This window comes from Mustelus asterias, chromosome 11 (assembly GCF_964213995.1).
Source record: "Mustelus asterias chromosome 11, sMusAst1.hap1.1, whole genome shotgun sequence".
Lineage (NCBI taxonomy): Eukaryota > Metazoa > Chordata > Chondrichthyes > Carcharhiniformes > Triakidae > Mustelus > Mustelus asterias.
The window spans coordinates 16,325,781-16,469,959 of record NC_135811.1 but is presented as its reverse complement, the minus strand read 5'-3'; the positions used below and the strand labels follow the sequence as shown (position 1 = coordinate 16,469,959).

General features: G+C 43.3%; 2 protein-coding genes across 2 annotated transcripts; one reads left to right on the top strand and one right to left on the bottom strand.

The window, feature by feature from the left end:
* The first annotated feature begins 39,453 nt into the window (after nt 1-39,453).
* smndc1 (survival motor neuron domain containing 1) lies at nt 39,454-65,891 on the top strand. Its single transcript, XM_078223197.1, has 6 exons — nt 39,454-39,536; nt 41,847-41,966; nt 55,054-55,196; nt 57,061-57,222; nt 57,343-57,496; nt 65,695-65,891. The coding sequence occupies exons 2-6, from the start codon at nt 41,847-41,849 to the stop codon at nt 65,830-65,832; spliced, it is 717 nt and encodes a 238-aa protein (XP_078079323.1). The 5' UTR covers nt 39,454-39,536; the 3' UTR covers nt 65,833-65,891.
* Nucleotides 65,892-67,301: 1,410 nt separating this feature from the next.
* Nucleotides 67,302-131,733, bottom strand: mxi1 (max interactor 1, dimerization protein). The gene is made up of 6 exons (XM_078223200.1): nt 131,456-131,733; nt 131,044-131,131; nt 126,510-126,539; nt 75,285-75,399; nt 74,672-74,843; nt 67,302-73,988 (listed from the first exon to the last, which is right to left on the bottom strand). Exons 1-6 carry the CDS (start codon nt 131,526-131,528, stop codon nt 73,825-73,827), a joined length of 642 nt encoding a protein of 213 aa, XP_078079326.1. The 5' UTR covers nt 131,529-131,733; the 3' UTR covers nt 67,302-73,824.
* Nucleotides 131,734-144,179: the final 12,446 nt, after the last annotated feature.

Genomic DNA, 144,179 nt, shown 5'->3' with positions numbered 1-144,179 from the left:
TCTCAATCCGGTTCAGCCTGGCAGGAAAACTCAATGACATCAACGTTTAAAGTTACATTCAGGTCCCAATTTTGTCACTGGGACCCTACATACATATGCAAACGTGGCTGGGTTTCGAGTATTGACTTAGCAGACAACCTGGGCTATTTTACTCTGCTAAACGTGCTTTATAGACACAAGTTGTTGTAAAGAAGGACTTTGGAGGCTTTGTGCGAGCCTCCTTGCTGCTTGCTAAAGGGACAGTTAAAATCCCGCACCACAAAATCTGCGTCTTCCTGGTGCTGAGTAACCTGGGTGATTTTGACCATCATGCCCATTTGAACCGGCCGGGTTAAATAACCTGTTTCCACATGGATAATATTAGCCTATAATTTATGTAAATTCACCAGTGGTTTCGTGATTCCAATATTGTACAAGCTTTGACCGACAGATCCACGATCACACACATTTCTTAGCAACAAGCCACTTTGGAATGATTCACCAGCTGCAATGAAGCAAAAATGTCAACACTTTTCTCCCCAACATGCACCGGTTTCACCCAGGGTGGTAAAGAGCTCGCAACAGTTCAAAGGCAGACAGGCAAAAAGAAATCACAGGCCGGAATTCTCCAACCTTGCCGACAGCTGGGATTCTCCAATCCCGCTGCAGTTAATGGAGTTTTAGCTGAAAACCAAATTCTCCGTGGGAGGTGAGTGGCCGGAGAATTCCAGACCACATGTTTCTGATGATATCGTAAGCCAATTCTGGAAAGTGTGAAAATAGATACGTCCCCTGGGCCGGATGGGATTTATCCTAGGATTCTCTGGGAGGAGATTGCAGAGCCTTTGGCTTTGATCTTTATGTCATCATTGTCCACAGGAATAGTGCCAGAAGACTGGAGGATAGCAAATGTTGTCCCCTTGTTCAAGAAGGGGAGCAGAGACAACCCTGGTAATTATAGACCAGTGAGCCTTACTTCTGTTGTGGGCAAAGCTTTGGAAAGGATTATAAGAGATAGGATTTATAAGCGTCTAAATAGGAATAAGTTGATTAGGGATAGTCAACACGATTTTGTGAAGGGTAGGTCGTGCCTCACAAACTTTATTGAGTTCTTTGAGAAAGTGACCAAAGAGGTGGATGATGGTAAAGCAGTTGATGTGGTGTATATGGATTTCAGTAAAGCGTTTGATAAGGTTCCCCACGGTAAGCTATTGCAGAAAATACGGACGCATGGGATTGAGGGTGATTTAGCGGTTTGGATCAGAAATTGGCTAGCTGTAAGAAGACAGAGGGTGGTGGTTGATGGGAAATGTTCATCCTGGAGTTCAGTTACTAGTGGTGTACCTCAAGGATCTGTTTTGGGGCCACTGCTGTTTGTCATTTTTATAAATGACCTGGATGAGGGTGTAGAAGGATGGATTAGTAAATTTGCGGATGACATTAAAGTCGGTGGAGTTGTGGACATTGTGGAAGGATGTTGCAGGTTACAGAGGGACATAGATAAACTGCAGAGCTGGGCTGAGAAGTGGCAAATGGAGTTTAATGCAGAAAAGTGTGAGGTGATTCACTTTGGAAGGAGTAACAGGAATACAGAGTACTGGGCTAATGGTAAGATACTTGGTAGTGTGGATGAGCAGAGAGATCTCGGTGTCCATGTGCATAGATCCCTGAAAGTTGGCACCCAGGTTGACAGGGTTGTTAACAAGGCGTACGGTGTGTTAGCTTTTATTGGTAGAGGGATTGAGTTTCGGAGCCATGAGGTCAAGTTGCAGCTGTACAAAACTCTGGTGCGGCCGCACTTGGAGTATTGCGTACAGTTCTGGTCGCCGCATTATAGGAAGGATGTGGAAGCATTGGAAAGGGTGCAGAGGAGATTTATCAGGATGTTGCCTGGTATGGTGGGAAGGTCTTATGAGGAAAGGCTGAGGGACTTGAGACTGTTTTCGTTAGAGATAAGAAGGTTAAGAGGTGACTTAATAGAGGCATACAAGATGATTAGAGGATTAGATAGGGTGGACAGTGAGAGCCTTTTTCCTCGGATGGTGATGGCTAGCACGAGGGGACATAGCTTTAAATTGAGGGGTGATAGATATAGGACAGATGTCAGAGGTAGGTTCTTTACTCAGAGAGTAGTAAGGGTGTGGAATACCCTGCCTGCAACAGTAGTGGACTCGCCAACATTAAGGGAATTTAAATGGTAATTGGATAAACATATGGATGATATTGGAATAGTGTAGGTTAGATGGGCTTTAGATTGGTTTCACAGGTCGGCGCAACATCGAGGGCCGAAGGGCCTGTACTGCGCTGTAATGTTCTATGTTCTATGTTCTAATACAATTAAACTTATAATAGGCTGTGAATTACATTGAATTTACAGCACACCAACAGGCCAGTGCTAGTGTTTATGCACTATATGAGCCTCCTCCAATCCTATTTCACTTTATACTATCATCCTTTCATAGTATCATAGATTTCCTACAATGCAGAAGGAGGCCATTCGGCTCATTAAGTCTGCACCAACTCTCCGATACAGCATCCCACCCAGGCCCTATCCCCATAACCCCATGTATTTGCCCCACTCATCCCCTTAACCTTAACCTCTTGGGACATTAAGGGGCAATTTAGTATGGCCATTCCACCTAACCTGCACATCTTTGGACCGTGAGAGGAAACCCAAGCAGAGATGTGGAGAATGTGCAAACTCCACACAGACAGTCACCCAAGGCCAGAATTGAACCCGGCGCCCTGGCGCTGTGAGGCAGCAATGCTAACCACTGTGCCACGGTGCTGCCCAAATATCTCCCTCATATTTTAATTCAGCTTCCGCTTATAGGCATCTATTTCCCTCAACTATTCTTTGTGGCAGCAAATTCCACATTCTAACCATGATGCGAATAAAGAAATTTCTCCCGAATTGCTTTTTAGTCATGATCTTACACTTGCAACCTCTAGTTTTGAACTCTTTATATATAGAATTTTAGAATGTCAGTAATTATTAACAAGATGAATATAGGGAGATACAGCTCCAATGCTGAGTACCATAGCTCACACAGTTTTGCTTAAATGTCATTATTTGAATCACATTAATTTACAAGTCCGTTGTCATGGTGCTGCGAAAACCTCAATTCCTTCCAGTGGGTTGTAGAAAGGACAGACTGAGGGGGGAGATGGGGGGAGGGGGAGATCTTGGATTCACAGAATGATCATTTCTGTAACTTTGTGTTTGTAAATTCAAAGACTGGCTAAAAAGAGGCGCAATGAAAATAATAAAGAAAATGAAGACTTATGTTATTAATGGCTGGGTATTACTTGTAAAAATAGTATCTTTTAATTTTATGTTCTACATAAGTGGGGGAACATTCAGTCCAGAATATTCTATGAAATAGAAAAATGAACTGTGATGAACTGAGGTAATGAGGGGAAAACTTAAATGGAGAATTTTTAAAAAGCAGTTGAATTCATTATTCCATCTAAAGTCACCATTGTTGAAAACAGCCACTGAAGGATTTGGGAGCCACTGTGTGTTGGAGGGTTTAAAAAGCAGAACATTTATGACAAAGAAATGCTTGTGACATTGTTGTTTTCAATATTTCTCTGTACATTTTGCTTCGTTCCAATTCTCTCTATTTCATGGCTCCAGACAATGTTACAGGAAGCTGAATTCTAAAACCATTAAATAGTGGCCTTATTCTCTCTGGAAACATTCCACTGACGGAAGGTGATAACAAAGGTCCGCGGTTCAGTCAGAGAGCTGAGTGAAAAGGATTGCTCACTGGGGAAATGATGCGTTGTGAGCTTTTGTTCGTCATCGTACCTGCATATTACTGGCCACTCTCCCAGCCTTTGAAGGTTCTGACAGCAACAAAAGGAAATCCTGAAGGTCGAGAGGTACATTGATGAGTGCAATCAAACGCATTAATAATTAACATTGAATTGGGAGATAAATTGTACCGCAGAACTCCCTCGGAACACGTGCAGTGCAATCCTGCTGCCCACGTGAAGCGGATGTCGTTCTTGAGCCAGCGTCTTGGCTTGTGGTGACTGATCAGGAAACGGCAGACTTTGAGAGTTTAAAGGTGGGCAACCTGCAGGGAATCGAATCTGACATTTCCCTCTAAACATTCAGCTCGGCTAAAGAGCCAGAAACGAGTGGGGAGGAAACAGTAAATCCACAATTCTCCATTGCTGCCGTACTGCGAATCCATCCATTACCCAAGAGACTGACCTGATCGAATTTCTCACTGTCAGACAATTGCATGTTGCTTATCTGACATCTAGTCTGCGATCAGCCACAATTCTTCCAGTTAAGCATTGAGACGACTAAAGCCTTTGTCTTTTCCCCCGAGCTCCCTCTATATCTCTGAGACCTCCTCCCTATGCAAACTTCATACCTCTGAACCCCCCTCTCTGTACAAACTCCATACCCCTGAGCCCCCTCCTTAAACAAACTCCATAGCCCTGAGCCCCTTCCCTATACAAACTCCATACCTATAACTCCAGGAGTCGGCTGTAAAGGAACTGTGCTTTATTGCACAAAATAAAGTAAAGCAAAGCCAAAACCACAACCACAAACCTGTGGTGAACACAGCAGGTTTCAATCAGGACCAGGCAATAATGGGCCCACTCAGGGGCCTTCTTTACACATGGCAGTATGCGGGCTCCACCTATTTAGCTAATTACAAATCCCCAGGGAGCTCGATTTCAAAGAGTCCTACAGGGAGGTCAATCAGTGATTCTCCATGCAAGTCCTGGGGGTTATCACAACATCCCTGAGCGCCCTCTCTATACAAACTCCATACCTCTGAGCGCCCTCTCTATACAAACTCCATACCTCTGAGCGCCCTCTCTATACAAACTCCATACCTCTGAGCGCCCTCTCTATACAAACTCCATACCTCTGAGCGCCCTCTCTATACAAACTCCATACCTCTGAGCGCCCTCTCTATACAAACTCCATACCTCTGAGCGCCCTCTCTATACAAACTCCATACCTCTGAGCGCCCTCTCTATACAAACTCCATACCTCTGAGCGCCCTCTCTATACAAACTCCATACCTCTGAGCGCCCTCTCTATACAAACTCCATACCTCTGAGCGCCCTCTCTATACAAACTCCATACCTCTGAGCGCCTCCTTAAACAAACTCCATACCCTGAGCCCCCTCCTCAAGCAAACTCCATACCCCTGAGCCAGGAGACCATTTGGTTCATCAAGCCTGCACCGACAACAATCCCACTCAGGCCCTATCCCTGTAACCCCATATATTTATCCTCCCCTTGACAATGAGGGTCAATTTAGCACGGCCAATCCATCCAACCAACACGTCTTTCAGACTGTGGGAGGAAACCGGAGCACCCGGAGGAAATCCACGCAGACACAGGGAGAACTTGCAGACTCCGCACAGACAGTGACCCAAGCCGGGATCGAACCCGGGTCTCTGGCGCTGTGAGACAGCAGTGCTAACCACTGTGCGTAGGGAATTCAAGAGAAATCTCTTACCCAAAGGGTGGTTAGAAACTGGAACTCACTACCCCAAGAAGCGCTGAGTCAGATAGCATGGATGCCAGAAGCTCATGAGGGAGAAAGGAATGCTGATAAAGCGAAATGAAGCAGAGTGAGAGGAGTTCCATGTGTAGCATTAGCACCAGCATAGACAAGTTGGGCCAAATGGCCTATTTCTGTGCTGTGCTTTCAACACTGCTGATCACAGGGATCACATTTTCCAAAACTGTTGCCAATCATTGAGTGTTCCCATCCCAGTTACAGTTCATAAAATCCCGACAGTGCAGAAGGAGGCCATTCGGCCCATCAACTCTGCACCGACCACAATCCCACCCAGGCCCTATTCCAGTAACCCCACAAATTTACCCTACTAATCCCCCTGACACTAAGGGGCAATTTAGCATGGCCAGTCAACTTAACCGGCACATCTTTGGACTGTGGGAGGAAATCGGAGCATCCGGAGGAAACCCACGCAGACACGGGGAGAACATGCAGACTCCACACAGACAGTGACCCAAGGCCGGAATTGAACCCGGGTCCCTGGCACTGTGAGGCAGCAGTGCCAACCACTGTGCCACTGTGCCGCCCCAAAGTTACCTAGGCTTGTCCAAGGGCTATGCTTTAAGAAGGTGTTATTGTATATGAAGGCAGCACTGTATCTTCCAGAAGGCCCTCCAGACAGCATCTATTATCTCAATGGCATTGCCATCAAGGTCACCACAACCATGAAGCTTTTATTTCTGCTGCCTTCAAGGCTAACGCTGGGGATATTCTCAGTCTGACTCACATCATTAATCACTGAAACTTTATTCAAGAAGGTGAACATTTTTCTATAATCCGGCACTAAATAGCAGCAAAAACAGCAGTTTCATCATCATGCACAATTGCATCCCAATGCTGGCTTTCCTTAAGTGAAAGGGATGATTAATCAAACCCATATTGTCATTCACATCTCTGTCTATAATGTAACAGTCAACGTGAACAGAAAGATGTTACACACCCTCAGCTTCTGTGACTAACAATAAGTCATAAAGGCCAATCCCAGATCACTGCAAGCTCCCACCGTGCATTTATTTACTTTAGTCATCTGCGCTGGGCTGTTTTGAAGGGGAGGTGGATCAAAAGGATGATTTCTGAGGAATCAATGCTATGCTTTTCAGCCCTGACCACTGACAGCATTGTAGCAGGCTACAGACCCGAACCTGAACTTGGGGGGCCATTTCCAAATTTCCAAGAAGGAGGACAAAGATGGCAGCCGCGCGTGCGCACCGCTGCACATTGCATCCAATTAAGATGGCGGCCGTTAATGCGGAGCTGAATATTGGAGCTGTGGCCTGGTTCGGTGCAAACATGACATCGGGAAACTCTTTTTCGGGGTTTGGGCTTGTACAACATGCTTATAAAGCCTTCCTCATCACCCTCCAGATTCATCGCTCCCTGATCTCCGCCATTTTTCTCTTACCGTTTGTCAATACGAGAGATAAACCCTGATCTGCCTCCCTATGACTCGCACCGCGCATGTTTAAATCGACGCGCAGCTCCGCCTTCCCTCATTCGATCCGATTGGCAGTCCCACTCCTCTTCCTATTGGCCCGGTGCTGCTGTCAATCAGTACCCGGGCATTGTGACCCAAAAAAGGAGGACAAATTAACGTCCGGCTCGAGGTGGCGCCGGACGCAGGACAGAGTGCTCAAAAGCCGGACTGTCCGGCCTAAAGCCGGACTGTCCGGCCTAAAGCCGGACGTCTGGCCTCCCTAACCTGAACCCTAATATAGCCGAGGCCCATGCATTCACCGTGATTATTATTGAAGCAGTGTATCAGATGTACGGGCCAGTCAGAGGGTCTGTTAAAGTAATGACCCCTCTGGGATCATTGTTGTGTGCTGCAAGCTCCAAAACATTGTTCTGCAGAGACCTGGGCCTGGAGACAGGAAGAGGAGCAGGAATTAGAAGGCATGCTAATGCAGGAAGGGAGTATAGTGAAAATGAGGAAGTCGCTCCGGAAGACTGATACATTAGCTATGCATGTAAATACATCTGCAGGTGCATGAACTGCCCTAAGTGACCTTCCTGTCCACATTTACCAAATACTCCAGCCTCAACCACCTTTAGCTACACTGTCCTCAGAATTTCCTCTGTGAGTCTTGATGTATATCTTTCACTGCGGTAACAAATTATTCTGCACTGTCACACAAAAAAAGTATGCTACAATTTGCTGAATATACTTGTGTGACGTGCGCTTTTCCATGATGCTTCTTCTTTGCACTGGTATAACATAACATTTAGATGGGTGATAATGACCAGGTAACCTGATAAAACTACTTCAATGGCCTTTTCAATAATAATCATAGCGATTGCATGGGCCTCAGGGCTTAGGTTCTGACTACTGTCACTAGTCAGGACTGAAAAGCACAGCCTTAACTTCTCGGAAATCATCTGTTTGATCCACCTCCCCTTCGAAACAGGCCGGCGCAGATGATTGAGGTAAATAAATGCATTGCGGGAGCTTCCAGGGAACTTCCAGTGAGCTGCAGCCATTGGCCTTTAGGATTTAGTATTGTTTAGTATTGTTAGTCAGAGGAACTGGAAGGGTGCAACCTCTTGCTGTTCATGTTGATTGAGGGATACATATGGACCAGGATACCAGTGGTAAATTCCCCTGTTCTTCTTAAGTTTAGTTTAAGTTTAAAGTTTATTTATTAGTGCCACAAACAGGCTTACATTAACACTGCAATGAAGTTACTGTGAAAATCCCCTAGTCGCCACACTCCGGCACCTGTTCGGGTACATCGAGAGAGAATTTACCATGGTCAATGCATCTAACCAGCACGTCTTTCAGAGTGTGGGAGGAAACTGGGAGCACCCGGAGGAAACCCACACAGACGCAGGGAGAACGTGCAAACTCTGCACAGACAGTGACCCAACCTGGAATTGAACCCAGGTCCCTAATGCTGTGAGGCAACAGTGCTAACCACTCTGCCACTGTGCCGTCCTCCCTTCTTTGAAATAGTACCATGTGATTTTTTTATATCTTACCATATGGGCAGATGATGAGGTTTGCAGTTTAACATGTCAGGCCAAAGGCAGTGGGCTGAATCTTCGGTTCTGGAGTTTAAGTCCTGCTGGACGGCAGGATGGCTGAACACGTGCAATCTTCCACTGTTCAGCTCATTAATTATCACATCCCCATGCATTGGAGGGTATCTCCAGCATTGCCTTCTGCCTAGAATGCACTGCCAGAGCAAGTGGTAGAAGCAGATACAATAACACCACTTAAGAGGCATCTTGACAGATACATGAATAGGCAGGGAATAGAGGACTATGGACACGTAGAGGCAAAAGGTCTTTAGTTTAGGAAGGTGTCATGTGTCGGCGCAGGCTTGGTGGACTGAAGGGCCTGTCCATATGCTATACTGTTCTTTGTACTCTATAGGGAGACCATTGCCCCGGCAGCATGGAAAGATTAACCACATGATCTCTTGTCACCATGATCATATACCCAGCAGAATGGAGGTTTGGAGTCATGAGTTGGCAGCCATCCACACCCCTGGGACACACCCCTCCCTCCATCCCCCTGACTGCTACAGAATGAATGACAGCTCCGCACCTTGCTGGGATCTCGATGTTATCAGACCCATGAGTCAGGAACAAAGCCGCTGCTGTGTCAGCTTCACCACAGAGAGGAGAACGCTAGATAACGGATGTCTGACACCCAGTTGCTTCATAATTATTAGGGTGCCTCTTTATTCGGCCACTTGTGCTCGAACTCCACCACCCGAAAAGACCCTCCGCCCACCTTGAGGGATCTCACTGACTGATTTGCTGTGTGGTCAAGGCCAGATCTGAAAAATGGTGTTCATCACCTTTCAGACCAGATCCACCACCTTTGACCCTCCCCTTGTCACCCACCAACTCCCCGCTCCTTCACCCTTCTGTCACCCCTGAACTTCCATCCGTCACCCCAGGCTATATTATGGTTCACCTCCACATGCTTCTGTCACCTTAGGGTCGACGCCCGTTACTGTGTCCACCCTGCCCCTGCCCCCTCCCATTATCCGAGCCACGGGTCTTGTCCCCCTCGTGACCACACCCCAATGAGACCCTCACCTACCAGGCCATCATCCTGGACCTGTCCCTCCCCCCAACGCATCCCACTACCCCTACGATCATTCCATCCTATCACCAATCCTCTGAGTTCACACCCAGGACTCCACCGTTGACACAGTTTTTCCCACTCAGCCTGCTTTCCCTATCCAGCCTTCACTCCACCCTACCATCACCCCCCTCTCCCCTCCATCCTTCGCCTGCCTCTTTGATGCGCGTTATCACACACGAGGCTTGAGATGCTCAGGAAATAAAGGCTTTTATTTACTGTTACAACGAAGCTACTAAGTATAGTACATGATCCCAGACTGAGGGGTCCCAGACAGAGCAGTGACCTTTATACCTCTCCCAGGAGGCGGAGCCCGACTGGGATGTACCATAATAACTATAATACAAGGTGTAACAGCCCAACCCTAACCCCAACAGCAACAAGTAGAACAACCCATCCCTAACCCCAACAGCAACATATATACATACTTGTAGTACTGGCCAGACCCTGGCTCAGTACTACCTAGTGGGAACCAACGATGGTTCACCACACTCTTACACTCAGCCTCGGCTCCCAGTACGAGTGAAGTTATGTGAGGTGCCCAAGAAGGTGAAAGCAGCACCTTCACAAAGCCGTGGAAGAGGAGAAGCTCGCTCGCAGCAGTTGTAAAACTGAAGGTTCTGAATTCTCGCTGGTGGGGAGTTTAATTCGAAGGGTGAACATATTTCCAGTGAGGTGGCCTTTTAATGAACATGCATGAAATGTTAATACATGGAAGTGGGGTTCCCAACATTGTTCATGGGGAAGCTCGACTTGCCTTTAACCCACCCTGATAGTCGAGAGAACAAAATTCACCCACTTTATCCTGCTTTTGACAAATAGATTCTATACCCCCTGTCAAATTACTGCTAGCAGGACCGGAACCTTCCGTCCAGCACCTCCAACAGGGCAGTACTCCATCAGAACTGCACTGGATCATCAGCATTGATTTTCATGCTGAAGTCCTGGACTAAGACTTGAACCCAGAGACTTGAGGCAGGAGTATTAATGCAAGGTGGCACAGTGGTTAGCACTGCTGCCCACAGTGCCAGGGACCCAGGTTCGATTCCCGACTTGGGTCACTGTCTGTGCGGAGTCTGCACATTCTCCCCGTGTCTGGAAATTTGGGCAAAGAAATGGCAGATGGAGTTCAATCCTGATAAATGCGAAGTGATGCATTTTGGTGGGAATAATGTAGGGAGGAGCTACACGATAAATGGAAGAACCATAAAGGGTGTAGAGACGCAGAGGGACCTGGGTGTGCAAGTCCACAGATCTTTGAAGGTGACGTCACAGGTGGAGAAGGTGGTGAAGAAGGCATATGGCATGCTTGCCTTTATAGGACGGGGCATAGAGTATAAAAGTTGGGGTCTGATGTATAGAACGTATAGAACGTTGGTTCGGCCGCATTTGGAATACTGCGTCCAGTTCTGGTCGCCACACTACCAGAAGGACGTGGAGGCTTTGGAGAGAGTACAGAGGAGGTTTACCAGGATGTTGCCTGGTATGGAGGGGCTTGGTTATGAGGAGAGATTGGGGAAACTGGAGTTGTTCTCCTTGGAAAGACGGAGGATGAGGGGAGACTTAATAGAGGTGTATAAAATTATGAAAGGCATAGATAGGGTGAACGGTGGGAAGCTTTTCCCCGGGTCGGTGGTGACGTTCACGAGGGGTCATAGGTTCAAGGTGAAGGGGGGGAGGTTTAACACAGATATCAGAAGGACATATTTTACACAGAGGGTCGTGGGGGCCTGGAATGTGTTGCCGGGCAAGGTGGTGGAGGCGGACACACTGGGAACGTTTAAGACTTATCTAGACAGCTATATGAACGGAGTGGGAATGGAGGGATACAAAAGAGTGGTCTAGTTTGGACCAGGGAGCGGCGCGGGCTAATTGTTCTTTGTTTCTCGTTTCAAGGCTTCATTCTATGATCATCTTGCTGGTGCCAGTACAGAGCGAGACTGCGGATAGTTGGGAACCTGTCTCGGGGGCAGGGAATTCAGATGGTGTTCGTAAAGCAGAAGTGGAAATGAATAGGGTTGGGAAGCATTTTCTGATCAGGGCCAGTGTGATCTCCTGGACTCGTTTCGATCGCCTCAGGGGGTCGGAGAGGAATTTCCCAGATTTTTTTTCCCCCATATTGGCCCTGGGGTTTTCACTCTGGGTTTTCGCCTCTCCCTGGAGATCACATGGTCTGGAATGGGGGGGTGGGGGTGAGTTAATAGGTTGTGATGAACAAAGCATCGTAGCTGTGAGGGACAGCTCGGTGGATAGGATATTAGGATGTAGATAGGCTGGAAAATTGGGCAGGGATCCTGGATTCAGGATTCAATCCTGGACCGGGGAGCGGCGCGGGCTTGGAGGGCCGAAGGGCCTGTTCCTGTGCTGTATTGTTCTTTGTTCTTTGTGTCTGCGTGGGTTTCCTTCGGGTGCTCTGATTTCCTCCCATAGTCCAAAAGATTTGTTGGTTAAGTGCATTGGCCATGCTAAAGTCTCCCTCAGTGTACCCAAACAGGCGCCGGAGTGTGGCGACTAGTGGATTTTCACAGTAACTTCATTGCATGCTAGTTTAATTTTATTAATGTCACAAATAGGCTTACATTAACACTGCAATGAAGTTACTGTGAAAATCCCCTAGTGCCACCTCCGGCACCTGTTCAGGTACACTGAAGAAGAATTTAGCACGGCCAATACACCTAACCAGCACGTCTTTCAGACTATGGGAGGAATCCGGAGCACCCGGTGGAAACCCACGCAGACATGGGAAGAACGTGCAAATTCCGCAGAGACAGTGACCCAAACCGGGAATTGAACCCGGGTCCCTGGTGCTGTGACGTAGCAGTGCCAACCACTGTACCACTGTGCTGCCTGTAAATGTATGCCTACTTGTGACTAATAAATAAACTTTAATTTTAACTTTTTAACTTTAACCAAGCCACAGGCTGCTGATAAATGTGTTCACAGTTCATTAAAGAGTGTGACTGCTCGCCCTCTCTGACTCGTTACAGCAAGATTCTCACAGTATGGAACAAAACACTGTCATCCATCACTCCGCAATGCCCAATTCCTTACCAGCAAGCATCTGTGTTTGTCTACCTCATTTTACTTGTGGTTAAGCTGTTTTTGATACCTACTATATTGGCAATTCACAACTGATTGCCCTCTCGTTTATTAGTTTGTCCTGATGGGAGGTCCCATCTTTAAAGGCTGCAAAATCACATAAGAAACACCAACCTTTCTTCATAACCTCCAGTTGAGCCCCTGAATGTGTGCCAGTAGCATTTTCTAGGTTAATTTAGGCATTCTTATTCCAGTGGGATTACTATAATTCGATGAATCTGACTCAGATTAGTCCCACATTTTATCATTTTTTGCAGTGTTTCAATTCATAGAATCATAGAAACCCTACAGTGCTGAAGGAGGCCATTCGGCCCATCAGGTTTGCACCGACCACAATCCCACCTAGGCCCTATCCCCGTAACCCCATGTATTTACCTTTGCTAATCCCCCTGACACTATGGGGCAATTTAGAGTGGCCAATCAACCTAACCCGCACATTTTTGGGTTGGAGGAGGAAACCGGAGCACCCGGAGGAAACCCGCGCAGACACGAGGAGAATGTGCAAACTCCACACAGACAGTGACCCAAGGCCGGAATTGAACCCGGGTCCCTGGCACTGTGAGGCAGCAGTGCTAACCACTTTGCTCCTCCAATTCTTATACATTGCCTCAGATTTTAACTCCCAAAATCGGATGAGTGTGAGTTGGGTAAATTGGTAACGTTTCTAAAAGCTCAAATCCGGCCACAAGCCGCCCCCCCCCAAACCTGCCCACGTTTTGGTTTAACAGAGGTGGGACAAAAGGTGGGCAGTATTTTAAAGGGCTTGTATTCGCTGTTTTAGTCTGCGGGTATGTCAGGTGGTCTTTGCAGTCCTCGGGGAAACCCTGGCACTGAAGGGAGGCAAGGAGAGTTGTGGGGAAAAAGCTTCCATCCCAGGTCCGAACACCCCCATCAGACCCCCCTCTGCCCCCATCAATATCAATGCCCCAACAACCCCCTCACCCACCTTCCATGCCTTCCCCCCCCCCCCCACCCCTCCACCAACCCCAGGATCAGACACCCCTCCATCCTCTGCCCACACCCCCCTCAACCCCCCGCCAGAATGTTACAGCATGAATTGGGAATCTATTTCCCACCCCCCACCTCTACCCCCCAATATTCACCCCCTCCATCCCACTGCCTGGGATCACTAGCTGTGGCCACTCATCTGCAGCGAAGATAAAAGCAAAATACTGCTGGGATCTGAAACAAAAACAGAAAATGCTGGAAAACCCTCAGCAGGTCTGGCAGCATCGGCGGGGAGAGAATAGAGCCGACGTTTCGACTCTAGATGACCCTTCGTCAGAGTTAATCTGCAGCGGTCGCCACCTCCAGAGTGCTCCCCATCTCACTGGAAGCCAGACCTGGTCAAACAGTCAGGCCTCCGAGTGGGGAGTCTGTCAAGGCAAAGCTATGTACTCTGCGGAGTTAAAACCTCTCAGCGTGTGGGGGGAAATACAGGGGTTTCCCGACAGAAAGCCCCATCAACTGTCCCTCACACCTACTCGGCCTTCCCCCTGTCAGGATTCAATCCTGTGGGGTTTTAATTTTTAAAGTATTTCTTTCTCCTGCTTTTATTTTCAAGGGAGGATCTGGCCCTGCTAACTATTTGGGCAATCTCTCTTCGACAGCTGCTGTACTTTCACGGGAAAGTCAGCGTACGGAAAGGGGATGATTCTCTCTGAAGATTTATAACCCCCCCTCCGCCTCCCCTTTCATTGCACAGCTGGTAGAGGCAATGAGATAACTCAATCAGCGGGCAAGAGCAGGGTTGGGCTGGGCTGTGATCTCTCTCTCACACACACACACACACACTCACATAGGCTTCAGCTGTTTCTGCTCGACTCACACCTGACAGAAGGCCGCATGGCCAAAGGTTGGGCAGGTTATGCAAGTGGCACTTCACCACAGCACCAGCTCATGCCTCCCAGAGAGGAAATGAATTGGAAGAGCTGGAAAATGCTTTTCCTGTTACATTGAGGCGACAGCAATCTGTGCTTACTGTGGGCTGCATTCTTGTGGTGTTCCCAGTGGGCTATTGAGTCAGCTGTGTGATGCAATCCACTGGGGTCATGATAAATCACTCTCCACTCATCATCAATGATCTAGTGGAAGAATTAATAATGATGTCCTCGACTTAACAGTAAGCTTAGCTGATTAAAGCAGCCAGAACAGTAGCTGAGTAACATCCCAGCCTCAAACCACCCCCATCAGCTTCTGATAAACTATCCACAGGCGCCAGTGAGTGCAGGTGAATGTTGGATGAGGACAGGTTTGGGCTGGAAATTTCCACCTTCGCCTGCCTGTTAAAGCTAGGCCCGTGCAATTCCCACAGGAGCGCCAATCTCTATTCAGTCGAAGGAAAACAGCTTAGTTAACACATCTGAGTTATGCTGCAAAACACATGTGGTAAAGATGTTTCGCCAAGGTTAAGATAGCTGGCAAAGGAACTTTATCATAGAATCCCTATTGTGCAGAAGCAGGCCATTCGGCCCATCGAGTTTGCACCGACTCTCCGAAAGAGCATCTTACCCAGACGTTATCCCTGTAACCCCACGCATTTACCATCCTAATCATTGAATCCCTACAGTGCAGAAAGAGGCCATTCGGCCCATCGAGTCTGCACCAACACCAATCCCTATCCAGATCCTATTCCCACTTAGCTACCCTGCTAATCCCTCTAACCTGTCACTTCCCGGGACACTAAGGGTTAATTTAGCACGTCCAATCAACCTAACCCGCACATCTTTTGGACTGTGGGAGGAAACTGGAGCATCCAGAGGAAACCCACGCAGACACGGGGAGGACGTGCAAGCTCCACGCAATGACCCAAGCTGGGAATCAAACACAGATCCCTGGAGCTGTGAGGCAGCAGTGCTAACAACTGTGCCACTGTGCCACCCTATCTACTGTAGGGTAGATGAGGAGAATTTTCTCACATGGTGAGTTACTATAACCTGGACTGCACTCCACTAAAAGGTTGTGGAAGCAGCTTCAGTAGTAACTATTAAAGGGGAACTGGATTAATACTTGGAAGGAAAACAACAGCAGAGCAATGGGGGAAAAGCAGGGGAATGGGATTAACTAGATAGATTAAAGAGCCTACATCTGGTTGTATCACAGCTCGGTATGGCTACTGTTCTGTCAAAGACTGCAAGAAACTACAAAAGGTCATGAATGTAGCCCAATCCATCACGCAAACCAGCCTCCCATCCATTCACTCTGTCTACACTTCCCGCTGCCTCGGCAAAGCAGCCAGCATAATTAAAGACCCCATGCACCCCGGACATACTCTCTTCCACCTTCTTCCGTTGGGAAAAAGATACAAAAGTCTGAGGTCATGTACCAACCGACTCAAAAACAGCTTCTTCCCTGCTGCTGTCAGACTTTTGAATGGACCTACCTCGCATTAAGTTGATCTTTTTCTGCACCCTAGCTATGACTGTAGCACTACATTCTGCACTCTCTCCTTTCCTTCTCTATGAACAGTATGCTCTGTCTGTATAGCGCGCGAGAAACAATACTTTTCACTGTATACTAATACATGTGACAATAATAAATCAAATCAAATCCTTCTGAGGTGTATCATTTTCACAGTAACTTCATTGCAGTGTTAATGTAAGCCTGCTTATGACACTAATAAATAAACTCTATGGGAAGCTGTTGGGAAAAAAGTACTTGTGGAAAGGTTGAGTGTTCTTAAAATGTGTAGTTGATGCAGCGAATAGCATCAACGTCCTGCTGAGGTTATAACTGTCGGGAGGCGGGATGTTTTACGTCCATTGGGCAGGCCTCAAAGGCAATTCATTCCTTGCTTCTAGACTGCACGCTCCCAAGTTTCCGATTTGGATGAAATTGCTCCTCCCACCACATAATGCCTCCACACCAAATTGCCTAATACACAACACTGCAAAAACAGTGTCAACAGAAATCATCATAGAAATCATAGAAACCCTACAGTACAGAAAGAGGCCATTCGGCCCATCGCGTCTGCACCGACCACAATCCCACACAGGCCCTACCCCCATATCCCTACATATTTTACCCGCTAATCCCTCTAATCTACACATCCCAGGACACTAAGGGGCAATTTTAGCATGGCCAATCAACCTAACCCGCACATCTTTGGACATGTTACAATGTAGGTATGTAACATGAACTTCTGGTGGAATTAGGTCACACTGGACCTGCAGAAGTTTATTTTAACGGGACGAGCACATCAATTAAAAATAGCAGAGAGAATTTTGAATGAACGTGAAGCATTAATATCAATTTTGCCCCATTGATATATGCCTGGAACTCTAAGATCTAATTTAGCTGCAACTCAATAGTCATATGCAGTAACAGCAGTAAAACTTTTCACTCCACTTCTGCCATTACTAACACCCTTACTAAGGAGTGATGTTGTGATCTGTGACTTCATCCTTTTTATACCAGTTGCTGTTAACTGAAACTCTGCCCATTGTCTACAGCCCTTCATATTTGGAATTGGTCATCAATCTTATTAATAAGGATTGAAAATAGACTTGTATCTATGATATACCTTCCACAACCTCAGGATGTCACAATGGTTCACTAATGTCCTTTAGGGAAGGAAATCTGCCATGCTTACCCAGTCTGACCGACATGTGACTCCAGAGCCACAGCAATGTGGTCGACTTTGAATTGGTTGACTTTTTTCTCTGGAGCGTAGAAGGCTGAGAGGTGATCTTATAGAGGTCTATAAAATAATGAGGGGCATAGATCAGCTAGATAGTCAATATCTTTTCCCAAAGGTGGGGGAGTCTAAAACTAGAGGGCATAGGTTTAAGGTGAGAGGGGAGAGATACAGTAGGATCCAGAGGGGCAATTTTTTCACACAGAGGGTGGTGAGTGTCTGGAACAAGCTGCCAGAGGTAGTAGTAGAGGCAGGTACAATGTTGTCTTTTAAAAAGCGTTTAGACAGTTACATGGACAAGATGGGTATAGCGGGATATGGGCCAAACACGGGCAATTGGGACCAGCTTCGGGGTTAAAACAGGGTGGCATGGACAAGTTGGGCCAAAGGGCCTGTTTCCATGCTGTAAACTTCTATGACTCTATGACTCTACGCTCTCCAAGAGCAACTAGGGATGGGCAGTAACTGCTGGCCAGCCAGCGACGCCCATGTCCCACGAATGAATTTAAAAAAGCACTTTACTACCAATAAAACATTTTTGACGTTCTCAAAGTTGTTGTGGATGAAATGTGACAGGCAATTTGTGCACAGCAAGCTTCGACACACAGAAATGTGATAATAACCAGATAATCCATTTTAGTGGTGCTGATATGAAGATGTGTTGGCCAGGGCACAAATGTATTCAAACACGTGAAGGTTCTATTGCCATCTGCTATTCATTGGGAAGATTAAATCATTTAGATTTTTTTTTTGTTTGATCGCACTGAGGCCAACTTTGCGAGACATTTGGGACTTTACGGAGGAAAATAGCCAGGAAATTCCTCATGGCTGCCCCCATTCCATCAGCGTTACTTTGCTAAATCAATGCTTATGTGCAAAGTAAGGCTGACAGCAGCTCCGAGGATCATCAAACACAAGCTCTCCATTATCAAGAGGCAACAGCAAGACCTTCCTCAGATTGCATCTGCCATCCTTTCGTTTCGTAAGACGGAATGCAGGCATAACCATCTTGGATGTTATTGTAAAACATGGAGCAGAAAATCAATTGACTTCAATGGAAAAGACGATGAGATAGAGTGAAAAATGGGCTTCCTTGTGCTGTCACCCATTTTACGCTTCTGCCCTGGATGAATTTATACCCCACAATCTTTAAAGACAAATATTTTTTGAACTTAAAATGGCAGCAGAATAACAGATGGGTTGTTTTATTATTATGTCCCCAGGGATTCTATTTGAACCAGATATTATTTGAACCACGTTTTCAGTAAAATCAAAGGGTCTCATTGTTTTTGCCTGACAAAGTGTAGCACACAGTGCCGTGGGAGAGCTGTGGGTGCCCCTCCAGCATAAATAAGGACTGATTGGGGCCTAGATGCATTCATGCCCCAAGCTAGATGCCATTCCAAAGGCATGCATATCAAAGGGTCATCTGGACTCGAAACGCCAGCTCTTTTCTCTCCTTGCAGATGCTGCCAGACCTGCTGAGATTTTCCTGCGTTTTCTCTTTCTGTTTCAGGTTCCAGCATCCGCAGTAATTTGCTTTTATATAGCGTGCATATCAATGATGCACCAGGATGGAGAGGCCTGACCTAACTAAACTTGTTTCCAGGACTCATCCTCAGATTTCCACAGTCCGAAAGACGTGCTGGTTAGCTGCATTGGGCCATGCTAAATTCTCCCTCAGTGTTACCCAAACGGGCACCAGAGCGTGGCGTCCAGGGGATTTTCACAGTAACTTCATTGCAGCGTTAATGCAAGCCTACTTGTGACGCAATTATAAAAATAAATAAATGAGTGGCAGAACAGGCTCAAGGGACCGAATGGCCTTGTGATCCTGATCATAATAATGCCATGGGGCCTTTAGCATTCATCTAAAGATCCATGTCCCATCTGAAAGACAGCACCTCTGACAAAGCAGCATGCCATCAAAACTGCACGGAAGCACCAGCCCGGATCGTGTGCTTGGGATCCTTGAGTGGGGTTTCAACCCACGTTGGACTCAGAGATAAGAGGGCCAGAAAATTTTGCTGAGCTGCCTCCAACAATAATGAGGAAGACACACTAAAATAATCTTCCTTTAATTTACCAGCCCCTTGCAATTTGATTGCCGAATACCGCACTTGCTTTTTATAAATTGGGTCACAGGGGCCCTTCCCGTCGAAAATCATTTCTAGGTTTCAGCTGCAAAGGACTTTATTCTTTTGTTGACTTCTGTTAATATTAATTAGATGAGTCATATTCCCTTAAGAGTCTTACTCCACTGAGTCTCAGATGGAGTCAAAGGTTAGGATAAAACTCCAGAAACTTTAATTAATTTCTTTTTGAGAGGATAACAGGTGGGTGTGGGGTGGGGGGGGGGGGGGGGGGGGGGGAGAATTGGGGGGGGGGGTGCGGTGGGGGTGGGTGGGGGGGTGGCGCTCCAGCTGGGACTTTCCTCATCCAATTTAATGAGATGCGGCAGGAAAAAGTGCATTAGCAAGTGCGAGAAATCCGAGGTTCAGGGAAGGGGGGGGGGGGGTGTGGGGGTGGTGGGGGGTGGTTGGAGATGGTGGTATCTGTGATAACTGTCAGAAAACACTTACTCCATTTCAGTCTTCCAAAAATAGTACTTGCTGATCTTCAAGCACCTTGACATCAAAAGGGAACACGCACAAACTCCTTGTTTACTCTGCAGTTTTTTTATTTTAAAACACTGCGATCAGCTCCGCACGGATTCAAGACCGATAATATTGCAGAGTAAAATAATGCTTCCTACCCAGGTAGCAAATGGGATTATATCTCCCTCCACCACACCTGATCTTTCCCCAGACGTAGACCCTTCCCCCACCCCCTTCTCCCTCACCACTCCCCTGGCGACCCTGATCGCATTGGGCGCAGTTCTACTGGGACTAGCAGCCCTCAGGATTTTGAACGCAGGGTAAACTGAGACTCCAGTGTGCCACAGCAGTGGGAGTTGCACTATGAGAACTGCCACATTTTACATGAGACATTAAACCCAAGCCTGCCACATCCGTTGGATCAAGTGGACATTAGCGGGTCTGTGGTATCAAAGAACAGCTTGGGAGCTTTCAGCATGCTAAGATGGCTGCCCCCATTTGAAACAGAGAGCCCGATTTTACCATTTACATTCTAAGTGCTGAATCTGGGCACAATTCAGATCCGACTTGGAAATCTGCTTTCAGGCGCCCCCATACGCACTTAGCCTCAAAAAGAATTTTGAGTCTGAATCGTGCTGCGGGGCGGGGCTTATTGCGCCTAAAACGCTGCAGCTCCGAGTGGAGCTTTGAACTGCGCTTGCGCAGTGAAAACAAAATGTGAAAAACGCTCCCCTGTCACATTGCTCCCCGACCGCAAAAAGCAGATAAAGTGGCCTGGGAGCGAAAAGCAGGAGCGATGGCCCCCACAGACATTTCCCCACCCCCACAATATAACTGTCCCCCTTATCCCCCCACCTACCACCACCCCCCCCCTCTACCTAGACCGATCGCAACCTTCTGCCCCTCTTTCCCCCACCAATCGACCCGCAGAGTGGCAGCAGACCCTCCCCCCCCCCCCCCCCCCCCCCCCCGACCACCACCAGAGATCCATCTGGCCTCCCTCCCCCCCATTCAAAGATCAATCTGGCCTCCCTCCCCCCATTCAGAGATCTATTGGGCCTCCCTCCCCCCACCCACACCCCCCCCCCCCTTCACCAGAGAATGATCTGGCCTCCCCTCCCCCCCCACCGATCTGAGTTAGAGAGCCTGGAAGCTCTGAACTTACCTTTTCAGAAGCTGGAGCGCCCGAAACAGACCTTTGCCGAGCATGGCGGCACGGTAGCACAGTGGTTAGCACTGCTGCTTCACAGCTCCAGGGACCTGGGTTCGATTCCCGGCTTGGGTCACTGTCTGTGTGGAGTTTGCACATTCTCCTCGTGTCTGCGTGGGTTTCCTCCGGGTGCTCTGGTTTCCTCCCACAGTCCAAAGATGTGCGGGTTAGGTTGATTGGCCATGCTAAAATTGCCCTTATTGTTCTTGAGATGGGTAGGTTAGAGGGATTAGCAGGTAAATATGTAGGGATATGGGAGTAGGGCCTGGGTGGGTTGTGGTCGGTGCAGACTCGATGGGCCAAATGGCCTCTTTCTACACTGTAGGTTTTCTATGATTTCTATGATTTCTATGTCTGTTTCGTGCCGAATCTGGATGGGCAAATGCGACGGTAAAGGGGGAAATGCTGGTAAAGTTGGGTGGGCAGCCCATTAGTTCAATTTAAATGTATACACTGTTTCCGGCGCGGTTCGGAACGCGGCCATTTTCGGGCCTTGGTAAAGTGGGCAACTGCGCGGACGCGGATCGCGCTAATCGCCTCACGCCGGACTTTACCAAGATTTCACGCCCGAAAACGGGCGCAATGCAATGGTAAAATCAGGCCCAGTATCTTCCTCTCAAGGTAATGAACCGTGGGTGACCTGCCGTGGGATATGTTTATGAGGGAAGTTTAAGAGGCACTGGTTAATCCAAAGTGATATTGTTTCCCCAAAATGGCCACGGGACAATTTGCGTTTATGTAGCCCCATTAACGTAGCGGAACATCCCAAGGCGTTTCACAGGAGCATTTTCAAGCAACAATTGACGCCAAGGCAAAGAAGCAGACATGAAGAAACTCCCTCTGAATGTGAGACAAATCATACAAAGATCCCAATAGGTTAGCTCCCTTTAAACTGTCCGACAACAACACAACCTAGGATTATTGGGCCATATTTAATGCCCTGCCCAGGGATGTTTTGGTGGTGAGGGGGCATTTAATCTGGCAGGAAGGTGGTGGACGGGGACCCAGGGCCCACCCTGATTAAATCCATACTGGGATTAAGCCCCATGGACGGCCTTTCCGAAACATCACAACTAATACCCACGCAAGGGCCTCATCCTGCCACGCTCGGTATTAACCCTGATGTGGAAATGCCGGTGTTGGACTGGGGTGGGCACAGTAAGAAGTCTCAGGTTAAAGTCCAACAGGTTTATTTGGAATCACGAGCTTTTGGAGGGCTACTCATGTCAACGTGAAGGCTCCCCAACGTGAATCACAACCGGATTCCCACAGCGTGCACCGAGTGAGCAGAACCCACCAGAGGAGCCTGAGTGAGTGCATCGCTCAATGGGGAATGGGCCACGACTTGGCTCTGACTCCCTGGCACTTACCCCTGGCACTGACCCCTGGCTCTGACTCCCTGGCACTGACCCCTGGCAGACACAATGGAGAAAGCCACCATTGGGGTCGGTGGCTTTAACATCGTGTTTCCTGCCCACTGCACCATTCTGCCCAAAAAATGGGACAATTCCACCCTTCGGCCAGGATATTCCAGCCCACCCCGGGACAGGGTTTACAATGGCAGAGATGGATCACCGTTGCCCGGAAACGGGATCTTCTGGTCCTGCCGCAGTCAGTGGCCATTTGCATTGCTCACCGGCTGTGCTGCCATGGAACCCGATGGGCTGGAAAATCCTGGCTTCGTATTTTGAAAAAAATATTTAACATCTTCTAAAACATTTGTGTCTTTAGCCCTAAAAGCCGTTTCATTTTATAAGCCCATTTGAAGGCTCTTCAGCAAACAGCCATGATTAAAGTTTTAAAGTTTATTTATTAGTCACAAGTGGGCTTACATTAACACTGCAATGAAGTTAATGTGAAAACCCCCTAGTCGCCACACTCCAGCACCGATTCGGATACGCTAAGCGAGAATTTAGCATGGCCAATGCACCCTAACAAGCACATCTTTCAGACTGTGGGAGGAAACCGGAGCACCCAGAGCAATCCCACGCAGACACGGGGAGAACGTGCAAACTCCACACAGATAGTGACCTGCGGCCACAATCGAACCTGGATCCCTGGTGCTGTGGGGCAGCAGTGCTAACCACTGTGCCACCATGCTGAGCAGAAACTTGTATGTGATTAATTTAAGCTGAAAGTGCTGCCAGTTTTATCGGATGGGCTTGCATTCATGACGATATGTCAGAACACAGTAAGGAGTCTAACAACACCAGGTTAAAGTCGAACAGGTTTATTTGGTAGCAAACGCCACTAGCTTTCGGAGTGCTGCTCCTTCGTCAGGTGAGTGGGAGATCTGCTAACAAACAGCAAACAGGGCATATAAAGACACAAACTCATGTTACAGAATAATGAATAATGATTGGAATGCGAGTCTTTTCAGCTAATCAAGTCTGAAAGGTACAGACAACGTGAGTGGAAAGAGCATTGAGCACAGGTTAAAGAGATGTTAGTCTTACTTCGGTGGTCGGTAAGTTAATGGAAAAGGTTCTGAGGGATAGGATTTACGACCATTTAGAAAGATGCAGCTTAATCCGGGAGAGTCAACACGGATTCTTGCCCCACAAATTTGATTGAATTTTTTGAGGAGGTAACTAAGTGTGTTGATGAAGGTAGGGCAGTTGATGTCATATACATGGATTTTAGTAAGGTGTTTGATAAGGTTCCCCATGGTTGGCTTATGAAGAAAGTAAGGAGGTGTGGGATAGAGGGAAATTTGTCCGATTGGATAGAAGACAGAGGGTGGTGGTGGATGGAAAATTTTCAGACTGGAGACCAGTTACCAGCGGTGTACCACAAGGATCAGTGCTGGGTCCTCTGCTATTTGTGATTTTTATAAATGACTTGGAGGAGGGGGCTGAAGGGTGGATCAGTAAATTTGCGGATGACACCAAGATTGGTGGAGTAGTGGATGAGGTGGAGGGCTGTTGTAGGCTGCAAAAAGACATTGATAGGATGCAGAGCTGGGCCGAAAAATGGCAGATGGAGTTTAACCCTGATAAGTGCGAGGTGATTCATTTTGGTAGGACAAATTTGAATGCGGATTACAGGGTAGGGTTCTGAGGAACGTGGAGGAACAGAGAGATCTTGGGGTTCATATCCACAGATCTCTGAAGGTTGCCACTCAAGTGGATAGAGCCGTGAAGAAGGCTTATAGTGTGTTAGTGTTTATTAACAGGGGGTTTGGGTTTAAGAGCCGTGGGGTTATGCTGCAACTGTACAGGACCTTGGTGAGACCACATTTGGAATATTGCGTGCAGTTCTGGTCACCTCACAATAAGAAGGATGTGAAAGCACTGGAAAGAGTGCAAAGGAGATTTACCAGGATGCTGCCTGGTTTGGAGGGTAGGTCTTATGAGGAAAGGTTGAGGGAGCTAGGGCTTTTCTCTTTAGAGCGGAGGAGGGTGAGAGGCGACTTAATAGAGGTTTATAAAATGATGAGGGGGATAGATAGAGTGGACGTTCAGAGACTATTTCCTCGGGTGGATGTAGCTGTTACTAGGGGGCATAACTATAAGGTTCATGGTGGAAGATATAGGAGGGATGTACGAGGTAAGTTCTTTACTCAGTGAGTGGTTGGGGTGTGGAATGGACTGCCTGCTGTGATAGTGGAGTTGGACACTTTAGGAACTTTCAAGCGGTTATTGGGTAGGCACATGGAGCACACCAGGATGATAGGGAGTGGGATAGCTTGATCTTGGTTTTGGAAAAGGTTCGGCACAACATCGAGGGCCGAAGGGCCTGTACTGTGCTGTACTGTTCTATGTTCTATGTTCTAGATGTGTATTGTCTCCAGCCAGGACAGTTGGTGAGATTTTGCAAGTCCAGGCAAGTTGTGGGGGTTACAGATAGTGTGACATGAACCCAAGATCCCGGTTGAGGCCGTCCTCATGTGTGCGGAACCTGGTATCAGTCTCTTTATGTCATAAGCCAGGGCAATAGACTGAGGAAACTTGATCCAGCATTGACCGCACCATGCACTTGAAATCTGCACTGTTTTGCATTAGTGCAGCAACATTTGAGTTAGTGGCACTGGAAATAGCAGCAGTGGAAACTCTTCAATCCAAAACCTCCACCTTGTGACTCTATTGTTTCAAAAAAGGCGCTACTGACAATCTAACTTTAGACTTGACGATAACTCTCAATTGTTACTATATAGATCACTTTCCCAGCAGGTTATTAATAGCCATGTAGCCAAAGCACTATGCAACATGGGAGTGTTTCCCATGTGTGAATACATACTACAAAGGCAAAATGTCGAGAATTCAACTAAAAGAACGGACTTCAGTTGGAATTGGCTGGATATTGACATGTGAGACAAACCCATTGACCTGAGCTCAAAGAGAGGCGAAATGCCATTTCATTGCAACATGTGAAGCTGTGGAAACAACCTGTTCTGGTCCCTCCACACCGACGCTATAGTTAAGAAAGTCCACCAACACCTCTACTGCCTCAGGAAATTTGGCATGTCTGCTATGACTCTCATCAATTTTTACAGATGCACCATAGAAAGCATCCTTTCTAGTTGTATCACAGCTCGGTATGGCTCCTGCTCTGCCCAAGACCGCAAGAAACTACCAAGGGTGGTGAGTATAACCCAGTCCATCACTCAAACCTGCCTCCCATCCATTGACTCCGTCTACACTTCCTGCTGCCTCGGCAAAGCAGCCAGCATAATTAAAGACCCCACACACCCTGGGCATACCCTCTTCCATCTTCTTCCATCGGGAAAAAGATACAAAGGGGTGTGGTCACATACCCAACCGACTCAAGAACAGCTCCTTCCCTGCTGCTGTCAGACTTTTGAATGGACCTACCATATATTAAGCTGATCTTTCTCTACACCCTAGCTATGACTGTAACGCTACATTCTGCAACCTCTCCTTTCCTTCTCTATGTATGGTATGCTTTGTCTGTATAGCGTATAAGAAACAATACTTTTCACTGTATCAAGTCCACACCGACACATTAGAAACACCTGAACTCCCACCTAATCCCACTTGCCAGCACTTGGCCCATAGCCCTGAACGTTATGATGTGCCAAGTGCTCATCCAGATACTTTTTAAAGGATGTGAGGCAACCCGCCTCTACCACCCTCCCAGGCAGCGCATTCCAGACTGTCACCATCCTCTGGGTAAAAAATGTTTTCCTCACATCCCCCCTAACTCTCCTGCCCCTCACCTTGAACCTATGTCCCCTCATGTCTGTCCCTTCAACTAAGGGGAATAATTGCTCCTTATCCATCCTGTCCTTGTCTCTCATAATCTTGTACACCTCAATCAGGTCGCCCCCTCAGTCTTGCCTGCTCCAAAGAAAACGACCCAAGTCTACCCAACCTCTCTTCATAATTTAAGTGTTCCGGGCAGCATCCTGGTGAACCTCCTCTGCACCTTCTACATCACTAGGAGTCAACCACAACAACGATATATTTATATAATGCGTTTAATGTAATAAATGTCCCATGGGGCATTACAGGACAAAAGATGACTCTGAGCGACTTGAGAAGCTACTGAGGCAAAAAGCCAAAAGCCGGGTCGAAGAAGATTTCAAGAAGCATCTCAAAGGAGAAAAGCACGATTATAAGCAACGAGATTCAGGAAGGCAATTGCAGAATTTAGCGTTGAGGCAACCAACACCGTGGAGAGGTTCAAGAGGCTAGAATTAGACTGATGTAGATATCTCAGAGAGTTGTGAAGATGGAGGAGGTTAGAAAGATGTGGAGGGGGGGTGGGGATTGGCAAGGTTTGAAAACAAGGATGAGAGTTTTTAAAATCCTTGTTCATAGAATAGAATCATAGAATCCCCACAGTGCAGAAGGAGGCCATTCAGCCCATCGAGTCTGCACCGACCACAATCCCACCCAGGCCCTATTCCCGTAACCCCACACATTTACCCTGATAATCCCTCTGACATTAAGGGGCAACTTAGCACGGCCAATCAACCTAATCCACACATCTTTGGACTGTGGGAGGAAACTGGAGCACCCGGAGGAAACCCATGCAGAGACGGGGGAGAAAGTGCAAACTCCGCATAGACAGTGACCCGAGGCTGGAATTGAACCCGGGTCCCTGGTGCTGTGAGGCAGCAGTGCTAACCACTGTGCTACCGTGCCGTCCTCTTCCCAATTAACTGGGAAGCAGTGCAAAGCAGTGAGAATAGGAGTGAATATGTCAACAGAAGTTGGTGCAACTTAGGCAGCAGAGTTTTTGGATGACATTAGGTTTACAGATGGCGGAATGTGGGAGACCAGTCAGACTGCTTTGGGATAGTTAAGCCTCGAGTGAACAAAGGTAGGAATGAGGGTGTCAGCAGCAGGTGAGTTGAGAAGGGGCGAAGTCGGACAATATTGATGGAATCAGGACATCATAGTGACGACATAGCTATGTGATTGAATAATCACCTCGGAGACACCTCACCTCACACCTAGCGTGGTGGACAGTCTGGTTCAGTCTCAGTCTCAGAAAATGCTGGATAAACCCAGCAGGTTTGGCAGCGTGGGTAGAGAGAGAAACTGAGTTAACGTTTCGAGGCTGCAAGATTCTTCTTCAGAGCTGGTGATGGTGACTAGGAAGCAGAGTTGGTGATGGAGCCCCAAGGACAGTGCTTCAACCATCCCAATATTTAACTGGGGGAGATTTCTGCCACCCAGTACTGCATATCGAATAAGTCATGGAGTTTAATCCAATAAAAATGGAATTTGACTTAGTGTAAACCACAAGCTGTAATGACATCTGTCTCTGACATCTCCATATGATAGGTTTAAGTTTAAGTTTATTTATTAGTAGGCTTACATTAACACTGCAATGAAGTTACTGTGAAAATCCCCCAGTCGCCACACCCCGCCGCCGGTTCGGGTACACTGAGGGAGAATTTAGCACGGCCAATTCACCGAACCAGCACGTCTTTCGGACTGTAGGAGGGAACCGGAGCACCCGGAGGAAACCCACGCAGACACGGGGAAAACATGCACATTCCGTACAGACAGTGACCCAATCCGGGAATCGAACTCGGGTCCCTGGCGATGTGAGGCAGCAGTGCTAACCGCTGTGTGGGTCTTATCATACTTGCTCCTAATGAACAGCCGTTGTGGACAGATCTCTCATCATTCGGCGGTATATTTCCATGTTCAAAAGTGGGCCTTGCCTTATCCGAGCACACAATCCCATCTTGAGATGATGTTGAATTTGCCAAACACTTTTCGGGCAGGATGACTTATTGGTGAAAATTTCTGCCCCAATCACATTGCAACTATTTGATATTTCTGCCATTAGTAACTAGAATGCCCCTCCAATAGTGATATGAATTGATATGATCCTGTTTGTAACTAAGCCATGTGGTACAGTTTCCTTCGCAATATGCCAGGAGGGCATGCACATACAAGTACACAATTAAAGTAGGCTGCTAACAGCCTTACATTTCATACTGTACAATTGGATGATTAGTCTTAAGCTGCCAAGTTTCTTTTTAAATTGGAAGTGGAAAATTGATTTCATAGATGGGCCAGCTCTACCACCCACCTTAGTGTCATCTGCGAACTTTGACACACTACACTTGGTCCCCAACTCCAAATCAACTATGCAATCATCAATGTAAACCCATGCAGACATGGGGAGAACATGCAAACTCCACACTGACAGTGACCCAAGGCCAGAATTGAACCTGGGTCCCTGGAGCTGAGAGGCAGCAGTGCTAACCACTGTGCTATCTGAAAAGAAAGAATGTGCAAGGTTACGGGGATAAGTCAGGGTAATGGGATGAAGTGAAATGTCCTTTCAGAGAGCCAGAACAGACGCAATGGGCCAAATGGCCTCCTTCTGCACTGTAAAGATTCTGTGATATACCAATATTCAAAAAGGAATTTTGCAGGGCAATGAAGAAGAATAGAGAGAGTGAGACTGTTAGGTGGCTTTTTCAAAGGGCTAGCACAGGCATAATGGGCCAAATGGCCTCCGCTGTGTTGTAAAACTCTATTCTATAATGGTTCAGTCCTCCTTGGATGCTGAACTTTGTGAAACAGCATGTATGTTGCTTCCTGGGAAGCTGGGGGATGGTGAGGGTGGCATTTAGCCCCTCTTCAGATATTCCTGGGGTGAGTCAATGGAATCAGTGCTGCCAATGAAAGCAGTTTTTATGGTACAGCCTCTTTACAGGTAAAGCTGCCCTCTGGATATAACAGCAGCAGGCAAATAATGATCCTCACCTTCCTCTCCACTGACCTCACACCCCTCCCTCCCCACAACCAACAAATGGTGACCACTGAGAGTCCATCTGGAATATTAAAATAAGACCAACCCCAGAAATGGTGCATTTTTGCCCCGCTTCTGAATCAGTGGCTGGTAACCCACTTGGATTTTCAGCCAAGCCCAGTGTCAACTCTGACAGCGCAGGTTGTTCCTTATTTTATGATCAATATCTCCCTCTAGTGGTGCATCAAGGAAATGTAAGCCTGGTGGGCATTCATTTTAAGACAATTATTAGATTTGTAATAAGGGTACAAATGTGTTACATATATATGATACAAATTGACCAACCAATATGTTGATCATGGCTTATAACTGGATTAACTTTAATTGGATCATTCTTAAAAAATACTTTCGTGAAAGTGTGTTTATTGCATTATTTCTATTTATGCCTTTTTTCCTTTAAGCTCCTGGTGCCAGGCTATGTGAGTAGCCAGCTCCCCCCAAACTTTACATGGATGTGGATTTGTACACTGAACACACCTTCCATCACTTCACTACCAATTAAGAGGAGACTGATGCAGCAATAGTTGATTGAATTTGTCCTGTTCTTTGCGGACAGGCCATAACTTTTTTTTACTGGTGTCACAAGTAGGCTTACATTAACACTGCAATGAAGTTACTGTGAAAATCCCCTAGTCGCCACACACTCTGGCACCTATCCAGGTACACTGAGGGAGAATTTAGCATGGCCAATGCACCTAACCAGCACGTCTTTCGGACTGTCGGAGGAAACCGGAGCACCCGGAGGAAACCCACGCAGACACGGGGAGAACATGCAGACTCCGCACAGACAGTGACACAAGCCGGGAATCGAACCCGGGTCCCTGTGAGGCAGCAGATATCACATTACCAGAAGGATGCGGAGGCTTTGGAGAGGGTACAGAAAAGATTTACCAGGATGTTGCCTGGTATGGAAAGCATTAGCTATGAGGTGAGATTGGAGAAACTTGGTTTGTTCTCACTGGAACGATAGAGGTTGAGAGGCGACCTGATAGAAGTCTATAAGATTATGAGGGGCATGGGCAGAGTGGATAGTCAGAAGCTTTTTCCCACGGTGGAAGAGTCAGGACAGGATTTACTCAGTTAATAGTAGGGCTTTGGGGAGAGTTATAGAACAAAGAGATCTGGAGGTACAGGTTCATAGCTCCTTGAAAGCCACAGCTGGACAGAGTGGTGAAGAAGGCATTCAGCATGCTTAGTTTCATTAGTCGGAACATTGAATACAGGAGTTGGGACGTCTTGTTGAAGTTGTACAAGACATTGGTAAGGCCACACTTGGAATACTGTGTACAGTTCTGGTCACCCTATTATAGAAAGGATATCATTAAACTAGAAAGAGTGCAGAAAAGATTGACTAGGATGCTACTGGGTCTTGATAGTTTAAGTTATAAGGAGAGGCTGGATAGACTGGGACCTTTTTCTCTGGAGCATAGAAAACTGAGGGATGATCTTATAGAACATAGAACAGTACAGCACAGAACAGGCCCTTCGGCCCACGATGTTGTGCCGAGCTTTATCTGAAACCAAGATCAAGCTATCCCACTCCCTATCATCCTGGTGTGCTCCATGTGCCTATCCAATAACCGCTTAAATGTTCCTAAAGTGTCTGACTCCACTATCACTGCAGGCAGTCCATTCCACACCCCAACCACTCTCTGCGTAAAGAACCTACCTCTGATATCCTTCCTGTATCTCCCACCACGAACCCTATAGTTATGCCCCCTTGTAATAGCTCCATCCACCCGAGGAAATAGTCTTTGAACATTCACTCTATCTATTCCCTTCATCATTTTATAAGCCTCTATTAAGTCTCCCCTCAGCCTCCTCCGCTCCAGAGAGAACAGCCCTAGCTCCCTCAACCTTTCCTCATAAGACCTACCCTCCAAACCAGGCAGCATCCTGGTAAATCTCCTCTGCACTCTTTCCAGCGCTTCCACATCCTTCTTATAGTGAGGTGACCAGAACTGCACACAATATTCCAAATGTGGTCTCACCAAGGTCCTGTACAGTTGCAGCATAACCCCACGGCTCTTAAACTCCAACCCCCTGTTAATAAAAGCTAACACACTATAGGCCTTCTTCACAGCTCTATCCACTTGAGTGGCAACCTTTAGAGATCTGTGGATATGGACCCCAAGATCTCTCTGTTCCTCCACAGTCTTCAGAACCCTACCTTTGACCCTGTAATCCACATTTAAATTAGTCCTACCAAAATGAATCACCTCACATTTATCAGGGTTAAACTCCATTTGCCATTTTTCAGCCCAGCTTTGCATCCTATCTATGTCTCTTTGCAGCCTACAACAGCCCTCCACCTCATCCACTACTCCACCAATCTTGGTGTCATCAGCAAATTTACTGATCCACCCTTCAGCCCCCTCCTCTAAGTCATTAATAAAAATCACAAAGAGCAGAGGACCAAGCACTGATCCCTGCGGCACTCCGCTAGCAACCTGCCTCCAATCCGAAAATTTTCCATCCACCACCACCCTCTATCTTCGATCAGACAGCCAGTTACCTATCCAATCGGCCAACTTTCCCTCTATCCCACACCTCCTCACTTTCATCATAAGCCGACCATGGGGGACCTTATCAAACGCCTTACTAAAATCCATGTATATGACATCAACTGCCCTACCTTCATCAACACACTTAGTTACCTCCTCAAAAACATTCTATCAAATTTGTGAGGCACGACTTGCCCTTCACGAATCCGTGCTGACTATCCCGGATTAATCCGCATCTTTCTAAATGGTCGTAAATCCCAAGTCTAAGGACCTTTTCCATCAATTTACCAACCACCAAAGTAAAACTAACCGGTCTATAATTACCAGGGTCATTTCTATTCCCTTTCTTAAACAGAGGAACAACATTCGCCATTCTCCAGTCCTCTGGCACCATCCCCGTGGACAGCGAGGACCCAAAGATCAAAGCCAAAGGCTCTGCAATCTCATCCCTTGCCTCCCAAAGAGTCCTAGGATACATTTATAGAGGTCTATAAAATAATGAGGGGCATAGATCAGTTAGATAGTCAACATATTTTCCCAAAGGTAGGGGAGTCTAAAACTAGAGGGCATAGGTTTAAGGTGAGAGGGAAGAGATACAAAAGGTAAAAAAAAAAGGTGGTGTGGACAAGTTGAGCTGAAGGGCCTGTTTCCATGTTGTAAACCTTTATGACTCTATGAATATGACTCTATGACTAGGGGGCATAGATTTAGGGTGCGAGGGGCAAAGTTTAAAGGAGATGTACGAGGCAAGTTTTTTACACAGGGGTGGTGGGTGCCTGGAACTCGCTGTCGGGAGAGGTAGTGGAGGCAGATACGATAGTGACTTTTAAGGGACGTCATGACAACTACAAGAATAGGATGGGAATAGAGGGATATGGTTCCCAGAAGAGTAGGGGGGGGTTTTAGTTCAGACGGTCGGTGCAGGCTTGGAGGGCCTGTTCCTGTGCTGTAATTTTTTTTGTTCTTTGCATGGGGATATGGCCTGTGTGGGATTGTTGTTGGTGCAGGCTCGATAGGCCAAATAGCCTCTTTATGCACTGTAGAGATTGTATGACTCTAACTAGATGTGGCAGAACTGCATAGTCACTGGAAATCTGTCAGTTTTGGAATTGCTTAGCTTTGTTGGGAGCCTTCTGCTGTTTAGCATTAGTAAAGTAAAGTTTATTTATTAGTCACAAGTAAGGCTTACATTAACATTGCAATGAAGTTACTGTGAAATTCCTCTAGTCGCCACAGTCCGGTGCCTGTTCAGGTCAATGCACCTAACCAACACATCTTTCAGACTGAGGGAGGAAACCGGAGCACCCGGAGGAAACCCGAGCAGACACGGGGAGAACGTGCAAACTCCACACAGACAGTGACCCAAGCCAGGAATCGAACCCGGGTTCCCTGGAGCTGTGAAGCAGCAGTGCTAACCACTGTGCCATCGTGCCGCCCTGTGCTGCATCTTCACCAGGTGGGACCTCATTCCTGGCTGCTTTCCTTGCATTTTACAGGATTGTATAGTATCCAAATGTAATCCTAATTCCTTTGCCAGAAGACAGGCCACATTAGTCGGACCCCTATCCTCTCATCCTCTCTGACAAAATACAGTACAGAGGGAGTTGGGGATGAATGAGGAGGAGGGGGAACCACCAAGAGAGCAAGCATTCACTTGCATGGGGCGAATGCTACGGATTCCAGGCTCTCACCAATGTTAACAGAACCATGGCTCAAATTGCTCTGCTGTTTCCTCTTGTTCTGTGGTGACATGCCTGTTCTCTGTTAACACGCTAGGTATCGGAAAGTCATCATGCTGGGAAAGGTGGGGTACTGTACACTTGCTCTGTTGCATGTGATTCAAGGTTGAGTCACTCTTGCTGGTTACCACAGAGGAAGTGAAAATGTGAGAACCACAATAATGTGCCTTTGTTCTGGTAATCAGAAAGCACAACTTGTTCCACATAGGGTTATCCCGATTTTAAATTTTAAAAAAAGGAAACATAAAGGAGATAGAGATGAATATGAACGATATCTTACGGTTGCTTGTGGAAATTGCAGCATCCTATTCTAAACACTCAATCTCTCTTTGTAAGCGACATTACCAGACTACTGGGCTAAAATAAAACCACAAGCATCCTTTGTAGCTTGGCTTTGTCACTGCGACAGTTCATTGATGTTGTGAATCATATTTTTAATAATGCTTAATATTTTTACCCATTTTCAAACACGTCTGGGCGGCACAGCGGCACGGTGGTTAGCACTGCTGCCTCACAGCTCCAGGCACGCGGGCTCAATTCCTGGGCTTGGGTCACTATGGAGTCTGCACATTCTCCCCGTGTCTGCATGGGTTTCCTCTGGGTGATCTGGTTTCCTCCCACAGTCCGAAAGATGTGCTGGTTAGGTGCTTTGGCCATGTTAAATTCTCCCTCAGTGTACCCGAACAGACGCCAGAGCGTGGCGACTCGGGAATTATCACAGTAACTTCATTGCAGTGTGAATATAAGAACATAAGATCATAAGAAATAGGAGCAGGAGTAGGCCATCTAGCCCCTCGAGCCTGCCCCGCCATTCAATAAGATCATGGCTGATCTGAAGTGGATCAGTTCCACTTACCCGCCTGATCCCTATAACCCCTCATTCCCTTACCGATCAGGAATCCATCTATCCGTGATTTAAACATTTTCAACGAGGTAGCCTCCACCACTTCAGTGGGCAGAGAATTCCAGAGATTCACCACCCTTTGAGAGAAGAAGTTCCTCCTCAACTCTGTCCTAAACTGACCCCCCTTTATTTTGAGGCTGTGCCCTCTAGTTCTAGTTTCCTTTCTAAGTGGAAAGAATCTCTCCATCTCTACCCTATCCAGCCCCTTCATTATCTTATAGGTCTCTATAAGATCCCCCCTCAGCCTTCTAAATTCCTACGAATACAAACCCAATCTGCTCAGTCTCTCCTCATAATCAACACCCCCTCATCTCTGGTATCAACCTGGTGAACCTACTTGTATAAACCTACTTGTGACACTAATAAACAAAACTTTAAACTTTAAACTCATGGGTGAAATGTAGACACATTCTTACCACCTCCTCACTGCCCTGGTGGACAAGTGCAAATTAATAGTTAAGTGGAAAGTTTAGTTGCCCTGAAGATACACTCATAGGGCAGGACTTCTAAACCCACAGGCACGAGTTGAACACATGCTTGGTGTGTCACACAAGTAATCCTCTGGGTTGGCGGAGTAGGTGGTGGGTGAGTAAGGATAGAAACTTAATGTGCAACCTTTAAAAACAGGGATGATTTGAACATTTCAGCAGCAGTAAGCAGCGAATGTAATTTCAGTCAAGAGTAGTCTATGATTCACCTGCAATTTTGCCATCTTTCAAAGAATATTTTCAAAAGCAGGACCCAAAGAAATGAAAAGGCAATTCAAATGTGACTGAGGAGGACTGACCAGAGCAAGACATTAATGAGTCTGAACTTCAGACCCTCCTGGAGGGAATGTAGCAAAGAAGACCGCTGGGTGACGCCTCGTTCAACTCCCAGAACTGCAGCCTAATACTGGAGAGAATCAGTTACCATTCCTACACTAAATATAGGGAAAGTTGTCAACTCTGACTTTGGTCTTTGAGTCAATTCTTTGAAGTAATTTGGTGCCTTAAAAATAATCAGCAGCCTAAATGAATTTCCAAATTTGCAGAATATGGGAAAATCACTCCCACCCTTCCCTGGAATTTTGTGGAAATGTTGAGTGTCACAGATGAATCAGTGACTGCCATGGCTTAGCCATCTCTCCTGACTCAGAAGGTTATAGGTTCATGGCCCCTACACTTTAGTTCAAAAACCGAGGCTGACACTGCAGTGCTGAGGCAATGCACTACTGTTTAACGTTAAAGTTTATTTATTAGTCACAAGTAAGGCTTACATTAACACCGCAATGAAGTTACTGTAAAAATCCCCTAGTCGCCACACTCCGGCACCTGTTCAGGTCAATGCACCTAACCAGCACGTCTTTGAGACTGTGGGAGGAAATCGGAGCACCCGGAGGAAACCCACGCAGACACGGGGAGAACGTGCAGACTCCACACAGACAGTGACCCAAGCCAGGAATTGAACCGTGGTCCCTGGAGCTGTGAAGCAGCAATGCTAACCACTGTGCCACCGTGCCGCCCCTGTTGAAGACGTGGTCTGAAATGTTTACCAAAGGTTTGCCCGCCCTCTCAGATAAAAGATTGAATGACACGATTTTGAGGAAGAGCAGGGGAGCTATTCCGGGTGTCCTGGATTTATCCCTCCATAAGCTGTCCTCGTCCCCAGTTCCATTTTATTTTTCATCACATCCGACACCTGAACAAGAAGCCTTTTATCTTCCTTTCAGGTGTTCGGGAACGGAATCTCCAACAACTTACTAACGCCATTGTCCATCCGAGACCTTCCTCACCTTCGCGTCCCTCTGACCCCATTCCTTCTACTAATCCCTTACCGTGGATTCACCATACCCTCCAACTTGCCCCTCTCTGATGCTGAATGTTCTGCACTCTGGAAAGGACTCGGTTTCATTCTCTGACGTCCTCACCTCAATGGATTTCAGGCTCGGCACGATGCTGAACTCTACTTCCATCGCCTCCGTCTCTGTGCTCACTTCTTTGGGCAGGAGTCTTTCCCCCGTTAAGGGGATCCTTTCTCTTGCCTCCGGTATTCTCCCTCCACCTGGGCCCCATCCTCTGGCCTCCTACCTGCAACATCCACCAACTCAATTTCTCTGCCTCTCTAAGCTGTCTCCCCTTGAACCTGCTACATTCCGTTCTCTTAGGTCCAACCCTGACCTTGTGCTCAAACCTGTTTATAAGGATGATGCCATTGCTATCTGGCGTACGGACCTCTACCTCACAGAGGCTGAGCAACAACTCTCAGACACCTCTGCCTGGACTATGACCTGACCTCCGAACAACAAGCCATTGTTTCCAAGATGCTCACTGACCTCATCACCTTTGAAAATTTTCCCTCTAGAGCCTCCAAGCTCACAGTCTCCCAGCCCTGCACAGCCCTGTTCTATCCCCCTTCCCAAAAAGATACAAAAGTCTGAGGTCACGTACCAACCGACTCAAGAACAGCTTCTTCCCTGCTGCCATTAAACTTTTGAATGGACTTATATATTAAGCTGATCTTTCTTTTCACGCTCTCACTATACCCTGCACCCTATCCTTTCCTTCTAGCCTATGTAATCTATGAACGGTATGTTTTGTCTGTATAGTGCACAAGAAACAATACTTTTCACTGTGCCCCACTACATGTGCCAGTAATAAACCAAATCGAATCAATTCAAATATGAGACTGCTCCTGCCCCATGGAACTCATTTCTTCCTATTTTGACTCCATCCTCTCTCCCCTTGTCCAGTCTTTTCTCACCTTCATTTGTGATTCCTCCAACGCCCTATCTCCTCAACAATTTTCAGTTCCCAGCCCAAACCACCCCCTCTTCACTGTGGATGTCCAATCCCATCACACCTCCAGCCCCCACTAGGAGGGTACGAGGACTCTACACTTCTTCCTTGAGCAGAGCCCGGAACAAACCCACTCCGCCTCCATTTTCCTGTGCCTGGCCAAATCTGTTCTGTCGCTAAGTAATTTCTCATTTAGCTTGTCTCACTTCCTGCAAATAAATTGTGTGGCTGTGGGTCCCCAGAGGTCCCCAGTTATGCCGTCTTTTTGTGGGTTATGTGGAACACTCCTTGTTCCAGTCCCTCTCAGGCCCACTCTCGCAACTCTTCCCCCATTACATTGATGACTACATCAGTGCCGCTTCATGCTCTCATCTGGACCTGGAAACATTTATCAATTTTGCTTCTAATTCCCACCCGTCTCTCACTCTTCACATGGTCCATCTCTGCCACTTCCCTTCCTTGACCTCTCTGCCTCTATTTCTGGTGTTAGACTGACCACCAATATTCATTACAAACTCATCAACTCCCAAGGTTACCTTGATTGCAGCTCCTCATACCCTGCATCTTACAAGAGTCCATTATTTTCTCCCAGTTTCTCCAACTTGGTTGCATCTGTTCTAATGATGCCATCTTCGAAAATGGTTCTTCTGACATGTCTACCTTTTTCCTTAATCGAGGTTCCATCCCACCAGCCCACCTCCCCCCCACCCCCCGTGGTTAACCTGTTTCCCATGCCTTTGCCCTCACCCCTTCCACTCCCTCCCAGAACCGTGCAAGAGAATGAGCCATGGGAAGGGGATGGGGAGTTGGGGTGAAGGAGGATGGACCAGGGTGTCACAGAGGGAGCGGTCCCTATGCAATGCTCATGGGGGAATTGACAGGCGCAGACTGTCACTCAGGGGAATTGACAGGCGCAGACTGTCACTCAGGGTGATTGACAGGTGCAGACTCTCACTCAGGGTGATTGACAGACGCAGACTGTCAGTCAGGGTGATTGGCAGGTGCAGACTGTCACGCAGATAAATGCGAAGTGATGCATTTCGGTAGATCTAATGTAAGGGGGAGCTATACAATGGCAGAACCATCAGGAGTATAGACACACAGAGGGACCTGGGTGTACAGATCCTTAAAGGTGGCAGCACAAGTGGAGAGGGTGGTGAAGAAGGTATATGGCATAGAACATAGAACATAGAACAGTACAGCACAGAACAGGCCCTTCGGCCCACGATGTTGTGCCGAGCTTTATCTGAAACCAAGATCAAGCTATCCCACTCCCTATCATCCTGGTGTGCTCCATGTGCCTATCCAATAACCGCTTAAATGTTCCTAAAGTGTCTGACTCCACTATCACTGCAGGAAGTCCATTCCACACCCCAACCACTCTCTGCGTAAAGAACCTACCTCTGATATCCGTCCTGTATCTCCCACCACGAACCCTATAGTTATGCCAAAGGCATGATTGCCTTTATTGGACAGGGCATAGAATATAAAAGTTGGCATATGATGTTGCAGCTGCATAGAACGATGGTTAGACCACATTTGGAATACTGCATCCAGTTCTGGTCGCCACACTACCAGAAGGACGTGGAGGCTTTGGAGAGAGTACAGAGGAGGTTTACCAGGATGTTGCCTGGTATGGAGGGGCTTCTCCCTGGAAAGACGGAGGATGAGGGGTGACCTAATAGGGGTGTATAAAATTATGAAGGGCATAGATAGGGTGAACAGCGGGAAGCTTTTTCCCAGGTCGGAGGTGACGAACACAAGGGGTCACGGGTTCAAGGTGAGGGGGGCAAGGTTCAACACAGATGTCAGGGGGACGTATTTTACACAGAGGGTGGTGGGGGCCTGGAATGCATTGCCAAGCAAGGTGATTGAGGCGGACACACTGGGATCATTTAAGACTTATCTAGATAACCACATGAACAGACTGGGAATAGAGGGATACAAACGGATGGTCTAGTTGGGCACATGAGCGGCGCAAGCTTGGAGGGCCGAAGGGCCTGTTCCTGTGCTGTATTGTTCTTTGTTCAGGGTGATTGACAGGTTCAGACTGTCACTCAGGGTGATTGACAGGTGGCTGTGGCCCCGCCCCCGGCGCTGTGACGTATCGATGTTCTCGCGAGACTCGGGCGGCGGGATTTTGGGGATTGTGTCTCGGCCGAAAAACCCGAGAGAGAGAAACACACCGCGACTGTGAGTAACCCCGAGCCCCCAGACCCGACCCCGAGCCCCCACCCCGAGACAGAGAGAGACACCGCGACTATGAGTAACCCGGAGACCCGGCCCCGAGCCAGAGCCCTCACCCCGCCTCGGCCCAGTGCGTAACTAGGCCCGAGGCCTGGGAGGCAGGGCCTAGGCCCGAGCCGTTGGCCTGAGCGTCTCCGGGCCTGAGTCGGGGCCTAGTCCCGGGAGGCGGGCAATCTGAGCGACAGTAACCCAGTGGGGGCTGTGCCGAGCCCGGGTTTAGCTCAGAGTCGGCGGCGGCGACAACAACCGGATCGCGGGGGGGGGGGGGGGGGCGGTACAGGAACAACTTACACTCATGTAGCGCCCTGAATGCAGTGAAGCCGCTCCCGGACGCTGTGCGGCCCAGTCCAGTCCAGTCAGGGCCCTGTGACCAAAACCTCAGTCAAAGGGTCGCTCTGATCTTAAAGGAGAGAAAGGGAGGGGATAAGAATTCCAGAGCTTGGGACCTGGACAAGTGGAGCTTGGCCACCAGAGCTGGAGAGAAAATATAATCACAGATGGTCAAGAGGGCAGAGTTAGAGGAGCACAGATATCTCAGAAGATTTTGTGAATGGATCTTTGATTTGGTTTATTATTGTCACGTGTATTGGGACACAGTGAAATTATTGTTTCTTGCGTGCTATACAGACAAAGCATACTGTTCATAGAGTACATGGGGAGAAGGAAAGGAGAGGGGGAAGAATATAGTGTTGCAGTTATAGATAAGATGTAGAAAAAGATCAACTTAAGGCGAGGTAGGTCCATTCAAAAGTCTGATGGCAGCAGGGAAGAAGCTGTTCTTGAGTCGGTTGGTACGTGACCTCAGACTTTTGTATCTTTTTCCGGATAGAAGAAGGTGGAAGAGAGAATGTCCAGGGTGTGTGGGGGCATTACAATGGAGGACATTTCAGAGGAAGGGAGGGGAGGGACCATAGAGGAATTTGATAACAAGCATGAGACTTTTAAAGCCAAGATGTTGCTTGATCAGAAGCCGAGGTGAATGGGATTTGGTCCTAGTTTGGATAAATGCAGCAGAGTTTTGGTTGGCCTCAGACTTAAGGTGGATTGGATGTTGGAGGTTAGACGTGGAGAAGTGTGTTAAAATAATCAAGTGTGGGACTAACAAAGGTATGGGTGAGGGTTTCCACAACCGGCAAGGCAAAGACAGTGATGAATGATGTTAGAGATAAATTGGGCACAAATGGCACAAATGGATATTTGAAGTTCATATCGAGGTGAAATGTGAGATTTGGGTTGTGCGCAGATTGGTTTATCCTCACAACTATCAAGGAAAGGGGTAGAATTGGTGATGGAGTGAAGTTTGAATTGGGGATTTAAAATTCAGCCTTCAGTCTTCGCAATATTTAGTTAGAGAGAATTTTTGCTTCTTACCCAATACTAGATATCAGGCAAGCAGTCTGATAATTGAGAGAGTGCAAAAGTTTAAGGTGTTGGTGAGATAGATGTGAGTGTCATCAGTATGCATGTGGAAAGCGACTGTTTTTGGATAACGAAGCTATGTAAATAATCGGACCCAAGGATAGCTCCTTCAGGGGTAACAGGTAATGGTGCTGGAGGAGGGAATGAAACTACCATAAGTGGTTCTCTGGCAATTTGTGAAGTATGGAACATTTACTCTATGAATGGTATGCTTTGTCTGGACACTTTGAAATGATGTAAGAGTTTTAACAACACCTTTAACAACACTTTGAAATGAGGCAGAGGAAACAATTTGTTTAAACCTTTTCCAATATTCACAGATTGGAATTTTTTGAAAAAATAAATATAGATTGTATAATAAATAAATATAACACATTGTACGTTAGTACCCTGTGATATGCTCACCAGTTAGTGTAATTCTCTTGTTTTAGTTAGTCTATATAAGTCCAAAATGTGACTTGTGGAGTGCATTGAGAGCTGTTGGTTTTAACTAAATTTTCAAGCTCATTCTACTTATTACAATTTTGGTGAGAATGTGGAATTTGCTACCATGTGGAGTATTTGAGGTTGAATAACATAGACGCATTTAAGGGGAGGCTGGATAAGTAGAAAGGAATAGAAGGATATGCTGATGGAATTAGATAAAGTAGAATGGGAGGATGCTCTGTAGGGCATAAACGCTGATGTGGTTGGTCTATCTGGTAAATTCTACGTAGTTCTTTCTCCTTTTCATTGGGAGTAAATGTCACAGGAGCGTTAGCAGTGGCATTTACTTAATCTTTTATTCACCTTGGGGGGGTTAGTATTTCTGCTTAACTGAATTGTTGTTTCTTGTAGATGTCAGATGAGCTGGCAAAGCAGCTGGCCAGTTATAAGGCACAACTTCAACAAGTAGAGGCTGCACTGTCTTCTGACGCAGACAATGAAGACCTACTTAAATTACAGAAAGATTTGCAGGTTGGTGTTCTTTTTTTTATGAATACACATTTTGAACTCGGATAAGATTCCCACTTCCCCCAATTTTTGTTATTGAACACGTTTTATTTTTAGTGGAATGATAAGATACAACAAAATGGTGATTAAAGCTGTCTTTATTAATGAAAACAAGCTGCTGAATAACATCTGTTGAACAGGATGACTGTGTGCACATTTGGAACAAAGTGTTTCCAATGTATCACTGTGGAAGCCAGAACCAAACAAAACAAAAATCAAGTCACACAATACAGGAAGTATTCTGTTTTGCAACAACTTCATGCTGCAAGTAAGGGGTGGTTCAGCCTGTGGAAAATACAGTGACTGACTGTCTTGCTGTTCCAGTGTTGGACACAATATACACTGTGGGTAGCTGTTCCTGACATTGCCTTGAGTCAATGTTTCACTATTGTTTTACAGCAAAAATATGAAATTTATATACTACACTCCATAGAGTTTCTGAATTGGAAACACAGTTAATGTAGACCATCTGAAATTTAGGAGAATAATATATTTAGAAATCTATTCAAGAACATGCATATCATATATATCATATATATATATCATATATATCATATCATATATCCATATCACATATAATCACTTTCCCAACGTTATTCACACTTGCTTTCAACAGTAGAATAAGCAGCTGAGTGGTTGCCTCTGCAACTGATCGTAGAATCCCTACAGTGCAAAAGGAGGCCGTTTGGCTCATCGAGCCTGCACCGATAACATTCCCACCCAGCCCCTATCTCTGTAACCCTACGTATTTACCCTGCTAATCCCCCTAAGCTACACAGCTTGGGACACTAAGGGTCAATTTAGCATGGCCAATCAACCTAACCTGCACATCTTTGGACTGTGGGAGGAAACCGAAGGAAACCCACGCAGACACGGGGAGAATGTGCAGACTCCGCATAGACAGTCACCCAAGGCCGGAATTGAACCCGCATCTCTGGTGCTGTGAGGCAGCAGTGCTAACCACTGTGCCACCATACCATTTCCGATAAGTAAAATTGAACAAAACTCTTAATTCACAAAGCATTTAATGACATATCCAAAACAATTATCAGGTACTATTAGCACTTTGGCTGGAATGAAAAAATATTAGCTGAGGTGATTGCCTTATAATCATTTGAGACCTTGATTCAGTTTTCCTTGTGTTGAATACTGCGCTTCACTGATGTTGAGCAAATAGTTTCGATTGTGTAACTTGGGAGTGTGTGCTGTGAGAGACTGAATTAATCCATTTGCCTTGATGAAAATTGTCTTAACTCCAGGTCATCCATTTAATCAGACTTCTTGATAATTTAAAACCGCTTTTGGACTGCACATGTGTTAGTTTGGATTCCAAGAGATAGTTCCCTTATCAGAATGGCTGACTCATTGACTGATGAAAAACTGTGATATCAAGTCTGCCACTGGAATAAGGGGGGGCACATTTAGTGTAAACATTGGGGTCTGGCTCACAAATGCCAGGGTCCTGGAATAAGAACTCTAAACAGTTCAAGCACAGAAGTATCTCAAATCCACTAGGATTCTTCGCTTAGTTCTAAGCGCAAACAGTGCACTGTACTGTCCTGCAAATGCATCGTGATTATTTAGCAGAAATAAACTATTGAAGATAAGCATGGCGAGTGTTTTGAAACCTGAGGCGCCAGAGAGTAGTTTGGAATCTGCTCGACTCTCTTTCTATGCTTGTGATTGATATTGTCAACCTATGTATTTTTAATGCACAAATCAGTCCACGTTTCTAAGGCCCATTGTCATATTGTTAAATTTGACTGTGTGTGAATGAGACTTACTGCCTTCTTTTCCACCTTCCTATCCTGTCCACTGTCATATAAATTGTAGTTAGCCCTCTTTTCAATATAAAATTCTTCCTTGTGCACAGTGCTTTAAAGATGGCAATATGAAGCAGAGCTCTGAACTTCACTTGCACGGCCGAACCATAAAGTCTATTTAGGATTTATTTTTGCTTGTGCGAACTTAGTACTCTGCTACTGTAATGGTAACACCATTACTTCATTCTTAAAATTACCTTTCTAGAGTCCTGTATTGATTTGTTCCATTATTTTAAAATCGATTATTTGTAAGGCTCACATTTTTGCCCATCTCTATTTGCTTTGAAAGGATGGGGTTGGGCTGCCTTATTGAACTTTGATTCGAATGCACTTCAGGGGGCAGTTAAAAGTTAATTATGCCAGCGTAGGGGCTGCACATAGGTTTGGAAAAGAGACCAGGTTACCTTTTCTAACGGACATTAGTGTGAACCAATTGGGCAGCTTCATTTCTACTGATCCCATTTTTTTTAATTTCGAGATTTTAAATTGAATTAAAAGCCTCACAGTGGGATTTGAACTCTTGTTTTTTTGGACTATTAGTCCAAGCTCTGGAATACTTATCCATTAACATAAGCATTACACAACTATATCCGATATTGTAGGAAGTAGATGAAATCTGTAAATTCACTACAGAGAATGGTGAGAGAACAGATGGTTTATTGTCCATCTCAAGACACTAATATGCAGTCAGTGTGCTGGAAGTGAATCAACTTATTCTGTATCATGCCATCTTTCTGACTATGCATGCAGCAAATGGATACAAACTGCACAATGTAGAACAAAGGGAGGAATACACAAAAGTTAAATTGCTGTATTAAAAGGAGCAATTCAATTATTAGTTTCCTGGGTTGCCATAATCTGAGCACCATTTTATCAAGCTGTCGATGTGCATGAGATGGGCATTGCTGTGCTTGCCTATTTTTTTTTTTTTGCCCTGTGAGTGAGTGTTTAAATAAAAACAAAATAAAAAACAGAAAATGCTGGAAAATCTCAGCAGGTCTGGCAGCACCTGCGGCAAGAGAAACAGAGTTAACATTTCGAGTAGAATATGACTCTTCAGAGCTGGAGTGTTTAAAGTCCGTTTGACACTTCTTGCTGCTGTTTGCAAGATTAGGACCTTGCTTTGTGGGAAACCTTAAATGTCCCACATCCTACAGTGCTGTGACCCGGTAAATTAGATCATCAAACTGCTTGACCACCCGTTAGGTGGATAAACCCTTCAGTTTTATATCTATTTGCTGTTGAGGGGTGTCTCCAAAATTGCTGCAAGGCTGTGTTAATTCTCCTCCCTCTGTTATCCCTTTATTTTAAAGTAACATCCTCTAGATATTACTGTGTAATCAATACATCAGGGCCTGTTGCAATCCTTCGTAAGCCAAACTACCATGATATCGCATTCAGGGCAACTCAGACTGGAGTACTTCTATATTTTACATCTTTTTTTCGCAGTTGATACACGCCATGTTTGATTTCAGGTGGATATGGACTCTGCATCTTGTTCTGAGTAAGTATTAATCCTTGTCACCAGTTGCACATGGATTTAAATAGATCTGATTGGCTAAAATAGTTGTTCACTCTCAAACGTTTTTTTGCCCTCCTGATTTCAAACTCCAGTCTAAATGAATTAAGGCTCATTTCTTGGGAATACCACGGAAGTTTGCATGTAGTTGGACATGTCTGTTCATTATCAAATGTACTTGTGTGTTATTAGCATCTGCTCCCAGTAAAATTTGGTTTGATTTTCCTGGGTATTTTCTTGAGTTTACGTGGATAGGTGGCCATTAGCAAAGTGATTGCTTTGAAATTAGAAATATTGGCATACAGAGATAGCCTGGATTGAAGCCAGAGAAACCTGACTGGCCTTAGCTGAGTGAGGAATCCTTGCTAAACTTCAGTTGATTAGAACCCACTTCCCAACTGCACATATGCCACGCACTTTCTGGTACTAAGTGCTGACGGTGCCGCTTCTATTACCAGGCGTTCGTTGTGTCTCGTTGTTGCCTTTTTATTTCCTGCAATTCTTAATATCAGATTTGTAAGGCTACAAATGAAAAGAATTGTCACACACAAGTGCAGTTAAGGATTTGTAGGTATTTAATATAAGTAGTCATGCATGGCAAGTGCAGCGTTTAAACCAGTGTCCAGTTATAAAAACATTTCTGGAGGTAACAGACATGCTAACTTTTGGTGCGAAGATCCATGTATTAACTTGTCTGTTCTCCCCATGGATGCTGTTTGTTGACCTGATGACCTGTTTGTTTCTAGCATTTTCCGGGGGGGCGGAACGTTTGTTTCAGTTTCATAGAATCTGCAGTTTTTTTCTTTGTTCATTTTGTGCAATTTCTGAAGTCCTGATTTCATGTTTATATGAAGTCTCTTTCCTGCCACAAGATGGTGCTGTATAAAGGTTGAGCTCCACCAGGCAGCTTTTTGTGAGCTGGGGTTGTACACCCCGTAGGCATTGCATGGGAGCTTCCAGTTAGCAGCATTGTACATTCCTGCTGGACTTGTACCTATTTAACAGAGGCTTCTGAGGGAAGTGCCCAACAAGATTTACATAATCATATATTGATTGTATATCTTTATTAATTGAAACCCAGTCCTTCAATGTTATCATCATCTAGGCATTGCTGCACGGATACACCAGGGATAAGGAGCCACCTTTTAACCCTTACATTTACGATTAATCAGACAGACTAATTCTTACTCTCTGTCTCTTAGCCATCCTTTGTCTCTGAGTCAGCCTCTGGTTTCCATTCATACTTACCGCAATTGTGCTAATATACCCATTTGAGAAACACAGCTGCCTAGGGTAATCTGACTCCCAGTAGAACACGGTTGGTAGACTGGAGTGGGACAGCTGGGGTCGGGAGGGGAAAAGACCTATTTGACTTTGTCCTCAACAATCTGCCTGTCACAGTTTTGGTAGGAATGACCACCTCATAGTTCCTGTAAAGCCAAAGTTCTGGCTTTACAGTGAGGACACCATTCATTGTGTAGTGTGGCACTTCCACCAGACTAGATAGGAAGATCTAGCTGCTCAAAGCTAGGCAATGATAAGGCACTTGGGTTATCAGCAGAATTGTATTTACCCCAGTGTGTACATCATGACCTGGCATACCCTCCTCTTTGCCATCAGCATCCAGTCAGAAAAAGATCCTTTTTGTTGAGGACAGCATCCTGCAGTCCCACAACCAATGGATCAAATCGAAGTTCTGCAGTCCTGTCGCAGCTAGTGAGGGAGGGTGGTGGACAACTAAAGAACAGTGGGAAGGGGAGTCTCCATGAACATCTCCATCCTAAAGGATGATTGAGTTCAGCACATGTGTGCAAAAGACCAGGCGCAATTGTTTGTAACCACCTTCAGCCAGAAGTGCTGAGAGGACCATCTATCTTATCTTCCTCCTGAGTCCCTATCATCACAGAAGCCAGTCTTCCCCAATGTAGTTCACTCCATGTGATAACAAATGGCAGAGCCACTGGTGACAACAGCTCTGGTCCCCAACAATATCCCAGCTGCAGTAATGAAGACTTGCTCCATTAGAACATCATCAGCTGCTTCATTAATAACCTTCACTTGATCATAAGTTCAGAAGTGGGGATACATTTTGATAATTGTAGAGTGTTCAGTTTCATCAATAACTCGGTCACTGAAGCAATCCGTTCCCGAATGCAGTGTGACCTGGGCAATATCTAGGCTTGGGCTGATAAGTGGTAAATAAAATTTGTGCCATGCAAGTGCCAGGCAATGACCATCACCAACAAGGGAATGTTTAACCATCACCCACTACCAACATTCAGTTCCGAGTCACATATTATCCTGACTTGAAACTATATCACCATTCTTTCACTGTCCTTGGATCAAAACCCCTTCCTAATAGGGTAGCTCCACCACCTGGACTGCAACAGTTCAAAGCTGACCAACATTTTCTGAAGGGCAATTAGGGATGGATAGTAAATGCTGACCTTGTCAGAAACACCCACATGCCATGAATGAGTGAAGATTCTCTTGCTGTTTACTTGCGGACAGTGGATCAAGTGGGAAATTTTGAGTGAGTTGGGAGGGAGTGAAGTGGCTTGCGGAACAGCATGCCCCTGGCCTGTAAATATGTTGTTACTGTCCAAACTCTGTAAACCTTTGCTGTCAAGTCCAGGTCTTAAAAGGAGAAAGTGAATTTTTAAGAGCAAATATTACTTCACTTTCCTGTCACGTTTGGAGAATTTATTTTGAAAGTATCCTGTATTCCTCCACAACTCCACTTCCATTTCCCTTTGGAAACTTGCTATTCCAGGTCTCCAGCTCACCAGAGAGCTAATATTCGCCATGAGGTTAGCCAGCAAGTGACTCCAGCAGAGATTGGGATGCAGGACTGAAGAGATTGACAATTGGATGTCAGCAGTATTCAAACTCAGTACCACCTGGTTCCTTGGTAAGCTTGAATCCTGAAATGGCTGGCTGCTAGGAGCTTGTGGAAGGGGAGCAAGGTTTCTCTTTTTATTTAAATAAATAAATATTTGTAAATATTGTTGGGATGTGCACTCATTTTGCCCTCTTAAGGTGACACTTCCTTTAAATTGTTTTCTTTCTTTTCATTAACCTGAGGTGCGTTTTGCATTAGTGTTACTTTGCAAACTGTTGCTAGCAAAGTAAAAGGGTGAAGTAGGACCAGGAGGTGCCCCACAGTCTCAGCATAATGGATAATCCACTATCTCCCCCCCCGCCCCCGCAAACTTTTTAGTTTCCAAATAAATAAACTTGAAATGTCTAAAATTATGGAACCGTGCACTTAGTTCATAGTCCACAGATTTGTAACTGGTAGAGTGGTTATGGCAGAAGTAGATAGTTTAGGTAATGAGTGATTTCCAATGCTAGGTAACGCACATAGTGTGTCTTGGTGAGAATTTTGGATATTACAAAGGGAAGTGAGAGAGAAAATATAACCAGCTTAAAGGAATGAAGAGCTTTGCAACTGGAGCCCGCATCCAAATGGCAGCAGATCATTGAGATACGGGCCCCTATTGAGATTAGATAAAGGAGAAAAAAAGCAAAACAGGGTAACTAAGGAAAGAGACTGTCAGAGACCAATAATATGAACCATGTGTCGAAGTGGGGAAATGGTTCTTAATTTACATGTTGCACCTGTTTTGTTGTAGTTGAGGAGGATTGTGAGATATTGGATGAGATGAGCATAGTGAGAGTGGGAATATTAAGGGGTTCAGCTTGTTTGAAAATAGACAAATCATAAGAACTGGATAAAATATGGCCTGGCTGTTAAGAAAGCAAGAGAGAAAATAGCAGAGGCTCTGGCCATTAATTTACAGCCCTCTCTGGGTTCAGGCATGATCCTGGAGGACTGCTAATGTGTCCATTGTTAATAAAGGGTGAAAGGATTAATCCTGAGTAATTACAGGCCAATCAGCCTAATCTTGGTGGTTGGTAAGTTCTCTTAGCAACAGTATTAATCGTCATTTAGAAATGCGTGGATTGTTCGAGAGCAGTCAGCATGGATTTGTTACGGGAAGTTTGTGTCTGACTAGCATGACTGAAATTTTTGAGGAGGAAACCAGGAGGATTGATGAAGGTATCACTTCTGCTGTAACTAAGCTCTTAACAAGGACCCACATGTCAGACTAATCAGAAAACAAGGTTCCACATCTCGTGGGTTAGCACTGCTGCCTCACAGCGCCAGAGACCCAGGTTCGATTCCTGGCTTGGGTCACTGCCTGTGTCGGAGTCTGCACTTTCTCCCTGTGTCTGCATGGGTTTCCTCCGGGGGCTCCGGTTTCCTCCCACAGCCCGAAGATGTGCAGGTTAGGTGGATTGGCCATGCTAAATTGTCCATTAGTGTTGGGGGATTAGCAGAGTAAATATATGGGGTTACAGGGATAGGTGAGATTGTTGTCGGTGCAGGCTCGATGGGCTGAATGGCCGCCTTCTGCACTGTGGTCTGACATAGAATCCCTAATCAGAAAAATCAAACCCTGTGGAAATTTGGATCTGAAATTGGTTCAATGCCCGGAAGCAAATGGTGGCAGTCATTGGGTGTTTTCTTTAGTGATTGGGAGGTTGTTTCCACAAGGGGTTGGCAGGACTCAGTACTTGGTCTCTTGCTGCTTGTGGTACACATATCAGTGATTTAAATTTAAACGTAGGGAGCGGGATTAAGAAATTTGCAGATGATAATTGGTCATATGGTTGTTGGTGAGGAAGAAAGCTATGGACTGCAGGAAGATATCAATGGGCTGATCGGATGAGCAAGGATAGCTTCGTGGTATAGTGGATAGCATCTGTGCTGCTGAGCCAGGAGCTCCGGGTTCAAGTTCCACTGCAGGACTCAATGGCCAAGGAAGGCGAGTTCATGACATGGCCAAACAAGTTGAGCATCAACTTGTAAATCTTCCCAAAGTGCAATGATGGCAGGCATTAAGAGTTGGCGTTCTGGTCAGCCATCTGGTGAAGACAAACCACTGCAGTTCATTGCCAAGATTAACCATGGACTAACACACAAGTCTGTGAGCAGTAAAGCCCCTTCAGGACATGGTACCTGAAGGGAGGGAGAGATCAGGTGAGCAGAAAGTGGTAACTGAAATTCAGTCTGGAGATGTGTGAGGTAATGCATTTGGGGAGGTTAAACAAAGCAAGGGAGTATATAATCGATGGTAGGATGCTAAAAAGTGTAGAGGAACAGAATGCATGTCCACAGATTCTTGAAGGTCTCAGCACATGTAGTTGAAGCAAAGGGGATATTTTCCTTTATTTGCTGAGGCATAGAGTACGTGAGCAGGAATGTTATGATAGAAGTGTATAGAACACTGGTTAAATCACAGAGTACTATGTACAGTCCTTGTCACATTTCAGGAAAGATATTTGACAGGCAGAGAGATCTGGATGTACATGTCCACCGATCACTGAAAGTGGCAACGCGGGTGGATAAGGTAGTCAAGAACGGCATGCTTGCCTTCATCGGTCGGGGCATCGAGTATAAAAATTGGCAGGTTATGCTGCAGCTGTGCAGCATAACCTTAGTTAGGCCTCACTTAGAATATTGTGTACAATTCTGGTTGCCACACTACCAGAAGGATGTGGATGCTTTGGAGAGGGTACAGAAGAGGTTTACCAGGATGTTGCTTGGTCTGGAGGGTATTAGCTGTGAGGAGAGGTTGGATAAACTCGGTTTGTTCTCCTTGGAACGACGAAGGTTGAGGAGTGACCTGATAGAGGTCTACAAGATTGAGTGGCACGGACAGAGTGGATAGTCAGATGCTCACTCTTAGGGTAGAAAAGTCAAGTACGAGCGTACATAAGTTTAAGGTGTGTGGGAAAAAGTTTAGAGGAGATGTGCGAGGCATGTTTTTTACACAAAGGGTGACGAATGTCTGGGATGGGCTGCTTGGGGAGGTGGTAGGAGCAGATATGATAGCGGCATTTATGGGGCAACTAGATGAATACATGGTTAGGATGGGAATGGAAGGATACGGTCTTCGTAAGTGCATACAGTTTAGGCAGGCATCATGATCGGTGCAGACTTGGAGGGCCGAAGGGCCTGTTCCTGTCTGTACTTTTCTTTGTTCTTTGTAGTTTGTATGACTGCACTAGACAAGGTGCAGAGGGAATTTGAGGATGTTGCAAGGATTGGAGAATTTTAGCTACAAGGATAGATGAGTTGTTTTCTTTGGGACGTAGGCGGTTTGGGGCCATTTAAGGTTTATAAAATTATGAGGGGCCTAGATAGAATGGGAATGACCTAGATCCCTTAGCAAAGAGGTCAACACCAGGGGGCAATAGACTTAAAATAATGAGTACAAGAGTCATAGGGAAGTTGAAGAGAAATATCTTCACCCAGAGCGAGGGGGGTCTGGAATGCTGCCTGACAGAAGGGTAGAGGCAAAAATCCTCATTACAATCCTTATAACATGCCATAAACTACAGGGCTGCAGACTAAGAACTAGAAAGTAGGATTAGTCTGGATGCCTCCTTTGCCTGGCATAGAGACATGAGCTGAATGGCTTTTGCACCATAAATTCCATGATTATATGTTTCAGGCATTGCAGACTACATAACAGGATGGATGAGGATATGTGTAGCTCGAGGACGTATTGTGTCCCAGTTTTTTTTTCATGTGACCCTCTTAGCTCTCTGTATTTGAAAGTAACTGAATTGAAGTTCTCTCTTCCCACCCCACACACACACACACACACAATGTTGCTTGTTTCGGCATTTCTGCTCATGGACTTGCCACTCCCAATCTCTATGGCATCCTTTTGTTCTGTGTCGCAGTGGTCCATTATTCCTCTCCTGACCATCATTATATCTGCCATCCCTCTCCTCCGCTTCAGCTGCAGAATCTTGCACCCCACGTTGGGATACTCTCCTCAAACCTTCCCACCTTGTCATGCCACTCTACTCTTTGCAAACCCTCTGGAAAGTCCACATCTTTGATCTTGCCTATTGGTCGCCAACTCTAACCATACCCCTTACCACTAGTTGGTTGGTATTTCACTTTTTAAACCCCTCAAGTGATTTTATTTCAGTTTATTATGAAAGTACAAATTATTGGTCATGGAGAGGTCCTGGATCTGTGAGCCAGCCCTCGATTTTATGGACAACATGAATGAGGCTAAAGGCTGTGATAGACATTGCTTCATTCTGCTACTCAGCTGCAGCGTAAAATCTAGAGCCAGGTCCCGACATTACTTTGAAGTAGAGTAAGATTTTCTCTTCCAGTGCCAAGTTATCGCTGACTCTGGAGCTGCACTGAGGCCTTGGCATCTGCCCAACTGCCAGTGGGGCAAAGCAGCTTTACTTTATGGTGTAAATGCAATCTAGAGGCACCCTGGGAGCTATAGTTACTGATAATTGACTGAATGTATGCTGTTAAATGTTATCTAAAATGATGGTAGCAGACTGTATCTTGGCGTCGATCATGGATTTGGAGTCTTTACTACGACCAACAATTTGTATTTGTGTGGCACTCTTAGATAGTGCTTCACAAGAGCGTTATCAGACAGAATTTGGCATTCAGTCACATAAGTGAATATTGGGACCAGTAACCAAAGGTTTGGCCAAAGAGTTGGGTTTTAAAGGATGTCTTTAAAAGAGGAGTGGGGAATCCAGCTGAAGATAATGGTAATTGGAGAATTGCAGGAGTGCAGAGATCATGGAGGGTTGCAAGGCCAAAGGAGTTGAAGGATAGCATGGTTGGAGTGGCCGAAGTGATGGAGGGCTTTGAGCACCAGGACGGGAAATTTAAAATCAAATTATCGCCAGTCTGGGAGTCACTGCAGGTCAGCGAGCACAGTGATGATGGTTGAATGGACTCGAGAAGCAGAATTTTGAGAGAGCTTGAGTTTAAGGAGGGTGGAAAGCCAGGCGCCAGCCTGGAGAGCATTGGAATAGTTAATTCAAGAGGTAGGCAAGGGATATATGAGGACTTGAGAACATGAAACATTGGCAGAAACTAGTCAGAAGTGTGATTTTTTTTTTTTCTGATTTGTGTACCTGAGTTGAACTGGCCAATTTGAGTTGGAAAAGCTGTAAAGTTGCTAGGCGCTGACTGGATTCCAGTTACAATGATTTTCTACGTAGTTCTAGGCAGTGTACCCACTAAACTTCATGGCCATGGCAAGCCAAAAATTCCCATGTAGGCTATGCACAAAGCTGCCTCTACGTTTCTGAGTGGGGGGTGGGGAGCGTCTGTGTGAGGGGGGTGGTGGGGGGGGCCCCAGGCTGTCTGTGTGAGTAGGGAGGGCGTCTGTCTGTGTGTGAGGGAGGGGGGGCGTCTGTCTGTGTGTGAGGGGGGGGTGTCCGTGTGAGTGGCGAGGGGGCGTCTGCGAGAGTAGTGGGGGGGCGTCTGTGTGAGTGGTGGGGGAGGCATCTGTGTGAGTGGTGGGGGGGGCGTCTGTGTGAGTGGTGGGGGGGGGGGCGTCTGTGTGAGTGGTGGGGGAGGCGTCTGTGTGAGTGGTGGGGGGGCGTCTGTGTGAGTGGTGGAGGGGGCGTCTGTGTGAGTGGTGGGGGGGGTGTCTGTGAGTGGTGGGGGGGGCGTCTGTGTGAGTGGTGGGGGGGGCGTCTGTGTGAGTGGTGGGGGGTGGCGTCTGTGTGAGTGGTGGGGGGGGCGTCTGTGTGAGTGGTGGGGGGGGCGTCTGTGTGAGTGGTGGGGGGGGCGTCTGTGTGAGTGGTGGGGGGGGCGTCTGTGAGTGGTGGGGGGGGCGTCTGTGTGAGTGGTGGGGGGGGCGTCTGTGTGAGTGGGGGGGGGCGTCTGTGAGTGGTGGGGGAGGCGTCTGTGTGAGTGGTGGGGGGGGATGTCTGTGTGAGTTGGGGGGGGACGTCTGTGAGTTGGGGGGGACGTCTGTGCGAGTTGGGGGGGACGTCTGTGCGATTTGGGGGGGGACGTCTGTGTGAGTTGAGGAGGACACGTCTGTGTGATTTGGGGGGGCGTCTGTGTGAGTTGGGGGGTGGCGTCTGTGTGAGTGGGGGCACGTGCAAAAGGGTCTGCGCGTTTGATTTGGCCATTATTGTGACTCAGAACAACCTGAGCTGGGTGAAGCAGTCCTTGGTTGTAACAAGTTACTATTGAAATGTGTTTTGAGGGGAAAATCCTAGCCACAGCAATTTATGGTTTTAACTTGGAAAGCAATTTGGAGACCTCCATAGCCTAATACAAACGTAGCAATCAAATCAATTTTTAAAACCTAAGCAGGTCCCAGCCAGTGCCATCTACGTTTACTGTAAAATACAATGGATTTTATAAGAGATCGATGTTTTGATCTCTGCTGTCTAATTGCAGCAATGGTGTCTTCCTTTAGTAAAAGTCTTAAATAAGCAATCCTGTTTTCTGAGAGAGTTCTATATCAGAATATTTTAACATTCAGTGGAGTGGTGATTTGGAAACTGAATTTGATGCTGAAACACTGCTTTTCTTTGCTTGTTCATCTTTTAATTTGCTCTCTCGTCCATTCGAGAGGCCACAGATAGAGGCACAAGTCAGTGTTGCTGGCACATAGGTCTAACTTCCTCGCATCAAGTGATCAGATAATGTCAACTATGGAGGAAGAGATAAGGTTTCAAAAGTTGGCAGCGCAATGGTTTCTTTTATCTTTTCCCAATTTGAATGAAATACTGACTAAGCTAACTTGGCGTTGAAACTAGACCCAAAAGTGTAAGTCTGGATTAATGTTGTTTTTTTTTAAAAAGTGACGCTAAGTACTATATTTACTTGCATGTCTTACAGGAAGTAATAGAGCTAACCAGAGACCTGTTATCAAATCAGCCTTCAGTTGCTGCGGCCAATGCTGACAGCTCGACGAATTCCATTCCCAGTCACAAATGGAAGACTGGTGACAAGTGCATGGCCGTTTGGAATGAGGATGGACAGTAAGTGTAGAACTCTCTAACAGTACATCAATAGAACAATAGCAAATGGTAAGAGATTCTTTGAGACTTATTCTGGAATTTGTCGTTTGCAATAATGCAACAAAAACTAATATATTATTTATGGTAGAAGGATTAATCAAGTTTGCTAAAGATGCGCACCAAACCTGTTTGTTCCCACATCATAACCTTACTGTCAGTTTAGTTTGAGAGAATCCATGACCGGTAAATTTAGCAGCAAGTAGTAGCTGGTTGCCTGACTGCCGAAGTTGGCTTTTCCAATTACTGTGGCTTTACTGCTTGCTCCTGATTTCTGTGGCTGCGCTGATGACTGAAAAGGCGTACAGCGTTGCTGCGCCAGCCCACAGATTTTGCCACCAAGAGCAGCCACCCAGTTAGAATCCTCCCAAGTTGTTGCTTGCTGTTTCTTATGGTCACCAAATGTCGTCCTCCTTGGAGATGCCTGATGGCCCAAATACAGCAGAAAAGGTAGCTGCTTGTGGAAGCGTTTCAAACTACCTGTGGTGAAAATTTAGGAAATAGACAACTGAGCATAGCAAAAGAGAAAATGCTGGAAAATCTCAGCGGCTCTGGCAGCGTCAGTAAGGCGAGAAAAGAGCTGACGTTTCGAGTCCAGATGACCCTTTGTCAAAGCTAAAAGGCAGAGAAAACGGGAGATATTTAAACTGCAGGGTGAGGGAGTGAAAGATGACTCATAGCCACAAAAGCATCTGCATATTCTCATTCCAACCTGTTGTGTCAGGCGAGCAGCATTAACATTTCACTTTTTTTGCACACTTCCTGGTGCCTTATAACGTGCTCTTCTAAAATGGTCACTGTGGCTTCATTGGCCCAGATTTCATGGTCAGTGGCGAAGCGACAGTGTTCGTTTCTGGCCTCGAAGAAAGCAGCCCCGTGGAAATCTAGAAAACCGAGTGGCATGGATTGCCCCTTTCCCCAACATTGAATCTAGTGTCAAGTCAAGAGGATCTCCTAACATCTAGCAAGTGATGTCATCAAGCAGCGTAAGCAGCCAATCACATTGAAGTATCCTTGAAAACAGCAAACCAGGAAGTAAAATGCACTGTTTTTTTTTTCATTTTTGTCACGCTTTCTAGAATTTTACTTAAATAATTGGGACGTAGATTTGGGATAATGGTAGGAGCTGAAGTATTATACCCTTTTTTTAAGAAGATATTAATGGCAAAATGTGACATTTTACAAATATAAAGGTAGTTTTTCAGGGCCAGTGAGGCTATTCAATAATGATGACTTAGTGCACCTTTAAAGGTACAACTTTTTCAAGAGCTTTTACAGTGAAGCTATTAGTTTAAATGGCAAATTCTCATCAATTCATTTCTATTCGATTGCAGCCTGGGAGGGGGTGGTGGGGGATACTTCAGTTCATCCTATGCGAAGACATTGAATCAGTAACCACAATTTCTGCATTTCCATGTTTCACTGAGCATGTGCAGACTCCAGAAGCTGCTGTCAGTTCTGGAGGAGACACGGCGATGACTATTGTCAGTTTCACTGTCATTATTTCCAGAAAATCCGAGCCTTTGTTTTATTCATCTTGATTTGAAAAACCTTAGTGGCAGAGTTATATATTAATATTTAATAAATGGTTGAAACCAAACAGATGTTACATTTAAATAGATGGTTAAACTGCCAGATATATTGTTAAAGCCATTTTAAAAAATGTTCGCAAACATCTGTGGATGAATTGATGTTGCAGCTTTAGTTTTCAATAAATTATTACAATTATTATTTTGAGAAATATAACATTTTTACTTAATGTTAGAGGCTTGTAGGGCCAGATTGTCAAACCTCTACTCACATGCTTACAGCCCTAACTTCCTTGCAGATTGTATGAAGCGGAGATTGAAGAGATTGACCAGGAAAACGGTACAGCTGCCATCACCTTTTCTGGATACGGTAATGCGGACGTGCTCCCCCTGATCAACCTGAAAGCTGTCGAAGAGGGAAATGATTCTGAAGAGCAGGGTGGCGACAAACCCAAATCCAAGTGAGTGTCGGCAGTCAGTTTGGTGCTTGTTGTAACCAAGATGCTTGTCTCCAGTGCGTGGGAAGCAGCATCTCAAGTTGTACCATTTTCTTAGTGGTTTCTACTTTGGGCTACTTGCAGGAAGGAAATGGTCGCCCAGCAGCGGGAGTATAAGAAGAAGAAAGCATTGAAAAAGGCCCAGCGAATGAAGGAGCTTGAGCAGGAGCGAGAGGAACAAAAAGTAAAATGGCAGCAGTTTAATAACAGAGCCTATTCCAAGAACAAAAAAGGACAGGTGTGTATTGTCCAGTTAAGAAGACACGCTGCAGCTTTGTTATATTTCGGAATGATCTGACTCCTTGTGCCGATTTCTCTCCTGTTCCCCTGACTCCATGCAGGGGTGCTGATAGCCCCTCTGGTATGCCACGCGGGTCATTTATTTTTAAATTTAGATCATTAGCACATATTTAACAAGCATGATGTCGTCTAAGCCTTTTACACCTCCAAAAGGCTTCGTGGCACAACAATCGATCTGTTGGAACATCAACATTTATTTTTCCTTTAACACAGCAGCAGAGCCCAACAATAGCACCTCACCTGATGCCTGGATTGAAGTATAGAACAAAGGAAAGTACAGCACAGGAACAGGCCCTTTGATCCTCCAAGCCTGTGCCGATCATCATGCCTTAACTAAACTAAAAAAACCATCTGCTCTTTTTCGGTCTATTCCTCTATTCCCTCCCTATTCATGCACCCATCCAGATGCCTCTTAAATGTTGCTAATATGCCTGCTTCCACCACCACTTTTGGCAGCACATTCCAGGCATCCACCACTCTGCGTGAAAAATTTCCCCTGCACACCTCCCTTAAACTTTCCCCCTCTCACCTTGAACCTGGGCCCCTTTGTAATTGACACTTCCACCTTGGCAAAAAGCCTCTGACTATCTACCCTGTCTATGCCTCTCATAATTTTGTAGACTTGTCTTTCCAGTGAAAACAATCCTAGTTTATTCAAGCTCTCCTCATAGGCAACATCCTGGTGAACCTTCTTTGCACTCTCTCCGAAGCTTCCACGTCCTTCTGGTAGTGTGGTGAGCAGAACTGCACGCAATACTCCAAACGTGCTCTAACCAAGGCTTTATATAGCTGCAACATCATTTCTCAACTCTTGTACTCAGTGCCCCGGCTGATGAAGGGAAGCATGCCTATGCTTTCTTAATCACCTCGGCCACCTGTGTTGTCATTTTTAGGGAACTGTGGACCTACACGCCCAGATCCCTCTATGTTAATGTTTCTAAGGGTTCTGCCATTTGCAGTATAATACACACCTAAATTTGATCTTCCAAAATGCATCACTTCGCATTTGTCCGGATTAAACTCCATCTGCCATTTCTGTGCTCAAGTCTCCAATCTATCTATATCCTGTTGTATCCTCTGACCATCCCCAGCACTATCAGCAACTCCAACAATCTTCGTGTCATCCGCAAACTTACTAATCGGACCCCCCCACATTTTCCTCCAGATCATTTATATATACTACAAACAACAGTGGTCCCAGCATTGATCCCTGCGAAACACCACTAGCTACAGATCTCCATTCTGAAAAACACCCTTCCACAGCTACTCTGTCTTCTATAACCAAGCCAGTTCTGTATACATCTAGCCAGCCCACCACAAATACCATGTGATTTTAGCTTTTGTACCAGTCTACCATGTGGGACCTTGTCAAACACCTTGCTAAAGTCCATATAAACTACATCCCCAGCCCTTCCCTCATCAATTATCTTTGTCACCTCTTCAAAAAACTCAATCAAGTTGGTGAGACATGACCTTCCCCGTACAAAACCATGCTGCCTGTCACTAACTAGTCCATTTTTTCCCAAAATGTGCATATATCTTGTCCCTCAGTATCTTCTCCAAAAGCTTTCCCACTACTGATGTCAGGCTCACCGGCCTATAATTTCCTGAATAATCCCTGCTTCTTTTCTTAAACAAGGGAACAACATTGGCTATTCTCCAGTCCTCTGGAACCTCGCCTGTGGTCAAAGAGAATGTGAAGATTTCTGTTAAGGCCCCAGCTATTTCTTCCCTTGCCTCCCATAGTAACCTGGGATAGATCCCATCCAGCCCTGGGGACTTGTCTACCTTTAATGTAATTTAGGATACTCAACACCTCATCCTACGATATAGTGACATTCTCTGGAATATGAACATACAAATTAGGAGCAGGAGTAGGCCAGGTTTCCGATTAGAATCATTCATATAATCTCTACAGTGCAGAAGGAGGCCATTAAACGGAAGGAGGCTAAAACAGAAAAGAACGGCTAAAGTAAATGTTGGTCCGTTAGAAGATGAGAAGGGGGATTTAATAATAGGAAACGAGGAAATGGCCGAGGCCTTAAACAAGTTTTTTATGTCGGTCTTCACAGTGGAGGACACAAATCATAGAATCATAGAGTCCCTACAGTGCAGAAAGAGGCCATTTGGCCCATCGAGTCTGCACCGACCACAATCCCACCCAGGCCCTACCCCCATATCCCTACATATTTACCCGCTAGTCCTCTAACCTACGCATCTCAGGACACTAAGGGGAAATTTTAGCATGGCCAATCAATCTAACCCGCACATCTTTGGGCTGTGGGAGGAAACCGGAGCACCTGGAGGAAACCCACGCAGACACGAGGAGAATGTGCAAACTCCACACAGACAGTGACCCAAGCTGGGAATTGAAGCCCTGGAGCTGAAGCAGCAGTGCTAACCACTGTGCTACCGTGCCACCCAAATAGCATACCAATAATTGACAGTCATGGGACTGTAGTGGGTGAGGACCTTAAAACGATCACTATTACTAAAGAGGTAGTGCTGGGTAGGCTAATGGGACTAAAGGTAGACAAGTCCCCTGGTCCAGATGGAATGCATCCCAGGGTACTAAAAGAAACTGCAGAAGTAATAGCAAATGCGTTAGTTGTAATTTATCAAAATTCACTGGGCTCTGGGGAGGTGCCAGCTGATTGGAAAACAGCTAATGTAACGCTACTGTTTAAAAAAGGAGGTAGACAAAAGGCAGGAAACTACAGGCCGGTTAGCTTAACATCCGTAGTTGGGAAAATGCTGGAATCTATCATTAAGGAAGAAATAGCAGGACACCTGGAAAAGAATGGTTCAATCAAGCAGACGCAACATGGATTCATGAAGGGAAAGTCACGTTTGACTAATTTACTGGAATTTTTTGAGGATATAACGAGTGCGGTTGACAGAGGGGAACCGGTGGATGTGGTGTATTTAGGTTTCCAGAAGGCATTCGATAAGGTGCCTCACAAAAGGTTGCTGCATAAGATAAAGGTACACGGAGTTGGGGGTAAAGTGTTAGCGTGGATTGAGGATTGGCTATCTAATAGAAAGCAGAGAGTCGGAATAAATGGGTGCTTTTCCGGTTGGCAATCAGTGACTAGTGGCGTGCCGCAGGGATCGGTGCTGGGGCCTCAACTATTTACCATTTACATAGACGATCTGGAGGAGGGGACCGAGTGTAGGGTAACAAAGTTTGCGGATGACACAAAGATGAGTGGGAAAGCAAATTGCGTGGAGGACACAGAGAGTCTGCAGAGAGATTTGGATAGGCTAAGTGAGTGGGCAAGGATCTGGCAGATGGAGTATAACGTTGGTAAGTGTGAGGTTATCCACTTTGGAAGGAATAATAGTAAAATGGACTATTATTTAAACGGTGAAAAATTACAACATGCTACTGTGCAGAGGGACCTGGGGGTCCTTGTGCATGAATCACAAAAACTCAGTTTGCAGGTGCAGCAGGTAATCAAGAAGGCAAATGGAATGTTGGCCTTTATCACGAGAGGGATGGAGTATAAAAGCAGGGAGGTCATGCTGCAACTGTACAGGGTACTGGTGAGGCCGCACCTAGAGTACTGTGTACAATTTTGGTCCCCTTATTTAAGAAAAGATATATTAGCTTTGGAGGGGGTACAGAGAAGGTTCACCAGGTTGATTCCGGAGATGAGGGGGTTAGTTTATGAGGAGAGATTGAGTAGACTGGGCCTATACTCATTGGAGTTTAGAAGGTTATGGGGAGATCTTATAGAGACATATAAGATAATGAAGGGGCTAGACAGGGTAGAAGCAGCGAGGTTATTTCCACTTACAATGGAAACAAGAACGAGGGGGCATAGCCTCAAAATACGGGGGAGTCAATTTAGAACAGAGTTGAGGAGGAACTTCTTCTCCCAGAGGATAGTGAATCTTTGGAATTCTCTGCCCAATGAAGCAGTAGAGGCTACCTCGTTAAATGTGTTTAAGTCACAGATAGATTTTTAACCATTAAGGGAATTAAGGGTTATGGGGAGCGGGCGGGTAAGTGGAACTGAACCCACTATCAGATCAGCCATGATCTTATTGAATGGTGGAGCAGGCTTGAGGGGCTAGATGGCCTACTCCTGCTCCTATTTCTTATTAGGCCCATCGAGTCTGCACCAACCACAATCCCACCCAGGTCCTATTCCCGTAACCCCACACATTTTCCCTGCTAATCCCCCTGACACTAGGGTCAATTTAGCACAGCCAATCCACCTAACCCGCACATCTTTGGACTGTGGGAGGAAACCGGAGCACCCGGAGAAAACCCACGCAGACATGGGACGAACGTGCAAACTCCACACAGACAGTGACCCAAGCCGGGAATCAAACCCGGGTCCCCAACGCTGTGAGGCAGCAGTGCTAACCACTGTGCCACCATGCCGCTCTAAAGACTGTGGATTAAACCTGGGATCTTCTGATCCACATAATGTGGTGGATTTATCTATTTTTCATTTAAAGTACTTGGGGTTATTTAATTTATATGCTTTTGGTATTCCGACCTGCTCTATTGTGCTATTTTTCATTTTTTCCAACTGTATATCCTGTAGTGTTTCTTTCCCATTGTCTCCTAGTGTCTGATTTAGTAAGCTTGGTAGCAGCACTTCCGACTGAGCTGGCTGTGTCCTGAAGGACATAACTGCTAAACTAGGCCTGCGACATGGTGAGCAAACCAACAAGAGAAGAAAATCTACTTTACCTCATCCTCACCAATCTACCTGTTGCATCTGTCAGTAGAATATTGGGAGGAGTGACCATCACACAGTCCTGATGGAGACAAAGTCCTGTCTTCACATTGAGGAGACCCTCCATAGTTTTTGTGGCACTACCACTTTGCTAAATGGGATGGATGAGCATCCTGAGGTTCTGTGGGCCATCAGTAGCAGCAGAATTGTGCTCAACCACAATCTGTAGCCTCATGGCCTGGCATATCCCCACTCTACCATTACCATGAAGCCAAGGGATCAACCCCGATTCAATGAAGCATGACAGGAGCATCACAAGGTATACCTACAAATGAGATGTCAACCTGGTGAAACTGCAACACAGGACAACTTGCATGTCCAGATATGTCCTGTCCACAAAAAGCTGTTAAATCCAATCCGATCACTTACTGCCCCATCAGTCCACTCTCGAATCATCAGCAAAGTATTGGAAGTGCATTCGGCAGTGCTATCGAACAGCAGTAACCTGCTCACTGCTCAGTTTCGGTTTTGCCACGGCCACTCATCCTGACCTCATTACAAATATGGACAAAAGAGCTGAACTTGTGAGGTGCGTGTGGCATCAAGGTGTCACAGCAAAACTGGAGTCAAGGTAATTGGGGGAGAACTTGCTGCTGGTTGGAGGCATACCTAGCACAAAGGAAGATGATTGAGATTGTTGGAGGTTAATTATCAGTCCGAGGACATTGCTGCAGGTGCTCTTTAATATAGTGTCGTGGAGTCCCAGTGCAGAAGGTGGTGATTTGGCCCATCAAGTCTGCACCAACTCTTCGACAGAGCCTCTTACCCAAACCCACCCCCCTCCCAATCCCTGTATCCCCGTGGATTTACCATGGCTAATCCCTGTAACCTGCATATCTTTGGCACTCAGAGGCAATTACCATGGCTAATCCACCTAACCTACACATCTTTGGCCTGTGGGAGGAACCATGAGAAAACCCTTGCAGACACTGGGAGAACATACACACTCCACACAGTCAGCCAAGGCTGGAATCGAACCTGGATCCCTGGCACTGAGGCAGCAGTTCTAACCACTGTGCCGGCCCTAACCTAGGCTCAGCCATCTTCAGCTGCTATACCATTGACCTTCCCTCTATCATAAATGCGGATATTTGCTGATGATTGCACAATGTTCAGTACCATTCTTGACTTCTCCACTACTGAAGCAGTCTGTCCATACGTAGCAAGACCAGGACAACATTCAGGCTTGGGCTTACATGGTGAATAATATTTGCCCCAAACAAGTGCCAAGCAATGACCTTCAGAGAATCTAACCATCGCCCCATGACATTCCATGGCATTATCAGACAAACGTATGAATTAGGAGCAGGAACAGGCCATTCGGCCCCTCAGGCCTGCTCCACTATTCAGTAAGATCACGGTTGATCATGGCCTCAACTCCACATTCCACCTTCCTCTGATAACTTTTGACTTGCTTGTTAATCAGCAATATTATATAAATATGGCTGCAAGAAAGAGTCATGATGTGGAGATGCCGGCGTTGGACTGGGGTAAACACAGTAAGAAGTTTAACAACACCAGGTTAAAGTCCAACAGGTTTATTTGGTAGCAAAAGCCACTAGCTTTCGGAGCCTTAAGCCCCTTCTTCAGGTGAGTGGGAACAGAATTGTTTGTGAACAGAATTCCCACTCACCTGAAGAAGGGGCTTAAAGCTCCGAATGCTTGTGGCTTTTGCTACCAATTTAACCTGGTGTTGTTAAACTTCTTACTGTGCAAGAAAGAGGTCAGAGGCTGTGAATTCTGCAGTGAGTAACTTGTCCTGACTTCCCAAGGCACAAGTCAGGCGTGTAATGGAATACCCCTGTGTCTGGCTGAGTGCAGCACCAACAACACTCAAACTGGACACCATCCAGAAGAAAACACCCTGTTTGAATGGCACCCCATCCACCAACACATTCACTCCCTCCACCACTGCATAGTAGCAGCAGTGTGTACCATCTATAAGATGCACTGCAGCAACTTGCCATGGTTCCTTTGACAGCAGCTTCCAAACCCGTGACCTCTACCTAGAAAGGGAACTACCATCATCTGCAAGTTCCGCTCCAAGCCATACATCAACTATATTGATGTCCCTTCACTGTTGCTGGATCAAAATCCTGGAACTCCCTCCCCAACAGCACTTTGGGTGTACCTGTACCTACACCACATAGACTGCAGTGGTGCAAGAAGGTAACTCACCACCACCTCAAAGGCAAGCACAAGGGTTGGGCAACAAATGCTGGCTAAGCCAGTGATGCCCATATCCTGTGAAAGAATAAACAAAAGTTATTTGTAATACTGTAATATGTCCGTGTGAACTTCAAAAGGACTGGCAGTGAAATAAATGGTCTCATCATTCTGTGGAATATAATTTTTTATATTCCTTAAGTAGCTGCAGAGAAACATTGGGACTACACCTACGTGTGTCTGTCCTCATCTTGACAGCATTTTGGCTGCCATTTTGGTTTAGATAAAAGGAAGTTCACATTGAGAGATGCGGATTGGTAAGAAAAAGAACTTCTCCATCAGTCCCAGTCTTGACGAGTGTTTGAAATGTTTTTCATTCCTCTTCCTTGGTAGCTTCCTTTGTTATTTTTGGTTGCAGTCGCTGCACAAGAATGCAGGTCACGGTGACACACGATCCTTTTTTCCAGCTGCTGATCAGGATTTCGGCCTGTCCAGAATTTGTATTTAAATTTCTCTTTTAACCACAGCAAGCACCATTCCTGCTAAAAAGGGGGATCTGTCCTGACTATCAAATATTCTTGTGTTTGGCTGCAATGCCAGCACTAATCTATTGGGAATTAATATCTCCTTCTCTGACATGTAGGATTGACTTGAAATTTACCTCATTCTTTGTGGAGAAGCGCTATGCCTCTAAATGGTGGGTCTCCTTGACATCCACCACATCGAAATTGCGCATAGGATATTTTTCATCACTTTGTGATGTACTTAAGTTGCTGCCCAGTTAAGCTATCATAATAAAAAACAGCAAGTAAAAATTTGTTGCATGTCATTTTTTGGTATGAAGCATTTTTTCAGCTGAGTTGCTCTTTTAAGTGTTTGCTTTGTTCCCTCAAATGTACCTGCACACCGACTCTCTTTCTCTCTCTTCCCCCCCCCCCCCCCCCCCCCAAGGAGTTGCAAGTTGGCTTTATTCTGTGTTGGGACTTTTTTTTGCCATGTGATTTTAAACATATATAATTTTATTTCATCGCTTTTGTACAACTGAGTTTATATAATTTATGTACAAGTTGCACTTAGTCTGATATATGCTGATTGGGTGAGAATTGTGTTAACCAGCAGTCAAATGTAAAATGTTTCTGATGGATACGTTTATCATTTTATTTGTCAAGAATTTCTTTGTAGGTGTTGGAGCTAATATTGTTGACTTTTTTTTAAGGTAAAGAAAAGCATTTTTGCTTCACCAGAGAGCGTGACTGGAAAAGTTGGAGTTGGCACATGTGGGATAGCAGACAGACCAATGACTCAGTACCAAGACACGTCCAAATACAATGTGCGGCATCTTATGCCACAATAATTGGCACCTGTGTAAAGTATTTCCAAGACAATGTATTTCTTCCTTTCTTTTTGTGGATGTCGTATTACGTTAGTGCACTTTTAATAGTTTTTTTTTGCCAAGTTCATTTGGTGTATCAGCACAAAATGTAGCTGTGTGATACCAGATATGTGAGAGAGTTAATTGTGTATAGTTACCATCCATTACTGAGGCAGGTGGAGGATTTGATAAATCGATCTTTCTATTTGAGGAAGTGTAATTTTTACAAATTCAAGTTTTTTTTTGTTTTGTATGTATAATTGGGCAATTTTAACAAATAAAAAAGTAAAATCACTCCTGTGTATTTGCTGGCTTAAAATAAATGTCAAAGTAACGAATTAAGTGAGATGTTGAGTAACATACTGTGCTATGAAAGATTTAGTTTTTTTTCTTGCAGTGTCCAATACCAAGTTTTCTCTAAATTGAAAAGTAGATTTGGACAAGGAACAATTGGTATCTAGTAGTAGTACTTCAATGCTGATGACTGCAGCAGCAGCTGCCTGGAAGAAATTGTCTTTCTCTTGAATATTAATGACACTAAAATGGGAGGATTTTGTTACATTTGTTTTAAAAGAATAATTATAACTAAAGAATGGAAGTCAATTTTTAAAAAATATTTTATTAATTGGGAAACCGAAGGGCCGTGATTCATAATTGAAGTCATGTTGGATGATGCCAGCCTTTGTAGATAAGGAAAAAGTCGAGGAAGATAAGAGACTAATTTTAACTTGATGTCTATCTTATGTCCCGGAAAATAATTTAACCATCACATTTTATTTGGACTTGAGGATTAAAAAGGGAAGCATGATTAGTCACTTTCTAATTAACCCATTTACTGGTTCAAGTAATACTTAAAACTATTACATAATTTAATGATTGATGGTCACTTTTCCATTGCCAAAAATAACAATGCATTTCAAACCTCGAACGATACAGGATAAGATCCTGTTGATTTGATTTAATTTGCCAATCAAATCAATAATGATTACATTTACAAATTCTGCAACTTTGAAGTGAAAGCACCTGAATTGAATTGCTATACTAGCATAATTGTAAACGTTATATTTAGGATGTCATTTTGTTCAACTTGTTGGTTGCTTTTGCTATTGCAGAAATGATGGTGTATGGTTAGCACTGGGAGAGGAACTAGTGTGCTGTACAATTTTCTATTCCACTCAGAAGTCGACTCTAAATTGGGAGAAATACTTGACAGGAACTCCATGTAAGAAAATCTGTTCTGTCAGCTCCAAAACTGGGGCTCCGTATCAATATCGTAGAATTCTGAAGATTGGAAATACAAGATAGTGATTTGAGCTGGAATCTGGAGAGGAAGTGTTAACTTTTTTTAGTACTTGCAAAGGTACATAATTTTCCTTTCAGATTGACTTACTTGTATGTTGTCACTGTACCAGTTAATAAACCTTAGCAATGTAGGCAGCACAAAAACAGTATTTCACAAAATGGAAGTTTTATTTTATGCTTTATACAAGAGGTAAATAATAGAAGTTTATCTACAAACACAGTTAAAGCAACTTTTAAAATCAGGGTAGCTTGGGGAACACGCTATTTTTTTTTGAACCAGCATTAATTCAGTCTTTACACTGAGACATTGGATATTCACATTGGGAATAGACAGTCTACCTCAGACAATTTGTCCTGTTTTCTCTTGTACTGCATTCAACTTGAGACTTGCTACAAGCCTCATTTTGTACACTTTGCAGCATGTGATTCGGGCTATATTCAGGTTGTCAATAATTAACTATTAAACTAATGATGAAATTATAAATAGCACCCACACTGACAACAGTGCCATTTTGACTTCAATCAATGAATATTATAGTTATGCCACTGCTTGTTTCAAGTGATTTTTTTTTACAATCTATAGAATAGAGCTGCTCTCATATGTTAAAATCTAGACTTGAGCACAATTTCCTCCATTCTACAACAGCCTTGGGTGGAACTTGATCAGTACTTCTACTTTTGGCCAAATAATGCTGGCTTTTAGAATCAAATGTGCCCAGTTGCTAGCTGGGAGTGAGATGGTTAGGGAGAGAGAAAGAAGAGAATGATGGAGGTCTACCCAGATGCTTTTAGTAGACTAGAATACACGTGCTGCTGCTGTTTTAAGCTGTGCTGTGTATAAACTACAATACTTGCCTTATAATTACCCTACTGTTGAGACAAAAGCCAAAAGTATATTTTGTTAAGCTAATATAATTTGAAAAAGCTAAGTGAAATTTGGTAAGTGAAATTGCTTAATAGTAAGTTGGCAGGTTAGCGTGGATAGGCACAGTAATGTAGGTTAGGGTAGGGGAAAGACCATTGACCTTAGGTACACACCTAGTCTTATGAAGATTTTTTAAAACATTTTTTAATTTCACTGACTTTCTGAAATAGGACCAGTAATACAGTTAAGTGAGTTTACAAACAGTCTTAAAATCTCTTATGCATAGATGTATGTTAAGCCACTTATGAACAACTACCAATCTCTAGAGTGTGGTAGCCCTGAAGCTTTATGAATGACAACTGTGCATGCTCCAACAAGCCAAAAGATGGAGCTGGCAGTAGAACCCAGTGGCAATATTGCAAGTTTGCAGCAAATTCTGTAGGTGCTACATGGCGATATTGCTTGATTTGGAATGGAGGAAGGAAAATGCTTTGAAAAACATGTTCAAGGTACCTGGACCAACAGTGTTATGTAGTGTAAATTCTGGTGACAGCACCATTTGCAAATGTGATTTATATACACTGGGTATAGATAGGTTAGATATAAATAGTAATGAATGGCAGGAAACTTAATAGGCGGAGGAAATACAGCTTACAGTGGTGGTGACTATCAACATTTTAAATGTCAGGTTATTCATTATTGGAACTGTCAATTTCAACTTGGAAAAAGGTATTATGGATAGGGGAATAGGTGCACTACAACTTCTATCCTAAATTTTCAATGATCTGTGCAGAGAAAATTACTGTAAATACTAAATTTATGCATTATTCCTCAAATTCCAACCAGAGAGGAGGGAACAGAATCTCTTGGACATCTTTGAGAATTTAGGACAGCATCAGGCAATGATTTTTCCAACAAGCATCGAACTAAGTGGTGGTCTCTAGTTATTTTGATTTAAGATACAAGTGATCTGCAAGAAAACTCATTTAATACTATTTTGGGAGAACTTGTCAAAAGTAACGGCATGAATCATGTATAACCAAGGACCATAGAATTCTATGGCAATTTGAGACCAATTTCTATGGCAAGGCCAACCAAACTGAGGCGAAACAATATTAAAATTGTAGAATGGGGCATCTCACTTATGGGTATTTAAACTGTTTACTGTGCAATAACTGGGAATTCAAATTCTATGTACTGTATTGTTGGATTTTAGCTAGATAGTTATTGATTCTCAAACAAAACTTTGAGCTGCTAACTGCAAAGTCAGTTTTAAGGTTAAATAATTGCACAGTATTTCATATCCTGCAAACTTAATTTGCAAATCAAGGTGTAAAATGTATAAGTATTAAACTGCTTTGATCAGTTTGTATTCTGGAGACCAACGGCGATAGATTTGAGGACCAGTCCTGTTTTACATTCTATGAATTCTGACGTTTTTATAGGAATTTATCTATGCTGTATTCTATCAATTTTTAATTGGCTTTGATGTCATTTTGGAGAGTTTTTCTATCTTTAGTGCTCTTAGGGAAAGGGAAAAATGCACAATTCTTTTTATTCTCAATAATAGAACTTGCATTTAAAAAGTATGTTTCATAACTTCTGGACTTTACAAAAGGTAGATGACAAGCTAAGCAGGTGATCATAGGCGAGCAATTGCCTATACTTACAGCTTACTGAATTTGAAAGTGGAAGGGATAGTTAATTAAGTTGCAGGAAATCACTGAGCACTAGTGACCCTGTCTACAACATTAGATTATTAAATGCAACCCCATCCAGCCAAACATGTCAAGGTCTGTACCTCACTGTGGGCTTGCACGAAAAGGGGAGAACGCATGGCTATTTTGTTAACATGAAGCATAGGTATCTACTGCATTGACTCAGCCTCCTGGATAAGAATGGTACAGTTCTCAGGAATTTTGTCAGTTCAGGTTACTTCCCAAGTTTAATTTAAGAGCAATCCTGAATACAGGCTTACTTCCAGTTGTGTAGGAAGGGAGCCAATCAAGTTACTGGAACTTTTTCATCTTTGTTTCAACCCTGCTGCAAAAATGAAAACTTCATTTATTTTCACTTTCAAATCTGGAAGATATTTTGTAGGAGACAAAAGTTACTGTCATGGAAAATCATCGATGTGAATTCTAAATTAAAATGCAAGTTTCCAGCTAGCATAAATTTATAAAAGTTTACAGATACAGTGTGCAACATTGGGAGTGGAAAGCACATCCTCTACCACAGGATGTCATTACAAACAAAGGAATGATAAGATCATGTTGACCTGTCCTAAAAGTACACTGTACACATAAATGACTTGGTTGAACATTTAACTTATCTGGCATGAAGGGTATGACAAATGAAAAATATTGTACCCACACTCGGATTAGACTGTCCAATCTCTACAAGCAAGAATGCATATGTTGGATGAATGTAACCAGATATAGTAATCAATTCGGTGTATAATTGCACAGGCCAAGAACAGTTGGACAGGGCTGCTGTAAAACCAGCAGCACAGTTCTTGTATTTTAAAATACACACACTATGCAGTAAGACTGGTGTGTTTGGGGGGGGGGGGGGGGGAGGGGAGGAAGAGGTTATGATCAATAGTAATACAAAGCTCTGCTTACTTATTAAACTTTGGTTAGTACCATTAACCAATTAGAAGTTTCTCTTTCACTTTTGTTTCTTCAATTAACTAATTAATTTAATCCATCATAAACATATAATTGAACCCACAAAAAAGCACTTGGAAATATTAATTGTTGCCAAGTAACTACTGCTGGCTGTTACTGCTGTAAGGGGAAAGACATCACATGTTCCTGCACATTATATCAAACTAACCATCAAAATACTGTGCTGAAATAGTTTTTTGCTATATCACAGTAATGATGTAATTTAAGGCCTTTTTGGTACTATTGTGCCATTCATTGGGTGTGTTCTCACCTATAACTATGATAGTTTTTTTTACCATTCTGTTAGTTTCTGACTAAATCCTAAACTGCCTGTAATCCTGCCATTCTTCTGTAGACAAAATTCCTGTTACCCATGATTTTGTTGCAACAGCTATTTATGAATATACACAGTAACTGGATCTGTTTAAGTGGTCTACTGAGAGATTAGAATATACATATTAAAACATGTAACTGCTGCACTGAAAGTGGCTTTTGACAAAATTCAAAGAACTGCTCCAGCATTACTGAATGCTCAACATTCAAAGTTGTTAAGTCATATTACTAAAGTCAAACCTCCAACAAAAACTCTAGTAATATGAACTGAATCTGCCAGTCCTGGCTAATTTACTTTACACTTTAAGAAGATTATGGTACTATACAACTTCAACTGCTAACAGCTCGGATGATAACCAGGTTTACTTCTAAGTGACCTTGACAAGTGAGAGCAAGAAGCCTACAACTGACAGGATTTTGGTCAATGAAATCAGATTCAATCTACAGGATATGTCTCATGTTGTAGACCTGTGGAAGTTGCTGTACATTATTAAGTGTAACCTTGGACATATACAAGGAATCTGTTGGTCTATCAGCACAAACACAGTCAGTCACAGGATTCTGTAGCTGAGTGTTCTAATAAAAAGCTGCCTTTCGTTTTACATTCAGGTTCTGCTCACTTCTCAGAAAAGTGGCAGAGAAGGAAACAAAAAATAACTGCATGCTATAAAATATATCACAAAGCTGCCAGATGTGCATATTGGCCATATGAGCTTGATAACTAACTAAACCAAATAGGGTTGGTAAGAATAGTAAATATACACTACCAAGTAGCAATTTCAAATTTTGCTATCATTGTGTCCCAAATAACTGTCATTGAATAGCACCAGAATTAAATTCTTGCCTGTTTTAAATGTTTTTAGTTACGTGAAAATATTGTAAAATGTTCAGTTTTTCCAAATGTGTAATTATTTTGGCTTCCTTTCATGGCTTTAGTTTGGAACTCTACAGAAACCACATTCAGTACATAATATGCCGTGCCTTAGTGCAATTTGTAGTATTTCGGCAACATTGTTTTTGTAAATACTTATACAAGCCTGAAATTAGATCTATTTCAGATATTCCAAATCCAAATTTCAAAACTTTAAAATTCATCAGAGCACAAGAAAAATTAATGGCTTTAAGTTAAATTTGGATTTGGAAACCATATAAAACAAATGTTTAAACATCACTTCCAATTATCGAAGCTACACCCAACAGGAAGACCCTATGCTTGGTTCCTGACCTGCAAAGCTTTGTAATGATAGCATAAAATTGAAGGGTTGTTTGATTACATGGAAGTGCTTTTTTTGTTCAACTGAAAAGTACTTATTTTGAGAAATAATTGTTTTCCTGATTGATTCCAAAAGCACAGACTTCTAGCACAGAACCCACACCCGTCAAGTGCAGACATTGGCAAATCGTGGCTGTACTTCCCACGATTTTATGCAAAACGTTTTAATGGATGAAACACTGTGTAATATGCACTTCAACTCTAGGAGCCTTAAAGTAGTGATCACAAAAAGATCAAGTCACAACTTGTAGAAAATATAACAGGCAAGATTTTTAAATGAAAAAGTGCCTAATTTTTTTAAAAACAACAAAAATTTGAATATTTTTGATTTAAAATGATTAATTCTAGAGCTTCAGCTATGGGCAAAAGTTAAATTGAAACACAAAAGACAAAACTTAGTGGTTTTAAAATTTCAGTCTAACAAGATATATCCCTAAATATGCAGGCTGTGGACTGGAATCTATTTCTAGTGCTTTTATAGCTGACACCAACATATGATTTTACCATAGTAACAATAGAACCTTTCACTTTTCTCTATATGTATACCATTAACAGTGTGCTGCAATGTGCACATATGCCAACAGCTAAAACAGATACAAAGCTTATGGGTTTCTATTCCTGCAAAGCTAATTTAATAACTTTATTGGTTTGAGGGTTTCAAGTTGCTGCTTCTGAAGGGGACAGAGAGGTCAGGGTTATGCTTACAGTAATCAGGCCAATCTATTGTAGAACCAAGGTTGGAGTGAGGCAAAGAAAAAAGATTAAGATTGAACTATTTTTAAGCTGCTCTGAATACATGCAGGGACAAATAGATAAGAGACGCTAACTTTATGACAACACAATACACCACTTAGAAGGCACAACATTAGCACAAATAAAAATAAAAAACAAAAGAAGAAAACAGTCCCTAAGATTTTACTTCATAAAACTTGGAGCATCAAAAGGGACTGAGATGCACTTTCGTTTCTTTCACACCAAATAAAATCAGCCAGAAATTACCAATTTGGTAAAATGTTCTTCATTGATCTCTATTTGGGGTAGTTTTTTTTTATACAGTAAACAGATTTTTAAACAATCTGATTGGTGAGGTCTCCACAAAGAGAAAATCTCTGCAGGTTTTATAAAGGAAATGAAGACCTTCAAGTGCAGGTTAGAAACAATTTGTCAGGAAGTCAAACTTTCTGACATTGTTCAAATCACATCAGAACTCGGGGCTACACAACAAGATGCTCTTCAGCTTAAAAGTGCAATATTTTAAAAAGGCTTGTATTTTCCAACTAAATTGACACTAATGGATTATCTGCAAGTACACAAAGAAACAATCTGAATAGTGGTCATGCTTTGTAGCCACAATGCTATGCACCATGTCTTATTTCTTTCCTCAAAATAATGCAATTGCCTTGTGCATAAGTATTGTAGTACAGGCACATGTCCTTAACCTATTATGTTTTCCACAAAAGTCCAAAGCTGAAGTAGCTTGTCATATTGTGATCCCTCAGACATATCTGCAGGTAGCTTTAGAGTTGTCCTGACTATATTGATGAGGACAGCTTTATGCTGCAGCTGGAGTAGCCTTCATCGCTACCAACACTTTGGAGGCTGCTGTGGTCATCAAGGTCACTGATGCTGGAAGTGCTAATATCGTCCATGTCTCTATGGGAGAACTCTGTGCTCTCAACATCCACTTCAATCTCTTCTGGAAACAAGCAAAGGCAAAATCATTAGCACCAAATCAGGTTATAGTGTCATATAGATTGGTTGTTTTTGAGATTTAAGTTATAGCAAAATAATTTTATAGATTTGTTGTTTACAAGCTTATATGTTGCATTAGAATAATTTTAGAGGCTATTCTCATGGCATGGAGTCTGGCTAGACAGAAACATGCCAAAGGCAAACCTATAACACTGTAGTGCCAACTCTGCGGCTTCATACTCAGTTATAATTCAGTTATACTCAACAACAGATTGCTTCACAAAACTACCCCTTATAAATGGACCCCAATTCCTGCTGTGTATATACATAGTAGAAAAAAAATAGTTTCTCAAAGCCAGTATTCTTCCTGACATGCCATATTGCAGGTGACATAGTTAAATTATATTAAAAAATGCATGTTCATCCATAAACAAGCCAATAGGCAAAATAATACAAATACATGACAGAAAATACAGCAGTTTGTTAACGTTGCTGGAAATATATCCTTCTGAGCCCTTCTAAAAAGCCTCATTGAGCTTCAGCTTACATTGATCTTGTCACGCAATGGATTATGATCATGAGCAAACAAGGTTATTGTGGGTTCTGGATGTGCTGCTATACATCAGTGTATAGCATCACGAGAAAATAGAAGGTGATTGTGGGCAACAAAAACTATGAAAATACTACCTCGTTCTGAATCTGAACGATCAGAGAAGACAGTGGACCCTATGCTGTCCGTTCGTATTCGTTCATTCTCTGGCAGACCCTGTAGCTGTTCCAGTCTCCTTTTTAAAAAACGATGCTCCCTTTCCAGATGCTCAATCTGGTACAATGACTTCCTATCCAGCTCTTCAAGTTTCTGCAATGGAGTAAAACACAAATGATGAATTGTTTCTATAAAGTAAGTTAATCTAAGAATTGAATTGCCTAGCTAAACACAAGAGGAATTGACAACAGTGACTTTAGGCAAGTCATGAACTTAGCATATTGTATGTGGGCATTAAATATAGCAGAATACCATACCGTGATTATGAAATAGCTGCTTGCAAACAACTTGCTTCAATAGAACTTTAATCAAACACTTTAGAAATTGGGACTTGATCATAATTAACAATTTTCTCATTAATTTCTTAATAGGCCCACTGGAGAAACATTCCATAATTGAGGTGTAGCATTGTTAAAATTACTAACGTCATTATAAAATATTTTTTTAAACTTCCAAAGTAAAATTATTGTAGGTAAATGGACAAGAATTTATTGGCATCTGACATGGAGAATGCAGCTGAGCATTTTGCTTTACCTTAATATGTGCTTTGGCTTTGTTGAGTAAACCAAGTGTAGTGTGCCTGGTACACTCTGATCCCAGTGGTATAAGTTCCTTCAATCGCTCTAAACAGAGACGAAGGTGTGCTCGCCTATAAACAAAAATACAGTGCATCATCTTGCTTCATACTCAATCCAACAATCAGCCAATATTAAACAGCAATTCATGGATCTAATGTCAACTGTCCACTCAATAAAGATCAGCACAAAAATAAATGTCAGTGCTTCTTTGTTGATAGATCATTAGCTTTGAGTTTCTGTAGGAATTTCCCTGTAGAGTATAAATTGCACATCAGATACCTCATTTAATTTAATGATTCAACAATAAATGACTTGAAGAATTAATTTTTGTTATACATTTCAAATACAGAAATTCCCAGAAATTAATTCAGATTATTTCTTGATAAAAGTGCAGGAATGATGTTACAAAGTATTACTATCATCAATGTCAGACTTTATAGCCTTCAGACTCAACATAATAATCTCTGCTCCCTTTTTTTGTACTGAGGCTGCTGATGATTCCGCTTTTAGCATTTTTAGCTCGAGACTGATCTGGTTTCTTTTATTGTCACATTCCTACGCCTCTTTTACCTTAACTCTGTTATCCCTCGTCATTTAATCACTTCTGCTTTCCAACCTATCACAGACTCTTCTGTTATTTTCTCTCCAGCCTTTTCCTCTCTGTTCTTCCTTAAAATCTATTACATCTTTATCCAGTTCTGAAACTCTTCCTCCAGAGATGCTGTCTGATCTGCTGAATATTTCCAGCAATTTCTGTTTTTCTTGAAAACTATTAATTGGTTGTAGAAACATCCTGGAAATAGAGCCAGTTATGGGCATAATGTCAGCCACTGCAATCAAAAAAAATCTGACTAAAACTGAACAAACACAGATTCTACACAAAGTTACTGTTGGAAATGGGTGGCTTCAAAGCTAGAATGTAAGATCAGGGTTCAGATTACTGAGTTTAGAACATTGGCTACATCACTCCAATAAATCACAGCTTTTTAAATCATACCCAGCACAAATTTGTGGTTAGTTAATAACCTTAGTGTAGAAAAAAACATCCCTCAGTGCTTTAGAGGTGAAAAAAATAATGGATGTAATCCATTATTCTGTAGTTTAGGAAATACTGGTTAACCTCGTATCAAAACGTTAAACCTACATTCCTAGATAGGGCGCAGTATGATTTGTTCAAATCAGTCAATGATTTTTGAGAAGGATGGAGTTCACTCCATTGCATCAATTGAGATAAAAAAATAAAAATTTTGCCACATTTTTTCCCTCCTCTCATCTCTTCAGCAACAGGTCAACAGCCTCAGTACATTTCCAAGGGTGCCAGGTGCCCTCTGCTATCTCACTCACAAAGGCCATTATTATCTTTGAGTCTTAACAATAAGTGCTGGCAAACTACTTAAATGTAGTGGCAACAAAAAGAAATGCAACATTATTTTTGCTTGAAGTTCAATAGGAAAACTTGTTTCCAGGTGTTGTGGGATAGTAAATCCAGCCAATTGTTTCCCCTGCCCATAACCAAGGAGAGCTCCTACCAATATCACAACTACCCCTCAGTCGCCTCTGCTCCAACAAAAACATGATGTGGAGATGCCGGCGTTGGACTGGGGTAAACACAGTAAGAGTTTTAACACCACCAGGTTAAAGTCCAACAGGTTTATTTGGTAGCAAATACCATTAGCTTTCGGAGCGCTGCTCCTTCGTCAGATGGAGTGGAAATCAAACAACCAAGCCTATCCAACCTCTCTTAACTTAAATGTTCCATCCCAGGCAGCATTCTGGTGAATTTCCTCTGCACTCCTTCCAGTGCAGTCACATCCTTCCTACAATGTGCGGCATGGTGGCACAGTGGTTAGCACTGTTGCCTCACAGTAAGAAGTCTCACAACACCAGGTTAAAGTCCAACAGGTTTATTTGGTAGCAAATACCATAAGCTTTCGGAGCAATGCTCCTTCGTCAGATGGAGTGGTCTCTGTTCTCAAACAGGGCACAGACATAGAAATCAAATTACAGAATACTGATTAGAATGCAAATCTCTACAGCCAGCCAGGTCTTAAATGCACAGACAATGTGGGTGGAGGGAGCATTCAACACAGGTTAAAGAGATGTGTATTGTCTCCAGACAGTACAGCTTGTGAAATTGTGCAAGTCCAGAAATTAAAAATTTCACAAGCTGTACTGTCTGGAGACAATACACATCTCTTTAACCTGTGTTGAATGCTCCCTCCACCCACATTGTCTGTGCATTTAAGACCTGGCTGGCTGTAGAGATTTGCATTCTAATCAGTATTCTGTAATTTGATTTCTGTGTCTGTGCCCTGTTTGAGAACAGAGACCACTCCATCTGACGAAGGAGCATTGCTCCGAAAGCTTATGGTATTTGCTACCAAATAAACCTGTTGGACTTTAACCTGGTGTTGAGAGACTTCTTACTGTGCTTACCCCAGTCCAACGCCGGCATCTCCACATCATGACTACCATCGACGCCTCACAGTGCCAGGGACCTGGGTTCAATTCTGGCCTCGAGTCACTGTCTGTGTGGAGTTTGCATGTTCTCCCTGTTTCTGCGTGGGTTTTTTTCTGGGTGCTCCAGTTTTTTTCCCTCACTCCAAAGATATGCGGGTTAAGTTGATTGGCCATGCTAAATTGCACTTTAGTGTCAGGGGAACTAGGAGGGGTAAATATGTGGGGTTATGGGGATAGGACCTGGGTGGGATTGTTGTCGATGCAAGCTCGATGGGCCAAATGGCGTCCTTCTGCACTGTAGATTCTATAATGTGCACACACTACTCTAGCTGTGGTCTCACCAAAGTTCTGTATAACTCCACATGACTTCCTTGCTTTTTTACTCTTATCTCGATTGATATGGGGAAGTGTCACATATGCCTTTTTCACCATCCCACTAACATGCCCTTACGCCTCAGAGATCTATGGACAAACACACCAAGGTCCCTTTGTTCCTCAGAACTTCCTAGTGTCATTCCATTCATTGAATACTTCCTTGTCAAATTACTCCTTCCAAAGTGTACCACCTTGCACTTTTCAAGGTTAAATTCTATCTGCCACTTAACTGCCTACTTGACCATCCTATCCATATCTCCTGTAGCCCAAGAACCTCAACCTCACTGTTAACCGCCGGGCCAATCTTTGTGTCATCTGCAAACTTACTAATCCTAAAAGTAAAGTTTATTTATTAGACACAAGTAGGCTTACCTTAACACTGCAGTGAAGTTACTGTGAAAATCTCCTAGTCGCCACAGTCCAGTGCCTGTTCGGGTCCACTGAGGGGGAATTTAGCATGGCCAATCCACCTAACCTGCACATCTTTGGACTGTGGGAGGAAACCGGAGCACCCGGAGGAAATCACGCAAACACGGGGAGAACGTGCAGACTCTACCTCCACATATGTCATTTATATAATTGATGAATAATAGTGCTGATGCTGGCATAGATTGAGAATTGATTAACGGACAGAATATAGAGTAGGAATAAAGATCTCTGAGTTTGACACACAGTGAATAATGGGATACTGCATGGATGAGTGTTTGGGCCCCAGCTATTCACGATCTATCAATGATTTAGATGTGGCGACCAAATGTAATATTTCCAAGTTTACTGATAATCTAAATCTAGGTGGGAATGTGAGTTGTGCGGATGATGCAAAGAGGCTTCAGGGGGATTTGGACAGGCTGAGTGAATGGGCAAGAACATGGCAGATGGAATATAATGTGGAACAATGTGAAGTTACCACCTGAAGAAGGAGCTTAAAGCTCCGAAAGCTTGTGGCTTTTGCTACCAAATAAACCTGTTGGACTTTAACCTGGTGTTGTTAAACGTCTTACTGTGTTTACCCCAGTCCAACGCCGGCATCTCCACATCATGCTTTTGTTGGAGCAGAGGCGACTGAGGGGAGACCTGATCAAGGTGTATAAGGTTATGAGGGGGCATGGACAGGATAGGAAATGGCTGTTCCCCTTAGTTGAATGGTCAGGCACAAGGGCACACAAGTTCAAGGTGAGGGGCAGGAGATTTGGGAGGTATGCGAGGAAAATCGTTTTTGCCCAGGATGGTGATGATCTGGAATGCACTGCCTGGGAGGATGATAAAGGCGGGTTGTCTCACATTCTTTAAAAAGTACCTGGATGAGCATTTGGCATGTGATAATATTCAAGGCTATGGGCCAAGTGCTTGTAAATGAGATTAGGTAGGTCAGGTGTCGGTGCAGACTCGATGGGCTGAAGGACCTCTTCTGCACTGTGAGATTCTATGATCTTACAAGGAAAAACATGCGCACACATCACATCCGTTTCAGCTAAACAAAAGAAGTGACAGCCAGTTATTGAATCATTCCTCAGAGCAATAACTTGACCAATCAGGGTCAAGCTGCCCGGTTTAAATTTCACACTATGCTTGGCAGTTAACTGTTAGTCATCATGAACTGGTGCACCCTCCATTGCAACACTGACTAATTAGACTCCACATGCCAACCAATCAGCACTCTCTTCTCATACTGTATAAATTGTTATTTTCCCCCTATATTGATATTTTTGTGATGTCCTGATCAGTGCTTTGTCTCCTTTTCATATTTCTCAGTTGTTTGAATGCAAATCCTAAGAGTCAGATTTATTTACAACAATTTTTCACTATTGTCTTGAGATGGCAGAAGCCACTCAAATATATTTATAACAGTTGTAACATCAGGAGCATATATGTGCCTTTATGACCACTCAGATGGTTCAGTGGATGAACACAAATTGTGTTATCACCAGAGACTAGAAAATTCCAGATTTAAGCCTTGGTCTTTGTCAAGTTAACTGATTCCCATCTGGATAGTGTAAGGTACATCACTCTTTCTTTAACCCTTTTATATTAATGAATGGAAACAAGTTGCATGGTGTCCTTGTGTGTAGGTTTTGTCTCATGGTGGTAGCATGCAACATCAAAGAGAAGCAGTACTCTGACTGAAGACACATGATGAACTACATTGTGGGTGAGGGCAGGATGGGTAATTCAGTCAAGACACAGCATGCCAGAATTAGCAAGGTCTGCAAAATGAATTAAATTGTGCAGGAGAACTGGCCTCAATCTGTGTGCTCGTTAGAGGTAATAAAGAGGTCTGTCTGTACTAGCTTGGGGATTGATAACAGTGTAAGAGATAACAAAGTGTAGTCTAGCTGGCTCTATTCCTTCAAGCATGGCCTATGAGAGGCCCAGTACACTAAACATTTGGAAAATACGCTGACGTAATTGAAAACAAATTAAATGGGCTAAACACAGTTATTACCTTATATGGCACAAGGTCGGAGCCAAAAACAGTATAAAGAAAGAGGACACAAAGAAATCATGTAGCTGTGGACAGAGTGATTTGGTCAACCACTCTGAAAACGCACATGGAGACTTGATTGGTAGACTGACCACTGAGGAAAACTCTTGCTTGCAAGCCTACTAAGTAACCAGTATTGTGAGTATATATGATTGCTTAATGATAATAATGTGTACCGCATTTAGTGGAATAGTATCCAAATTGTTGTGTGCCATTGATACAGAGTAGAGACAAGAGCTTTTAGGCTAGGTAGAGGGTCTTCCAACAGCAGTGAGAGAAATCATTAGAGAGTACAAATACGAGAGTCCTTGCTTTTGATTACCATCCAGTAACCCCGTAATGAAAAGCATCTAAATGTACAACATGAGACTTAATTATCCCATTCCCACAGTTAAACATTTAACAGTAAGTGTGTTTTAATTGTAGACATGGGTATACTGTACCTTGTATGGGATATTAATTTATTTAAACAGATTACTTAATAGAAGAGTATCTAAGCTTTCATCTGTTAATCATTAATTTTTAGACTAAACCTAGATTAATGATGATAAATAGTATAAAAATAGTCTATCACAGAGTGTTTCCTTGATTTAATGTTGTTTCCTGAATTGAGCTTTTGAAGTCAGAAGCTGTTAAATGTGTTTGATTTTGCACATCTAGTTAGACACAGGTATGGGGGTACAGTGAACCATGTCCCTGGCAAGTTTCCATATACACACGCTCAAAACAACCATAAAATCAGTAGGAGACACATCTAGGCCAGGGGGGTCTGAATTTGAATTATATACTGATGCAGCTTAACAAACTATATGTAGGTGTACAGTAGCCTAGTGGTTAATTATTGGAGTAGTAATCCAGAAGTCTCAACTATTGATCTGGAAACACAAGTTAAAATCCGACCACAGCAGTTGAGGAATATAAACTCTATTAATAAATCCGGAACAAATTGCAAGTCTCAGTATTGGTGATTATGAGATTGTCATAAAACACTATATGATTCACCAGTGTCTTTTAGGGAAGGAAATTTGCTGTTCTTACCAGGTCTATACGTGACAATGACAATGATAACTTTTGAATTCGTTTCTGAAATCACCTAGTAAAGCCACTCAGTTGTATCAAATTGCTACAGGAAACAAAAATAAAACTGAATGGACCACCCAGCATCATGCTAGACACCAGAGAGGACAAGAACATACCCAGTCAGTTGACCCTGCAAAATTCTTCTCAGACTAGTCAAGCAACAGCCTGTCATAGCAGCCATACTCATTTGAAACTGTCAGTTTTTCTTTTTCAGTTAGGGTCTACCTCAAAACCATAAGAACTTTAAAAGCACAAATTCCCTCAAAACACTGATGGTATTCCACCAGGGCTTTAATTTGTTTGCTATAGATTGTCCAAGTCCCCAAAGTATACAAGGATGTTGGAATCATATTGCCCAGTAAGACAAGTTTGTGTCATTGCCGAACCTCGTCATCATTTTTTTTGTTGCATTCATTACTTCATCTCACCTCTAGCAAATTACCCACAGGAGTGGAGATAATCCACAGAACAGATGGGGAAACTGTTCAACATATGCCACCTTCATTCCAAAGCCAAAATCGCTCCCACCTCAGTCATTGAACTTCAGCATGCAGATGATACTCTTGTGTGTGCTCACCATCCCTGGGGATGTCCTATCCTGCCACCAGAATACACCTACCAGATGCGGCAACACAGTGATATAGTCAACAGAGTGTGTCTCTGGGAATCCACAACATTGTTTCCATACCCAATGAAGTCTCACAGTATCAAGTCAAACATAAGTAAACCTTCCGCTGATTATCGTCTACTGCTTTCCCTCAGCTGATGAATCAGCACTCCTCTACGTTGAATACCAATTGCACAAAATGGGGAGGGCAGCAAGGTAAAAATAAAAGTGTATTCTGGATGGCATCTTCAATTTCCATTACCAAGATAACCTGTCGCGATTCTCCCAAAAGTGCTGAATTGGCAGGAAAACTGTTCTAGATTCCGACTGTTTTGTCAGTTGAACCTCTCACCCAAATTTCCCCACTCTGTGCACTGCAGAGGTCCCAATCGTGAATCTAATTAAAAACCCAGGGAGGCGGGGCCTATTCGCACCAGAGTCTGACAGTTCTGGAACTCTGCATGCGCAGTGGCCCTGATCTGTCAGTCTCCCCATTTGCTGGTCAGCTTGATCGCTGGCCAGCCCAGGACCCCCGCAGTGCTGCCCCTCCAGCCCCTCCCACGGCCCCCACAACAATTCCAGGGCCAGCCCTGACACCCCCCCACCACCCCGCCCAGCAGTGCCGATCCCCCCACCCCGTCAGACCCCGCCCCTCCATCCCAGCAGACCACCAGCCCGCCTCAATCGCTGCCCTCCCTCCATCCCAGTCCGATCCCAATGCAGAGTGGCAGTGGGACCTCCCCATCCCCACCAATCACCCCTAGGCCCCACCCACAATAGACCTCACCCCCTTGGCACTGCCGGATGGGCAATGCCAAGGTGCCCCCTGGACATGGGCACTTTGCCCCTTGGGCATTGCCAAGGTGCCCATGCCCAGGGGACACCACCACCCCTGCCACCCGACCCCCTGGACAGCCCCCGATTGCCTCCTCTTCATTCCGGTGGGGTCTCCCGCTAGTTCCCCGAACGTGGGGAGCTACTCTAAACCCCACTGGAATGAAGTACTCCTGGCGGGGTGGGAGATTCAATCGAGACCAGTAAGTTCCCGATAATTACATTCAAACTACATTTAAAACATATTAACAACAGATTCAAATTACTTACCTGCCTTCCCGCCGGTTTCCAGCGTGGTCTGGCCTGCGACTGTGCGCCGGTTCTGGGAGATGCGCATGCGTTCCCGGCGCATGTGCAAATCCCAGAACAAGGCCAGCGATGTGCATCTCCCACCCCAACCCACCAGAAAAGTTGCAGGTCAGGATGGGAGAATCGTGGCTACCATTACTGAGTTATTCAAGTCCTAAAGGACTAGTATGCAGACTGGCCCTGCAGCAGATTGGGAGAGAATTATTGAGGGGAAAACATACATTACCTCATTTTCACCAATCTACTTGCTGCACATACATCTATCCATGATGTTGATAAGAATGACCACTGTGTGCGGCATGATCACCATGGTAAATGGATAGATTCAGAATAGATCTAGCAGCTCAAAACTGGGCCACAATGAGAAGATTTGGACCATCAGCAGCAACAATATTATATTCCCCACAATCTGTAATCTCACACTACTATTACTATCCAGCCAGGGGAGGCCAAACCCGATTTCTGGAGGAATGTAGAAGGGTATGCAAGAAACAGCATCATATAACGGAATGGTTAGTACCATAGTGGCCCACGGGTAAATGATTGGTAACCAGGGGTGTGATCACAGACCTAGGATCGAAGAGAAGCAATTGTGGAGTTGGGATGGTTAGGTATATTGCGGTTCAGAAATAATCAGAATTAAATATATCTGCGATTTTCTACTTGCCTTAATTGGGGTACATTTCCAGTAGGATAAGACTTCTGCATGCCACAGAGATGTACCTGACCTCAGCTCCATTTTCTATCCCATGATTATCTACATACTGAATACGGTCTCCCTCTACCAGAGGGTTGTAGTTAAAACAGGTGAAAGAATTGTAGCAAAATCTTGTAGGCCTGTTGCAACATGGAAATGTCACTGGCCTCCAAGTTGCTGATAAAATTATAATTAATAAAACTTTTTGTTGCCTGTGCAAGCCTATCAGGTGGTTCTTGTATGAGGTGCTTTGATGACACGAATGATGACATATCCTGTTCATCTGCATATTGTCAGTATGTTGGCCTTCATAGCGAGAGGATTTGAGTATAGGAATAGAGATGTTTTACTGCAATTGTATAGGGCATTGGCAAGGCCACACATGGAGGATTATGTGCAGTTGTGGTGTCCTATCTGAGGAAAGATGTTCTTGCTATAGAAGGGGTGCAGCAAAAGTTTACCAGGCTGATTCTTGGGAAAGCAAGACTGTCATATGAGGAAGGACTAAGTTGGTTAGGATTATGTTCATTAGAGTTTAGAAGAGTGAGAGGGGATCTAATAGAAACGTATAAAATTCCTACCAGATTAGACAGGATAGATTCAGAAAGAATGTTCCTGATCGTGGGGGAATCCTGAATCTAACTGATGGTGGGGGGAGTCCAGAACTAAGGGTCATAGTTTGAAGATAAGGGGCAAACCTTTTAGAACCGAGGTTAGGAGAAATTTCTTCACCCAGAGAGTGGTGAATCTGTGGAATTCACAGAAAATAGTCGAGGCCAAAATTTTTTGTGATTTCAAGAAGGAATTAGATATAGCTCTCGGAGCTAAAGGGATCAAGGGATATGGGTGGGAAGTCGGAATAAGGGTGTTGAATTTGATGATCAGTTGTGGTCATAACAAATGGCAGAGCAGACTTGAGGGGTCGAATCGCCTATTGCCTCTTCCTGCTTCTATTTTCGATGCATGTTGAAAAAGAACTACCCACATATGGACAGGCTCCTAGAAAAAGAGCTGGCACACAGATGTAGAAGGCATAGTGAAGCACATCCCTGGGCAATTTTCCACACCCACTTTTTCTGATCCACTGTAAAATAAGGAGTGGCAGTCAGAAAATCTAGGTGGGGGTTTATGTATTTGGAAGATATATGTTGTTGATACCAACTTGCAAACAAACTAGATTTAGTCTTTATTCATATATTTTAGTCTCTGCAAAGATAAAATGAGTATACTCAAATCAGCCAGAATCATTTTGCACTTTACAGCAAACTGGACTCAACACTGAAAGTCAGATCATGAACTCTGCCCTCATGGTGAATTCCTTTTCCTCCACCCACCATCACCAGGTGCCATTTTGTATCATGTTCTCATGTTTTTGTTTTCAGACCACGTTGACCCTTTCTCTACTGTTAATGTATTCTGCTATTTTGCTTTCAGACAGTGCTAACCTTTATTCTGCTATTAACACCTACTCTGGATTAAAGCTCGAGATTTTAATGCTACCATTACCACTCCCTTTGTCTTGTGTTCCGTGACATCTTTGTCATTTAATCTCCCCTGTCCACTAGCCTATCCCTGACTTACTATGTTGTTCCACCTACCGCTCCCCCCTTTTCAACAGCATAAAATCCATCACATGTCTACCTCTCTTCTACCTCAAGTGTCATATTGGACTCGAAACATTAACTCTGTTGTTGTCTCCACATATGCTGCCAGACCTGGTGAGTTTTTTTCACCATTTTCGGTTTTTACTTGATATTAGAGATCTTTTTGGCATCCCTCTTCATGCAGGATGACTAATCTGTGCAGAGATAATGAGGTCCAAGGAGACTAGATATTTACTCTCAAAACTATATTATAATACTGAAGAAATGCTGCAGGAAGAAATTACACAGTTAAATAATGGAACTGCTAGTGCCATAGTAACCCATGGGTAAATTATCTGCAGTAAGAAGTTTAACAACACCAGGTTAAAGTCCAACAGGTTTATTTGGTAGCAAAAGCCACACAAGCTTTCGAGGCTCTGAGCCCCTTCTTCAGGTGAGTGGGAATTCTGTTCACAAACAGAACTTATAAGACACAGACTCAATTTACATGAATAATGGTTGGAATGCGAATACTTACAACTAATCCAGTCTTTAAGAAACAAAACAATGGGAGTGGAGAGAGCATCAAGACAGGCTAAAAAGATGTGTATTGTCTCCAGACAAGACAGCCTCGAAAGCTTGTGTGGCTTTTGCTACCAAATAAACCTGTTGGACTTTAACCTGGTGTTGTTAAACTTCTTACTGTGTTTACCCCAGTCCAACGCCGGCATCTCCACATCAAAATTATCTGCAGCCAGGGTGGAATTGAAGACATCACCAAGGAGGGAGGTGGATTCTGGGACTTGGAAATATGAGCCATCTTGGAAGCGATTGAGGAGTCAGGGAAGAAAACTGAAGGTCAGAGCCTGAATTAAGGATCTCAGGGCCAGGGATCAGGAGTGGCAGCAAGTGGGAATTGTGCTTCACAACTAAATAATTTATTTTATTCCAGGTAATGTTAAACACAATCTGCCTCAGAGCATGCCAACATTTGGATGTGGACCTGTATCAGGCCCAAGGCCCCTTATATGAACACACAAATGGTCTAATTTCTGGTTCGGGTGTGGGTAAAGGATACCTATAGGGTGTGGGGGGGGTGTGTGTGGGGTGCGTGTGCGTTAGCATTAAAATATTCAATTTCTAGGTCCGTATATCTTCCAATGCATACTGCCAAAAAGTGGGCATACACTGGCATGTTCAGTTTACTCTTGTACATCCTCCATTGTATCCTCGCTGTGAACAATAGCAACTGGAATGAGATCAGTTAAGTGCCTGCTGAGTATGTAACGCTGTTTTGAGAGGGGGGATACGGGTTTACAGAACCATGAGTAACCACATCGCATAAATAGGGCATTGACCAATATTAAAAGTAAACAAATTATAATGCGGAGGATTGTTGAAATATTTGCAGTTTACCTACTAAAGAGTTAGATGCGCGAGTCCTCGTCTTATGTTCTTGCATCAATAAATCTTACATCATTACACATCATCAGCTGATGGAGTAAATTAGGACTTGAGTTAAAGGTCATCCAGATTATAAACCTAATTGATGAAGTGTTTGTATTGATTTATAGATGCAGCCAGACTTTGTGACAAACCAATCTTCTAATCAGCTTATACAATCAGGTCTATTTAAAATAAGTATCAACGTTCCTATAAGGGAAATCAGTTCTGTACAAGGTCCAAATAAGCAAAAGTTCATGTCTATTGTCACAGCTTACAGATAAAAACAGAGGATATGAACAGGAGTAACCATTTGGCCCTTCAAGCCTTCTGTCACTTCAATATGATCATGGCTGATCCTCTTTCTCAGCTCCACATTCCCACGCTCGCTCCCCATACTGCTTGACATCTTCAGAGTCTAGGATTCTATCTACTTCCTTCTTAAATATATTCAGTGACTTGGCCTCCTGTGATAGAGAATTCCAGAGATTCACCACCGGGTGAAGAAGTCTCATCTTAGAACTAAGTGGCCTATCGTAACCCGAGACTGTGACCCCTTGTTCTAGGCTCTTCTTACCAAAAATATCAGCTCTGCATCCAGTCTATCCAGGCCTGTCAGAATCTTATACTTTTCAACCCCCTCTTATTCTTCTAAACTCCAGTCAATGCAAGCCTAGTTGACCCAATCTCTCCTCGTACAACAATCCTGCCATGCCAGGAATCAGCCTGTTACACTTCCTATATGGCAAGTATAATCTTTCTTTGGTAAGGAGAACAAAACTGAACACAATACTCCAGGAATATAAGCAAAAGCAAAATACTACAGATGCTGGAAATCTGAAATAAAACAGAAAATGTTAGATAAACTCAACAGAACAGTAGATGGGTAATTTAGACCCAAAACGTTAACTCTGTTTTTCTCCACAGTACTCCAGGTGGCAATACTTCAGATGTGGTCTCACCAAGGCCATGTACAACTGTAGTAAGAAGTCTTACAACATCAGGTTAAAACAAGTTTATTTGTGATTCCAAATAAACCTGTTGGATTTTAATCTGGTGTTGTGAGACTTCTTACTGTGCCCACCCCAGTCCAACGCTGGCATCGTCACATTATGTACAGCTGCAGTATGACATCCTGGCTCCTGTACTCAAATCCTCTTGCAATAAAGGCCAACATACCATTTTCCTTCCTAACTACTTGCACATGCATGCTTGTTTTCAGTGACCGGTGTACAAGGACGCCTTTGTACATCAACATTTGCCAATTTATCACCATTTAAATAATACTCTGCCATTCTGCTTTTCCGACCGAAATGGATAACTTCACACTTGTCCATGTTATACTGCATCTGCCATATATTTGCCCAATCACTGAACTTTTGAATTCCTCCGCACCACTCCACCTAGTTTTATGTCATCGTCAAACTTGGAAATATTACATTTGAATTCCTCATCCAAATTATTGATATATACTATGAATAGCTGGAGTCCAAGCACTGATCTTTGTCGTGCCCCACTGCCTTCCACACTGAAAAAGACCCATTTATTCTGACCCTTTCTGTCCGCTAACCAGCTCTCAATCTATGCAAGTATATTACCCCTAATCCCATGTGCTTTAATTTTGCACACAAACCTCTTACGCGGGACTTTATCAAAAGCTGAGAATCCAAATACATTACATCCACTGGTTTTCCCTTATCCATTCTGCTTGTTGCGCCCTTAAAATAATTCCAGTAGATTTATCAAACATTTCCCTATCATGAATCCACGTTGACTTTGTCTAATCCTGTTGATATTTTTCTAAGCATCCTGTCATAAAAGTCTAGCATTTTCCAAGCTACTGATGTTAGGCTAATCGGTCTGTATTTCCTGGTTTTCACCCTCCTTTTTTAAATCGTGGAGTGTATTTGCTACCTTTTCTTTAGTCTCAGGCTATCAATATAGAAATTGCACTTTGGCTTTTTAAATTGGCTTGCTAACAATTCAACAACTTGTATTTATAACACATTTAACATGGTAAAATATCATACGATTGTTATCAAAGAAAATGTGACATTGAATCACAATGAGATATAAAGATAGATGACCAGAAGCTTAGTCAAAAATACAGATTTTAAAGAAAATCTTAAGGTGAATAGAGTGAAGAAAGTTTAGGGAGGAAATTTCAGAGCTTGGGCAGCTGAAAGTACAGCCCCAGTGGTTGAAAATCAGAGATATGTAAGCGGTTAAAACCGGAGGACTGCAGATATATCAACAAAGTTATTAAGCTAGAAAAGGTTAGGGCGGGTCAAGCTCTTGGACGGATACAAGAACAGAGATGAGAATTTTTAAATCAGTCTGCTGGACTGGAGTCAGTGCAAGTCAAACACAGCAGAATGATAACTCAACAGGCAGCAGAGTTTTGAATCAGGAGGCAAAGTAGGAGGTTGACCAGGACTGCACAGGAATCCTCAAATGTAGCGGTGAAAAAGGCATGGATGAGGGTTTCAGCAGCAAATGAGCTGATGCAAGGACAGAGCTATATGATGTTATGAATGTGGAAGTAGATAATCTTGGCAATGCAGAGGTGGAGAGAGTAGTGAAGAAGGCATTCGGCATGCTTGGTTTCATCGGTCAGAACATTGTTGAAATTATACAAGACATTGGTAAGGCTACACTTGGAATACTGCGTACAGTTCTGATCACCCTATTATAGAAAGGATATTATTAAACTAGAAAGAGTGCAGAAAAGATTTACTAGGATGCTACCGGGACTTGATGGTTCGGGTTATAAGGAGAGGCTGGATAGACTGGGACTTTTTTCTCTGGAGCGTAGGAGGTTGAGGGCTGATCTTATAGAGGTCTATAAAATAATGAGGGGCACAGATCAGCTAGATAGTCAATATCTTTTCCCAAAAGTGGGGGGGTTTAAAACTAGAGGGCATAGGTTTAAGGTGAGAGGGGAGAGATACAAAAGAGTCCAGAGGGGCAATTTTTTCACACAGAGGGTGGAAAGTGTCTGGAACAAGCTGCCAGAGGTAGTAGTAGAAGCGAGTACAATGTCGTCTTTTAAAAAGCATTTAGATAGTTACATAGATAAGATGGGTATAGAGGGATATGGGCCAAATGCAGGCAACTGGGATTAGCTTAGGGGTTTAAAAAAAAGGGCGGCATGGACAAGTTGGGCCGAAGGGCCTGTTTCCATGCTGTAAATCTCTATGACTCTAATATGAGAATAGAAGCTTGGCTCAATGTCAAACAGGCCGCCAAGGTTACAAAAACAAATCAACTAAATTCACTTGCCTTTGGTTACAGTTGAATTGATAACCCATGCAAGTGGTAATAGCAGTTTACTTTTTTTTAAACTGAGTGCACTCTGCTTTTTTAGAGGTTAGTTGAAAAATGGTGGAGTCTATTCTTAGTTCTTTCTTTATTGGAAACAATCTTGCACGTTACCATGAAAATGGAATATGTTTTAGGAAAAGCCAAACAGTGGATGCTACATAATTGCTCATTAAAGGCGCAGAAAGGGACAGCTGGCAGTAAGTCAGCTCAAAAGTACACTGCACAGTCTCACATGACATTCATTTGCATTCCTTCACTTCTTCATATAAGCTACAGCTGTACACGTTTATTTGTGACTTTCTCAATTGCAATTTCTGTTTTGACAACCATTTATATAGTCCCATTTTCTTCAAATATAAAGTTTATTGCTATTTCACTTTGATCAACTTTTCGTTTGTTTTCATTTTGCAATCTCCATTAGTCAACATGCCTCAAATTGAGTTGATCTGGTTTCTACCTGTACTGTACACGAAGGAGATAGGAAACTCAAACTTTAAATTGACTCAGCAAAGTTGGTGGCTGCTTTGAACAGTTTGAAAGAATTAAAGACTCAAAAGTTAGTCACACTGAAGCATGGCATTTCTGAAGCTTAAGTTTCCAGAATGCTGAAAACAAACTGGGATAGGAAATGGAAGTGTGAAACTAAGATGGCTGATTTGGATGAAGCATTATTTAGGTGCTTTAATATCATAAAAAGCTCAGTAAATCCCACTTCATGGCTGTTTGTTGTGAGGTTCAACTAATGAGTTTGCCAAAGAACTTGGTGTGGAAAGCTTTGAAGCATCAAATGGATTCCTGTGCTGCTGGAAAGAAAGGCAGCCTTGTTTATAAAAAGCTGTGCAGTGACAAATATCATTTTGTTGATGCATAAACTGTGGATACATTTGTGGATTTATTTCAAGTGTATCCACTTGACTGCATTTGCAACTGTGAAGTCATAGGACCTTTCTACCATGCCCTCTTTGATGAAACCTATGCAAAACAAAAATGGAAAGGGTGACCAGTGGCAAAACAAAATAAGGCCTTCCTTACATGTTGTATGCAAACCAAACTGCTTAGTCAAAATGAAACCACTCTTGAAAAGCAAGAATCTTCACTGACTTTGAAAATATGAAAGGTTGTCACGAAAAGCACTATACAAATTCAAGTCTTTTTCATTTTTAAAAATTTGTATGATGGCACAATCAATTGAAGGAAAGTGGCTGTGATCTTTCATTGCTATGATGAGAAAGTGGCACAAGAAAGTGTTGCTTTTGATAGATGATGCCACTTACCATGCACTTTCACATGTTAAGGTCCAGTTTTTCACCACTCTACACCACTTCCATCATCCATTTATGATGTTATAATATATTCATCTTTGTACGGTATTATAGTATTCCTTCACACCATAAAACATCAAAACAGGAGCATTTTTCTCATTTTTAAATTGCACAGTATTCATCCTTGCATGATGTTAAATTTAGGCAAGTAAAGGTTGTTTTACAATAGCTCAGCTCTGAGTTTTATTGCATTAGTTTATTAAAATGTATCTGAAGTACTCAGTCATTTTAAATGATTTGAAATTATTGAAATAAAAGTATATTTTTCTCATTCCGAGGGCTAAAAAATTGATAAGGCCTAAAATGGGCACAGAAATCATGATGTCCAATTAATCTACTCCCATTGAAGGTATGTAGGAAGCACTCAAACTTCATCCTGCCTTCTCATTCCAAATTAGTGGCTTGCAGTCAGGTGCTAAACACGCTGCTGAGTGGCAGCAGGCAGGTAGGGGTCCAAGCTCATACAAAGCTCATACCAAATAAAGCTCCTTAAATGTCTTAAAGGGAGGTGCACTCTGACTACAGTAGATTATTCGACTGGCTGGGAAAAGCATTAAGCGCAGGGAGAAACCTGTTAAAACATTCTTGCATTTAGCACTGGAGGCCTTAGTGCAGCAGGTCGAAAGCAGGGAAGAAGATGGCCTATGTGCAGGGTGGCCACTGGCAGAGGCCAGAAATACTGGACACAAAGCCATTGCTTGCACATGCGCAGATACAAAATGGCTACAGAAAAAGCAAAGACCTGACTGGTATGCCAATATAATTAATTAAACAAGTACAGAGCACTGCTGCTGTTGCTGCAATTGCATTGATCGCTTTATTAATCCAAGAATGATTAGTAATAATAACTATATTAATAACTAATATATGTAGTACGATATGTATAATCCTCCTCCCCCTCCCTCAGGTACCGAATCCTAAGAGGGCATTGCTGACTATGGACCTCTATCGGATTGGTCCATGATTATGCTTGGCAAAGTATTAGAATGGTTTGCAACTGCTTTCTGCACTATGGATGACAAGGAAACTCTCCTGCTCAGGGGCACGGGTAAGATTTACAGGCTGATAATCAATCTATTTTGCCAAGTTACAAACACACCTTCCGTGGTCATCAAGTCCTTAAGTGGGATTTGAGCATTCGAGCTTCTGGCCCAGCGGTACGTACTCTACCATGGTGATACAAGACATCTCCATTATATAACATAATAACTAATAGCAATATCAACAACCTAAAGCCAATGTACCCACCATGGCATGAGGCGATTAGTGTTTGTCCATTCCTGGCAGAATTCAGAATTTCTTTGTCTGCCAAGAACTCAATAGCACGTCTTTATACTGAAAAACTGATGCCGATCTAGAGCTCTGCCTTCATGCAGCTCACGTCCAGGCTGTTCCTCGTGGTTAACAGAGGTCATCATGGAGAAAACCCATTCTGTATGAGCATTGCTGCACAGTATAGAAAACATACTGATTTTCTTCATTTTCATGAATTTCTCCCCCCCCCCCCCCCCCAGGGATTTGCTGAAAAGTTTCAGGTATTTCTCTTCACAGTGCTTCATTGAGGATATAACATTTTCCGCAATGCTACATTCTTTGTGCAGCATGTCCATATCAATCTCTATAAGATGGCACACTTGAAATTCTTCAAAGCACACAGTATTTGCAAGGGTTAATTTGAACATTCTGTTGTGAAAGCTGTTTCACAAAAGTTATATCTGTCACTCAAGTATTGCTAAATTTTTTTTATAGAAAGTTAAAAAGCTCATTTCCCTGCCACATCTGGTGCTAATTACTGCAAACCCCCAAAAAAACTTGTCCTAAATCGTTCTCTCCTTTTCTTATTCATGTCACTCTTCAGCTCATATGATGAGATTCCACTCAATAACTTGGCCTCTAGGACTCTCTTGCCTTGTCCTCTCACTTCAACTTATTGGGGGCGATTCTCCCACCCCGCTGCGCAAATTTTCTAGCGCAACCTGGTGGGAGAATCTCGCATCCGGGCATACACGGGATTTGTACATACGTTCCTGCCGCATGCTCATCTGTCAGCGCTGGCACAGTCTAATTCACGCTGGAAACCGACGGGAACATCAGGTACATCTTATTTTAATGCCATTTTAATGTGATTAGCGGGCCCGAGACTGCATTCTCTGGGCCCGCGAACCTTTCCCACTCCAGTATTTTACTCTAGCGGGATTTATGGTAGGTCCCCACTTTCAGAAATTATCAGATAGACCCCGTTGGAGTGAATGGGGACAATCGAAACCTTCCAGAGGGTTAGGCGGCAGGGGGGTCGTGTCCCCTCGGCATGGGCACCATGGCACTGCCCATCGAGCATGGGGACAGTGCCAAGGGGTGGGGCCTATAGTGGACAGGGCCTGGTAAGGGCGGGGTGAAGGGGGCAATCGGTGGGGGTGGGGAGTCCTGCTGCCACTCTGCATGGGGATTCAGGGGGGCAGGAGGGAGGCCAGCGATCGTGTGGGGTAGTTAGGAGTTTACTGAGGGGGGGGGGGGGGGGGGGTTGCAGGAGGACACAATTGGGCCATTGGGGGGGAGGGGCAGCACTTCAGGGGTCCTGGGCTTGTCAGCTATTGAGCTGGCCAGCAAAGAGGGAGGCTGACAGTTCAGGGCCACTGCGCATATGCAGAGGCTTGCTAGTTTCAGCCTCCCAGGTGGGAATGGGCCCCACCACCTGAAATCTAATGATATTCACCCTAGTGGTCTCTGCATTGCACAGAGTGTGGGAGATTCTTCGCTGAACTCCCACTGAAAAAAACAGCGTGAATTATTCCAGTTTTCCCGTGAATTCAACAGTTAGAATTTTTTTGAGAGAATTCCACCCATTATATCTTTCCTCACCTGACTTCTCACCCTCACTATCTGGTTTAAAGCCCTCTATACTGCCCAAGTTACATGATTCACCAGAACACTGGTACCAGCATGGTTCAAGGAAAGAACACCCCGGTGGCACAGGTCCCATTATCTCAAGTACTGATGCCTGTGGCCCATTTCCACCACACCAATCTTTGTGTCACACATTCAACTCCCTAATTTTATTTATCCTAAGCCAATTTGTTTGCGGCTCAGGTAATAATCTACAGATGATTATCTTGAAGAATCTGCTTTTTAACTTAGCCTCCGAACTGAAATTTAGTGCTCATAATCCCCAATCCTGTACATACATGTACCACAACAACTGGATCCTGCCCCTCCCATTGCAAATACCTCTCCAGCCCAGAGTAGATATTCTGAACCCTGGCACCCAGCAAATAACAGGACTCTCACTCTTGGCTGCAGAGAACTGTGTCTATTCTACTCACTATACATCCTTGTTGCCACTACATACATATTCATTTCCCCTTCTTGAAAAGCTTCCTGTACCACAGTGCCATGGTCAAATCACTCATCCAGCTTGCAGCACCTATTTTAATCAATAGTCTGCAAGAACCTTGAATCTATTGGACAATTGCAAAAGGTTGAGGCGCCTTCATTTCTTGATCACCATACCCTGACTTGCTCTCAGTCATACCCTCTGGTCCCTGGCCACGTACCAAATTAGACAACCTTGTCCTAAGAGACGAGACTGGCTCCCGGAACAAAGTGTCTCGGTAACATTTCCCCTTCCTGATGCATCACAATGTTTGCAACTTGGCCTCCAACTCAATGACTGAGTTGAAGCTTCGAGTTGCAGACAGTTACTGCAGACGGATTTGCCTTGGATCACAAAGGCATCCTCCCACATTCTGCAGCTGCAACACATCTGTCTTGCCATATTTATGGTGTTTTAAGTTAATTATTATATTTATTAAATTTGAACTAATGTCTTTAGTCCTGCATGTGTTTATACTCTTATTGTTTCAATAAATGTTCTACTTACCCTGAATGAAATGCCCTAGTTAAATAAATAGGAAATGTGAGGACTCTGGTTCTTAGAACCTGGATATAGTGCTGGAAAAGGTTTAATGACCTCACATGAGTGCTCAAGGTCAGTGAATCCATTTTCAAATGTCATATCCCAGTATTCACACATAAACCTCACATACTACTCAATACTGCACTGCCCCATCACTCACTTATCAACAATCTCAGCAATCAGGTTGTTTACCTAACATTCATATACTCTTCCTTACACACTTACAATGCCTCACACCACATCTCACTGTCATGTTTCTCTCTCTTTTGCAGATCAAGATGGCTATCACATTTTGCATATGCAAATCAGCCAGGGCTCTGCAAGAGTTGGGCAGGAGCATACATTTTTCTTTACTTCAATCTATTCCCATAGTGCCAAAACCACCCTTGCAATGAAACCAAATTTTACAGCCCTCGTGACTTCTATTGTTGAGTATATTCGCCTTGCATATTCAAAAAGTAGAGGTATTAAAATAGTGACTTTGTGCACTTCCATGCAGACATTCCACATCAGATTATGCTGCTTCCAGGTCACTGCAGGGACATTACTGTTGAAGAAGAGTCTCAAAAGCTCCTGGAGTGGCTGCATATGGGCCATGACTTTAGTCTATCGTCGTAGCCATCCACCTGAACCAAGCAAAGCATTCTACTGGCTGAGCATACTACAGGAGTATGAAATGTACATCATATAATGTCAAATTAACATTTTTACAGGCAGATACTTGGAATTCTAAATTGTCATCTCTTTAATTTCATGGATACATTCATAGTTCCAATCTCTAATATATACCATGCAGTCAGTGATAATTCCCTACCAGGAGAAAAAGCAAATCTTATTGCTACTGTACCTGTTAACTGAAGTCATATGACGTCAGATGCTACATCAGTAGTTATTTAGTTATTACAGCTACATCTACAACATGCTGCATCCACCACACAACTTTGCTCAGCATCCATGTTACTGACAACAGTAAAAGAATTCGAAAACAATGTATTACTTTTAATAAGCTACTCAATAGTACATACAATAAAAACAATCAAGGTAGCAATCAAGAAAATTGGTTAAAATATGATTCTACTTCTGGTCATAAACAGTTCAACCCCTTAAGTTTATATCATCACAACTTAGCAACTGAATCAGATCCTTGTAATTTATTGCCAGTCATTTCTAATCCTATTATTTTTAAATGTTGTTCTAACTGGAGGTCTGACCAAGATTGTACAACTGAAACATTATCATCACTTTTGAGTTCCAATCCTTTGAGATAAAGGCCAACAACCCATTAGTCTTTTTGTACTTGTGCACTAGTTTCTAATGATATGTAATGATATTGACACCCAAATCCTTCATTTCTCCACAGCTCTTGAGGTTGCAGAAATTCATCTAGGGAGGTAGCACTATATGGATAACATCATACTGACTGTCTATTAGACATCCCACTTGATATGCTGTTATGTTGAAGTCACGGAACTGAGTATCAGTCAGGGAATTTAACAGCTGGCAGATTACAATACCAAGCGCCTAAGACAAATTTCCACATCCTGCCCTCTCACCATTAAGAAAATATTTGTCTTTCGCAGATCCAAACAGGATTATCTCAATTCTTAACACTGAACTCCATCTACCATAGTTTTGTCCAATCAGTCCAAGTCCCTTTGTAAATTAGTTTACATAGATAAATTGTATTATGAATGTGGATGTAAGAATTTATAACATGAAAGGTTGACAAAGTATGACAAAACATTGTAACCAGAAGTAAGTTTTTGTAGACATTAAGTATATACAGTTGACACTGGATGACATTAATGATTCTGACACTGCGACAGCTGAATCAGCATCATCTCACAGCAGTGATGAAGGGTGTAGATTCATTCATCTGTATATAAGAAAGCAATTTCTAAAACTCATCATACAACTCAAGCTCAGAAACTCCTTACATCTCTTTTAAACTTTCCCCCTCTCACTTTCAACCTATGCCCTCGAGTAATTGACCCTTCGACCCTGGGAAAAAGACTGACTATTCACTCTATCCGAGCCTGTCATAATCTTTTAAAGCTCTATCAGGTCCCCCCTCATCCTCCCAACGCTCCAATGAAAACAATCCAAGTTTGTTCAATCTTTCTTCATAGTCCATATCCTCCAAACCAAGCAACATTCTGGTAAATCTCTTCTGCACCCTTTCCAATGCATCAACATCCTTCCGGCAGTGTGGTGACCAGAATTGTACACTATACTCCAAATGCAGCCTAGCCAAAGTCTTATACAGCTGCAATATGATTTTCCAATTCCTATACTCAATGCTCTGACCAATGAAGGGCAACATGCCATACGCCTTCTTGACCACCTTGTCCACCTGAGTTGCCACCTTCAGGGAACTGTGGATCTCCAAGTCTAGATCCTTCTGTATGCTAACATTTCTAAGGACTCTACCATTTACTGTACACTTTCCTTCTGCAGTAGACTTTCCAAATCGCATCACCTCACATTTGTCCGGGTTAAATTCCATCTGCCACCTTTTGGCCCAGCTCGCCAGCCGATTTATATCCTGCTGTATCCTCTGGCAATCCTCCTCACTATTCCCTACTCCCCCAATTTTTGTATCATCTGCAAATTTACTAACCAGACCACCTACATTTTCCTCCAAATCATTTATATATATATATTACAAACAACAGAGGCCCCAGCACTGATCCTTGTGGAACACTGCTCGTCACAGACCTCCAGTTAGAAAAGTACCTTTCCACTGCTACTCTCTGCTTTCTATGTCCAAGCCGTTTTGTATCCATCTTACCAGCTCACCTTGGATCCCATATGACTCCACTTTCTGTATCAGCCTGCCATGAGGAACCTTATCAAAGGCTTTACTAAAATCCATGTATACAACATCCACTGCCCTGGTCAATTTTTCTTGTCATTTCTTCAAAGAACTCAATCAAGTTTGAGAGACATGACCTCCCCTTCGCAAAACCATGCTGCCTATCGCTAATAAGCCCATTCTCTTCCAGAGGTGAGTACATCCTGTCCCTAAGAATCTTCTCCAATAATTTCCCCACCACTGATACAAGGCTCACAGACCTGTAATCTCCTGGATTATCTCTTCTGCCCTTCGTAAACAGAGGAACAATGTAAGCTACTCTTCAATCCTCTGGTACCTCACCTATGACTAAAGAGGATACAAGGATTTTGGCCAAGACCTCAGCAATTTCTTCCCTTGCCTCTCTCAGTTTTCTGGGATAGACCCTATCTGCCTTGGGGACTTGTCCACCTTAATGATTTTCAAAACTTCCAATACTTCCAAACATCCTCCCTTTTTATCTCAACATGTCCTAGAATGTCAACATCCTCCTTTCTACACTCACCATCCACCACATCCTTCTCCTTTGTGAATACTGAAGCAAAGTACTCGTTAAGGACTTCACCCACTTCATCTGGCTCCACACAAATTCCCTCCACCGTCCTTGAGTGAACTTACCCTTTTCCTCCTTATATACGCATAAAAAGCCTTGGGATTCTCCTTAATCCTGCCTAACAAGGACATTTCATGGCCCCTTTTTGCCCTCCCCCAAGTCCCTGCTTAAGCTCTTTCCTTTTAAATGAGTTGAATAAATTTTAACCCGCTTGAAATTATACTTTACTTTATTCCATCAAACCAGGAGTCTCCTGTTCAAACAGTAGATTTTATGTGAGCTACAACAGCTGTTTGAATAGCCATATGTCACCAGGGGGACAAGAGAATTAAAATCAATATAAACAGCCTGTTAAAGGCACAGTAGGACAAACATTTGTACAACGCAAATGTAAACCTTTACAAACAGCTGATAACAGTAACTGGATTACACCAAAAAAACCACCAATTTCAACAGGAATTAACATTTTATTTTAATGCAAATTTTATCGTTATTGATTTAATGGAAACAACCTGAAATACAAATCCAGGAAAACTACACATTTACGCAAAATAATAAATTTTGAATCTAAACATAGCAAAAGCTCACAAGAAATAGCAGCAAGAGTAGGTCAATTTGGCCCTCAAACCTATGCAGCCATTCAATAAGATTATAGCTGATCTTCTACATAATTCCATGTTCCCACAGTATCCCATATTCCTTAACTCTGCTAGTAACTGAAAAAGTCTATTGATCTCAAAAAATATACTTATAGCTCTCTAGGGTAGAAAATCTCAAAGATTCACAATCTTTTGAATGAAGAAATTTTTCATCTCGGTCCTAAACAGCTCAACCCTTATTCTAAGGCTGTAACCCTTAGTTGTTGACTCCCTACTCGAGGAAACATCCTCCCAGCTCCTACTCAGGGGAAACATCCTCCCAGCTTCTAGCCAATTGAACCCTTAAGGAATTTTATATGTTTTAATTATATTGCATCTCATTTTACTCAATCTCTCTTGATAGGACTACCCTTTCATCCCAGGAATCAGTATAGTGAACCTTCGCTGCACTCCTCCAAAATCAGCAAATCCTTCCTTGGATAAGGAGACCAAAACTGTACACAATACTCCAGGTGTCGTCTCACTCAAGCCCTCTACAATTGCTGCAAGACTACCTTACTTTTACTCCAATGTCTTTTTAATAAAGACTAACACATTTGCTTTCCTAATTACTTGGTGCATCTGCGTTAACTTTGAGATTTAAGGACATCTAGATCCATCTGAACATTTTCAAGTAACTCTACATTTTAAAATATTCTGCTCTTCTATTTTTCCTACCAAAATGGATAACTTCACATTATACTTCATTCACCATGTTCTTGTCCACTCCAGGACATTACTGCAGAAGTTCCTCAGGGCAACACGGTGGCTCAGTGGTTAGCAGCGCTGCCTCACAGCTTCACATTCAATTCCAGATTTGCGTGACTGTCTGTGTGGAGTTTGTACATTCTCCCCACGTCTGCATGAGTTTCCTCTGGGTGCTCCAGTTTTCTCCCACAGTTCAAAGATGTGCAGGTTAGGTGGATTGACCAGGCTAAGTTGCCCCTTAGTGTCCCAAGATGTGAAGGTTAAATGAATTAGGCATTGGAAAAGTTACAGGGACTCTAGTGTCTTAGGCACAACCATCTTCAGCTTCTTCATCAATGACAAGTGGGGATGTTCACTGATTGTTCAGTACCATTCACAACTCCTCAGAAACTGAAGCAGTCCATGTCCAAATGCAGCAAGGCCTGGACAATATCCCAGTGTGGGCTGACAAGTGGCAAGTAACATTTGTGCCACACAAGTGCCGGGCAAATGACCATCTCCAACTAGAAAGGATCTAATCATTGCTCCTTGACATTCAACGGCATTACCATCACTGAATCCCCACCATCAATATCCTGAAGATTACATTGACCAGGAACTGAACTGGACTAGCCATATAAATGCTTTTACTACTAGAGCAGGTCAAAGCCTAGGAATCCTGCAGAAAGTAACTCATCTCCTGACTCCCCAAAGCCTGTCCACCATTTACAAGGCACAAGTCAGATGTGTAATTGAATACTCCCCACTTGCCTGGATGAGTGCAGCTCCAACAACACTCAAGAAGCTTGACACCATCCAGGGTAAATCAACTCACATGATTGCTACCACTTTCACAAAAATTCACTCTCTCCACCATTGACAAACAGTGGTAGCTGTGTACACCATGGGTGCACTATGGGTGCACCTGCAGACAACAGCTCACCACCGTGTACACCACCCACATGATGCACTGTAGAAGCTCACCCAAGTTCCTTAGGAGGCACTTTCAAAACTCACAACTACTACCATCTAGAAGGACAAGAGCAGCAGATACCTAAGAACTCCAACACCTGGAGTTTCCCTTCCAAGTTTCTCACCATCCTGACTTGGAAATGTATTGCCATTCCTTCACTGTCACTGAGTCAAAATCCTGGAATTCCCTCCCTAACAGCACTATACAGACGACAGCTCATCACTGCCTTATGAAGGCAACTAGGGATGGGCAATAAATGCTGATCTAACCAGTGACGCCCACATCCCTTCAATGAATTTTTAAAAATTAACATGCTGAAATACTTTTGCAGCCTCCGTGCTCTCCTCACAGCTTATTTTCCCATAGTGAACTGAGATTTTTAAAAACATTTCTTTCATGGGATGTGGGTTACACTGACAATGCTAGCATTTATTGTCCATCTACCCATCCCCAATTGCCCTTTGAGGGTGAACTACATTGTGGTGGGTCTGGAGTTACATGAAGTTACCAGAGTAGTGAACCAGATGGGTTTTAATGACAATTGATCTGGTTTCATGGTCACTATTACCGAGGCTAGCTTTCATTCCTGGTTTTCTTTTGATTATTTAGTTGAATTTATTCATTGAATTTAAATTTCACCAGCTGCCGTGGTGGAATTTGGACCCATGTGCCCAGAGGATATAGCATTAGACCAGTCTACTGACTTGACCACTATCTCCCATCAAATCTAAGTCATTAACATAGATTATAAATAGCTGAGATTCAAGCACTGATCCTTGTGGTACCCCATTAGTTAAAGTAGTGGTTCCCACCAGCGTGCAGTGAAGGCCCAAATGTGCTTTGGCTTCAGCTTCATGGTTGGCATCTCCAAGTCCCGACAAACTTTGGGCCTCCAGCGCATGCACCAGCTGGGAAAGGGCTGCACATGCGCAGTTCAAATTTTATACGTTGGTCAGGCCCACACTCAAAACAAGTATACCACATAGCTCTTTGAGGAGATAACAAGGAAGTTAGATAAAGGAGAACCAGTGGACGTGATTTATTTAGATTTCCAGAAGGCCTTTGACATAGTGCCGCATCAGAGACTGTTAAATAAGTTAAGAGCCCATGGTGTTAAGGGTAAGATCCTGGCATGGATAGAGGTTTGGCTGACTGGCAGAAGGCAGAGAGTGGGGATAAAGGAGTCTTTTTCAGGGTGGCAGCCGGTGACTAGTGGTGTGCCTCAGGGGTCAGTGCTGGGACCACAACTTTTCACAATATACATTAACAATTTCGAAGAAAGAACGGAAGGCACTGTTGCTGAGTTTGCAGATGATACAAAGATATGTAGAGGGATAGATAGTATTGAGGAAGCAGGGGGCTGCAGAAGGACTTGGACAGGTTAGGAGAGTGGGCAAAGAAGTGGCAGATGGAATACAATGTGGAAAAGTGTGAGGTTATGCACTTTGGAAGGAGGAATGGAAGCATAGACTATTTTCTAAAGGGGGAAATGCTTAGGAAATCAGAAACACAAAGGGACTTAAGAGTCATTGTTCAAGATTCTCTTAAGGTTAACGTGCAGGTTCAGTCAGCAGTTAGGAAGGCAAATGCAATGTTAGCATTAATGTCGAGAGGGCTAGAATACAAGAGCAGGGATGTACTTCTGAGGCTGTGTAAGGCTCTGGTCAGACTCCAGTTCGAGTATTGTGAGCAGTTTTGGGCCCCATATCCAAGGATGTGCTGGCCTTGGAAAGGGGTCCAGAGGAGGTTCACAAGAATGATACCTGGAATGAAGAGCTTGTCGTATGAGGAATGGTTGAGGACTCTGGGTCTGTACTCGTTGGAGTTTAGAAGGATGAGGGGGGATCTTATTGAAACTTACAGGATACTGCAAGGCCTGGATAGAGTGGACATGGAGAGGATGTTTCCACGAGCAGGAAAAACAAGAACCTGACGGCACAACCTCAGGCTAAAGGGGTGGTCCTTTAAAACAGAGATGAGGAGGAATTTCTTCAGCCCCAGAGAGTGGTGAATCTGTGGAACTCTTTGCCGCAGAAGGCTGTGGAGGCCAGGTCATTGAGTGTCTTTAAGACAGAGATAGATAAGTTTTTGATTAATAAGGGGATCAGGGGTTATGGGGAAAAGGCAAGAGAATGGGGATGAGAAAAATATCAGCCATGATGGAGTGGTGGAGCAGACTCGATGGGCTGAGTGGCCTAATTCTGTCCTATGTCTTAAGGTCTCATATTTACCACAAAGTATTTCTCTTTTCAGAAATCCATCTTGCTTCTACCCAATCATATTATGATTTTCTCAGTGCTCCACTGCTATATCCCCTAATAATATATTCCAATATATTTCCTCCCACTGATGTCAGGCCACCTCTCTTGAATAGCAGGGTTACATTTGCTACCTCCCAATCCACGGGATCTATTCTAGAGTCTAGGGAATTCTGGAAGATCAAAACCAATGTGCCTATTATCTCTGTAGTCACCTCTGTTAAAACTCTAGGGTGTTAATTGGATCCCCACTGGTATGTGAAGTTTAAACTAAGATACAACAGCTTTCTTTGCTAGAGAGATTTTATTAGTTCACAATCAACACTACTCCACTTACCAGTATCCCAGCTATCATCATTTATATTCTTTTGGGGGTGTACAAATACCCATCACCTTTTTAACAATTTAATTACCATTAAACCTCAATGATGTAGTTGATAAGACATTGACAGGATATAGGCCATCAAGCCTGTTGGTTTTCTCGTCCCATTAATTCCTCCAGTACTATTTCTTCAATAATGCCATCATCGTTAAATCCCTTATTTTCACCATACCCTCGATTCGCCAATACTTTGAAATGCTTTTTGTCTTCTACTGTGTAGACAGATACAAACTATTCATTTAATGTCTGTCATTTCCTTCTGTCCCATTATAATTTCTCTTATTTTATCCTCAAAGGAATCAAGTTTGCTCTTGCTAACAACCCTTTCCTTATCTATAGTAGCTTTTATAACCCATTCACTCTGATATCCTAATGGCCCTTTCTTTATCAATTTCTTTGTCGTCCTTTGCTTAAGTTTAAATCCTCTCAATCCTCAACCTTACTACTGTTTTGGCAACATTATAAGCCTCTTTCTCTAATATTAAACTATTTAAAACTTAATAACACATGTACTTTGGAGTGGACTTTGTAGTTGATTATATCCATTACACCCCAATGAGGTCCTTAGTGAGTCCAGCTGCTTGACTATAAATAGGCAGGGAAAACATGGGGAATAACCTGCAACTCCCTCAACACCACCCAAAATCACAGCCTGATTTCAAAACATCAATAGCTGAGGCCACAGAATGGGCACTTCCTTATTCTCTTGGTCTGGGACTGGGATAGTTCATTGTGCCACAGAACATAAGACAAGGGTGAAAATTAAAATGCCATGAAAGTACTATCAACTGATCTCCTGTGGCACTGAACACAGGGAAGGCATGGAGTAAAAAACAAGATTATAAACAAGAAGAAACACATTTGATCCAATTCAGTAACATGGAAATTAATTAAACAACTTGTGCTTACGCATGTGCTTTTAATGTGGAAAAGCAGTGACAAAAGTCAATGGAGGAGCTAATACGGCCAAAGGATTGAACAAAGGTGGGTTTTAAGAAGGGTCATTAAGATAAAAAGGGGGAAGAGGTGGAGAGGAGTTAAGAAGGGAATGCCTCAGTATGGGACCAAGATAGCTGAAGGCATAGCAGCCAATGATGGGACACAGCACTGGAGACGGTTGCGGTGATGGGAAGTGGAGCGACTACAGAGGGATTAATAACCTTTTCATACCAAAACATAAAAACCAAATTCAAATAATGCCATACAAGAAGGCAGTGCAAATCACAGACTAAAGATCGCTGTGAAGTTTTAGTTGCTAAGAACCAAGTTTTATGTAGTAACTATTTAGCATGAAACTCCCATGGCAATGTGAAGCATGCTTCTAAATGAATGGTATGGTATTGTGGCAGCAGTGTTACCATAACCACCACTAATAATCCATAGAACATATATTAAAATATCACTAAGGCAGTTTGGGAATTTTGATAACAACCAAAACTCTGATGAAAGTTCACAACCTGAATTATTAACTGTTTCTCTCTCCACAGATGCTGCCAGACCTGCTGTGCATTTGTTTGAGAATTTTAATTCAATTTTTAAAGATCTGGTGTGCATAGTTGGATTTGTGTAAAAACCTTTCGGGAAGATTGCAATGTTCTTTGGGGAAAGAAAGCTGCCAATTTTGCCTGACCTATATTTGACTCCAGTCCCATGCCAATGTCTTAACTGCCCTCTGGAGTGGCCTAGCAGCCATTTATTTGTAAGATAAGAAATAGGAGAAGTAATGAATAATTCCTGGTGGTGAATACATCCCAAAAATACATGATTATCTTTGTGATGGAAGATACTGCAGATAATGCAAGCTGTGTCATTTTGTCGCATACACATTTGCACGCAGTTCATAGTTAGCCTTTAAATGCAATGCATAAATGAAGGAGCGCTTCATTTTGTGCAACACCGAACCCGAGCTCTCCAAATCATCCACCTAGATTTTAGGCTCCTTATGCAATAAGTCTCTCTAAAAGGTTTATAGCTAAATGTAATAACTGCATCACTGTGCAGTTTGTCCAGCTCTGATTTGTTAAGTAATTGGCTATTTTTACTTCATAACCAATTTACTTGTTTACTTATAGAGAAATTGTCAGCCATTAATTGTCGGCACTTCAAAGTAACATAACTAAAACGTTGAGTAGAACTAAACTGGGAACTTTTATTTAAATTATTAAATACTACAACTGCATTTCTTAAAAACATATTTAAATTTCTTATTAATGCTGTAATTAAGTTTCTAAGCATCATGCTTCATTCATTCTGGTGTTTGCAGAAAATACTGGCCTTCGAAATGCCAGCTGCAAATCCACCTTCACCACCAACTAGTTAAACTTTGGCGTTCCAAGCAGGTGAAGCTTCAAGCTAAATACCGCACTCCAAGAATATCACAGACTAGGGTTACGCTGCAGTTTCACAAATACACTCCTCAGTATAAGCAGAAGAACATCCCATTGTTTACACTATTTTAGATCCTTCTTTGCTCAGTAAAATATATCCTATACAGAAATGGAACGGCTGGATTCTATCTTAGAAAATAGACATCGCCACTATTCCTTTCCTCGCAATCCATCAGATTCACAAAGGTTTGCTCAAATATGCTTCAGCTGGCAAAGATCAAATTCTGCTTGTAAAGCTAAGCCTATAAAAGCTTAACAATGTACAGGTGCACTGCACAAACTACTCCTTCCCTAACAAGTGTAATAGTGTGGTTAACTCTTCAATTACATTCTCTGAAATACTCTACACCTTTTATGAAAAGTACAATACTGAAAAACTAGCTTTAGGAAACAGGAAAAAGTCAACTTTTGCAATATATTGAAAACTTTTAATATATCTTGTATCCAAGTCATTGTCAGAATTCTCAAATATTAATATTACACAAACAAATAGCATAAAATCCCAATATCCTACAACAGAAGTTTATTTTTAAAAACCTTGGTTCAATCGAACTCGGGGCCCTGGCGCTGTGAGGCAGTAGTGCAAACCACTGTGCAACCATGCCACCCAAAAATGCTGTGCTGCTCAAAACTAAGACTAGGATAAGCCAAACCCTCCTCCAGCCAGGTGCAGAGAAAGCTGAAGCCATTTTCTTTGTTCTTGCATCTCTAACCATCAGCCTTCCTAGATGCTATCTCAGACAACCACTGGAGTTTGGAATACTGACATGTTGTCTTACTTTATTTGACCTCCACTTCCTCCCTCCAATTTAATCAGTCATCCAGAACACATTCTTTCATCCTGAAACATTGACAGTTTCTCCCCGTTTTCCTGCCCTCTGCCAAGAAAAACCTAATCCATGCTTTTATTTCCTTTGCCCTGGACTTCTTCAATGCCTCCCTTGCTGCCCCTCATAAACTGTGTCTACATACACACATTTCCATCAAACTTTACTTCCTACGTTCAAATGACTCCTCAGAGATTGTTCATCCTTGAATCCATGCAAAGCTTCATCACTTCCTACCATGGTGGTCTCCTTCAGCCATGTACGAATTTGCTCTCGAGACAGGCTAATTTGCATTTGTTGCTCCCTCATCAACATCAGTAGCCCTTCCAACCATTAAGTTCAGTTCTTTGGACTCCTTCACAACACTTCTGCCTTATCACTTGCCTCCCTGTTTCAAAAGCCTGATTTTGACCCCCTTCCAACTCCTCCCCTTAATTTTTCCTCCCTGGTCAACATTCACTCTTTGTTGAACACTACAAAGTTCTGAGATATCCATTTATGCATTACAATTCCTCTTAGAAACACAAATTATTGTCACCCTGAAACTGGCCAGTCGACTGTGTGTGAAAGTACTCAGCAGTGACTCTACATCTCATCTGATTTCATTCCCTTTGAGGAAACATAAAGCTTCCACTCAGCATGTATTCAACTCAGCTGAGACTGGTAACCTATCATCTACAGTAGTCCTTTCAAAACCTATGGTTAAACATGACTGTTAACTATTTGTCAGACTTTCAAATGTGCCTTAAAATGCAATAAGCACACTATTTCCAACAGTTTCTAAAATTGCACTGTTAACCTAAATGAAAATCAAATGTCACAGATGTCATCTGAGGACATGCTCTGCAGAAGCACAGGAGAAGGAAATTTTGCAAGGTCAGCAGGAAATAAAAATAACTTTAAAACAAAATTTTTTAAAGGAGAATGTCTTTTACGAAAAATGCACCTCCAAGAGTGCAGCAGTGGAATTTCAGTGTAGATTTTCGTGTTCAAGTCCTAGAGTGGGACTTGTACGGAGAACCTCAAAGGCAAGAGTGCTACCCACTAAGCTACGGCTAATCTACATTTGATTAATAGATCATATTCCCACAGAAAAAAAAATCAAGAGTCATGGCAATCACTTTTATTAATAAAGCTAGAAAATTGAATTGTAGAATATCCTCAGTTTTAAAAGGTTTTCTACAGCGAACATGTTGCCGCATTCCTTAGTTAAAACAAATCAAAAACATCATTTTTGGTTAATGATGTATTTAAGAACTAAACCAAAAGTATGGTACACTGTAATTTTAATGCTAAACAAAAATATTATATATATTGCACTGGTTTGACAACTAATAAGCAGCATTGTAGTGGGATTAAAATGCTAATTTTGAGGTCTCTGACTTGCCCAAAACCTGAACTGAGATTGAACAGAAGTACGGAACCTCCAAGGGACAGTGGTCTTTGGATGAGATAAGGAGGGTCTAGGGAAAGATGACCTGTATGAAGGATAAGGAACGTATATGATGGTCCTTAGTCATCATGGGCCACATCAGACAATGAAATGAGATCATAAAGAATTCCCACGATCTGACCAATGCAAAGAACCAACTAAAAGCGGTATACAAACAATTTGAAAATAAAAAGCAGGAGTTAGAGAGGTTACAAATGGAAAATACAGGATTTAAGACTGAAAACAAAAACCCTTAAAAGCTTATAACCGAGATTTTAAAAACCTATCTTGAAAAAACCAATGCCGTCTAAAGGAGTATGTATTGGGTGCAGGCCAGGTTACCCTACCAACCGGCAGATAGGAAAGGAACAGCAAGACACGCAGGTGTGCGAGGCTGGCTTAGAAGCAGACTCAGGGCCCTCTAGCAACTCTAGCGAGTGCAGCGACACTGCAGAAGGGACTTTTGACATGAGACACACACTGTTAAAGGAAAAACTGGTCAAGATCAAGCCTGAGGCAACTATGGCAGGCGGTAAAACCACTAGTGAAAGCCAGTAAGCCTACCACCTACTGCACCAGGCAGCAGACCCGGAGAAAATTGATAAGTGGTCTAAAGACCTGCCACACCCTAAGAAAGGGGCATGAAGACCTGGAATCAATTAAACCTTCTCAAAGCTATTTATCAACTCCACCCATGGGACGGATTTCAGATTATAACCGTAATGGTGCCCGGACGAGCGGCAAGGAGACTACAAAGGGAGGTGGAAACAGCTCTGGATGAAAACAAACAGCAACTAGATGCAGGATGGGACGCCATCAAGCGGTGGCTACAGATATTCGGCCCCTCCAAAACGGACTGGGGAAAAATAGCAGCCTGTCAAGAGAGGTACAGAAGAGGTTTGGAAATATGATGAAGGGTTTAGGGCTGTGTGGACGGAATATTCAGGAATAGACAACGATGGACACAAAGGAATGGATGCCAGTACTTTTGGACCCATGAAAGCTGCATTTGTCACTGGCCTCAAGCCATTGGCAAAGATGGTAAAGTTATACTTACCAGACTGGGACAAAGTTGGAACAACATTCATGATGTTGGTGGAGCGGTGTTAACAAAATAGATCAGGACATGGGGGCGAAAGTCAGTGCCCTGCAAGCAGGAGGGAAACCCAAGGATTCGGATGGGCCCCACAAAGGGAGGTTACCAGGAAAATGCCACTACTGTGGAAAGGAAGGTCACTGGACAAAAACATGCTGAGCCAAGCAGTGGGATAAAGGACGTCAGGGACACTATCAGTCTCAGCATCAGAAGATGAAGAACGTTTGGAGAAGTTTAAGCAGCTCACTGCACAGCAACAAAATGTGTTGCTAGCCGCAGCAAAAAAACTAGAAGTGCCTGCCCTCGCCCTCACAGGGCTAGTGGAAGAGGGGAGATGGGATATATATAACTATGAGGGTGGCCGATCAAGACATACTGTCTCCTGGAAACCGGAGCAGAATTAACCTGTCTACCACTGAAATACAAAAGACATTTATTTCTCCATGGGCGACCGATTGATAACAGCACAAGGGGCAAGTGGAGGTAATATAAAACTCCAGCAGACCAATCCCACTAGAATTCACCTCGGTCCTCATGAAGTGACCACCCGAATTTGGGTGGGACCGGTACAACAGGCCTTACTTGGAATGGACGTCCTGATTAAGCTGAACTCCTCTTTGGATTTTAAAGAGGGTAAGGTGACGTGGTCTATCAATGCCTTGAAAAAGGAAGATTGGGTGAACCACCCGATAAAGGCCCAAGATAAGAATGATTGCGGCCTCCTCCAGATGGAAACAGCCTCATTCACTGGAACACCACCATCCTGTACCAGACAGTACCCCATCAGCTCAACATCTATCGCTGGCATCCTACCAGTTTTTCAACAACTGGGGAAACAAGGCGTGCTAGTCAAGACACACCTCGTCTAACAGCCCTGTGTGGCCAGGAAAGAAATCAAACGGAATTTGGCGTTTCACCATCGACTACAGAAAGGCCAGTGTATTGATCAAAGACCCCCTCTAGTCACGGCCAAAGGGTCCCTCCACCATCTTTAACACCCTAACCCCGGAGCATAAGTACTTCTCAGTCATCGACATGGCTAATGGATTTTGGTTGGCGCCGCTAGCACCTGAGGTCCAACCATCGTTTACCTTTATGGTCCAGCAGCAATAGGATACCTGGACCCGGCTACCACAGGGGTTTCACAATAGCCCTACGGTATTTCAGATGGCCTTACAAAGCCCACATTGGCCTCCACGGTTATTCAGCCTCCACATGGAAAAACAGAACATGCAGGACTTATGCACCCTGCTGGATCACCTTCACCTGCAAGGACACAAAGCTACGCAAGAACTACCCACATTGGCCTCCACGGTTATTCAGCCTCCACATGGAAAAACAGAACATGCAGGACTTATGCACCCTGCTGGATCACCTTCACCTGCAAGGACACAAAGCTAGCACCAACAAAGAACAAACAGATAGTCCAAAGAGAGGTTGTGTACCAGGGACAGAAGATTTCAGAGGGAGAAGGGAGAACTTACCCAGGCCAGGGCCACAGCTATTCGGACTGCTAAACAGCCTACCACAGTCCAAGAACTGGGATCCTTTTTGGGTCTATGGACTTTAACAGAAGTTGGGTGGACTCTTACACACAGCTTACCCAGCCACTGAATAACCTTTTAAAGGGAAAACAGGCATCAAAGGAAGCTATTACCTTCACGGAAGAACAGAGAGAGGCTTTCAGGAACCTGAAAAGATGCTTTGTGCTCCACACCGGCACCAGGAATCCCCAACAACGGGAGGCCTTTCACATTGCTGTCCATGAAAAGGAAGGATTTATGACAGCTATACTGACATAGGAACATGGGGACCGGCAAAGGCCTATTGGCTACTACTCAGCGAAATTGGATACAGAAGTTACCTGAGGGCCATGGATGCCACCTGTCGAGCTATAATGGCCACCGCATCTGTTGTTCTGGATCAGAAGCTAACTGTCAAGTGTCCCCACACAGTCCACGCTTTGTTTTCAATGAACAGAGAGTATTGGAGGTCACGGCAGCTCGATGGACCCACTGGACAGTGGTTCTGGAAGCCCACAATCTCCATTTCGCCTGGATTAGTCCAATTAACCCTGCAACTATGCTCCTGCTTCCCGAGAAGGGAGAATATGGAGAAGACCATGATTGTGTGGAACTTCTAAAAGAAACAGAAGAAGCTGCTTTAGCGGCAGAGGACCCTCTACCCAACCCAGGTCTCATTCTTTTTACGGATGGCTCCTCCTATGTTGACAACGGTGTCAGAAAAGCAGGATGGGCAGTTACTACCACATGTGGCAAAAGGCTGTCGACCCTCCGGAAAGTCAGTTCAACAGGCTGAAGTGCGAGCCTTGGAAGAAGCCTGTCGGATAGCAGAGGGACAATCGGCTAAAATTTATATGGACTCAAGATATGCTTTTGGAGTCACCCACAACTTTGGTCAGTTATGGCAGAAAAGGGGTTTCCTCACGGCGGCAGGTACACTTTTCCGTAACGGAGGTGGGGGGGGGGGGGGGGAAGGATCACATTCCCAGATGGGGGGGATCCAGTATTGACTCCAATCAAGGAACCCATTTCACAGGTGCTGTCTGTAAGGAGGTCTGTAGGCTGTTAAACAGCAGCTGGAATTCACACTGTCCTTATCACCCACAATCATCTGGACAAGTGGAGCGAATAAACCAAACTCTGAAAGATCGACTTGCTAAATATCACCAAGAAGGGACACCACGGCCCCAGGCACTACTAATAATCCTGCGTAATATCAGAGCAACCCCAAATGGGACCACAGATCTGAGTCCATTTGAAGTATTAACAGGAAGACCAATGTCATTGCCTGGAACCACTGATTTGCGAAAAGCTGATTGCCACTTGATGAGCAACACTTTGTAAGAATATTGTAAAAACCTGACAAGTGTTATCAGTTCTGTTTCCCAGCAGATGTCTACCAGGTACTATTGACTACCCAAGCAGCCATCAAGGTCCAGAGGAAGGAGGCCTGGATTTACGCACCCAGTGGCTCCACCTAAGGGCATTTATCTTTCATACTTCTTGCATATATGACATTTTAACATGTTTAAACTCAGTATTATGTTGTCTTTTTGTATGTTAAGCATTTATCTATTCCCAGCCTGCCAGCCCCTTGCACCTGAGGAACCAAAACAAGGGACCAAAGAATTACAGATGCCACAGTGATAGCACAGCAGAACGTGGCTGAGTATCAAGCAGCATGTGGACGGCAGTGTTTCAAGAAGACAGCTCACCACCACCTTCTCAAGGGCTGGTCTTATTCTTTGTTATTGTTGTAATGATGTACTGCATAATCTTACTTCTTAAATGCATGTGTAACTGTTTAATGACAATAGAGAAAGGTAAACCAGTCATGAAGATGACTGCAAAGGAAAAAGGAAACAAGCCATTCCTGCACCTGAAAGAGGTTTCATATATTTGATTCAAAATTGTTATATGGAATCAAAGGAGGGATTGATGAATCCCATGTATCCTAAGCTGTTTGCTTCAGTCTATGCAAAGACTTCATTTATGCAAAGATCTCATTGCAAGATATTTCTGCCGATGTAACTAACTCTGCTAAACTTAAAAATTGACTACATTTTAAAACTCACGCTGGGGTAGCTAAAAATTGACCACATTCCTGAAAAGTACTAGCAAGCAAAACAAGTTTTGATAACAACAGATGCATGATCTGTGTCTGCCAGACAAAGAAAGCTTGCAGAAAACATTTAGAATAACGAGATAGGGTTGAAGTATTTGGTTTCAGTGTGTGTTTGTGCAGTTTTGTTTTCAAGATGCTGTTCCAGCTCAGTTCAGTGAGATCAGTACAGGGCTGGCAGAAAAAGTCAGTCTCTCCAACTTTTCTCTTCCTTTTTGTTTCTGTAATGATTTAATTTTCTTTAAGTTCTGTTCAATAAAATAAATTCATTTTAACTCCGTACCAGTGCTATCCTCGTCTATTCAAAGGAATTAATGAACCCTACAAGCATCCACAGCTTATCTAGATTTATTGTCGAACAAAACAACCGATCCTTTTTTAGATTAATATTAGCACTGGCACGACCATCAGGATGCTTCCTGTGTTTGCTTGTATGGCCGTGACAATGGTTAACATGTCCTCTCAGCTGCCTGGTTTTTCCTCAATGTGGATAGCATCTTGACTGATGATATAATTGACACTTGGCCTCTAGAGAACACCAATTCAACCTGCCAACTAGGCATGAAATTGACTGCACTTTTTTTTTTAATTGTGTCGTTCTGGTCTACCAAAATACCCACTTTAAGATTTAAAAGAGGAAGTGATGTGGGCTATGTTGCTTGTTATGTTTATACCACAATTACCACATCCTGGAAATAACTATGTGCAGTGGGAGCTGCTTAGTTATTTTTTTCTCAATGCCTCACCTAGATATGCAAAATTAGAATGAAGACTTAAGAAAACACTTTGAAAAACAAATGTAAAACTTTAAAATGCTTGCACAATTATACCCAAGGCCAAGTAATGTTTTTCCTCCAATTTCACACTCGTACTGCTTGGTTTGGAAGGTAGTGACTCATATGGTACAGTGGTATGGATTCTTATATATTGCTTTAATACCTCACACAAGTCTGGGCTATAAGTATTGATGTCCTTTTAAGCTATAGGGGACATTACAACTGAGCCAACTGTTCTCCCAAGTTCCATATAAGCAAACACACTTCCAGCAGGGGTCAGTGAGTAGCAATTAGGAGCGGAACTCTTGTCAATTTCAACAGTTGTTCTTGATGTGTACCTCTGAAGTTGGTCTCAGACAAACTGTGAAAATGTGTTGCAGTCTCATTTCTATTTCCCTTAGTCAACATTTATTTCTTCCAATCCCCATCAGCTACAGGTTCACAAACCCACAAAACCTTCTGACAATTCTCACCATTTCCATGACTGTGATTTTCCAGTCCCACCCATGACAGGAATTGACCAGAAAATCTGGACAGCAACCAAAAGTCCGTTGACTTTGAGCGTGATGGCAGGACTAGAAAATCCCGACCCACATCCAAAGATGTGCAGGTTGGGTTGATTGGCCATGCTCAATTGCCCCTTCGGGTCAGAGTAAATACGTGGGGTTATGGGGATAGGGCCTGTGTGGGATTGTTGTCAGTGCAGGCTCAATGGGCCAAATGGCCTCTTTCTGCACTATAGGGATTCTGTGATTCTATATCTCTAATCTCTGGTCACATTTTAAAATCAGCATCATGGTATTCCTATGGCAACAAATGTTTCAATTCACAGCACAAGCCATCTTCAAAGCTAAGACTCCACTTTCTTACAATTAGAAGGAAAATTTAAGATAACATTTTTTTGTTAACACAAATTCCTGGTTGGAAACTAACTTTCAACTACACAAGCACCCCAGTAGAAATAGTTAAGCTAAATGGCGTATATTCAAATTCTACCTGTTACTAAATACGGCTGCCTTAATGGCACATGTAAATGTCAAATTAACAACGAGATTGTTTAATCAAGTGCAACAATCTGGCCTTCATCTCAGGGTAGGAAAAATAGGCATTGTTGTGGTCATTTGTTCAAGTTGCAATATTTACTAGACCAGTCACAAGGCAATTTCAACAGAATTTAATGAGGAAATTAAATCTCAAGCTGCTCTCCCCCTCACCAGAAAAATATTGAGCGAAAAGTACTGCAAAAAAAAATCCCTTTTCAAATGATGTAATTCCCAGTGAAAAGCTCAAGCAGTAAATTTAATGAATTTCTTAAAACTGAGAAGCCAAGGAGAAGGGCAAGGCCTGCTGTGTATAGCACTACCATGATTGAACATAGAACATGGGAAACAGCTATGTTCTTTCTATCAGGAAATAATAATTAAGTGACGGCAAGCTTAGCTTTTAAAAGCCTCCAGTACATGAAAGGAAGGATAGCCTGAGGGGTGTAACAGGCACCAGAGTTTTGAGGTACTGGAAAAAATGTAGTATTGCCATATGCTTATACTCTGCATGCATTTTCCATGTGCTGGATCCTCCTGTACCACCTTGCCAGGGATGGGTAAATATTGGAAGGCCAATAGGAGGCATTCCAGCAACAAAGCAGCAGTAGGCTGCCTTTTCAGGTCAGTGGAGATGCAATTTCCCCAACTTTTTTTAAAAAAATGCTTCAGCATCCGGGCCACCACTGTGGATGGTCAAACCTTTCACAGGATGGCCTTGGCTCGCGCTGAAACCAGGCAGATGGGCCTCTAAGCATGCCTGGAGCATTGGCCCTTTGGTTTGTCACAGGGACACCACATCTGAGATAAGCTGCTACATAATTCTAGTCAGCCTCCAACAATATGCCTGAATAGCCACTTAACCAGCTGAATTGACTACCCATTGCTGTGTCCCATCCTGCCTCAAGGAAACTGGCCTGGGGAGAGCAAGGAGCAGAAGAAGTAGCACAACAGCCAGCAGGATGAAAATTCCATGCCGGCTTGCCTCTAAGCCTGCCCGTCTACATGTCTGCACCAAAGGATCCTAAAAATTCAGCCCCAAGTATTAAGTATTAAGATAAGGAGTCAAATATTCTGAAAGACTTTGATGAGCCTTGAACAGCATCTCAGTCCATTAACAGACTGTGCCATGGCTAAAGAAGCAGGAGACAGACAGGTAAAAATGATGGAAAACAAAACCCAAATTGCATGCATGAACTTGCAGGCTAGCACCCAAATCTGTTTGTGACTGAAGTCCAGATGGTACTGCATAATGCTCACAAAACAATGACAGTCACACCATATGCCAATTTTAAACTGTCTGGTATCTGCAAGTATCCTTCTACTAGATGGCACAAATCACCCAAATCTCTGGTAACCTCACAATCATTACCAACTCCACTGTGCCTTTAACACAGCAAAACATCCCAAGACATTTTGCAGTTCAATAGCAAGCAGGAAGGAAAATTAAGGAAGCTAACTTAAAGCCTGGTCAAAAATGTAAGTTTAGGAAGGCTTTTTAACTCAATTAAAATTTGAATGGACTGATGGTAGATCAGTTTTACCTACCACACCAAGAAGCAATACTCAGTCTAATCTCTCACCTGGAGCTAAAGAATAAAGGGAAGAATCAATGTCACCTCAGTATTTTTAAATAGACAAAATGATAATAAATAATACTAAAAATATAAATGTTTTAATTAATCCATAAATTTATACTTGCAGATTTGAATCATAAATCATTCTGTACTGTATTAATGAGTTCAGCAAAAAGTCGTCACAAAACAAATTAATTAGCAACTTGTTTAACAGAAGTATTTCTTCCCATGTCTTTGCCATTCACCCCCAAAAACAGTTGACTAATCAAATTAATTACTTTAATATTGGTTATAGGTTCTTGCCATGCACAAACTAGCTGATTTGTAAGCCTACATAACAACAGTGTTAAAAAAGCAGTATTCATCTGTTGCGATTATATACCCGAGGTTGTGAAGTATTATACAAATGTAATTCTTCTTCAGCTCACTTGTGAACCAATTAAGTTTTAGTCTACTTTGTATTTCATTTTTACAATGCCTTTCTAGCTCAGATGGCTCATATTAAAAGTTTTTTTCACTCTTACCTCCCCCCGTCATCAATTGTGCAGACAAATGTAAAAGTTAAGCACAATGTGGCATGGTGGAAGATGAGCTTTCCTCCATTCTTCATTAATATTGTGCTTTAATTCCAACCTCAAAAAGGCAATTCCTTCACCATCTGTTAGAATATTCTATTTTTGCTACAGTAGACATTTTAAAAAATGTAGCTGTCAATCTAGTAGTAATTTCGAAAATTAGGAGAATTTAAATTAAATTAATAAATTTGGAATAAAAAGCTAGGGTGCCCACCCCATAGAGTTTGGTGGCCGGGGATGATTTAATCAGGCAGGAGGGTGACAGCCCAACGCCTGCCCATTTCAATGCCGCTTCAGTCCATAGCAGGAAGGTTTATGATGGGCTTTCTCTCCATTGCAATTGAGGTCCTTAAGTGGGCAATTAATCCCTCCAGTAGCTCACAGGGGTGGGATTTCTGGCCCCAGGGTCTATCACGTGTCCGATTGCAACATGATGTGGCGAGCTTCCCGAAAAAAGGTAACGCGGGACATTCCTGCCAGTGGCCAAAATCCATGTCACTTCCACAAGATTGCTCCCCTAATCTCAGTAACATTCTTCTTGGGCAATGCCTCGGGACAGAGGATGATTTTCCTCCAAACCCCAGGGTTCTAGGTCCCAAGGTGTCTAATGCTGGATCTTCACATACAGTGCTGCAGATGAGGCAGGTAGTGTTTGATGAGGGGGATGGGTGGGACGCTCAGATTTTGGTGCACTCCTTCCGCTGTTTGCGCTTGGCCTCCACATAGGCCTGTTGGAGACATTCAAAATGGTTGGCACCTTTGCAGATGCTTCCTCTCCTGTTTGCGTGGTCTCAAGCAAGAGATTCCCACAAATTGGCAGGCAGTGTGGCTTTTTTTCAGGGAGGCTTTAGGAACATCCTGAAACATTTCCTCTGCCCTCTTGGTAACTGCTTGCGGTAACAAAGCTCAGAGAGTTTGTTTTGGGAGTCTTGTGCCAGGCATGCAGACGATGTGGCCTGCCCATAACCAGTGCTTCAATACTGGGAATGTTGGCCTGAGAGAAGACACTGATATTGATGCACGTGTCCTGCCATTAATTTGCAGGATTTTGTGAAAGCATCAATGGATACTTCTCCAAGGATTTAAGGTGTCTGCTGTATGTTGTCCATGTCTCTAATGCACACAGGAGGACAAATAGCACTGCAGCCCTGTAGACCATGAACTTGGTCTTGAGGTTTGAGGTCTTTCTCATCGAATAGCCTTTTCTTCAAACGGCTGAAGACTGCATTGCACACTGGAGGCAATGCTGCATTGCATCGCAATGTCTGCCCGAGCTATGAGGAGGCTCCCAAGTTATGAGAAATGATTAAGATGTCAGACCTGTAGTCTCCATAATGATGCCAATGAAACTAAACAGGTAATGATAAAAACCCATCTGATTCACCAAGCCCTGCAAGGGACGAAGTTTGATGTCCTGATCCAGTCTGGTCTATATAGGACTCCAGTCCCACTCAGCAGACAGTTAAAACTCCATTGGGGTGCCATGTGTATTATGAAACCCCAATTTGCATTTATTACTGAAACTCCCAGAGCGTTAAAATCATAAATTGGCAGGAAGAAATAAAGAAGCTGACTGGAGAAAGTTAAAAATCACTCCCACATTGTATGATAGACATCTGTGCACACTCAGGATAGTCCATGAGGTAAGTTTCTGCTCTTGACCAAGGTAGCAATATGCTAAGTAGAAGGTACTTCCTAATGTAAAGAGATAAAATGGAAAGCATGTAATCCTCCACACCATTAATGCACAGGGCTACTTTCTTACAATCTGTTTAAGTGTGACAATGGCAGAAATATAAAACAAGGTCACCCTATGTTCTCAATATTTTTCTATTATAGTATACAAACGATAACACCATTAACTTAAGGGAATCACAAATGCGGATTTACAACCTTGTATACATTTTCATGGATGCAGAGAGAAAATCATTATTTACAAAAGTAGAGAATTTATAATCTTTCTGAAACTTGAAGACCACAACATTTCTGGTTATGTATTTACTACCCGGATCTAACTGTTCAAAAAATATATATACCCAGGCAATCAATTTTCCACCTTTTGTTCACTGACAGTTGGCAATCAAGAACACGACCATCATGCCTTTACCAAAGAAAAGCCAGGCAGCCCAGTTGCTCTGACATTCATCATTATGAAATGCTTCAAAAGGTTGGTCATGACTCGGATCAATTCCGGCCTCCAAGATTGCATGGATCCACTACAGTTCACCTATCACCACAACAGGTCCACAGCAGACGCCATCTCCCTGCTCTACATTCAATCCTGTGGAACACCTGGATAACAAAGACACCTATGTCAGATTCCTATTTATTGACTACACCTCAGCCTTCAACACCATTATTCCCAGAAAACTCATCTACAAACTCCATGGTCTAGAGCTCTGCTTCTCCCTCTGCAACTGGACTCTCAACTTCCTAACCCACAGACCGCAATTGGTAAGGATAGGCAACAACACCTCCTCCATGATTATCCTCAACACTGGTGCCCTGCAAAGCTGTATCCTCAGTCCCTTACTATACCCCATATAGTGTGTGACCAGATTCCCCTTAAACTTGATTTTCAAATTTGCTGATGACACCACAGTAGTGGGTTAGATCTCAAACAATGATGAGATGGAGTACAGGAAAGAGATGTATAATCTGGTAAATTGGTGCAATGACAATAATCTCTCCCTCAGTGTCAGTAAAACAAAGGAGATAGTCATCAACTTCAGGAAGTGCAGTGGAGGACATGCCCCTGTATACATCAACGGGGATGAAATGGAAATGGTCGAGAGCTTCAAGTTTCTAGGTGTCCAGATCACCAACTACCTGCTCCAGTCCCCCCCGGCATGCCATGCTATAGTTAATAAAGCCCACCAATGCCTCTACTTTTTCAGAAGGCTAAGGAAATTCAGCATGTCCACTACGACTCTCACCAACTTTTACAGGTGCCCCGTAGAAAGTATTTTTTCTGGATGTATCACAGCTTAGTATGGCTCCTGCTCTGACCAAGACTGTAAGAAACTGCAAAGGGTCATGAATGAAGCCAGCCCATCATGCAAACCAGCCTCCCATCCACTGACTCTGTCGACACTTCCCGTTGCCTCGGAAAAGCAGCCAGCATAATCGAGGACCCCACACACCTCTTCCACCTTCTTCTGTTGGGAAAAAGATACAAAAGTCTGAGGTCACATACCTACTCATTCAAGAACAGCTTCTTCCCTGCTGCCATCAGACTTTTGAATGGACCTACCTTATATTAAGTTGATCTTTCTCTACACCCTAGCTATGACTGTAACACTACATTCTGCATCCTATCCTTTCCTCCTCTATGAACAGTATACTTTGTCCGTATAATGCAAGAAACTATGTTTTTCACGCTATACTAAAACATGTGACAATAATAAATCAAATCAAAAAATTACCACAATGCTGAGGGAGGGTTGTATTTTTGAAACTAACCATCCCTTTATTTGGTTGAATGCTGTTAAAAAAAAACTTACTTGTTTCAATGAGGCACACTGAGAAATTTTAAGAAAGTTCTGTGACGCAGCTACAAATTGAACCAAACATGTTGCAGCCAACAAGAACATCACTTTACAGCAGTCACGAAATAATTCATCTAAGGTGTGAATCATTAACATATGTAATAAATAGTTAGTAAATAAATAAAATAGTACATTCTACACCAGTTCAAGAGGAATATTTGAGAGTTTGGTGGTTAGGAATCTTGCACCTGTGGGCATGAGCTGCCCTGAGATAAGGAGAAAAATCACATCTGGTATAGGCTTAGGGCTGAAACCAGATGGAATGTGCAAACACATGCAGCCTTGACCCAAACACACATTAAGATGCAGTACCATTCATGTCAAACTACCAATCATTCCATTTCTCCAATATAGAACAGGTTTAGGGCTGATTTTAACATTTGGTGGTGGTGTTGGTCATGATGGAAAACAGGCACTAACAGATAGGTTTCCCATCACATGCCCCACTCAATTACCTTTCAAATGAAGTGTATAATGTGCACTACCACCATTTTCCATCACAAAATTAAAATCAGCGCTAATACTTTTTTTTAGAAATCTGTTTATTTCTCAATCCACATTTCCTTCTGAAATTGCTGTTTTTTAAAAATCAATAATTCATTCACATTAAACCTGTTTTTAACAGCAAGGATAAAGCCCCATTCAGCTTCTGTAACAAGTGATTTTAGCTCAATCTTGGTAAAAAAAAATTTAAAATCAGGGATTTTAAAAACCAGAGTTAAGACACCCCAGCTGTGAATTATAAAAAATGAATCAGACATCTGGAGTTATGTGATATATGTAACTCAATATTGGGCTGAACTTTCTGCACAGAGGTGGAGACAAGAGTTGAGACTGATTTCAGGTCTCCAAATCCACATCTTGTGGGAAATGGATTACAGTCAAAATTTTCAAATGGATAAGTCCTTAATTGGCATGGAGACAGGTTTCCTGTCCAATTAAGGGCAGTGGGTGGGCTCTTGAAACTGGAGGGCCAATGAGAGGTCTTCCAGCTTCAGAGATATGGAAACATGGAATAAAAACTTGAGACAAATTTTCTGGCTCCACTGACATCATGAAAGATAGGGAATGGGATCTGAAAATTAGGAGGCCAGCCGGTGTGCTAGCTTCACAACTCCATTCCTGGTGTTGGACATTTTAGAATTTGGCCTTCAGTTTCTCAGGCATGATGGAGGCTGATCAACTACCTGGAGGTGGATATCCAGCAACAGGCTGGGGTGCCAGCATCTTGGCCAGGTCAATACAAGGAAACTGGAGGCTAACTGGAAAATCCCAAACCATCCAATGCTGTGAAGGGGGTTGGGAAGTTGGCACACTGGCTGGCTTCAATTTTCAGGTCCACTCTCCTTCCTTCTGAAGAAACACCCGGCTACAAGGCATATACCGGTAACTAGGAGGGCAAGTCAACAAAGATGATGCCCTCAATTGCTTTTTTAAAAAACATTTAATAAAAAATACACAAAGCAACCAGATCAACACTGTGGGGCAGGAAGCCCCACATTGGCTGTACCCCCACCCAAGCAGGCAAGCATGTAAAGCCTTGATAGGTCTGCCAACATACTGGACCCCAATCTGCTCCTGGATACCCATCTCCAACCATTTCATATGTTCCCTTGATTTCAGGAAACTAGAGGCCCAACTGGAAAATCCCAAAATAACTGACAGCGAGAACAGGATTGGGAAGTTGGCAAAGCAGCTGGCCTGTAACTTTCAGCTCACATCCCACTTCTATCTCGATGTCAGCGGAGCCCGAAGATTTGTCCCAATGTTTTGTGTTGTATGATATAATTTAACTATCAATTTTTCTCCCTCTCCTCATATCTGTCTTTATAATAATGTAAATCTGTTAATTTTTCACAAAAATATCCTAATTTTAACAGAAATAACTGGTTCATGAAAATCTAATTACTGTGACAATACCAAACTACAAAGTGCAATCTGGGAAGTGGCGATTGATCCATGATTTAAAATTTAGAGTACAAATATAAAACCTTTTCTCAAATGTTTATTGTAAGCAATTAAACAGTTCAACTATTTCTTCACCATAAAATATTTAGAAATGTTTATTATTCTTTATGGCTATTCAATGTCACTTCAAGAGAGAGTGATGTAGTCACAATTAAAAGATTATTCACACCGCAGTTATTTTTCACTAAATTAGAAAAGTTAAGAGACTTGATGGCAGTTATTTCGAACATTGTCTTTTCTCTATCAATAAGAGTTTTAACAACACCAGGTTAAAGTCCAACAGGTTTATTTGGTAGTAAATGCCATTAGCTTTCGGAGCGCTGCTCCTTCGTCAGGTGGAGTGGATATCTGCAGATACCAAATAAACCTGTTAGATTTTAACCTGGTGTTGTTAAAACTCTTACTGTGTTTACCCCAGTCCCACGCCGGCATCTCCACATCATTTTCTCTATCAAGACAGAGTTCAACTCCTGAGCAGACTAAACGGATGAAAAGCTCGTCCTTCAGTGAATATACATATGAATTAAGAGAAGTAGGCCATTCAGCCCCTCGAGCCTGCTCCACCATTCAATAAGATCATGGCTGGTCTGATTGTATCCTCAAACCATCTATCCTGATAACCTTTGACTCCCCTATATATCTACCTCTGCCTTCAAATTATTCAATGCTCCTAACTCTATCACTTTCCAGGGAAGAAAGTTCCAAAGATTCACAACCCTCTGAAAAAAATTCTTCTTATCTCCATCTTAAATGGGAGACCCTTTACTATTAAGCTATGTCCCTCAGTACAAGTCTCTCCCACACCAAGAAACATCCTTTCAGCATCCACCCTGTCAGGTCCCCTCAATAGGATAACTTCTTAACCTTAACTAAAACTGATTGAGGCCCAGTCTGTACAACCTTTCTCACCCTCATAAGATGACCCCTCTCACCTTTCCATCCCAGGTATCAGTCAAGTGAACTTTCCCTGATCTGCTTCTAATGTATTTATAGCATTTATTAAATAAGGTCTCACTAACACCCTGTGCAATTGTAGCAAAACATCCCTAATTTATATTCCATTCCCTTGTGATAAATGACAACATCCCATTAGTCTTCCTAATCACTTGCTATGCCTGCATAGTAAATTTGTGATTTATGTACCAGGACACTCAGATCCCTCTGTGCCTCAAGAGTTCTATTCTTCCTGAAAATGGACAAGTTCACATTTTCCCACATTATACTCCATCTGCCATATTTTCACCCAGTCACTTAACCCATCTATTTCCCTTTGCAGACTCCTTATGTCCTCTTCACAACTTACTTTCCTACCTATCTTTGTGTCATCAGCAAATTTAGCAAACGTACATTTGGTCCCTTCATCTAAATCATTGATATAAATTGTAAATAATTGAGGTCCCACACTGATCCCTGTGGCATTGCACTCATCACATCTAGCCAACCTGAAAATGACCTATTTATGCCTTCTCTCTGCTTCCTTTTAGATAACCAATCCTCTATCCATATGAAAGTATTATCCCCTATACCACGAGCTCTTATTTTGCATAGCAATCTTTGATGTGGCACCTTCTGGAAATCGAAATATAGCACATCTACATTTATCCACACTGCTGTTACTTCCACAAAGAACTCCACTAAATTAGTCAAACATGATTTCCATTTCACAGAACACTATTGACTCTGCCTGATGGCACTGGACTCTCAGTGCCCCGCAATAACCTCCTTAACAACAGATTTGCAAGTTCCACAGAGCTGGGTTTGCCGTTGTCATTTCCAATGCTTAGGTTAATCTGTCCAGTTTAAATCCTTTTTGTAGTGGTTTGATACAACTGAGGACCTTGCTAGGACATTTCAGAGGGAGTTTAAAAGTCTGTGGATCTAGAGTCACATGTAGGCCAGACCAGATAAGGACAGTAGATTTCCTTCCCTAAAGGACTTTAGTAAACCAGATGGGTTTTTACAACAGTCGGCAATGGTTTCATGGTCACTATCTCCAAAGCTAGCCCTTTAATTTCAGATTTATTAATCAAATTTAAATTCCACCAGCTGCCAAGATGGGATCCAAATCTCTGCCCCCAGTGCAATAGCCTGGGCCTTTGGATTACTAATCTGGTGACATTACAATTATGCCACCATCTCCCACCTCCTGACTCCCCAAAGCCTGTCCATCATCCACAAAGCACAAGACAGGAATGTGATTGAATACTCGCCGCTTGCCTGGATGACTGCAGCTCCAACAACACTCGTGAAGCTCGACACCATCCAGGACAAATCAGCTTGTTTAACTGGTACCCCAACTATCACTTTCAATCAACATCCATTCACTGCACACCCAGCACACAGGACAGCAATGGACAGCCATCTAAACCCGTGACCTCTACCACCTAGGAGGCCAAGGACAGCAGATACATGGAAACAACACAAGGTCCCCTCCAAGCCACAAACCATCCTGATTTGGAACTTTATGGCCATTCTTTCAGTGTGGCTGGGTCAAAGTCCTGGAACTCCCTCCCTAAATGCACTGTGGGTGTACCTACACAACCTGGACAGCAACACCTTCTCAATGGCAATAAAATTGCTGGGCCAGCGAGCAACGCCCACGTCCCATTTTTAAAATTCAGCAATTTCCTTACAGCAGATGTTAAATTAAATAGCCTGCAGTTTCCTACTTTCTGGAATAGAGGAGTCATAGTCACTATTTTTCAACCTGAGGGATCTTTCCAGCTCTAGGGAATTTTGCAAAATTAAAAACAATGCATATTTATCTGTAAAAATCACACTCAGCGGCAATGGAAAAATCATTCTTTATGTCTTAAAATGTGTTGTACTAAAATGTCTATTATGACACATGCTGCAGCAGAATGAAGGCATTCTTCAATTTAGCACCACTTGGTGCTAATACTTGGGGGCAAAAATTTGCAATAAAAAGTTACCATTACTGTGTTCAAATCAGCACACTGTGAATCAACAATTTAAAAAATGCTAGAAAATGGCTTTTTTTTTTTCCTGAGGCCAACATGGCCCCCAAAACACTACAATGTTCTGTACCATTCTACTTATATCAATTCAATGAAGAGTTAGAACACTGAGCATGATGGATTGCTTTTGTAGAGCAAATAACAGTTCTGGAAAGATGTGACCATTCAGGTTTTTTTCCACTTTATAAGAGCTCACTCATAGTGCCTCAGTAACCTGACACCTTAGCAACAACACCACCCTGTGACCCAATCAGAGTTCAGTATGTCAGGAAAAGAAAGGCAACCAATATATTGCATACCAATTTTCTGCTTAAAGTAGGTCAGACATTTACTTGCATTTTGCAAACACATTGCTTTTTCTGTCAGGGAAGCTAAAAGCTTTTCCCAAACTTAAAACTTTATCAAAATTGCTGTCTTCCTTATTTTATTGTAAATGTTAGGTCTTAGGACACAAATTTTGTAATTAAAATATCACATACAATTTAATGTATTTATGAAAATAAAATCTTTCTGGTCATTATCAGTCCACATAAATGTATGGCAGTCCATGTGACTTACCGGTTCTTTTCTAATTCATTGTGTGTCGATCTGCAAGACAAAAATTTAGCAGTTATTTTGAAAACTTTTTAATATTTCCATCAGAACTACTGAGAAATAAACGTGGCACGTTTTAATTTAATTAAGCTTTTTTTCCTCCAACATGTTTCCCTTCTCTACTGAAGTCACTGACTTGTGTACACCACTCGCCCTTTAGTATCTTATTCAAGTGGTCATTCTTTTACCCAAGAGTGTCAGCAGGCTATTGGGTTATGGAAGATGTCCCTCTGAACTTGGTTTTGTCTTTGCCTAACAGCTACACACAGAATTTCCAGCAGAAACCACTGGACAGCATTCCTAGGCAAGAATGCTGACTGATTTTTGTTCTGTCACTATACGATGGATGCTGAGGCCAAGTGAACTGCCACAACCAGGGTCAAGCAACTCGTCACGGACCAATAACTGAATTTGGGACCTTCCTTATCTGTACAAAAATACAATCTAATAAAAATAATGTTATTCATTTTTATAAAAATACAAAATATTCATAGAAACAAAATGCCAAAAAAAATCAATGAATTCCTAACACCTGCTATGAATCATAGGAGAAAGATAGCAATCCCTGCCCACAGGGAGAATATAACCCATAAGAAATGAACAGTAGATGAAAAGAATTCTTGCATTTGAATGTGCATGATATCATCAAGGAAGGCTTGCAAGAACAAAAGCAACAGGGAGACTTCTAGCTATGCACCACCACTATTGCTTTTTTTAAGTTGTTTGCAGGATGTGGGCATTGCTAGCAAGGCCAGCAATAATTGCCCATTCCTAAGAAATAAAATGGGTAACCAGGTCACTTCAGGGGGCAGTTAAAAGTCAACTTCATTATAAGCCTGACTAGGTAAGGATGGCAGATTTATTTCCCTAATGGACATTAGCAAGTCAACCAGTAGTTTCATGGTCACCATTACTGCTGATAACTTTTTATTCTAGATTCATTTAACTGACTAACTTTAAAATCACCTACTGTCATGGTGGGATTTGAACTCATGTCTGCAACTCATTCAAGCAGACCTCAGGATTACTAACTAGTCACACATCATAACCATCATGTCTACTATACGCCCTCTGAACAGATCACTATCATAATCGGCAGGAGTTACACACAAGACAATGTGTAGGTTTTTTCACAAAAAACTTCAGTGAAACATTCATTTATAAGAACTAGTCCTTAAACCTATTTCAGCAACAATGAAAACTGGCTAATATTTGAGGATGCCAAGTTGAACATAACAAAAATACTTATTACACCAAAGTAGAAATTTACTACTTTGTATTTCAATAGTGGCAATATGTGTTAAATTTTATCAGGAATTTCTCACTCCAAAAAATCATTGTCTCATGGAATATAAATCTTCCTGCTCTGCACTGCTCAGTATTACACTAAAATAGTGAATTTATGTACCTAATCACCAGGAGGAGCCCATTTAAATTCAAGTGACTGAAAATTAAATAATAAATCATAGAAATCATAGAAACCCTACAGTGCAGAAGGAGGCCATTCGGCCCATCGAGTCTGCACCGACCACAATCCCACCCAGGCCCTACCCCCCACATATTTACCCGCTAATCCCTCTAATTTACGCATCTCAGGGGCAATTTTAACCTGGCCAATCAACCTAACCCGCACATCTTTGGACTGTGGGAGGAAACCGGAGCACCCGGAGGAAACCCACACAAACACGAGGAGAATGTGCAAACTCCACATAGACAGTGACCCGAGCCGGGAATCGAACCCGGGACCCTGGAGCTGTGAAGCAGCAGTGCTAACCACTGTGCTACCGTGTGTACATTCCAAATAATGGAACTAAATTCATTAGAACCCAAAACCAGGTGCTGTTCTGGTGGCATGCATCAATAATACTTCAGAATATAGAGGATTCGTCCTTGGGCCTCATTCAGTTGCCAAGATGCAGCTCGACTATTGGGTTTTAATCAATTTTGGCCAGTGCTGAGACCCTCAGATAAATTCAAAGAGGGAAGGTGATTGACTAGCAACGGCTGGAGATTTTTTTTTAAATGGAGCCAAGATTGCTACTACTTTCACAAACATTTAAGCCCTTCACCACCAACGAACAGATGCACTGTAGGAGCTCACCAAAGTTACTAAGGCAGCACGTTCCAAACTCATGACCACTACCAGCTAGAAGGACAAGAGAAGCAGATATCTGAGAACACCACCCTTGGAGGTTCCCCTCCTAGCCACTCACCATCCTGACCTGAAAATATATCACCATTTCTTCATTGTCACAGAGTCAAAATCCGGGAATTCCCTCCTTGATAGCACCTGCACCTCAAAGACTGCAGCAGTACAAGTAGGCAGCTCACCATCAGCTTCTGAAGGGCAACTAGGGATGGGCAATTAATGCTGGCCTAGCCAGTGATGCCCATGTCCCGTAAAGGAATTGAAAAAAATGATATAATCCCAGGTCCAGTTTCTGTTGCTAATTTAATAGATATTGTAGAAGTGCTGCTGATAGATGTGATACAATTGGATTGAATAAAGGAAGGGAATATATTCAGCTATGGATCCTGCTTTTGACTGTTTATCAGCTTTTTCAATAAAAGGTTTGGATGTGGACATCTAGCAGGATTGACCTGAACTATGATACCAGTCATAGTGAGTAGGCTAACACTACTGTCTCAGTTAATAGATGAAATAACCTAATTTAGGAGAGGCATTTAAACAGGGGGAGGTTAGAAGGGTCTCTCAGACACTACTGAATTGCACAATACCAATAATTAGTGTGTTCTTCAAGAGAAGATGTACAATTTTATGTCACCTGACTAGCAAGATTCGTTATGCACTCTGTTTATTTTGGCTTTGGCAAGTTTTGGTATCAATTTTATGAGAAAAATTACCCCGTTCTTGTCCTACTAGAAGTGGCCATGGGGAGGGGGACACATGTAGGGGATAGACAGACTATAACTTATTTTAGCCATACATGTCTTGACATGCGCTATCAAGCACTGTGTTTTCATTGTACTGCAATTTGAAAAACCAAAACCTCTCATTAAAAACCCAGATTATTTTCAGTTGCAATATTGCCTTTCATCTCAAGCATGTAGTCAAAACATTTCTGTAATCTTCATCCCACAGGATAATGATTATCTGGTCATAAACTCACTTTTTAAAAATGGTTATACCATCAAGAAAGAAACATTTGATTCCAAAGGATAAACATACACAAGTTGAAGAGGTGAGCGGCTTTAATGTTTACTTAAAAGCTACTCTTTAAATTGTGCTTACTTAAATGAATCAAAAATTAGTTAGTGGGTGCAAAACATTTTTGTGCATTATCATTAAACTTTACTCTCAAAACATTTCTAATACCTCAATCACAAAATGTCTATTTTTCTCATCAAGACCACAAAACTAGTTAAGATATGGAATTAAAGGCTTAGAGGTTGTACTCGGTTCCTTCAACAATCATTGCATTTTCTGACAGGCAAGAAATTGAGATAATTGGTGCTTTTGGGTTGCTTTTTATTTTTTAAATTGATAATGTACATCAGGTTTTCATTTTGTTTTAACAGGTTCATGAGGGAGGGGGTGCTGGAAACTGATGAACCCACATGTAAGCAGATGGCACAGTGATTAGCACTGCTGCCTCACAAGCACCAGGGACCTAGCTTCGATTCCAGGCTTGGGTCACTATCTGTAGAGAGGCTGCACATTCTCCCCGTCAGTTTCCCCCGGGTGCTCCGGTTCCCTCCCACAGTCTGAAAGATGTGCTGGTTAGGTGCATTGGCCATGCTAAATTCCACCTCAGTGTCACCCAAACAGGTGCCGGAGTGTGGTGACTAGGGGATTTTCACAGTAACTTCCTTGCAGTGTTAATGCAAGCCTACTTGTGACACTAACAAAAGAAACTTCAAACAAAAATCACTGCATTTTCTGCTGGGCAAGAAAACACAATTGAGATAATTAAGTGTGCGCTTTTTATACTGTACATCAAGATTTTCATTTTGTATTAACAGGTCCATGGAGGGGGTGGAAACTGATGAACCCACATGTAAAATGACTAGAAGATCAAATTTAGAAGGAAAATACATTGGGACTTCCATGCCCCCGTTTAATCTCACATCCCTGTGTGTGTGGTGTGTTTTTAAAACTGTGAATCTGACAATCAGCTGATTACAGATGGCGCTCGCACCCCCCCCCCCCTTCCAATATATGTAAAACAAAACTAGCTTTGCATTTTTTTTCCCTCCAACACTCGCTGCACAGATGAAAGGGAATACATATACATATTTTTTTTTCAAGAAGTTGCAGTACTTTCCTGCAATCAATTCAAAGAGGGGGGGGGGGGTCAATATTTTTTTTAAAATAGATAAAATGGCGGGTACAGTCCCAGTGGCAACCAGCTACAAACAAGCGCTGCCCAATTCCCTTTCGCTTTCATTTACCCCACTCCCCCGCCCCCGATTTTAACGCCAATACCTCTCGCGTTTGGAAGGTGGGTCCTGGAGGATTAGGAGCGTTTCCTTTTACCTATTGCTCGAGTTCTTTTTGGTTTTCATTTTCTTCCTCGTCCCCTCCACACTGCAGGGTAACGTCGATGCATATCCGTGCTCGGCTTCTGAGAGGAGGGAGTGGATGGAGTTGGGGAGAGGAGAGGGAGAGGAGAGGGAGAGAGGGGGGGGGGGGGGGGGGTTGAAGGAAAGAAGAGAGAAAAAAAAACACACACAAGTTCAACTTTGGTATTATTTTCTTCTTTGTTTGTTTGGTTGGTCTTTTGAGCGTGTTATTGTTGACGATCGCAGTTTTATTTCTCTCTCTCCACACATGAGAGAGGGGTTTGTTTGCTGCTCCTGCGGTTAATGGCAGTTGGAACACTTGGGCGATTTGAATTTTTATAAAACAATAAATAATAATTTATCGGATCTCTTCAGTGCCGCTTTACCTCGATCTCTCCTCTCTAAATACTCGGCTGCTTCTAACAGTCTCTGGATGTTGATTAATTGTACTGAGTTCATTATTTTATTTGGTCGCGTATATATATATAGGGTTATTATATATACATAAGGTACAAAAAAAAAGTAAAAGGGGTGGAATTTATATTTTAAAAAAACACAATTGTTTTAAAAATAAAAAGAAATAAAAAGGGGGGGGGGGAAGCGGACGATCTGCAAGCAGCCGACCCTCCTCGCACTCTCTCTCTCCCTCTCTCAGTCCAAGTTTGTTTACCTCAGGATAGATCGAGGAGGACGGCTCCGACCGAGCCGCTTCAGTGCGCCTGCGTGCAGCCCGGCCCAGCCCCCTCTGCCTCGCGGCACCACGGGAAATGTAGTTCTTCCATCCTCTCTTCGCCCAACTAGGCCGAGGTGAGCGGACTACAATTCCCACAATGCCCCCCCCCCCCATATTCTCCTCCCTGACAAGGGGACCATCCCTCTCAAGCCGGAGCGAGCGACTCGGCAACAGGTGACGTCATAGAGAGGACGCTCCCCGCTTCTGGTTGGTGGAGCCCCCCGCGAGGGCGGGGATAGGGTCTCGTCTGACCAATCGGCTGTTTCTTACCCCCCTCCCCTCCCCTCCCCCACCTGCCCGCATCAAACACACAACACTGGCCGCGCGGGTTTCATGTGAAAAGCACATGTCGGGAACGTATCCGCGTGCTCGTGGTAACGCGCGGGTGCGCGCGCGCGCAAGTCGTGCGCGTTCCCGCTTGGGCTAGCGCATACGCGCCCCGCCTGCAGCGGGAAAGATGACTTTTTTTAAACTTCAAAGACTCCGCGCTCTCTGCAATGGGGGGGGAAACAAAACAGAACAGAAATCCCACTTATCTGACGAAGGAGCAGCGCTCCGAAAGCTAATGGCATTTCCTACCAAATAAACCTGTTGGACTTTAACCTGGTGTTGTGAGACTTCTTACCGTGTCTACCCCAGTCCAACGCCAGCATCTCCACATCATGGGGGGGGGGGGGGGGGGCGGGACACACACAGGTGGTTCTCCTTCACTCTTATACAAGGCAAATCCGTATTTCCAAAACAAGTTTATTTATTAGTGTCACAGGTAGGCTTACATTAACACTGCAATGAAGTGACTGAAAATTCCCTAGTCGCCACACACTCCGGGCGCCTGCTCGGGTTACACTGAGGGAGAATTTGGCACAGCCAATGCACACCTAACCAGCACGTCTTTCGGACTGTGGGAGGAAACCGGAGCATCTGGAGGAAACCCACGCAGACACGGGGGAGAACGTGCAGACTCCATAAACAGTGGCCCAAGCCGAGAATCGAACCCGGGTCCCTGGCGCACTGTGAGGCAGCAGTGCTAACCACTGTGTGCTGAAGGTAATGAAAACATTAATATTCAAAGAGTTTGTAAATTGGATAACTAGATGTGTCAAAGAGCATCTTTTGGACTGACAGTCAAATGATTGATTTTGGTGGCTCCTGACAAGAGAAGATGCACCACTTCTTCTTAAATTGAGCTATCTTTATGATTACCAAGAATGTTGTTTGGTCAAATCTGAGAAAAAGGTCCACCAGCGTATGCTGGAATCTGAAACAAAAACAGAAAATGCTGTACAAACTCAGCAGGTCTGACAGCATCATGGTCATCCAGACTCGAAATGTTGGCTCTATTCTCTCTCCAAAAATAGAAAATGCTGGAAATACCAGTATTGGTGTTGATGCCTATTTGGTAATTTGGTGGAATTGCATTCCTGCCCCCCCTCCTTATGTCTGTCTCAGTGATTCAGATAGATAGATGTTAACGCTCCTGTGGCATGTGCTGGATGCTGGCCAAGGTTTCAGCTTCAAACAGTACAAAAACTGATTAACTGGTCGTGTAAGTCATTGCTATTGGTATGTTGTTTGTGTGCATGATATGCGATGTACGAAGGATGTGATGTAAACCCACAAAAGTCTTCAGTCAGTAATCTCGAAGATAATAATGACTGTTCCGTTCAGAAAGAACTTATAATCGGTTACAAAGATGAGACTGAATATTTTAAAAGCTGAACTGTTACTTTTAAACAATATCTAAATATTCATTCTACTTTTAGAACTGTCTTGTCAGCAAACCTAATGCAGAACAATTTCTCAGGCATTACTGTCCCGCATAAAAACTAAATCAGCAACCCATGACTACCCACATCCAAAAACACAACTAAGCTGATTTCTGGTGTGCAGAGATAAATGTTTTCAGCCTTTAAACGTTATGTTGTTTCAAGTGTTTGTAGTAGCCAAGAGCCAAAAATGTATTTTCAATAGGGAGTTTCAACTTTTCATCATATTTCCTTCTTGTTCCGACTAAGGGATGGGCAGTTTGGAAGTGATTTTCACGACCCTTTTGAAACACAATGCATTCTTTGACTTTTCAGCTTCCATTTTGGAGACTCGTTTAATTAGCATTTGGATAGCTCCTTAATTTTGTTGCAATTCCATTTTCATGCTGATATCACATCAGTTTATGTAACAATATGCACACTTCTAAGTATCATAAATATCGCAGCTCTAAAACAATGTTAAGGAGAAAAAATATATATAAATGGGATGGAAAGCTACACGTATGTTGATTTTTTTTCTGACCTTAATTGTATGGGTTTAGACCAAGATTGGGGAGTTTGTGTTTATAAGCAGTTAGCAATGTAGAAACTTAGCTCAGCAGTTAGCCTCTAATTGGCAATGCGATACTTCTATTTAGACTTTTTTTGTTGCAAGATTAGACCATATTGCAAATCTCCATAGCTGTTTGAGAAGTAGCATTGCTGGCAGTTTGAAAGTACACGCCCACGCTCGATACTATGCACCAAGACAGTGTTGCAGACCATGGATTTCAATTGGATGGTCCACAATTATGCTGGGCAAAGTACTGCAGTGGTTTGTCATTGCCTTCTGCAGTATGGCTGACCAGGGAACTCTCCTGCTCTTACCACCTGCCATCAGGTGTACCGGAAGGATTTACAGGCTGATAATTGACCTGCTTAGCCACATTATGGAACACCCCTTCCATGGTCATCAGGTCCTGAGGCTGGACTTCAATCCAAAGCTCCTGGCCCAGCGATAACGATTGCTACCACTGCATTACAAGACCTCCAGTTGAATGGACACTAGTTTGGGTTTTTGAAGGATGAGAAAATAAGTACAAATGGGAATGAGGAAGCAATTTCCACATGTAGTCACAGTTTAACATTATAATTTAGCAGATGTTCAGGATTTAACTACTAGCACCAATGGGAATGTGCTCTGGGCAGTGTTGTCCAACAGAAATTGCTGACTAGCCAGAGACAGTAACCATAGAAACAGAAAAAATAAGAGCAGCAGCATGCCATTCAGCCCTTAGAGCCGGCTCCACCATTCATTATCATGGCTGATCATCCAACTCAGTAGCCTGATCCCACCTTCCTCCCATATCCTTTGATCCCTTTAGCTCCAAGCATTATATCTAACTCCTTCTTGCAAATATATACTTTTTTGGCCTCAACTGCTTTTTGTGGTAGTGAATTCCACAGATTCACCACTCTCTGGGTGAAGAAATTTCTCCCCATCTCAGTCCTAAAATGTTTACGCTGTATCCTTAGACTATAACCCCTGGTTCTGGTCAGCACCACCATCAGGAACATCCTTTCTGTCTAATCCTGTTGGAGCTTTATAAGTTTCTATGAGATCATAGAATCCCTACAGTGCAGAAGGAAGCCATTTAGCCCATCATGCCTGCACCTATAACAATCGCACCCAAGCCCTATCCCCGTAACCCCACGTATTTACTCTGGTAATTGCCCGACGCTGAGAGGCAATTTAGCATGGCTAATCGACCTACCCTGCACATCTTTGGACTGTGGAAGAAACCAGAGCACCTGGAGGAAACCCATGCAGACATGGGGAGAACGTGCAAACTCGCACAGTCACCCAAGGCCGGAATCAAACCCAGGTTCCGAGAGCTGTGAGGCAGCAGTGCTAACCATTGTGCCATTGTACCATCGCAACCCCCCACTTCTAAACTGCAGCAAATATAATCCTAACTGACTCAACTTTCCTCAAACGTCAGTCCTGCCATCCTAGGAATCAGTCTGGTAAACCTTCTCTGCATTCCCTCTATAGCTAGAACATCCTTCCTCAGGAGACAAAGGAGTCCAAAACTGGGCACAATATTCCAGGTGTCACCAATGCCCTAGGACGGCATGGTGACACAGTGGTTAGCACTGCTGCCTCACAGCACCAGAGACCCAGCTTCGATTCCAGACTTGAGTCACTGGCTGTGCGGAGTCTGCACGTCTTCCCCGTGTCTGCGTGGAATTCCTCCCACAGTCCCAAAGACGCACTGTTTAGGTGCATTGGCCATGCTAAATTCTCCTTCAGTATACCCGAAAAGGTGCTGGATTATGGCGACTAGGGGATTTTCACAGTAACTTCATTGCAGTGTTAATGTAAACCTACTTGTGACACTAATAAATAAAATAAACCATATATTTTCAGCAAAACATCCCTGCTCCTGATCTCAAATCCTCTTGTTATGAAGGCCAACAGACCATTTGCCTTCTTTACTGTCTGCTGCACTTGCATGCTTACTTTCAGCAACTGGTGTACAAGGACACTGAGGTTTCAGTGCATCTTCCCCTCTTAACTTATAGCCATTCAGATAGTAATCTGTCTTCCTGTTTTTGTTGCCAAAGTAGACAACCTCACATTTTTTGTTTATGTTTTTGTTTTGTTTATTAGTTATTAGTCACAAGTAAGGCTTACATTAACACTGCAATGAAGTTACTGTGAAAATCCCCTGGTCGCCCCACTCTGGTGCCTGTTCGGGTACACTGAAGGAGAACTTAGCACAGCCAATGCACCTAACCAGCACATCTTTCAGAGCATGAGAGGAAACCAGAGCACCTGGAGGAAACCCATGCAGACACAGGGAGAGCATGCAAACTCCACACAGACAGTGACCCAAGCCAGGAATTGAACCCGGGTCCCTGGCACTGTGAGGCAGCAGTGCTAACCACTGTGCCACGTCCCGCCCCACATTTATCCACATTATACTGAATCCGTCATGCATTTGCCCAGCTTGTCCAAATCATACTGAAGCATCTTTGCCTTCACCTCACCTCCCTCCCACCCAGCTGCAAATTTGGAGATATTACATTTAGTTCCCTCACCTAAAGCATTAATATATATTGTGAATAGGTGGGGTCCTAGCACCGATCGCCTCAATATCCCATTAGTCACTGCCTGCCATTCGGAAAATGACCTGTTTATACCTATTCTTTGTTTCCTCTCTGCCAACCAGTTTTCTATCCATCTCAATACACCACTCCTAATTCCATGTGCTTTAACTTTAGACACTAATCTCTTACGTGGAACGTTGTCGAGAGCCTTCTCAAAGTCCAAATAAATCACATCCACTGGCTCCCCCTCATCAGTTTAAGTTTATTTATTCGTGTCACAAGTAAGCTTACATTAATATTGCAATGAAGTTACTGTGAAAATCCCCCAGTCGCCACACTCCGGCGCCTATTCGGGTACACTGAGGGAGAATTTAGCATGGCCAGTCCACCTAACCAGCACATCTTTGGACTGTGGGAGGAAGCAGAGCACCCAGAGGAAACCCACGCTGACATGGGGAAAATGTGCAAACTCCGCACAGACAATGACCCAAGCCGGGAAACGAACCCGTGTTCCCTGGCGCTGTGAAGCTGCAGTGCTCACCACTGTGCCGCCCCATGTCAAGTCTACTAGTTAGATCCGCGAAGACTTTCAGTAGATCTGACAAGCATGATTTCCCTTTCATAAATCCATGCTGACTTTGTCCAATTGTACGACTGTTTACCAAGTGCTCTGCTGTAAAATCTTTGATAATGGACTCTTGATTTGTCTATAATTCACTGTTTTCTCTCTACCACAGTTTTCAAATAGTAGGGTTACATTCGCTACCCTCCGATTTTAGGAACTGTTCCAGAGTCTTTAGAATCTTGGAAGATGACCTCCAATGCATTCACTTTTTCTAGGGCCACTTGCTTTCGAAATCTGGGATGTCAATTATCAGGCCCTGGAGATTGTTCAGCCTTCAATCCCATCAATTACCCCAACACCATTTCTCTACTAATACCTGATTTCCTTCAGTTCCTCCCTCTCACTAAACCCTGTATTCCCCAACATTTCTGATATGTTATTTGTGTTCTCCTTGGCCACACTGTTTTAGCCATATACACTAATTTTAGTAGAAAATGCCTAACACGCTTTCTTACTACAGGTAAACATCCTTGTGTGTATTTACATAATATCCACCACCATTCAGTAACCATGGAAATAAAGCACTCCACTAACTTGCAAGCTGCTCTCATCTCCACTTTGCCAAAAAATGGACAAAAGATTAAACCTCATGTGCACGCATGGTGTGAACAGGTATTAAGATCACATGCCAAATGACAGTGTCACTCCTTTTCACTCCTCAAAAATGCAATTCCCCACATTGAATGACCATTATACTACTATAACTCTCAGTTCTCAAGAAGAACTAAGGAAATAAAAACAACAAATTTTGATTCATTAATACAGTTCAACTTGTGATTTAATTAATTACACTATTTCTCCCATTTAAAGAATGTTTTAATTGTCTAGTCAGGCTATGCACACAGTGGACATCTGTTATAGGCCTCAGTCCGTGACTTTGAGTGGTAACCACAAGGTGTTTAAACATGATTTTCTCCCCTTTCTTCTTTACCTTGTAGCATCACAGTCATACAGCACAGAAACAGGGCCTAATGAGACACTTTTACTTCAGATGATAACAAATTCTCTACACATCATATTTCTCTTGATTCTCATTCGCATTAGCATGGAAACAGGAACCTGTGTTATTACACTGGCACTAAAGCACAATTTTTTTAATAAATTGAGAAACCCAAGATGTTCTTGCATTACGAATGTGATGCAGTTTTACTATCATTGCAGCTGTAATATAAATACAACCTAAATCCTGGTAGAGGGAATTTCATTATGCTTCCTTGTGGCTTTACATGATGCAGGTTTACCTTTTCTAAAAAAAATCACCTCATATCAATACTAAGCTTACATTGTAAATACATCCCTGAGTGAGAGCTAAGGGTCTTAGTGTAGGACACTGCCAACTTGAATAGAGTAGGAGAGAAATGGATCAAGAGGTGGTAAAGAAAAAAATAAGCAATGCCCTACCAAGTTGCATATTATTGATATTCAAGACCCAATGGCTACAGACCCTGGATGTATAAACCACCGCCCTCCCCCCCCCCCCCCCCCCCCACCTACCCCCCGAACTGAAGTGAAATTCTGTTGGGTAACCAGAATTCCACCTTCAATAGTGCATGTGCTGGATTTGATCATCTGTCATCCAAGCTGCAAGGATTGACCTGAAAACCATTTCCCTCTGGCCTGCCTATTAATCTACAGAATATCACAAACCTCTACAGCCTCACAAGCTAGCAGAACACTAAAAGCGGTGAACTGGTGAGATGACTGTCAGTATCTGATGCATGTGGGGGGGGGGAGGGGGGGGAAGTAAAATTTGCAAGAACAAACTCAAATGTGAAAGATATGCTGCTTTTTTCCACTGAATTCTATCAAAATCAATTGTAATGGTCTTTTTTTTAAACCAAGCACAATGTAATGCAAATGAAGCAATGTTCTCAGATTGTAATATTAACTTTGAACTGTTGCAAGATCATGCAGACTAGGTTATAGTCATCTTGAAACAAAGTTTAAAAACAACTTGTTGGTCGAGTGGAGTCCAATTATAGATATGCTTAGAAACATAGAAACTAGAAGCAGGAGTAGGCCATTTGGCCCTTCGAGCCTGCTCCACCATTCATTTTGATCATGGCTGATCATCAAATTCAATATCCTGATTTTCCCCCCTTCCCCCATAATCCCCTGATCCCTTTAGCCCCAAGAGCTATATCTAATTTCTTCTTGAAATTAGACAACGTTTTGGCCTCAACTACTTTCTGTGGTAGTGAATTCCACACATTCACCACTCTCTGGGTGAAGAAAACTCTCACCTCGGTTCTAAAAGGTTTGTCCCTTATCCCACTTGACGGAAACGACTGAACTCTAAACATTTCTAACAAAAGGTCATCGACCTGAAACGTTAATTCTTGTTTCTCTTTCCATGCGATGTTGCATGACTTGCTGAGCATTTCCAGCATTTTCTGTTTCTATTTCAGATTTGGTGGTTTTTTTCTTTGCTGTTAAATCTGCAGCAATGTATCCATTCCCCTTCATTGTATTAGAGAGACCTGCGTATTAAAACTCGTGTATTCTATCTGTCAAAGTCGATTGAGAGAGAAAACACTGGTTCTCTGGGTTTTAATAACTGGACTCGGTCCTGTTCACTTGGTGTTCCGGTAACCAGAGCAGTAGCATTTCTTTACAAAGACGCAACCCATGCATCATCTCTAAGCGATGCACAAAAGCCTTCATGTTTGTTCTAGCATGTGCCATTGTCGCCTTGACATTTAATAAAGCGTAACGTCCTCCTGAGGAAAGACACATCTAATTAATTTATTTTAAATAAATACAAATCAGCGGTGTAGATTGCGGATAAATATGACTTGTGTTTATGGGTGCATTGTTGCCGGGTTGGCTGGGGGTGGGGAGAGTCCCAGACATCTGCTGCGTGTTACAACGCCCCCCCCCCCCCGGTTGGCTATGTATGTATCCCTTGCCCGTGGTTTCCAAAACACGTGGCGAAAAGAATGTATAGACTTGCACTGAAAAATTACCTGTCATTCACATACTCAGAATCAGAGTCGCCAAACAATGATACTGAACTTCAAAAAAAAGTATTAAGGGGATGCTGATAATTCGAAGGCAAAACACTTCATGCTGTTCAGTGGCACTTTGTATATGTCCTTGTCTCTGTGTGGTTACAGACAACTCGAGAAAGACGAGACAGGGAGTTTAACAGTAGACAACCTTTGTCCTTTTGCCTCTGGTACTTTTCAGAGATGAAAGACGCTAACAAGAGATTGATTTTGTGATTTTCTTTTCTCCCCAGTTACAAAAGTAACTGAGCTTTTTTACTGAACGGCACGTTATATTTATTCGTCCCTTTCATACGGATCTGTAAGTCCAAAGCGAAATTTTTTCTGGTGAATATATTCATTACACTAATCGAGGGTGCTGGCCCTAAAACAAAAATTACATTGTTCACGTCCCATCCGTTCAAAGCTAAAAGCAGCAACTCGATGCACTGCCTAAAACTCGTCTTTCTTTGCACAGCGGCGTCTATTTATTCTACATTTTTGTTCGTACGCAATACATAGAGTAACATAATCATAACATCTATAGTACTTTGCTCCGATGAAAACTAAGCTTTTCTTCCAAAATGTTTTTAATCGTAATCCCAAATTGTAATATTTTCCTAACTTTAAATATATATAGATATAAGCTGCTGTGTAGAACAAACACCACACCTGTGCTGTGGAAGGTTCAATAAAACACGCATTAATACCCTAAAAACCTTGGGATTTCAGTCGATGACTAAATAGTTAACTTCATTTTCTGTTGTGCTTTGCAGCAGTCCAGCCACATCTTTTTTTAAAAAAAGTACAGGCGGTAGAAAATGTGTGTGTTTGTGTGTTTAAAACTATCACGTGTATTTTCCATGCACATTTTCCAGACAGTTAGGAATGCCCCACACTTACTGTCGTTTTCTGCATCGATCCTTTCTATGTGACTGGCCGCTTCCAGCAACATTTGGACATTTTGTAAGAAAGTGCTGATCTGGTGCACAGACCCCTCTGCGTTCAGCATGTTATTGAGAGGGGCTGTTACAAAGTCCAGCCGAGGTCCAGAAAATACCTGCTGCTGCTTATCGGGGGGCTGTGGATGAACGACAGACAAGTACACGTCTTTCCTGGGCCTTCCGCGTTTTCCCATTCTCTCTCTCTCTCTCACACACACACACACACACAGATACACTCCGGCTGCTTGTGTCTGCTCCCGAGGATGAATAGAGTTCTGCAGCGATTCCCGCGGGTCTCAGCGCCTGATCCAACCCAACAGAAAATACTCCCAGGACGCGCTTCTGCCCGTTTGTTTTAATTACACACAACCCCCCTCAGCGCGCCACTCTGTGTTATTTCAGCGCCCATGTCTCAACTCGATCCAGACACAACATTAAACCGATCCCACTCACACACACACAGCTTGGGCATGAAGTGTCAGATCATTGCAGTTCTTACTGAAATTGCAGCTCTCACGCTAACCCACAAAAGTATCGAGTTTAATGTTACATTTGGTCAATCTATAAAAATATTTTTGATTAACCTGAAAAAAGGAAACTGTGATTTTTCTGTAAAAAGACACTTCAATGCGCCTCTGTTTTAATTCCAGAGTTTGCAAACTGATTTATTCCCCTGCCTTTAATCTTACTTCAGCACCTTGTAAAGACTGTCAATATATACACATTTGTTGCATATTGTAGCAAGCTCGCCACTTCACTGATTTGTTCTTTTGTATCGTGTTACATGTGCAGGAACCTAAAACATTTCTAAAAAAAAGATTTGAGAAGTTGGCGTTTGTAAGACGGGTCTCTCCGCCCCGCCCTCTGTCCTGTTTGAAGTAATTTTCTTTAGTTATCTCTGCTTCACCACGTTACTTAAAACCATGGCGGCTGGAGAGGAAGAGGAGTGACCTGTTCCCAGTCCTCTGCTGAATTTAATATTTCCACCATATGTAAGGGAAATCGAGAACACGCCAGGGGATCGTCAACTGATTTTGCCGTTGGTGAGTGAAGTGGAGTTGGATGTGCACCCCACTGCACTGAAAATAAATGGAGATATTTAGTTTCTCTCCCCATCTCCTCATTGGTGATTTACACGGAGATACCTGGTTATTAACAGACCCTTTTAATAGCTCAACGAACTAACTGGTCATAAAGAAAGAACCTGCATTTTTGCAGTGCCGCTCACAATTCACAATCTCAGGGATATATTGAAACACTTTATAGCCAATTAACTACTTCTGAAGTCAGTGAGGGTGGTGAGGTATTGGGGAAGGTATCAGGGTCAAGGGTGGGTACCGGTAGACAGGAAGGTGGGTTGAAGTGTGTCTACTTCAATGCAAGGAGCATCCGGAACAAGGTAGATGAACTTGGGGCGTGGATTGGTACTTGGGACTACGATGTTGTGGCCATTACGGAGACATGGGTAGAACAAGGACAGGAATGGTTGTTGGACGTTCCGGGGTATAGATGTTTCAGTAAGTGTAGGGAAGCTGGTAAAAGAGGTGGAGGAGTGGCATTGTTAATCAAGGATAGTTTAACGGCTGCGGAAAGGCACTTCGAGGGGGATCTGCACACTGAGGTAATATGGGCTGAGGTTAGAAATAGGAAAGGAGCGGTCACGTTGTTAGGAGTTTACTATAGGCTCCCAAATAGTAATAGAGATGTGGAGGAAGAAATTGCTAAGCAGATTATGGAAATGTGTGGGGGTCACAGGGTAGTTGTCATGGGGGACTTTAACTTTCCAAATATTGATTGGAACCTTTGTAGGTCAAATAGTTCGGATGGGGCAGTTTTTGTGCAGTGTGTGCAGGAGGGTTTCCTGACACAATATGTGGATAGGCCGACAAGAGGTGAGGCCACATTGGATTTGGTACTGGGAAATGAACCGGGCCAAGTGTTAGATTTGGTTGTGGGAGAGCACTTTGGAGATAGTGACCACAATTCGGTGTCTTTTGTTATTGCAATGGAGAGGGATAGGGCCGTACGGCAGGGCAAGGTTTACAATTGGGGGAGAGGTAATTATGATGCGATTAGGCAAGAATTAGGGGGCATAAGTTGGGAACAGAAACTGTCAGGGAAAGGAACTAATGAAAAGTGGAACTTTTTCAAGGAACAAATGCTGGGTGTCCTTGATAGGTATGTCCCTGTCAGGCAGGGAGGAAATGGCCGAGTGAGGGAACCATGGTTCACGAAAGAGGTGGAATGTCTTGTGAAAAGGAAGAGGGAAGCTTATGTAGGGATGAGGAAACAAGGTTCAGATGGCTCGATTGAGGGTTACAAGTTAGCAAGGAATGAGCTGAAAAAGGGGCTTAGGAGAGCTAGGAGGGGACATGAGAAGTCCTTGGCGGGTCGGATCAAGGAAAACCCCAAGGCTTTTTATTCTTATGTGAAGAATAAAAGAATGACCAGGGTGAGGTTAGGGCTGGTCAAGGACAGTAGTGGGAACTTGTGTATGGAGTCAGTAGAGATAGGCGAGGTGATGAATGAATACTTTTCTTCAGTGTTCACCAAGGAGAGGGGCCATGTTTTTGAGGAAGAGAAGGTGTTACAGGCTAATAGGCTGGAGGAAATAGATGTTCGGAGGGAGGATGTCCTGACAGTTTTGAATAAACTGAAGGTCGATAAGTCCCCTGGGCCTGATGAAATGTATCCTAGGATTCTTTGGGAGGCAAGGGATGAGATTGCAGAGCCTTTGGCTTTGATCTTTGGGTCCTCGCTGTCCACGGGGATAGTGCCAGAGGACTGGAGAATGGCGAATGTTGTTCCTCTGTTTAAGAAAGGGAATAGAAATGACCCTGGTAATTATAGACCGGTTAGTCTTACTTCGGTGGTTGGTAAATTGATGGAAAAGGTCCTTAGGGATGGGATTTACGGCCATTTAGAAAGATGCGGATTAATCCGGGATAGTCAGCACGGATTC

Excerpts from the sequence above, each read along its gene's own strand:
- smndc1 (XM_078223197.1), top strand. The coding sequence starts at position 41,847 with ATGTCAGATGAGCTGGCAAAGCAGCTGGCCAGTTATAAGGCACAACTT. Across the intron at positions 41,967-55,053 it reads AATTACAGAAAGATTTGCAG|GAAGTAATAGAGCTAACCAG; the intron begins GTTGGTGTTCTT and ends CATGTCTTACAG. Across the intron at positions 55,197-57,060 it reads GTTTGGAATGAGGATGGACA|ATTGTATGAAGCGGAGATTG; the intron begins GTAAGTGTAGAA and ends ACTTCCTTGCAG.
- mxi1 (XM_078223200.1), bottom strand. The coding sequence starts at position 131,528 with ATGAACTCAGTACAATTAATCAACATCCAGAGACTGTTAGAAGCAGCC. Across the intron at positions 126,540-131,043 it reads AAAAAGAACTCGAGCAATAG|ATCGACACACAATGAATTAG; the intron begins GTAAAAGGAAAC and ends TTTGTCTTGCAG. Across the intron at positions 74,844-75,284 it reads AAGCCAAAGCACATATTAAG|AAACTTGAAGAGCTGGATAG; the intron begins GTAAAGCAAAAT and ends ACTCCATTGCAG.